Genomic DNA, 134,706 nt, shown 5'->3' on the forward strand with positions numbered 1-134,706 from the left:
AGTTAAGGTTGCTAATCAGCTGATCTTAAAATAGAGAGATAATCTAGATGGGCCCAATATAATCACAAGGTCCTTAAAAATGGAGGAGGGAAGCAGAAGAGAGGGTCAGAAAGAGAGTTGTGACAACAGAAGCAAAACTAGAGTGCTGTGATGCACAAAGAGCTCAGCCACTGTGCTGACTTTGAAGGTGGAGGAACAAGCCAAAGAATGCTGGCAGCCTCTAGACTGGAAAAGACAACGAAAAGGATTCTCCAACTAGGGCCTCCAGAGGAACACAGACCTGCTGACACCTTGATTCGGCCCAGTGAGGTGTGTGTGTCAGCCTTGCATCCAAAGAGCTATAAGATAATATATCTCTGTTAAGCCACGGAGGGGAGATTGTAGTGATTTGTTATGTCAGCAAATAGAACTCTACTACAGGTAGCAAGAGCAACTTTTTTTAGTCTCACTAGAGGTCTCACTCTCCCAGGCTAAAATGCAGTGATCATAGCTCACTACACATCCCTGAGCTCAGTCTATCCTCCTGCCTCGGCCTCCTGAGTTTCTGGGATTACAGGCCAAGAGCAATTTTAAAACCACACACACACTTCTGTGCAGTGTAGGCCTATGGAAAAGAATAGGGCCTTTGGAGTTAGACAGATGAAGCTGATCTTGGGCAAGTTTTATCTTTAAAATGGGAATCAAAACACTTATGTCATAGACCATGAACATTTTTTTTCTTATTCTGTCAATAGAATTTTTTTTTCTTTGCAGTTTTTGGCTGGGACTGGAGTTTGAACCCACCACCTCCGATATACGGGGCCAGCACCCTACTCCTTTGAGCTACAGGCGATGCCCTGTCAATAGAATTTTTATTGTTTCTGCATTTTTATTTTTTTATTAAATCATACATTGATGCATTTATGGGGTTCAGTGTACTGATTTGATATACAATGTGAAATGTTTACATTGAACTAAGTAACACATCCATCACAATTATACTCATTTTTTTTTTTTTTTTTTTTTGTAGAGACAGAGTCTCACTTTATGGCCCTCGGTAGAGTGCCATGGCCTCACACAGCTCACAGCAACCTCCAACTCCTGGGCTTAAGCGATTCTCTTGCCTCCGCCTCCCGAGTAGCTGGGACTACAGGCGCCCGCCACAATGCCCAGCTATTTTTTGGTTGTAGTTCAGCCGGAGCTGGGTTTGAACCCGCCACCCTCAGTATATGGGGCCAGCGCCTTACTGACTGAGCCACAGGCACCGCCCTACTCATTTCTTAATAGTTTTGAAATGTACCATTGCATCATGCACATTAGGTGAGGTCCCCCCAAGTACCCTCCCTCCTCCCACATCCCCTCTCCCTTCCCCTCTCTCTACTCTTCCCTTCAACTTTCTGAACCTTAGTTAGGTTTTGCCATTCATATGTGTGTAGATGGTTATATATTGATTTCATAGTAGTATTGAGTACATTGGATACTCTTTTTCCCCATTCTTGAGATACTTTACTAAGAAGAATATATTCCAGCTCCATCCAGGTAAACATAAAAGATGTGACGTCGGGTGGCGCCTGTGGCTCAGTCGGTAAGGCACCGGCCCCATATACTGAGGGTGGCGGGTTCAAACCCGTCCTCCGGCCAAACTGCAACCAAAAAATAGCCGGGTGTTGTGGTGGGCGCCTGTAGTCCCAGCTACTCGGGAGGCTGAGACAAGAGAATCGCTTAAGCCCAGGAGTTGGAGGTTGCTGTGAGCTGTGTGAGGCCACGGCACTCTACCGAGGGCCATAAAGTGAGACTCTGTCTCTACAAAAAAAAAAAAAAAAAAGATGTGACGTCTCCATATTTTTATGGCTGCATAGTATTCCATGGTGTACATATACCACAATTTGCTAATCCACTCATGGGTCGATGGGCACTTGGGCTGTTCCCATCTAGACCATGAAGTTTAAGTGAGGCCCTGCACTTTAGAGCACCTACCAAGTATTAGTGCACTCAGTATACGGTAGCCATTGTGTCTGTTTTTATGGCCTTTACTGGCACTTTCCTACAACTCTGTGAAGTATCATCTTCCCATTTTACAAAAGGGAAAACCAAAGCTCAAGGATATCACATGATTTGCATAAAATTACAAGTGACACCAAGGCAACTCAGGCCTATGACTCCAAAGCCTTGGTTCTTTTCCCACAGCTAAGGCAGATGTCAAAATAATTTTAAAGGGATTGTTTTCCCTTTACTTTTGGAGAAACAATTTAGAATGTTAATTTTTGTTTTTTTTTTTTAGAGCCTCATTCTGTCACCCTTGGTAGAGTGCCAGGGCATCATCATAGCTCATAGCAACCTCAAACTCTTGGGCTCAGAGATTTCCCCTGCCTCAGCCTCTAGAGTAGCTGGAACTATAGGTGCCCACCACAACGCTCAGCTAATTGTTCTATTTTTAGTAGAGATAATCTGCCTCTTGCTCAGGCTGATATATATATATATATATTATTTTATTTATTTATTTTGAGACAGAGTCTCTCCTTGTTGCTCTTGGTAGAGTGCTGTGGCATCACAGCTCACAGCAACCTCAAATTCGTAGGCTCAAGTGATTCTCCTGACTCAGCTTCCTAAGTAGCTGACACTACAGGTGCCTGCCACAATGCCCTGCTATTTTTAGAGATGAGGTCTCACTCTGGCTCAGGCAGGTCTCCTACCTGTGAGTTCAGGCAATCTACCAACCTTGGCCTCCCAGAGTGCTAGGATTATAGGCATGAGCCACCGTGCCTGACCTCAGCCTGGTCTTGAACTCCTGAGTACAAGGGATCTTCCTGCCTCAGCCTCCCAGAGAGCTGGGATTGCAGGCATGAACGATCCTTGCCTGCCTCATTGTGGTTTTGATTCGTATTTTCCTAAATGTGCTGATTAGAGATTTGCATTTTTTTGGCAAAATGTCTGGCAGATCCTTTCCCCACTTTCAAATTGGTTTGTCTTCTTCATTAGTGAGTTAGAAGAGTTCTTTATGGCCTCAGCAGGAGGCTTGCTTGAGTCCAGAAGTTTGAGGTTACAGTGAGCTATGGTGATGCTACTACCCTTGTTTCAAAATACCCACCTCGGCAAAACCCCATAATAATACCACTTTTTATCTCCCAGGATGGCCATACACAAAAAGACCCACTATAACAAGTATTGAGGATGTGGAGAAAAAGGAACCCTCAGACTGCTAGTGGGAATGCAAAACGGTGCAGCCACTTTGGAAAAGTCTAACACAAAAAGTTAAGCAGAGAATTACCATATGACCCAGCAATTCCACTCCTGGGTAACTATACAACAGAAATTCAAACATACACCCCTCAAAATGTAGACAAGTGGAAACCACTCACTAGGGTGAGATTCCACAGGGAAAGATGATGTTTGGTAGACTCAATGAATAAAGTGTAGAAAGAATGTGAATGCAGTAAAAAATACAGCTTGTGAGGAGGCCCAGAAAAATGAGGCAGACCAGAACTACTAAGAGAACACAACAGTCAAAGTGCTCAGAGACCCTCAGTTCAACGGCATATGTGAATGTAAAAATAATATTAAGGCTGGCTGGTGCCTGTGGCTCAGTGAGTAGGGCGCTGGCCCCATATACCGATGGGTTCAAACCCAACCCTGGCCAAAAACTGCAAAAAAAAAAAAAAAAAAAAAAGTTAAGGCCGTTCATAGGGAAGAAATACTCAAGCAAGATACACCTAGCTTGCTTCATGGAGTAGAAGCAAGAGATGAATTCTCAGCTCAGCATGCAGCAGCAAAGAAGATGAGCCTTGATCAATATTAGTGCAGCACTCCTCAAAGCTAACCCACCACAAACCAAACACCTTGATTCACGTCTGTTTGGAGTAGAAAACTTATGCTTGTTCAGTCTTTCCACAAATATTTAACTCTATGGGGGAATTTTTTGTGCTTTAGTGCCCCCAAATTACCATACATTGCATATATATTTATTTCCCCCAATTCACATCTTTGTTGATAAAAATACCAAATTTTGATAAAGATCCTTCATATTGGCTGGGCGCCTATGGCTCAAGCGGCTAAGGCGCCAGCCACATATCCTTGAGGTGGCCGGTTCAAATCCAGCCCTGGCCCACCAAACAACAATGACGGCTGCAACCAAAAAATAGTCGTGCATTGTGGCTGGCGCCTGTAGTCCCAGATACTTGGGAGGTGGAGGCAGGAGACTCGCTTCAGCCCAGGAGTTGGAGGTTACTGTGAGCTGTGATGCCACAGCACTGTACCCAGGGCAACAGCTTGAGGCTCTGTCTCAAAAAAAAAAAAGATCATTCATATTCACCTTGGTTATTATTCTGCAAATACATCTACAAAGTGATTGAGATAAAGTTGTTAGCTTTCGATGTTTCATGTCCTCAAACATTTAAATCTCCAACAGGAATATTACATTATCAAAAACATTTTCAGCCTTCGAATGTACCCATTTGCATTAGGCAGTGGTATCTTAAATCCTTTTCTCCCTTATAATTCTAAAGTGTGCTTAAAAACTCAATTTAGTACTTAGCCTACACATTTTTTGGAAGTAGGTCAAAACTACCCTCCTGTCGCATGCAAGGAAACAGAGGTTCAATGAGCATGAGGGACCTGCCCCAGGCCACACATAAAATCCACAACTCAGACCCACTGGGAAATTCCATTTTTCACTTTATACTGGACACTTTTTTTGCTGTGGAAATATTCCTTCCAAGTTTGATTTCCTTGTCAGGACAGGCTTGAGAACCACATTTCTGTTGGAGGATTTTTGGACTCCTTTCTGTGGAAATAGTCTTGTGTCCATGTTTTTGGCGGGTGATATGTGAAGTGCTCTTGGAGCTTTGCCTTGAATGCAGGAGGAGTGCTGGAGTTTCTGTTTGCATGCTGATTTGGTGGTGAGCACGTTGTGGGTTATGAACTTGGGTGCTTTTTTTTTTTTTGTAGAGACAGAGTTTCACTTTATTGCCCTCAGTAGAGTGCCGTGGCATCACACAGCTCACAGCAACCTCCAACTCCTGGGCTTAGGCGATTCTCCTGCCTCAGCCTCCCTAGCAGCTGGGACTACAGGCGCCCGCCACAACGCCCAGCTATTTTTTTTTGTTGTTGCAGTTTGGCCGGGGCTGGGTTTGAACCCGCCACCCTCAGTATATGGGGCCGGCGCCCTGCTCACTGAGCCACAGGCGCTGCCCTGTGAAACATGGCTGGTGCAGATCTGTCAAATTGTTACAGTAGCTTGTAGAATGGAAAGTTAAAGGAAATTTTCTGTGTGCTGTGGTTTTAGTCGGGTGAATGAAGGGTAACGGATGGAATGCTGCAAATTAAGGGAAGAGGAAAAAAAAGAAATTCAAACATGTCCACACAAAGACGTATTCATAAAGTCATACAGCATTGCTTATAATATCCAAAAAGTGGAAGCAATCCAATGTCCATCAACTGATGAATGGATAAAACATGGTATATCCATATAATGGAATATTATGCAGCAACATAAAAGAGGTGAATATGATCCCTGCTACAACCTGGGTGAATCTCAGAAGTGATGCTGAGGGAAAGAACCCTGACACAGAAGGTTGCCTTATTATAGATTCTGCTTATATGTAAAGTCCAGAACAGATAAATCTGTGTGCACAGAAAGTACTTCAGTGGCTGCCCTGGGCTGGAGTGGCTGGGCCTACAGGCGCCCGCCCGGCTAACCAAAAGCTTTCTTAACATAAAAAGTAAAGATGCCTTTCTGAGGACGGTGGGAATTAACACACAAAGGAAGCCACAAAGGAAACCGGCGGTGGCTGCCACCTTGTGTTTCCAAGGATTTAGAACGTGCTGCGTGAGCCCCTGAGGCACATTTACTTTGTTAAACTAGACAGTTTTAGTCTTAGCAACTCTGTTTGAACTTAAGTTTTTTTCAAAAAGTTCTTAAACTACTTCGGAGGGAGAAATAACAGAAGTCTCTTTTAATGGGAAGTGCCCGCAGTTCTGCCCCAAATGCTCCCCATCTGCACAGGTTCTGACTCGGCTGTCATCCCCACTCGGCGCGTACAATCTACCGGCCCTTCCACCCTCACAACGCGGCATGCAATTTCCAAGAGTGCCTGCCACGCCCCCACGCCCCAGCCAGCGCTTGCCCTGCAGTCTGGGGGCTGGACCCCGGGCCCCGCGCGGCCACCTGCCGCCTGCCGTCTGCGCAGCCTTGGCGACTCCTTCCTCTGCACTCTGCGGGGCGGCTCATCCGCCCCAAACCTCTGCCGGCCGCGGCTTGGGGTTGGTCCGGGTAGCGGAACGAGCGCAGGAATAAGTGACCGCTGTCGTCCCCTTCACTCCCAAAGTAAAGTTTGCAGGAGGGGGAGAGCAAGATGCTCCCGGCCTGTGCTAGCCGAGGGCTCCCTTCAGGGTCTACCCGTGCACAGGGCGCGCTCCTGGGCGCGTCTGGAGGTAGCCTAGTCGATACCGACCCACGCAGACGCGACTGCTCGCGCGGCAGCTCGGTGCTCGCCGGGGCGTGCCCTGCACGTGCAGCTGCGGCCACCTTCTCCGAAGCAGGCCCCGGACCCGCCTCTCCAGAGGCGCTGGGCCCAACGCCCCTGCTCTGGGCTGTAGGTGGCGGAGCGGGGAGGCGCCAGCCTCGGAGGGGAGGAGAACAGGGAGGGACCGGCTGCCCTCCAGCCGTCCACCTTCTGTCGCGGCGCGGGGGACACTCCTGCCGCCTTCGCTCCGTCCCCTGTGGACCCTGAGAGCGTGGGCAGGGCCGAAAGGGCTTCCGAGGGCTTGGCCTCTCCCACCCAGGAGGAAAAGGCGGGGGAAGCCCCCGGCGCCCGCTGCCCGGAGAGAGCCGTGGAGTCCTCGGGCTGCGCCGGCGCTGAAGACGATCCGGGCGGGGCTCCGGTACGCTGTGCCTGTCGCCGTCCGTGTCCGGAGCGGAGGCCAGCGGCAGCCCTCTCGGCGCCCGGGACCGTACGGGCCCCACCCTGCCGGGCGTGGGCGGCGACCCACCTCGGGAGAGCGGAGCAACCGTCGCGGGGCCTCGCCGCGGCCTCCAGCGCCCGGGGCACAGGGAATGCAGTGGCCCGCGGTCCCTAGTGCCTCTCCGTGTCTGGGCTGGGACTCCTCGATCGTCTGCTCCGCGGCCACGACGCTCCTGAGCCGAGCCGGCCGGGCCCCTCTCATGGCGGCCAGGTGGTTCAAGGAACTCCCCCTGACCCTGAAGACCGCGTCCGAGCGGGCCAGGCCCGGGGGCGGGGGCGGCGGCAAACCCCGCAAGAACTCGGAGGCCGGCGGCGCGGGGCCCACCCCGGGGAAGGGCCGCAAGAACTCCGCGGCGGAGCTGGGGAGCGGCAGGGCCGGCGCAGGCCCCCCCAAAGACAGCCGGCTGTCCCGGGACAGCCTTCAGGGCCTGATTCAGGCCGCTGCGGGCAAGGGTCGCAAGAACTCCCGGGCCACCGAGGAGGAGCCCCACCGGGGCGCGGCCAAGAGCTCGGGCTGCAGCACCTACATCAACAGGCTCATCAAGGTGGACACTCAGGAGAAGAACGGGAAAAGCAGCTACCCCAGCAGCAGCAGCAGCGGCAGCACCAGCTCCTCTTCCTCCGCGTCCTCCTCCCCTTCCTCCCTGGGCCCCGAGCTGGACAAGGGCAAGATTGTGAAGCAGCAAGACACGGTAAGAACACGACCTCCCTTGGACCCCTCAGTGGAGGGTGACACAGTGGACCAGCTACCCCCAGGATGTGTTTCCTCGCGTCCTTCCCCTCCACCATTCCGTGATTCTTAAGTGGCCATTTAAATTCATTTGACTTTTTTTGTCTTAAAAAAAAAAAAATCCTTATTCTAGAGAGATGGAGAGCTTTGCGGAAATGTACTATCCATTTAATCTTGTTAGCAGTTTAGAAGAGCACTTGAATGAGATATTCCTGCCTTGTTAAACTTGACCACTTTATAGATGTTATTTTTTTCCTACAAAGAGTTTGACACCATAGATGTGGTTTGTTTTAATTTTGATAACAAGAAGTCCAAAGCTAGACTTGTGTCTTGACTTTTATCCTTTTGGGGCATAAAGAATAGTAACCTCTAATCCGTGTAAAGTATGGATTTCAAAGCTTCAGGAAATGGTGGGCCCACCCCCTTCTCCACTGATGTGGAAGTTCCATCTTTCCCTTTGCAGTTCCGCCCAGGAAAGGGCTTCTCAGCTCAATGACACTCCCGGATTACTGCTCTTTGATTTATTCCACGGACATTCGTTGTGTAGCAGCCATATGGGATAAGGGGCACGGGCAGTGAGGGCTGTGGGGGATACAGAACAGACAAGGAAATGCTCCTAAGGAAATTGCAGATGAGGAGAGAAGAAGGTGTTTCCTGCTGTGCGCACACTGGAGGCTTTCTGGGTGCTGTCCAACGTGGGAAAAGTAAGGCTTGTGAACGCATGGACGGACTCTCGGTTTTTACAGTCCTGAGTTGATTTGCTTTGGTTTGGTTGTCTTTATTTTCTTTCTTGTGTGAAACAGAGAGAGAACTCAAGCTGAGACTGTAGACTCCAGTCCCGGAGTCACTTCCTCACATGGGAACTTTGATTTTCTCTTGCCGGGTGCTTCAAGCCTCCCTGACTGCACACACCATGTATGGCTGCATTGGGCATGACTGTTCCTTCCTCTTTTCACACATGTTTACAGTGAGCCTGCCCGTGCCAGGCACAGAGCAGAGAGTTCACACGTTACTCAGTGGTCTGCCTGGCTGAAGGTCGTATGCACTGTGAAGCCAAGGGCTGCATATCGTGTCTGAGTTCCTCGCTGTACCTTACAACTGTAATACATGTGCTGGGTAGTCAAAAAAACCCAGGTTGAGCGAGTGAATGGTATTCACGGTCCTCTGCAGAGGTTGGTTACTTTTGTGGTTGTCACTTCTGGGTATCTGAGGTTTCTTGGGCCATTTTCTCCCAGGCAGGGCGCTCTCAGCCAGGCTGTCTCTTCTCTTCACTGCTCCCTCGTTTATCCAGTGGTATTTCTCCATGAACTCTTAGGAGGATGTAACCGTGCTATGGAGCTTCCTCTCTGAAAAGGGCTCCTTAACCTCTGTCACTTAGCTGCTGCAGAACAGAAATATCACGCACACACCATCTCTCCAGGAACCTTCTTATTTTGGAAAAATGTTTTCTGACACAAGTACTGATCCAAACTCTATCTGATCTATGGCCTGTGACCGTCAGTTTGCCTATGGATTGTTGCGCCTAGAATTCCTTCAGTACTGTTTAGGATGGCCCTCTTTCTCCTTGATAAAGCCTGTCTCTTAGCGCTGTTATAAATCCCCCGAGGACAGGAAGCATGCTTTGCTTACTTGCATGACTCCCTTTGCCAGTGGGTGACTGACTGGCTGGCTGTGACTGTGCTTCTCAGCTGATTGCAGTTTTAAAAACCCATACCACGGGGTGTGTGTAGAGTGGTTCATCCGCTTGTGCTGTAAAGCCATGGACACCCTCCACTCCCCACCACCCATTTCTGTTACCCTCTAACCCAGCAAACGCTTTATTGCCCGTGAAGAGAATGGGAGATAGAAAGAGCCTTGTGGATAAGTAAAGGAGTTTAGATGAATTATTGTAAATCTACTCCACAAAGAAAAGTCTCAGATGTTTATGCAGCTGGGATATATCATCAAGTGTAAAAGCTGTCAGGAACTTGTTAGAGATTTTGACCTCTCTAGATCTGTAGGAGATTTCAGTAGCCACTTTTATACCATCACCATTTGGGTACATGGTAATCCTTTGCAACTGCCCTTGTTCTATTACAGGTCATCATTTTAGAAGACTACGCTGACCCTTATGATGCCAAACGGACAAAGGGTCAAAGAGATGCAGAAAGAGTAGGAGAGAACGATGGTTACATGGAACCCTATGATGCGCAGCAAATGATAACAGGTTTGTGAGCAGATTCTGCTTAATGGGGACTGAAATCTCACTCAGTTGGACCTTTATAAAATAGTGCCTGGTCTGTATTTGGGGGGAAGGGATAAAGCAATTTAGTCAGATCTGTTGACCGAAGAAGGAGAAATCAAACCCCAAACTAATGCCAAACTACCCAATTAACTTCTCCATAGTTTAGTATCCTTCAGAGTTTTAGAATTTTCAGAGATCTTTAAGGTTTGTCTGGTTCTCTGAAAGATGACATCTGTGAGTATGTAGATGTGCCCAGAGCATGAACTTCAGTTTTAAGATTATTTATATACATTTTTTGGCCACTTTTAGAAGCTTTGGCATCCGTAATGGGAATCATAAATCTTTACCAAGAGACAAATACATACTTAAAAAATCTTAAGTTGGGCGGCGCCTGTGGCTCAGTGAGTAGGGTGCCAGCCTCCTATACTGAAGGTGTTGGGTTCAAACCTGACCCCAGGCAAACTGCAACAAAAAAAAATAGTCGGGCATTGTGGCAGGTGCCTGTAGTCCTAGCTACTTGGAGGCTGAGGCAAGAGAATCGCCTAAGCCCAGGAGTTGGAGGTGGTTGTGAGCTGTGACACCACAGCACTCTACCGAGGGTGACAAAGTGAGGCTCTGTCTCAAAAAAAAAATCTTAAGTTGTTAAGAGATGCAAATGTGATGTGATTCTCTGTATTGTAGAAGATTTTCTCAACAAGTTCTAAAACATTGAAGCAAAAAATTTAATCACTAAGGAATAATTAACATCACTGCCACAAACCAAGCCATTCAAGGCAAACCACCTAAAACCAAACTCAACTAATCTTGTAACTTTTCAAGTCAGAACAATTCTAATTTGCAAACTAAGCAAACATTCTGTCATTTTTGTGGTCAAACTTTTCCCATTTATTCAGTTCTTTTAAGTTGATGTAAATGGTACTTAATAATATAGTTTGTAATAATATAAACTAGTTATTTAAATATATTTGTGATTTTTAAAGTAAATTATTTGTTCATCTTATTTTCCTTAAACATTCTTCCATCCATAATGAAAAATGTAGTTTCTGAGTGCTGACTCAAGGGAGCCTTGTTTGAATGTCACGGCTTTCATGCCTGGGAAAAGAGTAATTGGTCCCACGTTAAAGACTCTGTCTTTACTGTTTAAAACAGATGGAAAGGCTGTCAAGCCGAGGTTCCGTAAGTGTAATCTCAGAAGAGTTGAGCAGAGGGTAGTGGCAGCACCCTGGAAGGGCGAAGGCAGGCTTCAGAATGAAAAGGAGCTGCAACAGGAAAGCTCAGCTCTATTTCCTGTTTCTCTGCTCACAGAGATAAGGAGCCCCATTTGGGGAGGGTGTACCCTGGCCAGGCTATGACCCGGACAGTCATTGGATTATGATCCATAATGAAATATGTGAATGAAAGGAAGTGAAAATGAACTTAGAATTTTGAAAAAGTATCAGGGGCTTAAAAAGAATAGGGAAATGGATTTACTTTTACATAAAATTGAGGAAAAGGATTGTCTTTAAAAAAAAATTAATGCTTAATTTTGATTCTCTCTTTTTCATCCTTTAGGTTTATTTTTCTTTCTCTTTGGCAGGAATAGGTAGTTTATACCATTCCAGCTATTTATTTGGGGAGCCACACTGATAATAGGGAGAGTGCTATACTTTTTAAAAGTGAATATAGCAGGCGGCGCCTATGGCTCAGTGAGTAGGGCACTGGCCCCATATATTGAGGGTGGCGGGTTCGAATCCATCTCCGGCCAAACTGCAAAAAAAAATAGCCAGGTGTTGTGGCGGGCGCCTGTAGTCCCAGCTACTCAGGAGGCTGAGGCAAGAGAAACACCTAAGCCCAGGAGCTAGAGGTTGCTGTGAGCTATGACACCACGGCACTCTACCAAGGGCGACAAAGTGAGACTCTGTCTCTAAAAAAAAAAAAAGTAAATATAGCTTTTGTTCCCTGGTAATTTCCTTAAAAGTAAATATAACTTTTTTTCCTCATAATTCCTTCAAAAGCTCTGTAAGAGACTGCACTGCTGTCCCCCCTTGCAATAGGACAAAACAAACATGGTGAAAGGAATTTGGACTTGCCTGTGCTCACAAGACTTTTTAATAGACTGAGCAAGAATTAGGACCCGGATCTCCCACTCCAGATTGAGTGATCTGCCCCGACACCACATGCCTATTGGGACACACTTGAATGATGTATGCAAAAGCCCTGTAAACTTCTGTAGGAATATAAAATTAATGTATTCAGCTGGTAAATAAATTTGAATTTTTTTTTTGTAGAGACAGAGTCTCACTTTATTGCCCTTGGTAGAGGGGTGTGCCATTGTGCCATCACAGCTCACAGCAACCTCCAGCTCCTGGGCTTAGGCGATTCTCTTGCCTCAGCCTCCCCAGTATCTGGGACCACAGGCACCCACCACAACACCTGGCTATTTTTTGTTGCAGTTTGGCCGGGGCCGGGTTTGAACCTGCCACCCTCGGTATATGGGGTCGGCGCCCTACTCATTGAGCCACAGGTGCCGCTCTAAATTTGAATTTATTAAAATCTAAATCACTAACTTTCTAAATTGGGGATCTAAGTACACTTTGCTCTTAACTTTTAAAAAATTATGTTAGTGGATTTTAAAGTTTCTTCATTTAAAATGTATATGATAGGCCAGGAACAGTGGCTTATGCCTGTAATCCTCAGCTCTTTGGGAGGCCAAGGCAGGAAGATCATTTGAGGCCAGGAGTTCAAGACTAGTCTGGGCAACATTGTGAGACTCTAGCTCTATAAAAAATAAAAAAATTAGTTGGGTATGCTGGTGGTGTGCATGTGTAGTTCTAGCTACTGGGGAAGCTGAGATAGGAGGATTGCTGAGCCCAGGACTTGAAGGCTGCAGTCAGCTATGATAAAGCCATTGCACTTCAGCCTAGGCAATAGAGCAAAACGTTGTCTCTATAAAATAAATATAACAAAATAATAAAATCATAGAGAATATTCCTTGTGTTCCACTCATAGGTTATACAGCTGGACAGAATAACAGGAAGTGAGTTTATGGGAAGCTAGAAATAAAAGATTTGCTGCTTGGGTTTTTGTGTTTTGATTTTTTGAATCTTTTACTTTTTTATTCAGTTTGCTTGTGTGTTTGGTTGTCAAGCCCAAGTTCAGAAATTTCCCATATTTCTTGAGAAACAATGGGGATTTTAAAAAATTTATTTCAGTAGGAGATAGAGAGGGTGCTGTGAACATGATTTAACTATGGATCAAATAAATCTGTATTATCATTCTACTGTGAAATGGGAACAACATGCCTGATTTAAACAATATCTGGGGCATACAGAATACTGTCCATTTATATTTTTTAAGACAGAGTCTCACTCTGTTGCCCAGGCTAGAGTGCCCTGGCATCATAGTTCACAGCAACCTTAAAGTCCTAGGATCAAGTGATCCTCCTGCCTCAGCCTCCCAAGTAGCTGGGACTATAGTGGCCTGCCACAATGCATAGTTTTTCTATTTTTAGTAGAGACAGGGTCTTGCTCTTGCTCAGGCTGGTCTCAAACTCCTGAGCTCAAACGATCCTCCTGCATTGGCCTCCTAGAGTGCTAAGATTACAGGCATAAGCCACTGTGCCCAGCCAAACTGTCCATATTTTAATATGCTACAAATATTTCTTAGATGTTTGCTTACTATGTACCAGGCCCGTGCTGGGCTCTAGGCATACAGAAAGCAGGGTCCATGTGATTCCTTGGACCACAACATAAGGAGGAAACAAACCTAACACCAATAAAGAAGAGAAGTTATTAAAAGTTTGATAAATGCCATAAAATAGAAAAAGAGAAGCAGCATCTTCATCAGGAACAGAGGAGATAGGGAGGTAAGAGCAATTCATGACTTTCTTGTGGCCAAATAACTGTGGGACACAGGCTCCCTGGATGCCCAAAACTTTGCTCTTAACTTCTAAAAGTTAGAATTTATGAATTTAGGAATATATTGTCACTTAGATTTGTCTAAAGGAGATTGTTCATAAAAAGATATAACTATGAAAACAAGGCAATATTAGCATAAACTTTTGGTTTTCTGCTAAATCATCAGGGAACATTTATTTATTTATTTATTTATTTGCAGGAACATTTTAGCTAAATAATTAGCTGAAGTACTCTGCATAATTTAGCATTATGATAACAAATAACAGGTTAGCATTATAAGTTTTAGCCACCAAATTAAAACTTTTAGCATGCTGTGGGCATTAGAAATTCCCCAAGATGGCTCTAAGTTGGCCTTAGAGCTCTTCCCACAGTCGACATCATGCAACTTGTATGCTGAAGTCTTACTAGGTGCCAGAATTGCCAGATTTCCTCACTAAATCCAACCACCTCCTAAAAGTGGGGTTCTCTTACCCAGTTGAGGAAACCTAGGTTGGGAAAGATTAAATACTTTGTCCAGATTACAGAACTAAAAAGTGGAGATACCAGGTCACTCCTCACTCTTTGGGTTTAGTTATCAAGCCGTGGTTGAAAATTGTTTTTAAAAATTTTACTTTGCCTCCAGGTGTTTTGTTGGTTTGTTTAAATAGTCATCTTTTAGATCTCTGTTAAAAAAAAAAAGAAACTATTATGAGAGAAAAAAATGAGACTGTTTTCTATTTATTTAACTTGTCTCTACTTGTTCAATTTCAGGGTTTCTGAATTATACCTGCTTTTTGTTCAGGTGTTTAAATTTATTCAATAAGAAAATATAGCAGTGGGCGGCGCCTGTGGCTCAGTGAGTAGGGCGCCGGCCCCATATGCCGAGGGTGGCGGGTTCAAACCCAGCCCCGGCCAAACTGCAACCAAAAAATAGCCGGGCGTTGTGGCGGGCGCCTGTAGTCCCAGCTGCTCGGGAGGCTGAGGCAGGAGAGTCGCGTAAGCCCAAGAGTTGGAGGTTGCTGTGAGCTGTGTGACGCCACGGCACTCTACCCGAGGGCGGTACAGTGAGACTCCGTCTCTACAAAAAAAATAAAATAAAATAAAGTTCCCTGTGTTCTCTTTATAAAAAAAAAAAAAAAAAAAAGAAAATATAGCAGTAATTTTAAATCAAAACTTTGTGTACTGATAGAAGAGTAAAAAAGCTGTCTAACCGCCCTGCTTCTTTTTTTTATCATTATTTTGTTTTTTAATCATTATTTTAATTAGTTTAAAACTACATTTGAACATGTGTTTATTTTATTTTATTTTTTTATTTTTTGAGATGGAGTCTCACTAAATCACCCTCTGTAGAATGCTGTCGCATCAAAGCTCACAGCAACTCCAACTCTTGGACTTAAGCAAATCTCTTGCCTCAGCCTCCCAAGTAACTGGGACTACAGGCACCTGCCACAATGCCTGGCTTTTTTTTTTTTTTTTTTTTTGGTTGCAGTTGTCATTGTTTAGTTGGCCCCAGCCAGGTTCAAACCCGCCAGCCTTGGTGTGTGTGGCTGGCGCCATAACCACTGTACTATGGGTGCCAAGCATGAATATCTGTTTATTAATTTTTATCCAAAGAACCTGATAGATGGATTTCTGGTACATGCTATCTTGGTAATCATTGTACTTGATTATTTACATAGTAGAGCTTAAAATTATCTTTAGTGGTATTATGGGGTGGAAACTTTTGGGGGGGTACATATGATAATTTCATACATTCATGTAATTTGTAAAGATCAAATCAGTATACCTGGAATACCTATCACCTTAAATATCCATCTTTTCTTTAAATTAGAATGATTCAGATTCTTCTGGCTATTTTGAAATGTACAGTAGATTATTGTAAACTATAGTTACCTTACTGATCTAACACCAGGTCTTATTTCTTCTACCAAACCACGTACGTAGTTTGTACCCATTAACCAACTGCTCTTCATCCTCCCTCCCCCCTACCCTCTCGGGCCTCTTATAACCACCAGTCTAGCTTCTATCTTCATGAGACCCATTGTTTTTAGCTTCCACATCTGAGTGAGTGAGAACATGAGATATTTATCTTTCTGTGCTTGTAATAGCCCTGTTTCTGATCCTTGAGGAAAATAAATAGAGCTTTCTGACGCTGTAAGTTTAATGTTTTGAATACATGAAATGAATCAGAAGAGAAGACACATTAGAAATTATAATTAACATTTTACCTAAAATCTTTGAGCAGAAAGCTTGTGCTTGAGTCAGTAACAAATGGCTCCCACTAGCTCCTGTGTGACTGGCCTCAGTATATTCCCCTGTGAAAATGGGATAACATGCCTGTCACTGCCTTGCAGAGTGCCAGTGGGACACTGGGCATAATACACGTAGGCCGTGCACACCCAGTAAACACAGCCATTATTCAGACACTCCAGAGAGAATTTCCTTTCCAAAGAGAATTCCAGACAATATAGAGCAATAGTAATTGCTAGCTACGATTAATTTGCTAAAAAGAAGTCTAGGTCTTCTGCTGTGTTTTCAAATGTGAACGGCACAATATGGGTAGTGAGTTGGGGATTGAGAAGGGAAAATTTTCAGCCCCTGTTACGTTTCACACACAGCAGCTGCACACTTTAGTTGATGCAGGTCAGTCCTCGGTCTCAGCCCTGGCTGCAAATGAGTGTTTATCTGCTGCCCGACCACTGCCTTCTGCTGTCTGCCATGGTACGTGGCCTCTATCGGCAGCCAGGGTGTAGCTTCCTCTGGCCATTTCCTCCTTCTCAGGCTCGTTTCCTCTGGAGCCCGCTCTGCACGTCAGGGGCTATTCTCCCTGCAGGAGGGGTCGGCTTGCAGTCCCATGGCTGCTTCTGTTTCTGTGGCACCTCGGGTTGGGGCGGCCATATGTTAGAATGGACTGACAGCTTTCTCCCCTTCCAGGGGGGAGCTGTCAAACCCCTCCCTCCCATTAAACATTATTTCAAGAGATGATGATACTTTGCAGGTTTTGCCCAATCCCAGGACCATGGAAGGAGGGAACATCCTTAGTTGTGTGCTTTCTGGTGTCTTCACATGTGCACAGACTGTCTACAATAGAAGGAACACAAGAACTGTGTCTCAAAAGTAAAAGCCCAAACACACGTGTAAGAAGAACTCAAGATTCTAATCATTGTACCTCACTTTAATATACATTTATGGACATTTCCTTGTGAGCAGGACTCCTGTCTTAAGGTTAGCATTAACTCTCCTTTTAGTCCAGCTGGGGCAGAAGACTTCAGAAGGGTTTCCCCAGCCTGTGTGGATGGGATGATCTAAACTGGGGGCAAACTTCAAGTCCTTTTATAAAAATTCCAGCCTTATCTTAATTGAACCAAGAACAGAATATGTTTCTGTTTCTTGTTTTCCATAGCTCCATCTAGAATAGGCAATGAAGGAAAAGGCTGCAGGGCTGAGAGTCAAGAGCCTTGGACAGAGACAGGGCTCTGACCTCAGACAGCCTCAGGCAACTGGCCCAGCCTGGCGGGGCAGGAGGGGCCATTCTTCTCGCTTTTATGTTCTGATGGGAGGTTTCAGACACAGGTGATGTCTTTTCCTGGAGAGGGTGAGCAATGAGAGGTCACTTCTAGTGAGCAGGAGGACATGGAATGGGGACTGTGTGTTCCTAGGATATACATAAGTGGCTTTCAGGCTAGGCTACTATTGGAGTCACCTGGGGAAGTTTTCCAGTCTGACTTTCAAACTGTTCTGAGCAATTAAATCAGAACCTCTGCTGTGGGACCCCAGTGGCAGCAGGTATTAATGTTCCCCCGGCCATGTCAACCAGCCATCGCTGCACAGTCACAGAACACTGCTGACAGGGCCCCTCCCAGCTGAACTATAACCTCACCCTACATGTAAGTTTTGCTTTTCTAATTTAGTACCCTGATTTTAATAACTTTTTCCTGATTAGTTGTACTCTGCTTGTTATAGAAATGTTATTGAGTCAATGGTTCTTTTCCACAGAGTGTCACCATGCCCGTTGTAAGTTACAGGTAGAAAGTCTTCACATTCTTTGTGGCCATGGCACTACATCTCCAGACCCTCTTCTTGCTCACGTGACCCCTTCCTCAGCCTTCTTTGCTGGCACCTCTCCTTCTGACACCTACTCCTTCTTGACCGAAGGCGTCCCAGACTCTGCCTCTGAGGCTCTTTCCTTTGCACTCTGCCCTCCTTTTCTCTCCTATTGCTTTGTTCTTGTGATTTTCACAGCCATCTCTTGTGAACAGCTCCTTGACTGCGCGCTACCTGCTGGAGGAGTTCTAGAGCTTCTTCAGCCTCTCCCCTCCCATCTGTCCATCCAGTTGTTATTTAGCACAACTGTGTGTCCTGTAGTGATAAACAAGACTGGTGGTCCCTGCCGTGGCAGTCTCCACTGACTTAGAAATTACAGACACATCAACAAATAAATCCACACACTGGGAGAAGTGTAAAGTGAGAGTGGCTTGGCACAACTGTGCCTCCTGGTCAGCTCTGTGGGGCACCAGAGGAGAAAGTGGCAGGAAAGACTTCTCAGGTGGGAGGAGAGGCTGAGTTAGTTTCAAAGGATTGGAAGATCAGCAGGCACTGGTGGGCGTGAGCCAGTGTAGTGTGCAAGGAACTTCACAAGAGCCGTCTGGTTAGAGCAAAGAGTTGGACTGTGGGAAAAAGGGGTAGGTGGTGTTGAGAGAAGGGGGTAGAGAGGGAGACAGTGATTGGTCTAGAAAGCCTTCTTCCCATAATGAGCATTTTGTGCTTGATAAGGAGACAATTGAGAACTTATAAGGTGTTAAGTGATGAGATGTCTATGATTAGAAAGGCCCAACTTGGCCAGGGGCACAGTGGCTCACACCTGTAATCCCAGCATTCTGGGAGGCTGAGGCCGGTGGATAGCCTGAGCTCAGGAAGTTCAAGACCAGCCTGAGCAAGACTGAGACCCTGTCTCTACTAAAACCAGAAAAACTAGCCATGCTTTGTGGTGGGCCTGGAGTCCAGCCATTCAGGAGGCTGAGGCAGGAGGATCACTTGAATCAAAGGGTTTTGGGTTGCTGTGAGCTACGACGAGATGGCACTCTACCAAGGGCAACAAAGTGAAACTCTGTCTCAAAAAAAGAAAAAAAGAAAAAGAAAGGCCCACCTTGACTGTGACCAGGTGTAGGACAGACTGGAGGTTTCCTGACGGGCACTTAGAAGAGCCACAACATGAGGCTGCTGTTGGTCTCTGTCACCAGCTCTGGGTGTCCAGACTCTAGCTGTCTCTAACTCTGCCTGGCCCCTTGGCCTCAGGCCGGGCAGTCCCCAGATGCTGCTGTTTCCTTCTCAGGGTGGCTGGCTGGTGGTTGGCTAGTTTGGATGGGTTTTTTTCTGTCTGGTTTCATGCCTTAGTTCAGACCATCCCTTTCTACCTTACCTCATCCTGTACACTGTGGTTAGAGCTACTTCCAGTGAAATACAAATATAATCATTATTCCCTATTATAAAAAATCATAATCATGCAGAACAATCTGAACATTTGGTCCTTGCCTTTAAAACTGCTGCACTTTGGTGCGTGGCTGGTCTCCTCGTCCAGCTGCTTCTCTGCCCACCTCTCTCCTCTTGGCCTCTGTCCTTTCAGTTTATCTCTTAGCTCCCCCTTATGGGAACAAGCCCTTTGGAGTTCCCACTCTGTTTCTTTACTCATGCAGCTTCCTCCATGGAGATGACCTTCTCCATCAAAGTCACCATATCTTCCCTTTCCCCTCCACTCAGAGCGTGTCTGCATGTGCTGGAAAAGAGCGCGGCCTCTAGACTCCCACTTGCTGCTTTTGAGTTCAGGCTTTGCCCCTTACTGGTTTAGACTATTTCCTTAAAATCTTTGTGCTTCAGTTTTCTCTTCTATAATAAAGGGGGAAATAATAGTACCCATCTCATAAAGTAATGAAAATTACAGCACACACAGAATGGTATTTAACACACGGTAAGCTGCTGGTAAATGTCAGCTGGTAAGTGATTACTAATGTAACAACTCTCTGACTTTGATTTATCTTGCATTATTAGTCTGGTCCACATTGTTTGTGAATGTCTGTGTCTACCTTACTGTATTCAAACTGCCTAGAAGTCAGAGACTCTCTTCCCTCATTGAGTGTGGAACAATGCTTTGGGTACATGGTCTCTAATTTATGATGGTTTGACTTAGGATTTTTCAACTTTACAATGGAGCAAACGTGATGTGCATCCAGTACAACAATTCTGGGTTTTACTTTTTTTTTTGAGACAGAGCCTCAAGCTGTCACCCTGGGTAGAGTGTCGTGGCATCACAGCTCACAGCAACCTCCAATTCCTGGGCTCAAGCGATTCTCCTGCCTCTGCCTCCCAAGTAGCTGGGACTACAGGTCCCCGCCACAACGCCCGCCTGTTTTTTGGTTGCAGCCGTCATTGTTGTTTGGCGGCCCGGGCTGGATTCGAACCCGCCAGCTCAGGTGTATGTGGCTGGCGCCTTAGCCGCTTGAGCTACAGGCGCCGATCCTGGTTTTTACTTTTGTGTGTGCGTATGTGTGACAGCTGCTTTGTCATCCTGGGTAGAGTGCCATGGCCCCTGCCCAGCTCACATCAACCTCAAACTCCTGGGCTCAAGGGATCCTTCTGTTTCAGCCTCCCCAGTAGCTAGGACTACAGACACCTGCCACCTTGGCCAGCTACTTTTTCTATTTTTAGGAGAGATGAGGTCTCACTTGTGCTCAGGCTGGTTTCACACACCTGCGCTCAAGCTATCCACCTGTGTCAGCCTTCTGAAGTGCTAGGATTACAGGCACGAGCCACCAAGCCTGGCCTGTTTTTCACTTTCAATAGAGTGCTCAATTAATTACATGAGATATTCAACACTTTATTGTAAAATAGGCTTTGCGTTAGATGATTTTACCCACCTATAGACTATTGTAAGGGTTCTGAGCATGTTTAAAGTAGGCTGGGCTAAGCTATAATGTTTGTTCAGCAGGTTAGTTGTATTAAATGTGTTTTTGACATATGATTCAGTTTTATTAAAATACTTTGATCTGGGCTTCCTAACAAAATTTGAACACTTTGAAGGTGGAACTATGCTTAGAGCAGACACCAGGACATAAAACAGGTTACCCTGAGGCCGCCTCTCACACACTGCCGGTGGCTGACTTCAGGTGCAATCTCTCCTTTCAGGAGCGGGTCCCATTACCTGGTGCAGGGATAGGAGGGAAGAAGTTGTAGGCACCTTCCTTTTGCTTTTGTATCGCAGCTGGAAATGAACAGTCCATTACAGGACAATATTGGAGTTAGCTGCCACCTTCAACCTGACAGAGGTGAAGACATAATTGGGTTAATTACCAGGCTTTATGGCATCTTCTCTTTCAAGGAATTGTGTATGACGTGTGTTTCAGAAATTAGACGCCGCGGTTCCAAAGACCCCCTGGTGAAGGCCGTCCAGCTGCGGGACAGCCCCTGCGAGCCAGTGGAGAGCGGCCTAAAGTCCGAGGCGTTAGCCAAGAGACGGGGCTCCAAGGACCTCCCTGGGAGACCGCTGCCCCTGTATGACACCCCGTATGAGCCTGCAGATGGGGCACCCAGGGCAGAGGGGAGGGCGTGGCCCCCTGAGGGCCGGCTGCCCGAAGATGACGAGCGGCCAGCAGCAGAGTATGAGTGGCCGTGGGAGTGGAAGAAGGAGCAGCTGGCACGTGCACTGGCAGGTGAGGCTGCCAACCCGGCTTTCCAGCTGAGTCTTTCCTGATGTTCCTCACTGCGGTCTCTTTCCCCAAGGAATTTGAGCCCACAAATTGCATTTTTTAAAATCCTTTTGGATATCTTTATTTTCCTCCCTTTTCTCAGCTTGCACCTGTTTTGGAAATGCCTTAAATGAGTAATGAGCACTGTACATCTATTTTCCCACCTTTGACGCTATTAGATTGGCGGGCGCAGCTTTTTCTGTAGTAACTCTCACTTGGTGCTACTCCTAAAACCTGTTACCATCCCTGTTAAGACGGCAGTACTGAAAAAAAATGGACCACAGGTAGAGGTGATTGGAAAGCTGGAGGAAGTTGGATTTTTTGTTTTGCTTAGAAAAATCCTCCTAAAAAGAATCAATATTTTGTGAATTTTTCAGATAAGGAAAAGTTGATAAGCAGTTTATCAATAGATAATTCCCCCTCCTGCTTCTCCCAAGGCATAGTTTTTCTACTTATCCATCCACATAATTTCTTTTGCCTTTGATTTAAAATATTAGGGTATTGGGTGGCGCCTGTGGCTCAGTGGATAGGGCGCCGGCCCTATATACTGAGAGTGGTGGGTTCAAACCCAGACCTGGCCGAACTGCAACAACAACAACAAAAAATAACTGGGTATTGTGGCGGGCCCCTGTAGTCCCAGCTACTCGGGAGGCTGAGGCAAGAGAATCACCTAAATCCAGAAGTTGGAGGTTGCTGTGAGCTGTCCTACCAAGGGCAATGAAGTGAGACTCTGTCTCTAAAAAAAAATAAAAAATAAAATAAAATATTAGAGTATTTCTTCTCTCTAACGGTAAAGCCAGGAGTGCAAATTAAAAGGATAGCCCATGCAAGGGGTGATTAGAGAAGGTAATAGGTGTAATAGGAAGCATTTGTGTCGGTTTTATTTTGATTTTAGTCTTGTTTTCAACAAATCTCTTGTGGGTACCTGCTGATTTCTTGGTGCTCTGCTAGGCTGTGTCATTTTATCTCCTTATGTTCTGTCCAGCCTACGTGTCATAGCATCTTTAAAATATTATTTGGGGGCGGCACCTGTGGCTCAAAGAAGTAGGGCGCCGGCCCCATATGCCAGAGGTGGCAGGTACAAACCCAGCCCGAGCCAAAAATGGAAAAAAAAATAAACCCATTATTTGGTAGTTTTTTTCTGTTCCTGAGTTGATTTTGCTTTTTATTATTTCGTATCCATTTGACTTTTTAGAATGATGCACTCTCTCCCAAGGAATCATTACCTGTACTCTACGTACTCTGTATATTCTTATTTTAAAAACACAAAAATGAGTAATTTTTTTTTATTGAGATAGAGTCTCACTTTATTGCCCTTGGTAGAGTGCTAAGCCTGGGCTCAAGTGATTCTCTTGCCTCAGCCTCCCAGCTAGCTGGGACTACAGGGGCCCGTCACAACACTGGGCTATTTTTAGAGACGAGGTCTCTCTCCGGCTCAGGCTGGTCTTGAACCTGTGAGCTCAGGCAATCTACCCACCTCAGCCTCCCAAGTGCTAGGATTACAGGCGTGAGCCACCGTGCCTGGCCAAAAAATGAATAATTTTTTCAAAGTCCATGCTCAACTATATTAAAACGGTTTCCTCTCATATTCTAAAACTGTGATGAATACCTTCAGGAGAAGCAGCTGCGTGGGAGGCTAGCAGTGGGATTAGATGTCAAAGCCAGCAGGAGCTCAGCCAGCCAGTGTGTCGGGCAGTATGCTACCACTCACGTAGAGGAGAGAATGCTTCTCTCCTACACTAAGGCAGGCAAGGAGGTTTCTTCTTTGAATTTTATGTTGATCATCTCAATGGCCTCTGATGTTAAATGGAGTCTTCCTTCCAGTCCAGTTTGAAGGATCTGAGCGACCTTCTGTCAGGGAGGAGACAGTGAGGCAGCACCACCGGCAGAAGAGCTGGACCCAGAAGATCTTAAAGCCATCGCTCTCTGACCACAGTGATGGAGAGAAAGTGGACCCAGGCCTGCCCCTGGAGAAGCAGCCGTGAGTCTCCCCAACAGATCATTATAACCGGCAGTACCTGGAAGCTTATTGACAGCTCCATGGTGGGGGCACACTGGCCCACTTTACGTGATTACTTTTGTTTATGAATATTCATCTTGAGCTTATTAATGAAAACCCATCTCGGAAGCCTAGTGCATTCATGCTGAATGGAAAGCACACGGCATCTTGACAGTGTTTGGGTTTTAATTCTCACTCTCCTGTACAAAGTGAAAACCCTTTAGATGACACCAGCCTGTTAGCTCTTGGATGACTGATAGGCTTTGTGATCTAGGGTCCCACAGATCTGCACTTTGTCTTTTCTGAGTGGGAAGCAGGATCTAGTTCAGGATGTTGAACTCCTACCAAAGTTCATTTCAAATAATGCTCCGTGGAAGGATGCACAGTCTGGATTCGCATGCTGACATTCACGGCACCGTCTCTTCTCCCACCCCATCTTTTTCAGTTGGTATCATGGTGCCATTACCCGTGCTGAGGCTGAGAGTCGACTACAACCCTGCAAAGAAGCTGGTTATCTGGTTCGAAACAGTGAGTCAGGGAACAGTAGGTACTCCATTGCACTAAAGTGAGTATTTGAGCCTGGTGAATGTGGCTTTTTTTCCCAGGAGAAGGGACACTGTGAATGGGCAGATTGCAGGTCAAAATCTAATGTGCAGGTGGTTTACAGGGGTGTGTATTACAGAGCATAGGATGCATTTGCTTGCAACATGAGACTCTCTGATTAGACTGTAAAATTGGTGTTGGGTAAATGCCTCAATATTTACTGAGATAATGACAGGCTTATTTCGTTATCCTTGTATGTTAGTCAGTTTCTACCTTACATTACTAGATCTGTACTGAGCTGTCTTAGTAGAGAATTCCTGACAAAAAGAATAGTTCCAGTCATTCTTCTTTTATTCCCTAGTACTAGGGACTTTAATAAATTAGATCCCTTGATGGTCAAAATGCCAATGGCAATTTTGATACCAGTTTCTTCTGGTGAGGCAGGAAGTGCTGACTTGCCTGCTACTCCCCCTGTCGGACGTGCACAGAACATTTACCGTGGCCTGGCAAGCCTGGTGGAGTGTGTGTCATGGAAATTCTCATTGCTCTGTGAGTGCGCTGGCGCTGTATTGGAGGGTCATTGTCAAGAGCCTGAACAGCGTTTCCTTCCTGAGGAAGCTGAGCCCCTGCAGCTGGAACAATCAGACTGGAGGGGACCTTGGGGAGGGGGGGCACATGTTGGAGCAACAGGGCTCAGAAAACGGGACAGGCCACCAGATATACAACATCAGGAATAGCTCTGCTATGCTCCTGAAACTGGTGCTTATGGATTAAATCTTTGAGCCTTCAGTGCCAGCTGTCATTATGTGCAGCCAGGAGTGGTCTTTTCAGATGAAGGTGGCAGGAAACAGTTTGAGAATGATGATTCATGTGGTCTTTCTAGAAAAAAGGTAGAGGAAACCTATATGTACTCTTACCAGGCCCTGGTAAGAAGGTGGGTTCCCCCTTCATCTGAGCCTTGTGCTTGGGAATAAGCACTTGTTTGGCAATTTGAGGACCAGAAGGGACTTGGCACTGATTTTTTTTTTGCAGTTTTTGGCCAGGGCTGGGTTTGAACCCACCACCTCCGGCATATGGGGCTGGCACCCTACTCCTTTGAGCCATAGGCGCCGCCCCTAGAACTTGGCACTTTTTAAATTGTTTTCTTTGGGTCAGAACCTGATGGCTGATGTGTAATAAGGATAAACAATTCAAGTATGACATGCATTTAGGCTGTGAAGTTTCTGAGGGCACTAGGAAAGTGTCGAATGCATTTCTATTTATGTAGAACAGTTCTGGGAATGGACCACCCACCTGCTGTGAATCTTACTGGCATTGATTTCAGTGGGGATGGATCCTCTGCTCACTCATTCATGTCTCCTCCCTGATTCTTCTGTTGTTCCAGGACTAGTCAAGGATGTGTCCACATCATAGTGGCTCAGACCAAGGACAACAAATACACGCTGAATCAGACAAGCGCTGTGTTTGACAGCATCCCCGAAGTGGTACACTACTATTCTAACGAGAAGTTGCCTTTCAAAGGGGCAGAGCACATGACCTTACTCTACCCAGTGCATAACAAGCTTCACTGAAGCTCAGCCATCGAAAGTCCTGGGCCTCTGGCACCTATGAGGGCATCAGCACTCCCAACCCGCAAGCATCTCAGCAGACGGGGCCCAGCTGCTCGTTAGTAACTAGCAGGAAGTGGGAGTCTTCATTTCACAAGTCCCAGAGTCTTGAATTTGTTCCATGGCATTTGGTTTCCTTGTTAAGTAGTTCTACAATAGGAAGTCATAATTTACCTGTTTCCTCCACCTCTGGAGCAGGGCATTCTATTTAGGGGTTGACTCTCAGGAAAGGTAAGTCAAGAGTTCAGGGGCAATAAAGTGCTCTGGAAGTGTGCTAGTTGGTACCTGGAATACCTGGTCACGACACAAACCAACAAAAATATCACTTGACTTTTACAAATGACTGTGTGGACCAGAAATGTGTGTGATGACGGGCTCCTTACTTTTGGGAAATGGATGAACAGTGGAAAATAAGAATGATGGGCAACAAAGTTCTCCCTCGAGTGTTCTAATTTAGCTCTGGAGTTTGCGAAAATTTATAACTTTAGAGTCTGGCCTAGGAATTATTTTGCTGGTCAGCCTTTCTAAGAAAGTTCATGTTTTCTCAATCTCTGTGGATTTTTCATCATTTTCTAGCCAATCAGCGATACAAGCACAAATAGGAAGAATGATGCCCCAGATTTAAGAATCACTGATATAATTAAATATGGGCATAATTATTATAACTCTGAGTCACAAGATAAAATATAGAGCAAAAATTTCATTTCTAAATTTTTAAATTCTCAGATTTTCAAAGCTCAACAACTGTCATCTTATTGGATAATCGTATAGAACTTCCAATATCTTTTGTTTCATTCTTTGTGCATTTTAGTTGGTATGAAATCATTTTAAATTTTGTCTCTGGGATTTGCTTTGTATTTTTAGTAAATCCGAAAAAAAAACAAAAACAAAAACCGGTTGTATGAATGGAGTCTAAAGCCTGCAGACACTCTCTCATTCCGTTCTGAGCAGACTGGCTTATACTGTACAAAAGTGTTTTAAAGGACTTTGAGGTTCTCTCTAACTATGATTACTTAAAATATTAAATTAATATTAATAGTATTATCTTTGTGATTTATCACGAATCTGTATCACCAATTTACTTACTGTGAAAAAAAAACATAGGCATGGCATACTGTGAGAAGAATGCTATGGTGAGTGGCTCTGTAATTAAAACTGAACAGATGTTTCTGTATTCATGGAGTTTGTAATTTGGTTCTTAGAATTGGTCCAGATGCAAAAGCACTCTTATCAATGAAAAGTTAACTTTTGTGGCTTCTTTTACATACGTTAAGAAGTTAGCTTTTGTAGCTTCTTTTGAATAAAAAAAAAAAAAAATGCTGATTTAGTTGATTTTTAGGAAAGCATATTTTTCTAATTTTTAGTTATCATTTGAGTACTATAATTTAGAAGTTAGTAAATTTTTGCTTTTTTTTTTTTTTCAGTTAAGATAATCAGCCAGAGGGGTTCGTGATCTTTGATTTAAAAAATTTGAGAGGAGGAAAAAAAAATTGAGAGGAGCTTCTTCTCACTGGAGCTCATTAATTTCATTAATAGGGTGGCACCTGTGGCTCAGTGAGTAGGGTGCCGGCCCCATATACCAAGGGTGGCAGGTTCAAACCAGGCCCTGCCCAAACTGCAACAGAAAAATAGCCAGGCGTTATGGCAGGTGCCTCTAGTCCCAGCTACTCGGGAGGCTGAGGCAAGAGAATCGCCTAAACCTAGGAGCTGGAGGTTGCTGTGAGCCGCAGCGCTCTACTGAGGGTGACAAAGTAAGACTCTGTCTCTAAAAAAAAAATTTTTTTTAAATAATAATTTCATTAATAAAGAATGTTTGTTTTATAAATACTGATAAAAAATTTTAATGTCTTTTGGTTCATGTATTTTATCTTTAGTACAATATTTGTAAAAATTTTTCAGCACTCGTAGTTCCAATTCCATTCAACAAATATTTATTATCTTCTATATACAAATTATTCGTTGTGTTAAACTTATTTTTATTACAACATTCTAGAAATGAAACCTTATTTTTTACTTAGTCTACAAAGGAAATACAGCAGTTATTCTCATTTTAATAAATGCTAAAATCTTTACGAAGTTTTTCTTTGTGCACTAAATGATTTTGGGCTCATACCTGGCAACTCTGATGAGTGTATAATGAAACAATATTTTGGCAACAGGCCTGACACCATGTTTGCTGAGCTTCTTTCGTGTGCCCAGTGCTGTGCTGTCCCCTACACTACTTGGCCATGGCCACCATGCTATTTTCTTCACAGAATTAAAAGTGGAGGATATTTGGATTTATATAGAGTTCAGTTACTTTATAATTGTACCGGAGGTTATAAGAAGAAGCAATACAATAAATTAGGGGAAGGGGTTTAGCTACTGTTTTCTTCAGGTTGTGAAACAAGCTGATAAAAGGCAGACAGTTCACAGCTGGGGAGTGGCACAAAGTACCAGACGTTCTAAGAACAATTAGGCCTGGCAGGTGTCCCTAAAGGCTTCCCAGTTCAGCCTCCTGGGCCAGCTGAGCTGAAGCTCTATGACGTGTTCTCTGGGCTCTGAATGCTTGGACTTTTTGTCATTTTATCATGTCTGGATGAAAGTATTTTCCTGTAGTCTTCAGTCCTTCCAGTTAATTCTGTCTCTCAGTTATTTTCTAGCACTAAAAGAGAGAATAATCTCTTTTAGTGAATTTTGCCTTGAATTTAGCCTATCTATAGAGTTGTGCCGGTGTTCTTTCTCCTTTATAACTCCTCTGTCTTAAAAAAATACTCTGCTTTGGGCGGTGCCTGTGGCTCAAAGGAGTAAGGCGCTGACCTCATATGCCAGAGGTGGTGGGTTCAAACCCAGCCCCGGCCAAAAACTGCAAAAATAAATAAATAAATAAAAATACTGTTGCCTTTCGTCTCTTCTTGGACACACATTGTGCCTGGCTTCCGGCCATGGCTCTACTCTCCAGCCTGTTGGAATGGCCACCCAGTAGGCTGCTACCTTGATGAGAAATAAAGCTCTTCTTTAAAAAAAAAAAAAAAAAAATACTCTGCTTTATGGCGGTGCCCATAGATCAGTGGGTAGGGTGCCAGCCACATACACTGAGGCTGGGGGGGTTCGAACCCGGCCCAGGCCAGCTAAAACAACGACAACTACAACAACAATAACAACAACAAAATAGCCGGGCGTTGTGGCGGGCGCCTATAGTCCCAGCTACTTAGGAGGCTGAGGCAAGAGAATCACTTAAGCCCAAGAATTTGAGGTTGCTGTGAGCTGTGATGCCATGGCTCAGGGCAACAGCTTGAGGCTCTGTCTTAAAAAAAAAGAAAGAAAGAAATGAAGCTTGCAGGGGTCCTCAAACTTTTTAAACAGGGAGCTAGTTCACTGTCCCTCAGACCGTTGGAGGGCCGGACTATAATTAAAAAAAAAAAAAACTATGAACAAATTCCTATGCACACTGCACATATCTTATTTTGAAGTAAAAAAACAAAATGATTATTGTATACAGTTATGATTTAATAAAAAAATTAAAAAAAAAAAAATGGGAACAAACACAATCATACCGCCGCATGTGGCCCATGGGCCATAGTTTGAGGACCCTTGGAAAGGATTGGAACGTTGTAAGCTGAGATAAGAAAGTCTGCTAATCAGAGATGAGCCACCAGACCTATATACCCAGACTCAAGGATCTGTTAAGTACATTGAGGACCTGCAGGTGTGATTTAAGCTTTGTCTTGTACAGCCTTCAGACTGTTAATACGTTATAGAGGACATCTCTAAGAAGGGAAGGGCATGACGAGGCATGTTTGACCTTCCCTTCTTATACCAGCAACTCAGCTTTAGGATATTTCTGGGGTCCCTTTGGCCAAGAGGGTGTCCATTCAGTCAGCTGCAGGGCTTAAGATTTTATTTAGTTCACAGGGGGAGGTGGGCAGATAATCAAGAGAGACAGCCAGATTTTTTTTTTTTTTTGGCAGGGGCCGGGTCTGAACCCACCACCTGCTATATATGGGGCTGGCTCCCTACTCCTTTGAGCCACAGGCGCTGCCCGACAGCCAGATATTTTTGAGGCAGGTGGGAAAGTCCTAATTTGTTAATCGGATTATTTAACTGTGCTATTACTATGTTATTGGCTATTGATATCGGATATATCTAAATATTTAATTCAGGAGAACAACTATGAGACATTCTTCATTTGCTTTTTAAGTGAGGGCAGCCTTTCTAAGTCTACCAAAACGCCCACGTTAGGGAAGAGACCCGGTGATGTTTAGAGCTCATCCCTCCCCCCGCCCCCCGCATGCTTTTGACACTTAGCGGGATCTTAGCAATTCCTGTCTCACAGGTGTCTCTCATTCCCCAGCTGTCTCTCTCCTTTTGCCCAACCGGAGCGAGCTGCGCTCTCTTTGTGTCCCGCTGTCCTGGAGGGACCCAGGGGAAGGCGGTGCGTTGCCGCCATCTGGTGGACAGTTTGCGCACTGCACTCGGGAAGCCGCGCGGACGGGCGGAGTCTCTGGAGGTTCTGACACCTGCAGAAAGTGGCCACGCAGCAGTTGCCATCTTGACGCGTGCCCTGTCCTGCGGACGTTTAATTCAACTGACATCACAGACCCCCTCGGCTAGGGCTGGGTCATGTAATGTAGGATCTTAAATTGTATTTTAGCGAATACACTGGCAACAGATAATTGAGACAGGCCTCTGATTTTGTCAAGTTCTTAGCCATTCAGTTATTTTTGTCAGGGGCTTTAACACTTTAGTATTCAACTAATACGTAATTTTAACTTCTAAAAATATTTGAAGATTGTACGGAATACAAGTGCCTATCACAGTATCTTAGTAATTTATATCATATTAGAAATATCGTAACATTTCTGGTTGTATTGCTGTAGCCAATATAGGCTATACATCCTATGTTTACTCTGAAATGTAACATTCCAAGAAGAATGGAGTGGTATTGCTTAATTCACTTAGTTGTGTTTTTTTTTTTATTTTTGAGACAAGTCTTGCTTAGTCACCTGGGCTAGAGTGCAGTGAGGTCATCATAGCTCCAACGCTTGGGCTCAAGTGATCCTCCTGCCTCAGATTCCCAAGTAGCTGGGACTACAGGAGGCACCAAAACCCTGGGATAAATATTCTATTAGTTTTTAGAGATGGGGTCTTCGTGTTGCTCATGCTGGTCTTGAATTCCTTATTTGAAGTGTTTCTTCCCTCCTGCCTGGGCCTCCCAAAGTGCTAGGATCACAAGTGTGAGCCACCATGCCTGGCCAATCTTTTTTTTTTTTAATTTTAGAGACAGGGTCTCACTCTATTGCCTAAGGTGGATTGCAGCTCAAGTGATCCTCAACCTTAGCCTCCCAAGTAGCTGGGACTGCAGGCACAAGCCACCACACCTGGATAATTTGTTTTTTTCTACTGTAGAGACACCTCTTCCCCTTCTATTAAATTTTCCTTCCCAAATAAAATAGTAACACGGTGACTTCTAATCCTCTTTCTTTAGCCCATCTTCTTCCTGTGTAGATAATTATTGCACTTGTTCTCATCCCTTCCTAGGTATCAAAGTTGGGCTCTGTTTTTGTTTTTATCGTTGTTATTAATGCAAATGACATCGTCCTGTCTCTAGGATCTGATGCTTCAGCTCTGTTGTGAAGTTAGAAAATCTGTATATTTTGAAAAAAAAAAATTAAGAAAGAAAGAAAATCTGTATGTTTTGAAAATTCTGCCAGGTGATTTGGATTCACAGCCATGGCGGAGAACCACTCTTGGAAAGTACTATTTAGAAATACAAATAAAATCATTTATGATTCAAGAAGGGTATACTATTGGGTCCAGTGTCAGATTTTTAATTTCCATTGGATATTTATACAGATTGTCACCAGGTGGTACAAGTGCCTGTTGCTTTTCTCCATCTGTATTGAAGAGACAAGGAAGTTTGCATGGAGAAATGTCTACCCCCTCATCCCCCCACCCACCGGAGTAATCAGAGTAGTGATCTTCAGACTTCAGATTGAACACGTTTGTAAGAGCCTGGGGCGTGGGTACTGAATGTTGTCTTCTGACCCGGTGAAAAGCCAAGATGTACGTAATGAAAGCAGTCCCCTGCTACGCACCAGGTGTGCTGCTAAACAGATGCTTTTCATTGCACATTATCTCGCTTTAATCTGCTACAACTCAGTGAACCACATGGGAGGCTCATTTTTCAGAGAAGGACACTGGTGCTTGAAACAATCAAGTCCCATGTCCTGGGTCAGGCACACAGTAAATGGAGAGCTGGACTGCAGCCCAGGTATGGCTCTGGGGTGGCTCTAACCCAATTTACTTTCCCTGTGAGAGCAGGCCCCCGACTTGCAGGACTCCTCACATCTGAACTATGTGCTTCGTCAAACTAGAGGGACAGGAGCAGTAAACTAGCCCCTTGGTGTTAGTTAGCAAGTAAAAAATAAAGATTAAATTTTAAAAAGGGGCAGCACCTGTAGTTCAGTGGGTAGGGCACCGGCCCCATATACTGAAGGTGGCGGGTTTGCCCCGCCAAACTGCAACAAAAAATAGCCGGGCATTGTGGCAGGTGCCTGTAGTCCCAGCTCCTTGGGAGGCTGAGGCAAGAGAATCACCTAAACCCAGGAGTTGGAGGTTGCTGTGAGCTGTGACACCACAGCACTCTAACGAGGGCGATAAAGTGAGACTCTGCCTCTAAAAATAAATAAAAAATAAAAAGAAGAAGATTATTGGGCAGCGCCTGTGGCTCAGTGAGTAGGGCACCAGCCCCATATACTGAGGGTGGCGGGTTTGAACCCAGCCCCAGCCAAATTGCAACAAAAAATAGCTGGGCGTTGTGGTGGGTGCCTATAGTCCCAGCTCCTTGGGAGGTTGAGGCAAGATAATTGCCTAAGCCCAAGAGTTTGAGGTTGCTGTGAGCTGTGATGCCACAGAACTCTACTGAGTGAGACTGTGTCTGAAAATAAATTTTTTTTTTTTATCTGACACAGAGCCTCAAGTTATCACCCTGGGTAGAGTGCTGTCTACTGAGTGAGACTGTCTGAAAAAAAAAATTTTTTTTTTTTTCTGAGGCAGATCCTCAAGCCGTCACCCTGGGTAGAGTGCCATGGCATCACAGTTTACAGCAACCTCCAACTCCTGGGCTCAAGCAATTCTCCTGCCTCTGCCTCTCAAGTAGCTGGGACTACAGGCACCTGCCACAACGCCTGGCAATTTTTTGGTTGCAGCCGTCATTGTTGTTTGGCGGGCCTGGGCTGGATTCTAACCCGCCAGCTAAGGTGTATGTGGCTGGTACCTTAGCCGCTCGAGCCACAGGCACCGAGCCTGAAAAAAAAAAATGTTTTTTTTATAAGATTCACGATAGCTAAGATGTGGATCAAGTCTGTTGACACTGGAATAAACAGCATGGCGCGACTGCACAACATACTCAGTGGTGAAGAGGAAGGAAATTCCAACAGAAGCTGCAACCTTGGGAGCTTTGAGGATGCTAAGTGGTATAAGCCAGTCAGAAAAAGAGAAAAAGGCAAATACTGCATGATTCCATTTATGAGGTGCTCAGAATAGCCAAATACACAGAAACAGAAATTAGAGTGGTGGTTGCCAGGAGCTGAAGAGGGTGCAGAGTTTCTGTTGGAGACAATAAAACTTCTGGAAATCGACTATGCAACATTGTGGATCATGTTAATGCTACTTAGAAATGGTTAAGATAGTAAATATTGTGTTATTTCTTACACAGAGCAATCAAACAAACAAACAGAATGCCAGTCTCCTGTATCACAGTTGAAATTTGTCCAGCAGACTGGCCATTGCCGGTGTCCTGCATGGCCAGCGTGTTCTCTCCCAGCAGATGGGCTGTGTGAACTCAGGGCAGGAGAAATAGAAACTGGGGCTAAGACCTCCACCTCATTCTCCAAGACCTGTGCTGGGGCTGGTTGATCATGGGCCTAGGCAGCCCCCGCCCTGCTGGGAGAGGCCCCATCTGTAGAACTGGGTAGTCTGAAGCCCCCAAGACAGTGTAAGCTCTGCAAGCACATGTCAGACCAAGAGCAGGCTCCAAGGTCATTTCCAGACCCACGGGTAGCACCAGCAACACTTTCCCACACTGTGACTCGTATAGTAGGAATCAATGTATTATCTTGATTTAAAGTTAAAATGCTTCCTCTGTGACATTTTTTAATGATTCAGATTGCCTTCTGATTTATATACATAAACAGAATTATTAATTTGAATTAATTGAGGGAGCTATATTATTTGATGTGCATATAAAAGCCAATTAGTTTGTCAAGGTATCTACTAGTGTATTGCTGCTAAGAAACATGTTTTACTTAACAGATAGTTATAAAATAAATAAAATTTTTAAAAAATGATAAGAGAGGGGCGGCGTCTGTGGCTCAGTCGGTAGGGCGCCAGCCCTATATACCGAGGGTGGCGGGTTCAAACCCGGCCCCAGCCAAAATGCAACCAAAACATAGCCGGGCATTGTGGCGGGCGCCTGTAGTCCCAGCTGAGGCAAGAGAATCGCTTAAGCCCAGGAGTTGGAGGTTGCTGTGAGGTGTGTGAGGCCACGGCACTCTACCAAGGGCCATAGAGTGAGACTCTGTCTCTACAAAAAAAAAAAAAAATGATAAGAGAAATGAGGGTCCCAGCCCACGGCTTATATCTGTAATCACAGTACTTTAGGAAGTCAGGTTGGGAGGGTTGCTTGAGCCCAGGAGTTCAAGTCCAGCCTGGACAACATTTATCTCAGATAAGAAAAATTATCTGGGCATGGTGGTGCATGCCTGTAGTCCTAGCTATTTGGAAGACTGAGCTGAGGGGATCCCTTGAGCCCAGGAGTTCAAGGTCACAGTGAATTATGGCATTGCCCTCCAGCCTGGGTGACAGAGTGAGACATTGTCTCTAAAAAATAATTAAGTTTTCTTTAATTATAAAAACACACTACTCTTAAAATTTTAGTATTCATAAAGGAAAAAAAAGAGAGCAAATTTGGTCTTGTGTGACTTCCTGAATACTCTGAGAATCTAGCACATGTCCAAGACAGGCCTCCCGCCATGCCCGACCCTCCCCTCCCAGTACAGACAGATCCTCTGTCTCCCTGCAGGCCCTTTGCCTCGAGGAGCCATGTAATCACCCTCTGGAATCCTCCTCCTCTGCTTTCATAAGTTTTTCCTTTCCTTTCCTGACTCCCTAGACCAGACTGGTCACTTGCCCCCAAGACGGCATTTGCTTGTTAATTGTGTAGCTGGCTGGGCACACTGCTGACTCCTCCTCTTCACAGCCAGCACGTGGTCCAGTAAACATTCCTGGAATGAACCCCTCTGCCAGAGACCAGCACCACAAAGTTTGGTGACCACTGGTCCTTTCAGAGGGAGTGCCTATAATGAGGTTCTCACACCATAAATGAAGTACAATTTGAAGATTTTGGAGGGAATTGATTAAAGTTTATACTGATGAAGCAGTAAGAGAAGGCCAAATCATCCATGCACAGTCCAGAGGCGAGGAGAGATGGAGATGAAGAAGGGTTGGATTTGACCTCTGATCAAGGAACTTTGAGCTCAAGGAGCCTGCTGAGCCAGCTGTGCCACTGCCCTTTGTGACTCCCCTCCCCAGCCGCCAGGGGGCCATTCATGGGAGCCCTGCCTCTGAATGTGGCACAGCTTCCAGTCCCTGCTTACACCAGGCGCATCTCTTCCTGAGGGGTGGTTAGACCCCCACCCAGCACAGGGCAATGACACCTGGCCTAGGAAAAGGGTTGGTAAGAGGTCCACTGAAGTGGTCACCAGTGGCTGATAATAGAGGACAGGGCTGAGCCCTAAGGCAAGAGCAAAGAGCCCTAACCTTGGAGTCAGGCAAACCCAGGCTGGAATCTGGCTCAGCCTCTCAAGTCGTTTGGCACCTTGGACCACTGTCTTCATCACGATAAGCCTCAGTTGTCTTATCTATAAATAGGTGAAAATAAACATTATAGCATCATTAGGATAAGGACAACTGTTCTGTTTATAAAGTGTGTGGTAGTCAGTAAAGGGTAGCCATTATTATTAGCTAATTTTAATATGTCGTCTCCACCATATAATGATCAGTAGTGCTGGTGGTGCCTCTCAGATTTTTTTTTTTTTTTGACAGAGTCTCACTATGTCACCCTGTGTAGAGTGTTGTGGCATCACAGCTCACAGCAACCTCAAACTCTCGGGCTCAAGGGATTCTCTTGTCTCAGCCTCCAGGTAGAGCTGGGACTATAGGTGCCTGCCACAATGCCCAGCTATTTTTTGTTGCAGTTGTCATTGTTGGTTAGCTGGCCTGGGCCAGGTTCGATCCCGCCAACGTCAGTGTATGTGGCTGGCGCCGTAACCACTGTGCTACAGGCACCGAGCCTCTCATAGATTTTCCTTTCAATTACTAGCTGCTGTAGCCTGGGAGTACTTTCTGTTTCTTCCCTAGAGAAAACACATTGGTTTTGAAGCCAGACAGATGTGGGCAAGACACTTCACCCTGTTGAGCCCTCATTCCCCATTTGTAAAATAGGACAACGCAACCTACCTCACAGGGCTGTCGTGGGGATGGTGCCTGACACACACACATTCACTTTGGTCTCTGCTTCCTCTGTGGGACAGGACCTGGAATAGGCTGAGACAGCAGAACCTTCCTGTAGAGAGTCTTTATGTCATAGGACCTGGCTGTCTTAGAGTGGTACATTGTACAGTGTATATGACTCACGCTTCCTGTAATCACCCTTGCCCCCTCCCCCCAGCCTGGAGCTCCCTGAGGGAGGCTGCTGTCCCCACTGTCCCTGCTACTGGTGGGAACAGGCCTAGGGCTGGCATGCTTGTTCTGGGCCTGTTGCTCCCACCCTTGAAAGCGCTAAGCCTGGCCTGAGTTGACATAAGTCGACTTCCCTAAGCTGCTGCCTCCTCCACCCCAGGCACTGTCCTGGGAAAGCTGTTTCTGGAAGCAGCAGTTGCAGGGACTCAGGGATGGGGCAGGCAGTTTGAGAGGCAGCTCAGTCCTAGGAGGTCACAGATCAGGATTGGGGAACATGGCACTCCTGGAGCCCAGCAGGCCTGCTGTGGGCCACCTGCCTGCGAAGTGCTAAGCTGAGCCAGGTGCTGGCATGAAGGGCATTGGCTTTAAGGGTTTGTGAAGAGCTTATGGTTCCTGGAGGCAGGCCATTAAAGTTTCTGGGTTGATTTTGGAAAAACAAAAAAAAATAGCTGCTGTAGCATGTTGCTGTAGGATCTTAACTTCCAAGCCCATGGCACAGAGTTTCCAAGCCAACTGCACAGCAGAATCCCCTACGGAACTGACACTCAGAGCAGTAGACACCTACTATTTTGATCCCCAGGGCCTGGGGGTGGAGCCTGGCTCTCTTCCATCACACAGACTGGCTGAAGCACATGAGTCCTGCCAGCTAAGGCCCCCAGCCCAGCCCCATCGTGGGAGCTTGCAGTCTGTTTCCCTCTCAAGGACCATCACCACCTTCATCAGAACTGTCTGGGCAGCTTGTTTAGCTCTCTGGGGTCCACATCAGACCTACAGAACTAGAATCCCTGCAGGTGGTTCCTCCGCCTGCCCCTGAGCACTTGTGTTTCTCAGAGCCAGCTGCCAGTGGGGTGTGCAGGTCGCTGGGCCTCCACTCTCAGTTCTTTCCACCTGCTGTGGCTCACGGATTCCAGTGTGGCCCACATAAATCCACCATTTAAACACTCGTATTGAGCAGAACATAAACTTAACCAAAATGGAATACAATTGCCCTCCTGATAAATTTTATTCTTTTAAAAATTATAATGAAATACCAAATGCAGCTTCTCATTATGCAGTAAGTTATTTTCTTTGAGGACACTGGGCAGCTTTACTAAGCAATTTGAAGTTATTTTGTAAGAAAGAGCAGCCTTACTTGAATATTACATAACACCTGTAGTAATATGTGAGTGCACCACTGACATACTTAATTTGATTCACGTTTTGGGTTATTATGTACAACTCTTTTACTATGACATAGGACATGGCCGAAATAGTGTTTTGTTTTTTAAATAACATATATCCGAAGACAGACTCTTCATTAAAAACTAAGCACTGATCAGTACTTGAAGGATGGTACAGGGCTCACTGTCAGGGCTCACAACTCTGTGAGCAGCAGGCCCCACCCTCAGAGCCCCCACCCAGCTCTTGCACACAGTGGCCCTGCCTCTGAACAGTGGAAGGGCCTGTCAGCTGCGCACCTCTGCAAACACTGTTTCCTGCCTGACCTTACTTCTCACAAATCTGCAGAAAGGTTTGGTTTCCTTGTGCCTCTGTAAATAAAGAAAATGCTTTCTTATGAAGCTGTTCCAGTAACTGAGTGTTCTTTATCATCTGCTACAAAAATCCCCATCTGTGCTCCCAGATTCTTCAGAAAGAGGATCATAACCATGTCATCCTAACAGTGACGCTGCAGAGAAAGGGAAACAGCTCCTTCCATTCCTGGTTCCCAGGCCCACTCCCATGGCCCCTCTCCACGCCCCAGGCAGCCTGGTGCAACAGGGAACAGCCGGTTACAGCTGCAAGACCAGGACCAACCTCAAAAGAGGAAAATGTGGCTCCCCCAAAGGATACTGAGCCAAGCAGCAGGTGTCTCACACTTTGACTTTCAGTCTGAGTTACATAGTTTCTGGGCTTCCCCGCAGTTTCCTCCTCCCAGCCCTGAACTGTTTACAGGGACTCTTACCTACAAGGCATCCACGTGATGGCATTTCCTGTTTGGAAGATGTAGATGGCTGTGTCCAAGTTTTTCCATTTTAATAGGGGACAGATTCAGCCTATCTGACAATCAAGAGCTATGGGTGGCCTTGGTGACACTGTCAGCAGGCCCACCCCACCCTATAACATCTTCCTTTTCCTTCCCCACCTGTCATCTGGTATTGACAGTAAGCATGGCAAAAGCACACATAGTCCTTCCAGAAATCCAGGGACTCATTTTGGGAAATACTTTCATAAATAAAGCCTTTTGAGAAATTGCTACTTCTTTCTTGAACTTACCTAATTTTTTTTTCAGAGGTACTTTAAATCTGCATTAAGGGGAACCCCCCAAAATGGTCCAGTTTAATTACTCATCCTTCCTTGCTCCTTTCTCATTAGTCACACAAGTCGTGCTTTAAATGACACAGCTGCCTACAGTATAATTACATCTCAAGTGTGTTTTTAGAAATTATTTATTGCAAACATTTACAATTTCCACTTTAAATGCAAAATAGCTGGTTAAAAGAAAAAACATTGTAAAACATACCACATTGACACTTTGCCCTGTATACAGACATCAGCCTTTGGTATTGGCTTTCAGGTAATTAGGTAAAAAAAACAACCAAAAACTTAAAACTATCATTTCTCCTCAAGCAAACAGAACAGAGTTGAGGTATTCTATTTAACAGGCATGATTTCATTCCAGTAGAGGCTATCAATTAACAGACTTGCTACATGCTGTTCCAACCCTTTCCTTCTAAAGTACTTCTTAGAAAACAGTGTTCCTTAATAATCACTAAGGTTGCCATGGAGACCCCTGGTGCTGGCACCCGCCACACTGAGGACAGGAGGCTGAAAGGACCGTTATGGGACACTCAAGAGCATGTGGCCCAGTGGCCTGGTTGGCCTGCCCATCCCCCAGCAGCCTGCTGCCAATAGCTACATAGAACGGTGGGCATGGGGTTCAGGCCCCAGTGGACCATGGGTTACCCCCGTGTCTCCAAATTAAGACAATTTCTCATCAACTCCACCTGGAGCTGGGCGTTAGCATCCTCCCTAGCTGGATCAGCCTTAAGGCCCTGAGATGACACAGCTCAGCTGTGCAGAGCTTTCTTGAATATTCTCCAGAAAACCCACAAACCACACACACACCCAGCCTGCCCCACTGGGCCCTTTTCTCCACCAAGTGGGCTCCCCGCCTAGCTCCAAGGGCAGGCTCTGCACTGTTTCATCGTGACCAGTTTCCTTTCTCCCAGAGCAGCAGGGACCTGCCGGGGACTCGGGGTTGAGCTCAGAGTCTGGTGAACAAAGCACCAGGGCAATGTCTCCTCAGAGCAAAGAGGTCTCAGGTTTACCAAAGGCTTCACAAATACATCTTTGAAAATATTTCATTAATGCTTCAAGAATTAATGAGATCACTTTAATTTTTAGACCTTGAACCAGCCTATTTTTTTGCTTTTCCTACCTAAAAAGTTGTCATGCTTACTCTAAATTGTCTCTGTGCCGACATTTCACATCCGGCTGCGTGGCGGACAGTGGCAGGTGAGAGGTGAGCCGCAGCTCTACTGAGCGTGCAAGGCAGCAGGTGCGCTCCAGAGACACAGGTAAGACGGGCCTGTGGGTCAGACTCATGTCCAGTCACCACAGAGAAAGCTCAGGCCATAGATCTGTGTTGCACTGAGTGAGGCCTGCGGGACACAGACACCTCCTTCATTGGTACTAGCTTATGAAAAATGAAGGAAAAAACCCTTCTTCAATTAAAAAAAAGAACAAAAACAAGCAGTTCCGTTACAATAATAATGAAAGCAATAACAATTTGGAGATCAAAGCTGCCTCGCTCTGAGCGATAATGATATCTGGATTTCACATCTTCCACTAGCAGGGCTCTGCCAGCTTTGGTAGTACTGGATGTGGGTAAAACAGTAAAGAATTAAAGAACCGTGGGCACAGAATCACCCTTTCTTGTGCAGATTCTCATTTTTAATATTTCCCTTTAACAGCATTTTTGCTGTTTAAGTCCCAGAAACTTTATAGAGAAAAAAAACAACCACACCATAAACACCTGGCTTTTGTCAACTTCAGATGAGCTGCTTGAGGCAACAACAGGATCTAAAAGGTCCGAAGCCCCCAAAGAAAATCACTACTTGCTTAAGATATCAATAGCTTGAACCCAGCAAACAGCAAATAAAACAGTCATTTTCATCCTTTTGTACCTGTCTGCGGGTGGTGGTGGTTTTTCTAAAAGGGCAGACTACTAGAAAAGCTCTGTGGTCTAGTAAAATTGGAGTCCGTGACTACATGACTGAAATTAATCACAGTGCCACACAGGGATACCCCAGGACTGGAGAGCACCTGTCTGGGTAACCACTAATCACTATTTTTTTGAACCCTGGACAGAAAAGTCAGCTGAAGTGTTAGTCACAACGTCCGGACTACACATTTAGTTGGTGTTTCGTTTCCAGCTAAGCTGAATCAACCTCTAGGAAAACAAAAAGAGGAAGGCATTGAGGTTAGGAATTTTTAAATGAACCTCCACTTTGATAGCAGAGACCTCACGGGGTGGGGAATTTCTAGGACCCTGCCTGGTAATCGTGGGAGGCTGCTCCCCTGTGTTAAGGAGAGGGAGTGAGATGCACTTTCCTGCTTAACCACTGGGGTTATGAAGTCACAAGCTGCTTTCCCCGGAGTGGAGAGGAGGTAGGCTATCTTTCCACTTTTTAAAACAAAAACAAAACACAGAATGAAACCAGAATCTCTTCTCTTGTAGGGAAAAATATTTTTTCTCCTCCTCCTTTTTTCATTTCACTCAGTTTGGGGCTAGATGAAGTGACTATCCTCCCGTCCTCCCCCCACCCCCAAATTATTTATACACTGACACCCAGCGATTACTGGATTTTCCACACTCAGCAGAGGAAATAGTCAGCAATTTTTTTTTTTTTTTTTGTAGAGACAGAGTCTCACTTTATGGCCCTCGGTAGAGTGCCGTGGCATCACACAGCTCACAGCAACCTCCAACTCCTGGGCCTAAGCGATTCTCTTGCCTCAGCCTCCCAAGTAGCTGGGACTACAGGCACCTGCCACAACGCCCGGCTATTTTTTGGTTGCAGTTTGGCCGGGGCTGGGTTTGAAACCACCACCCTCGGTATATGGGGCCGGCGCCTTACCGACTGAGCCACAGGAGCCGCCCTAGTCAGCAATTTTTAAAAATCAAATTAAAAAACATTCTTGCTGGGTTTTTTCTCTTTTCACATGATCATTATCTTCCCTCAGTTGAAAAAATAAAGCTAGAATAAAACAGTTTGGGTCTCAACCCTAGCAGAAGCCTGCTCTATTGCCTGTTTTCCATTGGTGGAGCAGAGAACCTTTCAGAGGCTGTGGGCGCCCTCAGCTTCCCCACCACAGGAGACCACGGAGACCCCATCCTCCACTCCCCTCCTTCATCTCCGCTTCTCCCTCCAGAATTCCTGAGATCTAAAGCCAGTGCAGTGGCTTCTGTATTTGGCAAATGCCTAGGATTATCATTCACATTTAGCAAAATGCTAATGAGAGACTAATTATAATTCCACTTAAAACCATCTCGTCCTGAGATACTGTGTTATTCCCCCACCCACCCCCACCCGTTTTCAAGTGTGGGGAAGAAAGGCAGGAGAGCCTTCTTCCCTCAGCCTCTGTGGTTTAAGTAAAAGCCATCCTGAAGCCTAGAAAAGTGCACCTGCGAAGGGCACTGGGGTTCCAAGAGTTTGAGGTGGGAGAGAAACAGGCTTAGGGGCCAGGAGCCGGGTGTTGGGGGATCGTTGGCTGGACACACATCCCGCCTGCCTAAGGCTGCAGCATGAGGAGTGGCCGGCGAGGGTGGCGGCCAGCAGCTTCTCACACCGTGGCTTCCCCAGGTCGTGCCCCCTGGGCGTCCAGCAGAGTCTTGACATGGCCCGTGTTCACTCCAGCACCTTTAAGCAGGGCATTTGGGAAGGGAGCTTTGAAAATTCAACCACCTTTTCCTTCTGAACAGATGGAGCAAACTCATTTTTCCTCCAGAGTGGAAGGGTGCGAAGCTGTTCTGTAATAGCGAAGCCAGAGGCCCCACGCCCCTGAGGGCTGGCTTGGCAGTCAGGAGCGCCTTTCACTGAGCCGTGCTCCGTCACCCTGGCGGTCAGCAACCCTGGCACCCAGTCTGCCAGCTATCTGGGGAAGAAGTAGTCTTGATTGCTGATGTCATAAGGGCTCCGGGGCTCCCTGGCATCTGGTTGGCTATGGTTCAGGGTATTGTCAGACCCAAGGCTGCTGGGGGACACCGGCGGGGAGATGAGAGGAACAAGCACTGGGGTGGGTGTGGGCCTCTCGGGGACCAGCTGCCCCAAGGCATACGGTGGGTGCACGGTGGTCTTGCTGTCTTTCAGAGTCTGCAGCTGCCATGTCTTCTTGAACCTTCACACAAACACACAAAGACAAACCACACAGATGTTTGGTTCCCCGTGATGAACCCACAGTGAACAACACTAACAGCTGGCTGCCTGGTGCCTAACTATCCCATCAGCTGGTCTTATTATTATTATTTTTTTCTTTATTGCCAGGGATTTCACAATACTCTGAAGTGTTGGTGAGTTTCAAAAAACACCCCCAGAAAATAAGTACATATGGTCCAGTTCACAAGTGGGGAAACTAAGGCATGCATGGCCATGAGTGTCCCTTCATAGCACCAAAAACTCACTTGACTGTCCCTTAATTTGTCCTGTTGTAAAGAATGCCCACTAGGTTCACATCATCTATCCCAAATCCATTTACTTCAAAAAGAAGAAAAGGCAAGTGTTCTTTCAGTGGGGAAGGAGAATGGGCCTCTCAGCAAATTAAGGCTGGCAGGAGGCAGATAATGCAACTGCCATTTAATAGCAGAAACCGGGAGCAGGGCTCTTCAACCGCCCTCCTCTGCTGCTGTCCACCCACTCTCCCTCCACCTCCATGTCTGCTCCCACCCTGACAGGTCCTCTCAGCCTCAACCGTGGGCACTGCCAGGCACAGGCGGGCTCGTCTGACAGGAAAGCAGAGCTGCACAGGAAGGAGATAGGATCTCTCCGACCGCAGCTCACTCACAGAGCTCTACTCAGGGCCCAGGGCCAGAGCTTGGGAACCAAGAAGTCACCTGACAGTTCAGAGAAGATGAGAGGCCAATACAGGCCTTCAGAGGCTCCCATCCCCTTCCTGGAAGGCCCTTCCCTACAGGGCAGCCAGCCCCACCTCTCTCCTCTCCCCTCCTCCCCACTTGGTGGCTGATTTGGGGATTTTTCTTGTGTTCCTTTTCATATTGACAAGCTATTCCTGTCCTTCTTATGATAAATAATTAATAGTTGGCTCCAAATCTGCCATTGGATTTTAGCCTGGTATTAAAATGGAATAACATTCAGATGTATCTTTGGGTCATAAAAAAATGGGACAAACAAATCCATAGAATGTAATGGAGAGCTTCACCATCCAGACAGTAGATAAGAAGTGATCCCCACAAGGTGCTCCTCCCCTGTGAGAGGACTGAGACCAGGGTCACTGTACTCGGATTTCAGAATATTCAGACCCTCTGATCTGGGAATCCCGCTTGTGGGAATGTGCCCTAAAGAAATAGCATAGCTGGGTAGCGCCTGTGGCTCAGTGAGTAGGATGCCGGCCCCATATACCGAGGATGGCAGGTTCAAACCCAGGCCCGGCTGAACTGCAACCAAAAAATAGCTGGGCGTTATGGTGGGCACCTGTAGTCCCAGCTGCTCGGGAGGCTGAGGCAGGAGAATCGCGGAAGCCCAAGAGCTAGAGGTTGCTGTGAGTCCTGTGACATCATGGCACTCTACCGAAGGCGGTAAAGTGAGACTCTATCTCTACAAAAAAAAAAATGGCATAACTATGGGAAAATTTTGGCACAACGATGTCCAACACAGTGTTGCTGATAAAAGCAAAACAGTACCCAGATGCCACGCTGGCTTTGGTTTATCTATCTAGTAGAGGAGTCTGAAGCTAATGAGAGTGGGACTTAGGCTGGGCGTGGCGGCTCACGCCTGTAATCCTAACACTCTAGGAGGCCTGCTTGAGCTCACGAGTTCGAGACCAGCCTAAGCAAAAGCGAGACCCCGTCTCTACTAAAAATAGAAAAACTGAGGCAAGAGGATCTCTTGAGCCCAAGAGTTGGAGGTTGCTGAAAGATAGGATGCCACGGCACTCTACCCAGGGTGACAGCTTGAGACTTCTGTCTCAAAAAAAAAGAGTGAGATTTTCAAAGAATTTGTATGGGCAGCGCCTATGGCTCAAGGAGTAGGGCACTGGCCCCATGTGCCAGAGGTGGTGGGTTCAAACCCGGCCATGGCCAAAGACTGCAAAAAATAAATAAATAAATAAAATAAAAAATAAAGGTGTGAGATATTGCACCCAGCCCAATTTAAAAAAAAAAAAGAATTCGTAATAATGTGATTAATGCTTATGTTATGGTCCTAAATTTGAAAGGTAAAATTCAGACTTATAGATACAGAATAATCACAAACAAACAAGAAACAAGGCAGAGGAAATTCATTTAAAATGGTAGGTGTGCTACAGCTGCGCTCTGACTGCAGTGTGTCAATTCTGTGGACATCTGCAGAGCTGTGTACTTGTGACACATACATGCTGCCCTATATTTGTTAGACTGAGGTCACTTTTTCTTTTTGAGATAAGAGTCTCACTTTGTGATCCTCAGTAGAGTGCTGTGGCATCACAGCTCACAGCAACCTCAAACTCTTGGGCTTAAGCAATCCTCTTGCCTCAGTCTCCCGAAAAGCTGGGACCACAGGTTCCTGCCACAACACCCGGCTGTTTTTTTTTTTTTTGAGACTGGTTCTCGCTCTTGCTCAGGATGGTCTCGAACCTGTGAGCTCAAGGCAATCCACCTGTCTCAGTGTCCCACGTGCTGGGATTACAGGTGTGAGCCACCTCGCCCGGCCCCACATTTACATTTTTTAAATTAACAGTGGCCGTCTTTGGATAACATATTTTTTTTTTTTTTTTTTTTGAGACAGAGTCTCACTATGTTGCCCTCAGGAGAGTGCCGTGGCATCAAAGCTCACAGCGACCTCAAACTCTAGGGCTTAAGCAATTCTCTTGCCTCAGCCTCTCAGGTAGCTGGGGCCACAGGTGCCCACTACAATGCCCAGCTAGTTTTTGTTGCAGTTGTCATTGTTGTTCAGCTGGCCCGGGCCGGATTCGAACCTACCACCCTCGGTGTATGTGGCCAGCGCTATAACCAATGTGCTGCGAGCGCTGAGCCAATATATGTGGTTTTTTCTTCTTCTTTCTATTTGTCGCTATTTAGCAAATCACATATAATAATCATATATCTCATATATACATATATAAATAAAAATCCTTATTGACCTTATTTAACCAAAATGGAAGCAATCTCTGTCATCAGTTTTTTCAAAGCAACCAGACAGGTTACCAGAAGTTTCCTTTTGAAATGTTTCAAAGAGAGAATAAAACCCTTTCTGAAAACCACCAGCTAAAAAGGGCCTTTGAGCCCAGCCAGCCTGGGGTGGTCTGGTGAGTGTGAGCAGGGCTGGGGCAGGAGAGGACATGGGCAGGTAGGAAGAAGAAACAGCCAGGCTGTGGGCTTTGTTTGCACCTTAACCCCCACCTTTTATCTATTTTACATATGTGGGGTTCCAAAATTTTTGTTTAAAGACAAGGTCTGTACCTAAAAAGTTTTTTAAAATGCTCATAATAATTCTCACTCTTTAAAAAAAAAAATAGGTAGAAACCAAGGGTCTCTACTCTCAAAGCCACACAAAGTACCCACTGTAGGGTGGCACCTGTGGCTCAAAGGATTAGGGCGCTGGCCCCATATGTCAGAGGTAGCAGGTTCAAGCCCAGCCCCAGCCAAAAACTGCAAAAAAAAAAAAAAGTACCCACTGTACTGGCCACTTCCACGGGCCAGGACATCATGAAAGTCTTCCGCCCCCCATTGTGGAGGTAAAAGAATTTTTCTTTTTTTGGCCGGGGCTGGGTTTGAACCCATCATCTCCAGCATATGGGGCCAGCACTCTACTCCTTTGAGCCACAGGTGCCACCCTGAGGTAAAAGAATTTTTTACTTGGGGCGGCGCCTGTGGCTCAGTGAGTAGGGTGCCGGCCCCATATACCTAGGGTAGCGGGTTCAAACCCAGCCCCGGCCAAACTGCAACAAAAAAATATCTGGGCATTGTAGCGGTTGCCTGTAGTCCCAGCTGCTCAGGAGGCTGAGGCAAGAGAATCACGTAAGCCCAAGAGCTGGAGGTTGCTGTGAGCCGTGTGACACCACGGCACTCTACCGAGGGCAGTAAAGTGAGACTCTGTCTCTACAAAAAAAAACAAAAAAAAAAGAATTTTTTACTTTAAAATATTGGAGGCTCGGTGCCTGAAGCTCAAGCGGTTAAGGTGCCAGCCACATACACCAGAGCTGGTGGGTTTGAATCCAGCCAGGGCCACCAAATAACAATGACAACTACAACCAAAAAATGGCCAGGAGTTGTGGTGGGCATAGCTGTAGTCCCAGCTACTTGGGAGGCTGAGGCAAGAGAATTCCTTAAGCCCAGGAGTTGGAGGTTGCTGTGATGCCACAGCACTCTACCCAGGGCAACAGCTTGAGGCTCTGTCTCAAAAAAAAAAAAAAAATTTGGAACGAGACACTACATTGAATACAAAGTGATTTTTAAACCATAAGCGTACACATAAGAAGTCCTCAATGACAATTATGCATATTTTAGGTAAATATGTAGAAAAATAATTTCTCCACTAGAAGACTCCTATTTCCCAGTCCCTGATAGCATAAAATAAAGAGAGGGTGGTGCCCGTAGCTCAGTGGGTAGGGTGCCGACCACATATACCCAGGCTGGCAGGTTTGAACCCAGCCCAGGCCAGCTAAACAATGACAACTACAACAAAAAAATAGCCTGGCATTATTGCAGGTGCCTATAGTCCCAGCTACTTTGGAGGCTGAGGCAAGAGAATCGCTTAAGCCCAAGAGTTTGAGGTTGCTGTGAACTGTGACGCCATGGCACTCTACCCAGGGCAACATAGTGAGACTCTGTCTCAAAAAATAAATAAATAAGAGAGATAGCTGGTGGGGCCTGAGATTAGAGTGGGAAGATTTGGCCCCTGTAAGTCATAACACCCACTTCACAAAATGGTACAACCTTTTTCAACAGCAAATTTAAATTTTTAAAAATGATCATCGATACTTCAGGAAAAATATTTTTAAAATACTATATTTGGGACACAAAATAAATATAGAAAAAGTAAAAATATGGTACCATGGACTGGCAGGACGAATGTCTACCTGTCTCTCACATTCAGCCCACTGTAAATACGGCCACCCCAGTGGTCACCACAGTTTAGCCACTTTAGTACTCCCAGCTCCCCACAGTATCCCTACATTTATACTCTTTCTTTGGCAGAAGGATTTGGGGAGTAGAGGAGTTTTCATCACTTGAAACAACTGGCCTCTTTCCAAATAAATGTGCCTTATATAGAAAATGGAAACTCACCAAGCTAGGAAATAAATTACTAATACGTCCTCAGTACAGGGCACCTGCCCTGTGTGTGCCCAGAGGGACTCTGGTTGTTTAGCAACCAGCCAGTGTCTAAGCATCATCAGCAGATTAGCCATCTAAATCTGTCTGCCCCTAATGCTTCTCCATTAGTGGTTAATCACACAGCAAGATGGCACTGCTTGTTAAGAGCCAGTGGTGGACAGATGGGACCAAATAGAGAGAGGAGATTAGGATGAAATGGACAAAATGAGTGGCCAGTGCACTGACTCAGCCTGAAAGAGTATTTCCTAACCACTGCTGGAAGACAGCACTAGGACAGAGCATTTAAAGGTCAGACTTTCAGTTCTACATGGGTTAAGACATGGACTATTTCCAAGGAGGTCTTGCCAAGCACCTGGGGTTTAGCCCTGTATGTACATACCTCTGCTGTGGGGCTTCTCACATGGTCTTTTAATCATTCTAGTACGTGGCTCTTGGGAAGGAATAAAAGCCAAATTCATTTTGTAGCCCCAGGGCCTGTGGTGCTCTTCCCTGCAGTTATCACAGCACAGGGTCCCCTGGTCCTGCTCCTCCCCAACTTCCAGTGTTGGGTCTTCACAAGGCCCTGTCACCCACCCCATCCTCACCTCTCCCATGGCTCTAATGACTTCTACATGCCACTGACAACCTGATGTGTCTACCAAACATGTCCACTTGAGATTCTCATGGGCACCTCAAACTCAGAAGGCTCCAAAGTACAAGGTCGTTTTCCACCCAGACTTGTATTCTCTCTGCATTTCTGCTCTGTGAGTGACACCACCACCCGCCCAGGTGCCGAAGACAGAAACCTGGGGGTCACTGTGACTCCTCCTCATTTATCATCATCGAATGCTGCCACTCTACTTCTGAAAGATATCTCAATACACTCCTGGCTCTCCAGCCCACCGCCATGGTTCTGGAGCGGGCTCCTGCGGTCTCTTTGCCTACACACTGTCCATTTCCCCTCTCCCATCTGCTCTCCCAGCTGCATGGGGAATGAGCTCCTAAAACTGCAAACCCAACCAGCTTCTTCTTAGGACCCTCCAACGGGTACTCATTACACTCAAGAGAAGGCCTAAAACCCTTCCAAGCTATTTCAAAGCCTTTCATGACCTGGCTCCAATCTACCTCCCCACTGTCCCCTCCCCTGTACTGCTACACGTCCACACATGCACACACCCTCAAACATGTCACATACAAGCTTCTCTCCTAGAACCCTCTCTCTCCTCTTCATCAGACTAACTCCTCCTTCTCCTCAGCACAGGTCAGTCTGCCTTAGCACAGCGTCTCTCTCAGCTCTCACCATGCCTCTGTGTGTCTGGTTCCCCCTGGGCTATGTCTGTCCCATAACCCTTGTCTCTGATAGCACCCAAAACAAGGCTTGGTCTCACAGCAGGTACCCTTGGTGTTGTGCTGTGAGTGCTGGTGTGCAGAATGAATGAACACTCTGTAAAGTTCTGATGACTGATGGGCAGAGGAAAGAGGAGGACACCACGGGGTCATCCCCAGGACCCATCTCACCTCAGGACAATGCCGATGCAGAGGAGCGTCCCGAAGGCCAGGCTTCCTGCAGCTACCAGGAACATGGGCAGTGGTTCTGAAGAAGGCTGTTGCACTAGGTCAAAAAAAAAAAAAATAGTGCAGAAAGAATGAATAGGAGTAAAATAGGAAGAGAAAGGAGCAGGAGGGCTCGGCGCCCGTAGCTCAGTCAGTAGGGTGCCGGCCACACACACCAAGTCTGGTGGGTTCGAGCCCCACCCAGGCCTGCTAAACAACAATGACAACTGCAACCAAAAAACAGCCCTGCGTTGTGGCAGGCGCCTGTAGTCCCAGCTACTTGGGAGGCTGAGGCAAGAGAATTGCTTAAGCCCTAGAGTTTGAGGTTGCTGTGAGTTGTGATGCCACAGCACTCTACCAAGGGTGACATAGTAAGAATCTGTCTCAAAAAAAGTAAATAAATAAAAGGCTCGGTACCTGTGGCTCAACTGGCTAAGGCGCCGGCCACATACACCTGAGTTGGCGGGTTCGAATCCAGCCCGGACTGCCAAACAACAATGACGGCTGCAACCAAAAAATTGCCGGGCGTTGTGGCAGGTGCCTGTAGTCCCAGCTACTTAGAAGGCAGAGGCAGGAGAATCGCTTGAGTCCAAGAGTTGGAGGTTTGGAGGTTGCTGTGAACTGTGATACCACAGCACTCTACCCAGGGTGACAGCTTGAGGCTCTGTCTCAAAAAAAAAAGGAGCAGGAGGAGGAAGAGAAACCCACTTAGCTAGAGCCGTCAGAAGTCTCAGAGGAACCTTACCCACCCCTGGAAGAGGAAACAGCTGTGCTAACCAGCAGGCCACTTGACAGGCTTTACAGTTTTCTGGCTACAGTCAGCTTCCGAAGAGCCGCACCCAGCAGCATCTGTCAGACACCAGGGCTTCACCACTTGGCAAGAGACACACCTCAAGCTCAGAGTTCTGAGCTACTGTGGCCAGCCACAGGCTCCCACTCATTTTCAGAGCGGTTTCTCTGGTGGTATTCCACCTGCCCCCACAAGGCCCAGAGCGGGGATAAGAAACAGAAGGCTTTGGGGACCTGCTTGATGGTAGCTCCATTAAGGGCAATGCCAGAGAGACTCAGATGCTTTGAATCAAGTATTTGGAAGCAGTTTTCTCCATTGGGGTGTCATCTCTTGCCTTTCCCCTGCTTGGCTCAAGCCCCAGCCACATGAACTTCACCCAGTTCTCCTATTTGCCATGTTCTCTTTCTTCCTAGAATGCCCTTCCCACCTTGGCTGTACCCCTGTGCCGTCCAGTCCCCACATGGCCTTTGGGTCTCAGAATAGATGATGTCACTTCTTTTGAGCAATGACCCCACTCCACCTGATTGGCACCACTTGATTACTTCTTCAGTGCCACCTCTAGACTGACCCCCCTGAAAGTGGGGCCAGTGTACCCCTTCCACTGCCACACTCCCAGGTTCCAGGTTCTCACAGCACCTTCCCACACAGAGGAAGGCACAATCCCACCAGCAGCATGTCCTCCCAGAGAAGGCCCTTCCTGCAACTGCCTGAGGCTCTGGACTGGATCAAAGGCACATCTAAACAAAACCATCACTCCCTACTTCAGTTGGGGCTGCAATAGCCACAGTGGTATGAACAAGGATTCAGGTTCTTCTGCCCCAAAGGACATCCGCTGTGGATGAAGAGGTTCTGCCAGTCATCAGATGTCCTCAGGAGGTGGACTGGTCAATGAGCCCAGGAGCTCTGGATGCAAGGATAGGTCTCCCCAGCTATGCCCCTGTTTCTTGACAGCAGAAGCTATGTAATGAAAACAGTGTGTTTGGCTTGAGTGTTTATTGATACTTGATCATCTTTTACATTTGTTCCTCCTTAAGGCCACGCACAGTGGCTCACACCTATAATCCCAACACTCTGGAAGGCTAAGGCGGGCTGATTGCTTGAGCTCAGGAGTTTGAGACCAGCCTGAGCAAGCATGAGACCCTGCCTCTAAAACAATAGCCGAGGCTCAGTGCCTACAGCTCAAGCAGCTAAGGCGCCAGCCACATACACCTGAGATGTATGGGTTCGAATCTAGCCCGGGCCTACCAAACAACAATGACAGCTGCAACCAAAAAATAGCCGGGCGTTGTGGCGGGCGCCTGTAGTCCCAGCTACTTGGGAGGTGGAGACAGGAGAATCGCTTGAGCCCAGGAGTTGGAGGTTGCTGTGAGCTGTGATGCTACGGCACTCTACCCAGGGTGACAGCTTGAGGCTCTGTCTCAAAAAATAAATAAATAATAAAAAATTAATTTAAAAAATAGCCAGGCATTGTGGTGGGTTCCTGTAGTCCCAGCTACTGGGAATTCTGAGGCAAGAGGATCACTTGGGCGCAAGAGTTTGAGGTTGCTGTCAGCTGTGATGTCACTGCACTCTACTGAGGATGATAAAGTGAGACTTTGTCTCAAAAAAAAAAATTTGTTTCTCCTTCATTTAACAAATATTTAGAGTGCCTATCACGTGCTGGGCTTTGTTCTAAGCCTCAAGGATACAGATAAAGGTACAACAGAGAAGTCCTTTCCCTCCTGGATCTTACATTCTAATCAAGGGAGAGAGAAAAATAAATATGATTTTGTTGTTGTTGTTGTTTTTAATTTTTCAGGAAAGGGCTCCCTGAGAAGGGACGTGTGAGCAGAGGCCTGAGAGGTAAGAAGGAGCTGGCGAAGTGGAGGTCAGAGGAGGAGCGTCCAGGCCGAGCAAGCAGCAGGTGCAAAGGCCCAAGAGAGCCTGTGCAGGAGCACGAGGATAGCACGGCAGGGGAAGAGCGGAGGGGACGCTGGGGAGGCTAGGGCTAAGACAGGGGCCACCTAGTTCTGCTGGGGCTCCCTGGAGAGTCTGGAGCTTTTACTCTGGGGGAAGATGGCACTGAGCCAGAGAGAGCTTAGATTTGTGCTTTCAAGGTCACACTGGGTGCTGGTTGGAAAAGAATCCCTTGGGGGTTACGACAAGAAGCTGGTAGACCACCTGGCAACTGCAGAAGCCCTGCAGGGTAACAGGCAGCAGTGATGGACCAGGTATTGGCACTGGAGGTGGTGAGAAGGGGTCAGCCTCTGGACATATCTCAAGGTACAACTGACAGGGCCTGCTGAGAGGCCAGCCTCAGGGTGAGGAGGAAGCAGGCCTGATCCCCCAACCCCGAGCGGCCCAGTGAGTGTGGGACCAGAGATGGAGAAGAACAGATGTGGGTTGGAGAGGTGGAGAGGCATCGGCAGTCTTTTTTAGACATGTTAAGCGGAGGTCTCTAGCAGGTATCCCATATATCAACCAGGTAGTTGGACGTAGGAGTCTGGGTCCCAGTTGGTTGGGGTAAAGACAGAGAATCAGGAGTTATCGGCCCATAGATAAGGAGCTGGATAAGGTGGCCAGTGAGGTGGGTGGAGAGCTCCCCTCTCCCTTCCACAGCAGCCCCTGCCATCCAATAGGTACCATTCAAGGCCCATTTCAAATGGCACCTCCTCCAGGATTCCTCTTGCTTTTTCTGTGCTTCCTTTTGGGCCCCCCACACCCAGCTCCGTATCAGTCACTGGTTTCCTCTGCCAGGCCTGCCCACTGGACTGCAGCCTTGAGAGCAGGGCTGGCTTCTGCCCTCTGGAACCCTGCTGTGCAGAGCTCAGCCCCAGGTTTCAGCAGGCACTGCACAGGCGCACTGCACTTGCAGGGCTTTGTACTTAGGAGGGGGCAGACCTGCCCAGGGAAGGGGAAGGCCAAGGACTTCCTCACAAAGCCCAAGAACTGACAGATGGAGCTGCGGACGTGCTGGACCTCTGGAGTCTGGACTCTACGAGTCCCCGATATGTAGCAGGACTTGGGATTATTCTTGATTCAAATGTTGCTAAATTTTGGGGTCTTGCAGGTAGGGAATCAGAAGCTTTGAAATCAAAGGCTCCCCAAAGAAAGGTTCCTCAGCAGGTATTCCACATCAGACTTGGCTGATTTTGTTCGTAGCACGTTCACGTGCATTGTGGGCTGATCGTGAGATAGTTCACTGATTTGTCCCACTGTTCTTATGGTCTCTTCACTATATCTTAGCTAACCTCAACAAACTTCCTCCCACTTTAACATATAAAGGAATAAAAGAACATCTCTGTCATTGGTCCTCCGCCAATCTGTCCAAATAATAAAGGACTTTCTGCAGGGACCTTGAGTCCCTCAGCCCATAGGAATACAAAATATCCAGTCCTTACCTGGGCTTGTTGTATTTGGAGAATCTTCAGGGTACACATCCTCGTCCTCTGTGTTAGTAGTAGGTTCCTAAAAGAGACATTCCTCACCATAAGCTGGTTGCTGCAGATACCACCATCATGCAGAGTGGTTCTGGAGCAAGACCCCTCCCTGCTCCACTCAGGGCCTTCCTTTCTCTGCTCATGAGCCTCCCATTATCTGACCTCACTTTCCTGCTAATTTCTCACTATTATTTGTGTTATTTGTATCCGAGCCCTTTGGGAAGCTGAGATGGAAGGATCGCCTGAGGCCAGGAGTTTATGACCATCCTCAGCAAGACCCTTTCTCGACAAAAACTGGAAAAATTAGTCAGACACAGTGGCTCACGCCTGTAATCCTACCACTCTGGGAGGCTGAGACAGGTGGATTGCCTCAGCTCAAGGGTTCAAAACCAGCCTGAACAACAGCAAGACCCCATCTCTAAAAATAGCAGGTTGGGAGGCTGAGGTTAGAGAATCACTTCAGCCCAAGAGTTTGAAGCTGCTGTGAGCTATGATGCCATAGTACTCCACTGAGGGCCAACAAAGTGAAACTCTGTATCAAAAGAAAAAAACTAGAAAAGGGCAATGCCTGTGGCTCAATGGGTAGGGCACTGGCCCCATATACTGACGGTGGTGGGTTTGAACCTGGCCCTGGCCAAACTGCAACAAAAAAAATAGCTGGGCGTTCTGGCAGGTGCCTGTAGTCCCAGCTACTCAGGAGACTGAGGCAAGAGGATCGCCTAAGCCCAAGAGCTGGAGGTTGCTCTGAGCAGCGATGCCACAGCACTCTACCGAGGGCAACAAAGTGAGACTCTTGTCTCTAAAACAAAATAAAACAAACAAACAAAACTAGAAAAATTAGACAGGCAAAGTGGCACAGCTGTAACTCCAGCTACTTGGGAGGCTGAGGCAAGAGGATCACTTGAGCCCAGGAATTTGAGGGTGCTATGAGCTGGGCTGACACCACGGCACTCTAGCCTGGGTGACAGAGTGAGACCCTGTCTCAAAAACAGGAAAAAAGGGCGGCGCCTGTGGCTCAGTGAGCAGGGCGCGGGCCCCATATACCGAGGGTGGCGGGTTCAAACACAGCCCTGGCCAAACTGCAACAAAAAAATAGCTGGGTGTTGTGGTGGGCGCCTGTAGTCCCAGCTACTCAGGAGGCTGAGGCAGGAGAATCACTTAAGCCCAGGAGTTGGAGGTTGCTGTGAGCTGTGTGAGGCCACAGCACTCTACCGAGGGCGATAAAGTGAAACTCTGTCTCTATCAAAAAAAAAAAAAAAAAAAAGAAGAAATAGCAAATGCAAAACTAACAGTTCAGGGGGTCAGTTCCCCTGGAAGCTATGTTGGGAGCTCTCCAGCCCCACAGGCCTGGGGTGTCCCTGCAGGTGTCTGGACAGTCCTATGTCAAGCACAGATAACGTCCTGGAGCCCCAGGCTCCTTCCTGTACTGCCCAGATTCGCAAATGGCAATGTCTCTCAGCTTAGCATTTAAGGGTTTACGGACCACAGGAGGAGATACAGTTGGATGGGAAATTGGATTACTCAAAGAATTTGTTAAGCAGTTTCAGAGGTAATCCTCTTTCCAATAAATTATGACACCAGGAGTCCACAGGGGAGGGATTTAAATGGACTGATCCGCATCTCAAGCTAAGCCGTTAGTGGTGTCCAAAAGCTCAGAGTTGAGACAGCAGCCTCTGGATGCGGGGCAGTTCTGCATACAAGGTCCGTACTACTCCACACTTTGTAGTACTGGGTCAAGAGAACTGCTGTTGTCCCCTTTCACAGCGGCTTGAAAAAGACAAGCGACTCACCCAGAGCCACACTTCAAGTAAGCAGCAGAGCTGAGATTTAAACCAAAATCTGTATGGTACTAGCTCTCTCACTCCTAACCACTAGGACCTGCAGCCTTTTCTGAGAGCGTGAGCTCACCTGCGTGGGGATGGACACCTCCGCTGCAGGAGTACTCATGGGTTCTGCGGATGGAAGAAAGGTTGTTATTTTTTTTTTTTTTTGAAGGAAGGTTGTTATTAGTGACTCACGGCCCCTGCTTCAGAAACAGAAAAAATTCATCCCAATGTTATTTAAAAGAACATAATACTGGAAATAACCAAATATCCAACATACATAAATTAGGACAGAGCCACGTAATGCAAAAGCCTTTAAAAATACAAGTAGTTTGGACCATTGAAGATATGATATAACATTGTATGAAAAGTGCAAGATAAGATGGCTTAGTGCCCATAGCTCAGTGAGTAGGGCGCCAGCCACATACACCGAAGCTGGCTGGTTCCAGCTTGGTCCAGGTCAGCTAAACAAAAATGACAACTGCAACAACAACAACAACAAAAGATAGCTGGGCCTTGTGGTGAGCACCTCTAATCCCAGCTACTTGGGAGGCTGAGGCAAGAGAATTGGTTAAGCCTAAGAGTTTGAGGTTTGAGCTGTGAGCTGTGACACTACAGCACTCTACTGAGGGCAACATAGCAAGACTGTCTCAAAAACCAAAAAAAAGTGCACAATAAGAAAAAATTTATATGGTTTGATCCAAAGTTTCTATATATTTTTTTTTTAGAGACAGAGTCTCATTTTATCGCCCTCAGTAGAGTGCTGTGGTATCACAGCTCACAGCAACCTCCAACTCCTGGGCTTAAGTGATTCTCTTGCCTTAGCCTCCTGAGTAGCTGGGACTACAGGTGTCCACCAGAACACTTGGCTATTTTTTTTGTTACAGTTTGGCCTGGGGACAGGTTCAAACGCGCCACTCTCAGTATATGGGGCCATCGCCCTACCCACTGAGCCACAGGCGCCGCCCTGATCCACAGTTTCTAAGGAAACATATTTACATCATTATTTATTGCACAAGACATTTATATCATAATACTATACATCTACACACAGGAGGAAATAAATGGAAGGACAGATGTCATCAGATATGAGCACTATTAATGTATTTATTTCCTTCTGTGCACCTTCTTGCAATAAAAATATATAACAAGCAACATGTTTTCATCTGCCTGGATGGGTATAGTGCACCTTGCAGGAGAAGGGCTGTGTTCCTCCCTCCATGGGAATAGCATGTTTGCACAAACTCCTGAGGAGAAGGGTTTCTGGCAAAGAGAGACCAAGTGAGAGCCTGGGCCCGAGGGGCAATGGATGGAATGCTCTGGATTTCAAAATATTTTCTTGTCATTTCCTCATTTTTCCATTAAGAAATATAAAACAGGGCAGCGCCTGTGGCTCAGTGGTAGGGCGCCAGCCCCATATACAGAGGGTGGCGGGTTCGAACCCAGCCCCGGCCAAACTGCAACAAAAAAATAGCTGGACGTTGTGGTGGGTGCCTGTAATCCCAGCTACTCAGGAGGCTGAGGCAAGAGAATCGCCTAAGCCCAAGAGTTGGAGGTTGCTGTGAGCTGCCTGACACCATGGCACTCTACTGAGGGCCATAAAGTGAAACTGTCTCTAAACTCCAAAAAAAAAAAAAAAAAAAGACTATAAAATACCACAGAAATGATTTATACTAAGAAGATGAGCCTCTCTGAGCCAGGAGCAGGTGGGGAAAGAGGATGGTCTTGATTTTTCTTCTAGGGAGACACTTCCCAGTGGAAGCACACCACCCCAGGAAGGGAGCACAGCACCTCGGCCACAAGGGGGGAGGGCGTAAGAACATGTCTGCCCTCCTCATTATACAGAGAGGAAACAGAGGCCCAGAGAGGGAAAGCAACTTGTCCAAGGTCACACTGAGAGAGTGACCATAAATAAGCCATAAGAATTCATGGGAGGGGCTTGGCGCCCTTAGCACAGTGGTTACGGCACCAGCCACATACATAGAGGGTGGCAGGTTCGAACCCGGCCCAGGCCAGCTAAACAACTGCAACCAAAAAATAGCTGGGCATTGTAGTGGTGCCTGTAGTCCCAGCTACTTGGGAGGCAGAGGCAAGAGAATCGCTTAAGCCCAAGAGTTTGAGGTTGCTGTGACCTGTGATGCCACAGCACTCTACCGAGAGCGACATAATGAGATTCTGTCTCAAAAAAAAAAAAAAGAATTTATGGGAAGAAACCAGGTTCTCATTTCTTTGTGCTTCTCCCAGCTCAGCCTAGCAAAGAACAGTTAGAGTCACAGCAGGGAGTGACCAGAGAGTGTGGGGCACTAGTATGGAAGCTACAACCAGGAGATTGGAAACAATACGAGTGACCATGGATGTCATGTAGCCCAGAGTTGCCCAAACCCAGCCACACTTAGCACCAGCTAGAGCCTTTTAGATCCCACCCCAGACCTATAGCCTCAGAATCTTGGAGATGGGGCCTAGTCATCAGGGTTTTTAAAACCAAACTCAGAGAGATGCTTCAGGAAGGAAGGTTTCCACCCTCAGTCCTGAGCACTGACACCCATGTGCTCCAGAGATGGTGGCTCAGATTTTTAGGGTAAAAGTGAGAATAAACCACAAGGCCTGACAAGCACAGGAGAGGGGAGGAAAGCTAGTGGGAGGGCGGCGCCTGTGGCTCAAAGGAGTAGGGCGCCAGCCCCATACACCGGAGATGATGGGTTCAAACCCAGCCCCGGCCAAAAACTGCAAAAATAAAAAAAAAGCTAGTGGGACCCGGTTCATCCTTCTCCACATCTTTCTTCATAGCCTTTTAACCACCAGCAGAGAGTTAATCACTGCTCCTCCATTCGTGCACAGATAAGTAACCCTCCCTGAGGAGCCAGAAGTCTTCTAAGGAAAAATGAATCATTGGTCTGAGGCTGAAGGAGGAGAACAAGGAAACGTTGTGTGTGTCCCGGGGGTGGGGCTGCCATGAACCTTCACCCGGGGGTTATGCTCTTTCATAAAATAATGGTGGTGGCAAGTAGCAATAGCTATTTTTTACTTGTTTAATTTTATGTCATTACTTAGCAAAATTAAAAGTTGGTCATCTTACTTGGTCCCCGAGAATTCTTTTGAAATTTTACAAGCCAGTGAAATTCTGATGTCTGGGAACAACCATGCTGCACAGGGAGGACAGGCAGAGGGGAGGGTGCAGGAGGAGGGTGGGCCAGGAACGCAGAGCAGAGTACTTCAGACCAGGGCACAGGACAAAGGGGCATCCTCCCAGGCGCTGGGTAAGAGGTGCATGTGGGAGGCTAAGTGGGCCTGTGGGAGGTGGCGGGACAGCCCTGGAAGGCCCTCTGCACCAACTCAGGAGCTCAAGCTTCCCCTGCCTGTTTGTGATTTAGAAAGATGCCTGAGACAGTGGCATGAAGGATACAGGGGTGTGCGCACACAGGCAGGAGACCGTCCTGAGTGCTGACTGCAAGAGTCCGCTGAGGTGAGCTGAGCTGAGCTGAGAGGGGAACTGTCTGGCATGATGACCAGGTTCCCTGCTCAGCAGCAGGGAGGTTGGGAGGAGTGGTCGGTGTGTCTGGCTTGGGTCCTGCTGAGAATGTGAAGAGGGAGGGAGGATGTAGGCACAGGCTGGGCCGAGGGAAGACAGGAATCCAGAGCTCAGGAGACAGGCTCAGCTGGAGACACAGGTGAAAACAGTCACATTGGCATTTATCACACACTTGCATGTGCCAGGCCTGTGCCAACCACTCCCCATCTCACTGTCCAGTGAGGCAGGGCTAGGCTAGGGGTTCAAGCAGGCGTTATTAGTCCCACTTGATAGACAAGCAAACTGAACTCCGTGAGGCACTTCCCCAGGTCAGGCTAGTAAGGGGCAGGCCAGCAACTCGAGCCAAGACTGACTCCAGAGCCAGAGCCTCTGCCAGGTGGGAGCCACTGGGTAAGTGAAACAGCACAGAAAGGGAGCACAGCAGAGTCACAAGGAGGCACGGACACAGACCTCTCCAGAAATGTGTGAGCAAGGCTCTATAATCCCAGAAGGTCCACTTCAGGGTGCTGAGGAGAGGGACAAAATGAACTTCCCCAGAATGGATGGACAAAGGGCTTGAGAAGATGATACTGAGCTACAGGGACCTAGGCCAGGGGACTTCCCTCTTTCCCACCAGAGGGTCCTTGGCCTTGGCTTCAAGCCATTCCCTCAGGTGCAAATCAAACTTGTAGCACCTCCTCCCTGGTATGAGCACATTCTGGAGGAATACTAGAAGGAGTTAAAGGGATTGTTTACAAAGAGCAAAAAATAAACCCCTTATGCCTAGTGGGCTTTTCCCAGGCGCTCTGGCCCATGCTCTGTTTGTAAAGAGGTTCTTGGGGACCCCCAGATTCAATGCCCCCATGATCAGGGAGAGGATAAATTCAGGAGAATTTCCACTCAAAAGAAAGCTGCTGACCAGCCACCCTGTCCACAGGTAACCTCTGTTTCTTAAGGGCTCCGCCTCTTGCTTACCCTGTACTATTTTGATGGGCCACTGCCATGGTTGCTGATAGCAGTGATCTGGCCTTGCTGGCCAAAGCAGGAGCCCCAAGATGGTGCGACTCTAGGCTTTGGCTTCCAACAGGAGTCTGGGGCCACAGTCTGGGTACAGGCCAGCCCCAACCCCAAGGGGTAGCACCTGTTGAGGTCCAAGCTCCTAAGCCCTCCCACAGTCCTCCCATGCACACACCTGTCCCCAGTCACACAGCGTGGCCCCTGCACTTGCTGTCCCTCAGCCCACAAGCCCCATTTACTACCTGTAACTCTTCTACATGTCCTTCAAGGCATGCCTCAGTTGTCACCTCCTCCATGAAGCTATTCCTGCTACGAGTACCTCTAAACTGGCCAGGCAGAACTGTTACAGCAGGGCACTCCTCTTCCTAGCCCTCAGCACATACCGAAACCACCAGAAAGCTTTCCCAAACTGGCTCCTTCCTTTCCCCTCCAGAGTCTGAAGCAGTGGGCCCAGGATGGGGATTCCCATAGCCCCACTCTCCTCATCCCCAAACCAGCACTGCCCTGAAATTGCTAATCCACTTACATTTGCAGTACGCTTTACCATTTCACTGGGCTCACAAGAACTCTCCAAAGCAGACAAGATAGATCATATCATCTCTACTTTACAGATGATAAGGCCAAGGCTCTGAGGGGGGAAAGAACTTCACCAGTGTCGCACCTGATTCCCAGGTCCAACGTGCTTCCCACAACCTCTGTGTCTCAACAGGTCGCCACCCCACATCTAGGCTGGGAGGTAGGGTGTCCTGTCTGTTGGGACTTTGAGAGCTGAAGGTGCTTGGGGTTGGGAAGCCCACTGACACGGTGTCTAGTGCACTGACATGTCCCAAACAGCCAGGTTCTCACCTAAGATTCTAACCTCCTCCTTATTTTCCAGAATGGCTCCCCAGCTTCCAACCCAAATCCCTCTTGCATCAAAATCACCCCAAGTTCCCTTTGCTCAGCCTTAGCAGAGAGGGGGGCAACAGGTCTCTTTCTTGGTAATATTCATCACCAGGGGAGTTTTGAAGATTTCCCCTGCCCCAAACTACACAAGGACAGGATGGAAAGCTCAAAGTCTTCAGCTGCTTATGTGAGAAGAGAAGCCAAGTGTCCTGTCTGAGTTTACACGACTAATCCAGCAGGTCAAAGAAACTCAGTGACCTGAGGTTAGGAAAGGAGACCATACCCAGTGCCAGAAAGACAGCCCCACTGCTCCATCTTCCCCTAGAGGGAGGATGTCAGCAATTTAAAGAGGGACATCCATAACTGAGACCAGACTCAGGGAAGGTGACCAGACAGGTGAGAAACACACAAACCTTCCTAGGCAACAGCCTGGGAGGAGGAGCTCAAGCAGGTGCAGGCCCCCTGGCAGCACCAGGAGAATTCAGGGAGTTGGGGGAGGCTGTAACTCAGTGGTTAGGGTGCTGGCCACATGCTCCGGGGCTGGTGGGTTTGAACCCAGCCTGGGCCTGCTAAACAAAACAAACAACAACAACAACAACAAATAGCCAGGCATTGTGGCAGGCTCCTATAGTCTCAGCTACTAGGAAGGCTGAGGCAAGAGAATCACTTAAGCCTTAGAGTTTGAGGTTACTGTGAGCTATGACATCAGAGCACTCTACCAAGGGTGACAAAGCAAGACTCTGTCTCAATTGAAAAAAAAAAAAGAGTAAGACCCTGTCTCTACTAAAAATAGAAAAACTAGCTGGGTGTTTTGGTGGGCACCTGTAGTCCCAGTTACTCCAGAGGCAGAGGCAAAAGGATTGCTTGAGCCCAAGAGACTGAGGTTTCTGTGAGCTATGATGCTACAGCACTCAAGCCAGGGCAGCAGATGAGATTCTGTCTCAAATAAATAAATGAACAAATGAATGAATAAATAAAAGGGAAGAAATTCTGACCTGCTACAATATGAATAAACCTTGAAGAAGATATTATGCTAAGTGAAATAAGCCAGTCTTGGGCGGCACCTGTGGCTCAAGGAGTAGGGCACTGGTCCCACATGCCGGAGGTGGCGGGTTCAAACCTAGCCCCAGCCAAAAAAAAAAAAAAGAAATAAGCCAGTCTCCAAAAGACAAATACTGTCTGGTTCTACTTACCTGAGGAAACTAGAGCAGACAAAATCAGACACAAAAAAGAGAATGGTGGGCACTGGAGTTGGGGGAGAGATGTGTGAATGGGGAGTTATTGTTTAACAGATACAGAGTTCAGTTTTGCAAGATGAGAAAGTTCTGAAGAAGGAAAGTGGTGATGGTAGCACAACAATGTGTACGTACTTAACGCCCCATAACTTTAGCCTTAAAAATAGTTTAAGTGGGGTGGCGCCTGTGACTCAAGAAGTAGGGCGCCAGCCCCATATACCAGAGGTGGCAGGTTCAAACCCAGCTCCAGCCAAAAACTGCAAAAAAAAAAACAAAAAAACAATGGCTCAGTGCCTGTGGCTCAAGCGGCTAAGGCACCAGCCACATACACCTGAGCTGACGGGTACGAATCCAGCCCAGGCCCACCAAACGACAGCTGCAACCAAAAAAAAAAAAAAAAATAGCCGGGCGTTGTGGTGGGCACCTTGTAGTCCCAGCTACTTGGGAGACGGAGGCAGGAGAATCACTTGAGCCCAGGAGTTGGAGGTTGCTGTGAGCTGTGATGCCATAGCACTCTACCAGGGCGGCAGCTTGAGGCTCTGTCTCAAAAAAAAAAAAAAAAAAAAAGAAAAGAAATAGTTTAAGTGGGCTCAGCGCCCATAGCACAGTGGTTACAGCACCAGCCACATACACGGAGGCTGGCCAGTTTGAACCCAGCCCAGGCCAGCTAAATGACAATGACAACTGCAACAAAAAATACTCAGGCATTGTGGTGGGTGCCTGTAGTCCTACTTGGGAGGCTGGGACAAGAGAATCGCTTAAGCCCAAGAGTTTGAGGTTGCTGTGAGCTGTAATGCCACAGCACTCTACTGAAGGTGACATAATGAGACTCTGTCTCAAAAAAAAAAAAAATAGGGTGGCGCCTATGGCTCAGTGAGTCAGGTACTAGCCCCATATACCAAGGGTGGCGGGTTCAAAACCGGCCCCCCCCAAACTGCAACAAAAAAACAGCCAGGCACTGTGGCAGGCGCCTGTAATCCCAGCTACTCGGGAGGCTGAGGCAAGAGAATCGCCTAAGCCCTGAAGTTGGAGGCTGCTGTGAGCTGAGACGCCATGGCACTCTACCAAGGGTGACAAAGTGAGATTCTGTCTCTAAAAAAAAATAAATAAATAAATAAAAATAGTTTAAGTCAGTGGTTCTCAACCTGTGGGTCACGACCGCTTTGTAACAATGAAAATACATCCTGCATATCAGACATTACATTACGATTCATAACAGTAGCAAAATTACAGTTATGAAGTAGCAAAGAAAATAATTTTATGGTTGGGGATCACCACAACATGAGGAACTGTATTAAAGGGTTGAGGGATTAGGAAGGTTGAGAACTACTAGTTTAAGTGATAAATGCTATGTACATTTTACTACAATTAAAGTTTTTCTTAAAGTAAGAGCTTTCTAACAAAATGGGTTTTCTTAAAGTTGCTTACGACACCCAACTAAGTGGTCGAGATAAAAGGTAAAGGCAGTGCCGGCCCTACCTGGACCACATCCTCTGCACAGCGTGGGAGCTGATTTCCTTCCCTCTGCAAAGGCACCCGAGGCCACACTGACGCTCAGCACACAGATAACGGGTGTGTTTGGGCTCAAAGTGCACACAAATCAAAGAAACCAGGTAGGTCAAAACCTACTTATTTAAATGGTCTCCCCAAGCAAGAAAGAGTAGTTTGGACCCCTTTCTTGTTCAGGTCTTAGCAGGAAACACGCTTTTGAGAACAGGGTTCAGTAGGAAGTTGCTTCCTCTCTTGATGAACAGGAAAAGGCCCTACAGAGGAGCCTGTACATGACAGTGTCCAACTGGGATAACACCAACACCCAAGCCCACTCCTCTGGCTCCCTCCAGGACAGGAGAGACCAGGGATGAGGAACCCAGAGTACAAAGCCAGGCAGGAGGGCCATCAGACCACATCATCTCATCTGGGAGAATATGCAGCCTCTTCTCCCTGGCGCCAGGGAAGGGAGAAAGTGGCAGGTGTGGGATAAAACTGATGTCACTTCTACCTTTTCCTTTTAACCATGAGTATCTTATTCTCTTTTTTAATTGCCAGGTATTTAAGAAGCATTAATTTGGTTAAATGATGCCACACACAGGCTAGAGAGATTTGGCCCTGAAATGAGCCTGGAAACCAATCTACAATATGATTATTCCAGCTCTTTGGGAGCTCAGGTCGCTTGAGTCCATGAGTTCAAGGCTGCTGTGAGCTATGATGAAGCCTCTGCACTCCAGCCTGGGTGACAGAGTGAGACCCTGTCTCCTAATAATAATAATTATTGGCTGGGCGCAGTAGCTCACGCCTGTACTAGCACTCTGGGAGGCCAAGCTGAGTGGATCACCTGAGTTCACAGGTTTGAGATCAGCCTGAGCCAGAAAGAGACCCCATCTCTAAAAATAGCTGGGCTTTGTAGTGGGCGCCTATAGTCCCAGCTACTTGGGAGGCTGAGGCAAGAAAATCACTTAAGCCCAAGAGTTTGAGGTTGCTATGAGCTGTGATGTCACAGCACTCTACTGAGAGCGACAAAATGAGATGCTATCTCAAAAAAAAAATTGCTGGACATGGTGGCTCACGCCTGTAATCCTAGCACTCTGATGGGCCAAGGCAGGTGGATTTCTTTCTTTTTTTTTTTTTTTTTGTGGTTTTTGGCTGGGGCTAGGTTTGAACCCGCCACCTCTGGCATATGGGACCGGCGCCCTACTCCTTGAGCCACAGGCGCTGCCCAAGTCAGGTGGATTTCCTGAGCTCACCAGTTTGAGACCAGCCTGAGCAAAAGCAAGACCGGGTCTCTACTAAAAAAAAAAAAAAAATAGAAGGCTTAACACCCATAGCACGGTGTCGAACCCAGCACAGGCCAGTTAAACAACAAAGACAACTGCAACAAAAAATAGCTAAGCATGGTGGCGGGCACCTATAGTCCCAGCTACTAGGGAGGCTGAGGCAAGAGAACCACTTGAGCCCAGGAGTTTGAGGTTGCTATGAGCTATGACGCCATGGCACTCTACCAAAGGTGACAAAGTGAGACTCTGTCCTAATAAAAAGTAATAATAATAATAATAAATAAATAAATAAAATCAAAATAAAAACCTAAAGTGACCAATGTGGTGGCTCCTGCCTGTAATCCCAGCACTCTGGGAGGTCGAGACAGGAAGATCCCTTGATTTCAGGAGTTCTAAATCAACCTGAGCAAGAGTGAGACACTGTCTCACCATCTCTAAAAATAGCTGGGTATTGTGGTAGGCACCTGTAGTCCCAGTTACGTGGCAGGCTAAGGTAGGAGGATTGCTTGAGCCCAGGAGTCTGAAGTTGCTATAAGCTAGGCTGACATCATCCATGGCACTCTACCCAGGGTGACAGAGTAAGACTCTGTCTTAAAAAAAGAACAAAAATGGGGCGGCGCCTGTGGCTCAGTTGGTAGGGTGCCGGCCCCATATATCGAGGGTGACGGGTTCAAACCCGGCCAAACTGCAACCAAAAAATAGCCGGGCATTGTGGCAGGCGCCTGTAGTCCCAGCTACTCGGGAGGCTGAAGCAAGAGAATCGCTTAAGCCCAGGAGTTGGAGGTTGCTGTGAGCTGTGTAAGGCCACAGCACTCTAGGGCCATAAAGTGAGATGCTGTCTCTACAAAAAAAAAAAAAAATGGCTCGGCACCTGTGGCTCAAGTGGCTAAGGCACCAGCCACATACACCTGAGCTGGCAGGTTCGAATCCAGCCTGGGCCTGCCAGACAACAATGACAGCTGCAACCAAAAAATAGCCGGACGTTGTGGTGGGCGCCTGTAGTTCCAGCTACTTGGGAGGGGGAGGCAGGAGAATCGCTTGAGCCCAGGAGTTGGAGGTTGCTGTGAGCTGTGATACCACAGCACTCTACCCAGGGTGACAGCTTGGGGCTCTGCCTCAAAAAAAAAAAAAAAAAAAGAACAAAAAAGCATTAGGAACTATTGTAGATTAAATATGCCTATAGTTCTTTGCAGCTCCTCTCATTCAGTCATGAAATAATTCCCCACGTTGCTTGCTCTGAGTTTGGCCTCCCAGAAAATGAGAAGCCATGGGGAAAACCAAGGTTCCTAGTCACCATCCAACACCACCATCAGACATGTGAGTGAAGCCACCTTGGACTAGCCAGGCCTGATTAGTGACCCAGCCAAGACCAGCAAAAGAGCTACTTAGCTGACTTATTTTCAGAATCTCAAGTAGATAAATGATTGCCATTTTAAGTCACTAATTTTGAGATGATTTGTCACATATCAAAAGATAATGGATAACCAACCATGCTGAAACATCCCGTCCTCCCTCCGCACCCTCCACAGTACCTTTCCAAGGGGTGCCTCTGGCCTCTGTGCTCCACGGGCTCCATTGTCCTTGCCCAAATTCCTCCTGGGCCCGAAGCTGCACCACATGCCTCATGCCTGCCCAGGCGTCATGAATAACACAGTAATGCTGGAGACCCTTGACCTGAGGGTGGGAGGCACAGTGGCTCTGGGTAGGGGGCCTGGGTAGCACTGGTTAGGCTGCCCCCCCTGGAGAGGTGGCATCCTTTGCCACCCTGGCTGTGAACTCTAAGGGGTAACACCACCCTGGAGGCTTAGGACCAACACAGGCCAAAGCTGTAAGTCGCTGCACCCAAAATCCTGCAAGCCCAAATACCTTCCCTGGGCGAACTCCCCTTCTCACACATAGGCCTGCGAAGAAGAACTTGGACTGGCATCTCTCTTCTCATTTTATAAATGAGGCAACCAAGAAAGGTTAAAAGACTTATCCAAGACCGTATAGGACCCAGAGTCCTTCTTTCTTTCTAGTATCCTTGTCTTACCCTCTTTTCTGCCCAGAAGGAAAAGACAAACTTACCATCCATTTTGTGAATGTCTTTGACTGTTCTGCTCGGTATCGGACCTCAAACCGAAGCCTGTAGAATGATGAGTTCCAAGAGTAGGGGTCTTTCCAGGTGACATTGAGCCAGCGAGGTTTTCTGGCCACAGCAGTGACAATGATGTTGATAGGTGGGTCAGGCTGCACTGTGGGAAAGGGGGGTGGCCCTGTGCCGCAGGTGCAGTGCAGAGGTGCCCCCGAGGCTCTGCAGATCCCAGCCTCAGATGCTCCCAGCACACATCTTCCCAGGGCCCTCATCCATCCCTGTCCCACATTCCTTAATGCCCAAAGGCATCAGCTCTCCAACCCCCTCCACCGTCCCTTCCCTGGCCTTCCAAGAAGTCGATAAGGAGAATTAAATCAAGAGAAGGAAACAGCAGGAGGGTGGGAAGAGCTTACGTACGGATTCTAAAGCCCTCAAATGTCAGGGTCCTGCTGGTCTTGCTCCCCACACTGTTGGCGACACACAGGGTCACTACATGGAAAGAGGAGTCCCCCTCTCGCACTGGCAACTGGCAGGAGAACTTCTGGGACTCTTGAGAGTAGTGGCACGGCTTCACGAATTCTTTCCCCGGACTGATCTGACTGTTGGACACAAAGCGGGGGCAGGCTTGCCTGTCAGTCCCCACACTCACTCAGAGGGAGAAGGTCAGGCTCCCAAGTCTAGCCCCAGGGTTTGAGTCCAGCCTCTACCACATCTTATTAGCTTCTGTAATTCTGAGTAAATTAGTCAACCTCTGAGTGTTTTCTCATTTGAAAATAAGAATTAGCCGATTGTTGTGGCTACTGGGGAGGCTGAGGTAAGAGAATCGCCTAAGCCCAGGAATTGGAGGTTGCTGTGAGCTGTGACGCCACAGCACTCTACAATAAAGCGAGACTCTGTCTCAAAAAAAGAAAAGAAAAGAAAAAAAATAAGAATATTAGGCTCGGCGCCCGTAGCACAGTGGTTATGGCGCCAGACACATACACCTATGCTGGCAGGTTTGAACCCAACCTGGGCTAACTAAATAATAATGACAACCTCAACAAAAAATAGCCAGGCATTGTGGTAGATGCCTGTAATCCCAACTACTCAGGAGGCTGAGGCAAGAGAATCGCTTAAGCCCAAGAGTTTGAGGTTGCCATGAGCTGTGATGCCACGGCACTCTACCAAGGGCAACATAATAAGACCCTGTCTAGAAAAAAAAAAAATAGCCAGGTGTTATAGCAGGCACCTGTGGTCCTAGCTACTTGAGAGGCTGAGGCAAGAGAATTGCTTAAGCCCGAAGAGTTTGAGGTTGCTGTGAGCTGTGACACCATGGCAATCTACCACGGGTGACATAGTGAGACTGTGTCTCAAAAAAAAATAAAAAGAAAAGAATAATAATAATAGTGCCTACCTCAGTGGGGTTCTATTAGGATTAATTAAAAAATATATGTAAGGGCTGCGCCTGTGGCTCAGTCGGTAAGGCACTGGCCCCATATACTGAGGGTGGCGGGTTCAAACCCGGTCCCAGCTGAACCGCAACCAAAAAATAGCTGGGCGTTGTAGCAGGCGCCTGTAGTCCCAGCTGCTCGGGAGGCTGAGGCAAGAGAATCGCTTAAGCCCAGGAGTTGGAGGTTGCTGTGAGCTGTGTGATGCCATGGCACTCTACCAAGGGCCATAAAGTGAGACTCTGTCTCTACAAAAAAAAATATATATATATATGTAAAATTTAAAGACAAGGAAACGAGCTGGATTTACATATATGTAAGACACCCAGAGAAGCACAAAGGGGAGAGGGCTGCTGGTCACCAGGGCTCCCTAGTCTAGTCAGCAGGGCGGTCACTCTGGCTTCTTGCCAGGACCTGTGTTCTTGTGTTGTGGGGGATGCAGGAGCGAATCAGGAAGGGCCCACCTGGCCTCAAGGCACTAACAGCTGACCAGACACGGAACAGAAATGCTGTTCCAGAAAAAGAGTGCTAGAGGGTTATGGCAGGAGAGTCCAGAAAAACCTTCTGGATGACAAGACATTCAAGGGGAGCCAGACACCATGCACCTGGGCAGGACCTGCGGCCTCACCCTTTTATATGTGTGGGCATGTGAGGCCACGTCAGCTCTTGCCCTGCTGCCGAGTGACTGGATCGGAGCAGAGTCCAGCCATGAGACAAACTCTGTCTCTGGGAAGGCTGCCCCACCCTCCCTAGTCCAAGTCAGAGCCTCCCTTCCCTCTGCCAACATCACCCAGCCTTTCACCCCCCAGCACTGAGAAGGTGGGGACCCACTGTGGCGTTTGTGGACAGCGTTTAGGAGCTGGCCTGGTCTCTCCACAGCCTCTGCATAGCACTCGGCCCAAGGCTGGGCCTCAGGGTGTGTGAGGTCCCAGGCTCTTTCACTTCAAAAGTTCCCAGTGGGCTGTCTGTTGCTTCAAAGCAGAGGGAAGTGCCCAAGGCTGCCGACAGTAGAGATCACCTGTTCTCTGTCATTCCCAGTGTCAGCAAATGAAAGTATTCTAGGCAAAGTGCCAGAAATGAGTAGGCTTCCCTGGGGCTAGTCTGCCCCGCCTAACCCTGTCTGTCCATAAAGGCCTAGGTCTCAAGCCAGGTCTATCTAGTGCTGGGTTGTGAGGTTGTGAGGCTTTTCTGGTCTTCCTACTTGGAGTGTGAGACAATATCCCCAAAGGCAGCTGTGCCAACCACAGGTGGGCAATCCATACATTTCAGCCTACAAGACAGAATGAGCTGGGCCAGGAGAGAGACACAGCAGAAGCCAGACCACTCTGTTAAGGTTGCTGCTCTGATTTTTCCTGCCTTATCCTCAGTTTCCCTTTTTGTTTCAGTTACCAGCAGTCAGCCACATTCTGAAAATATTAAATGGAAATTCCAAGTATTTCATTCTTAAAAAAGTCCTAAGTTTTGACTCAGCACCCATAGCTCAGTGAGTAGGGCACCAGCCACATACACTGAAGCTGGAGGGTTTGAGCCTGAGCTACAGGATTATCCCCTGGTCCAGCATTCCTAGGCCGCACGTGCTGCCTGCCCATCAGTCATTAAGACTGTCTGCTCCTAACACCAGGGTAGGTGGTCCTCCTGAGGCATGATCAGAGGGTCAGCAGTAGCCTAAAGCGATGTCACCATGCCAGTGTCGTCAGTGTCACCTCACCTCACCACCTAGACATTCTGTCATCTCACATCATCACAAGAAGGATGAGTACACTACAGTAAGATACTTTGAAAGAGAGTGAAAGACCACATTCACCCAGATTTTATTATCATTTATTATTATAATTGTTCTATTTTATTATTAGTTATTGTTGTTAACGTCTTCCTGTACCTAATTTATAAGTTAAACTTTATCATGGATATGTATGGGGAAAAAACAGACCACATCTGGGCTTGGTGCTATTTAAGATTTCAGGCATCCACTGGGGGTCTTGGAATAGGGGGGACTACCAGCAGCCTCCAGGGTTACAAATGAGATAGGTTCTCTAGGTTTGTCATTAAGCTGAATTTGTATGTAGGTTGGAAGAGGTACATTTACCTCTTAACATAGTCGCCCCCCTTAGTGTGTGTCACACTTTATGGGGGCAAGACATGATTGCAAGAGGGACTTTACCTAACAATTGTAATCAGTGTAACTGGCTTATTGTACCCTCAATGAATCCCCAACAATAAAAACAAAAAAATAAACAAATAAAAAAAAAAAAAAAAAGAAATCCAAAAAAAAAAAAAACATAGTCGCCCCCATTTGTGAGTGAGAGTCATGCATCAGTTGGACGTTTGTAATGTGGGAATGCCTGTACAGTCCTCTCATGACTAATAGCTTGACCTCAGTTATAAACATCTGGACTAAGGAGCCTTGGCTCAGGGTGGGGAGAGATCAAACCACAGAGGTGCGTTCGTTTTCAGCATCTTCCTCAACCTGTCCATCATGCTGAAGCCACCCCAGACCCCTCACTTTATGGCTGGTGCAGGAGCCTGTCAGGGGCCCCCAGGCAGGTGACTCCTTCCTTACCCCAGCCCCCACCTTCATAACAGAGACAGCCTGATACGCTCTGGGTCGGGCACTGACTGGGCAGTTGGTGCTTCCCACTCCCACACACATCCACATCTTTTTCATAGCAACAAAGCCCAAAACCTCTGGACTTTGAACGAAATCAGACAAGCTGGGATTGGATTCCCAGCAGAGCCACTTACTGGCTAGATGACCTAAACCAAGTCATCTCATCTCTCTGAACCTCAGTTTCTCCATCTGTTAGGTGAGGGAAATAATGCCCACTTCCCACAGCTGTTGTGATAGTGAAGTCACAGGACATAGCATGGGTGGAGGACCGACTTGAGTCTCAGTTCCCTCTCTCATTCCTTCCTGGTATCCCAAAGGAGGAACTTTCTAATGATAACATCTCAGAATAGGTGGCTGGCCAACAATTTGCCCCTTGGCTCCTCGGGGAGCCCCGCCCCCACCCTGGGGCCCTAAAGAGGGAGTTGACCGCAGACCCCCAACACTTACAACTTCTTCACCAGCAGCACAGCCCTTGTCGTTGGGGAGGGAGGGTTCTGAGGACTCCACTCACAGTAAACGCTTCGGAGGGGGCTCTTCCGGAAGCAGAAGAGCTGGGGTTCCTCAGGAGGGGCTAGAAGGAAAGCACAGCAGGGGTAAGGATGCAGCAGAGGCCTTGGGGCACAGCCCCTCTGAGAGAAGGACTGGGCCCAGCCCCTAGCCCAGTCCTGGGCCAGTCTAGATACAGGAAGCCGTAGCCAAACTCAGCTACACACGGGTATAACTGTCACTGGGAAGTTAAAGGTCAGGGGTACCTTTGTATCCACTGAGAAGCAGATCCTAGACAAGGGTGGAGAAGCACCCCAGAGCCATAATCTGAAGAGGAGAAAGGATGATCAAAGAAATAGGGCTTTGGGGTGGCGCCTGGGGCTCAGTGAGTAAGGCACCGGCCCCAGATACCAAGGGTGGCAGGTTCAAACTCGGCCCCAGGCAAACTGCAACAAAAAAATAGCCGGGCATTGTGGTGGGCACCTGTAGTCCCAGCTACTTAGGAGGCTGAGGCAAGAGAATTGCCAAAGCCCAAGAGCTAGAGGTTGCTGTGAGCTATGACTCCACAGCCCTCTAAAAGTGAGACTCTGTCGCTAAATAAAAAAAGAAATAGGGCTTTGCAGTCACTCAGGCCTGGCTCTGTGGCCTCAGGCAAGTCCCAGACTCTCTTCAGTTCCTTGTCTATAACATTAATGATAATGATGATAACAATAGTGATAATAATACTGCTTTCTCTCATGGGGTGGATGGATGGCTTAACTTCAGGAGGTACAAGGAAGAAAGACCTTAGCACAGGGCGTGGCACATAGGGCATCAGCTTTATGAAGTTTTTTTTTTTTTTTTTTTTTAGAGACAGGGTCACACTCTATTGCCCTTGGTAGAGTGCTGTGACATCACAGCTCACAGCAACCTTCAGCTCCTGGGCTTAGGCGATTCTCTTGCCTCAGCCTCCCAAGTTGCTGGGACTACAGGTGACTGCCACAACGCCTGGCTATTGTTTGTTACAGTTTGGCCGGGGCCAGGTTTGAACCCACCACCCTTGGTATATGGGGCTGGTGCCCTACCCACTGAGCTACAGGCACCGCCCATCTTTATGTGTTTTTTTTAATCTAGTTGTGAGGGAGCTAAAACCTGCTAATTCTAAAAAATTAAGAGCTGATCTGAGAGCTCAGAATGTGCTCTGCAGAGTTGTCAGCACCAAGTGTGTGATACACCTAACAGTCATACATATTTATTCTTCGTAACACCTCTAAGGTAAAGTAATAAAGTTAACCTTATTTTGTCTGAGGGGCAGAGGAGTGAAGCAGCATGTGAAGAAGCAGGACCCAGACCCAGGCTGTCTAACCTAGACCCTGCTGTAGCCCAGTGCACAAAAGCCTAACCCACGAGGTGGACCCACTCTCTGCATCAGCCAGATGCCCCACCCAGCAGGAATCTCCACCAGCTCTTGCCAGATATCAGAGGGCCTTTCCCTGAAATTCTTGGACCATGAAAAAACCAGGAGTTTAAAGGGCCATGCAGGGATTCTACTGGAATGCACCAGTGGGAGCTGCCCTGGAGCGTCTGGAGAGCTCTGAGCACAACTCACCATCTACCAGCAGGTGCACAGATCCAGCGGGGCGGCCAGCTTGGTAGCACGAATAGTTCCCAGAATCACTGAGCTGCACTGACCTCAGAAGCAGCCTACTGCCCACACCAGCCCATCTCCTGGGCTGTGAGTCTGGGGCCGGGTTCCCCAGCACCCACTCCACTGTGGTGTTGTCTTCTGGTTCTGTCCCTGGGCAGGTCAGAGTAACACTGCTGCCCGGTAGGCTGGTCAACACATCACTCGCCACCTCTGGGGAAGGAGAAAACACTTGATAAATGCACAGCAATCTGAAAAAGGGACTTCATTCTGAAGGGGGTGGATGCCACCAGAGGCCTCAAGACTAAGCACAAGGGGCTCTGGCCACCATCACCATAATGGGGACTCAGGCAGCAGCCTCCCAGGGGCCTCGGCACCAGAGTGGAATATAATCTCTAATCCCATGTCTCTCTTCCCCACGAGACTCCAAGCACCACAGAACGGGTGGCCTGTCTTGCTCTCTGCTAAAGTCTAGTGCTCAGTAGGCTGCCTGGTGCAGGAGTTTTGGGGAGGAGGAGCTGAGCACTCAGTGGGTGTGTGAATAAATGCTCATAGGGGGCGGCACCTGTGGCTCAGTGAGTAGGGGGCCGGCCCCATATGCCGAGGGTGGTGGGTTCAAACCCAGCCCCGGCCAAACTGCAGCAACAAAAAAATAGCCGGGCATTGTGGCGGGCGCCTGTAGTCCCAGCTGCTCGGGAGGCTGAAGCAAGAGAATCACATAAAGGGCGGCGCCTGAGGCTCAGTGAGCAGGGCGCCGGCCCCATATACCGAGGGTGGCGGGTTCAAACCCAGCCCCGGCCAAACTGCAACAAAAAAATAGCTGGGCGTTGTGGCGGGCGCCTGTAGTCCCAGCTATTCGGGAGGCTGAGGCAGAAGAATCGCCTAAGCCCAGGAGTTGGAGGTTTCTGTGAGCTGTATGACACCATGGCACTCTACTGAGGGCAATAAAGTGAGACTCAGTCTCTACAAAAAAAAAAAAAAAAAAAAAAAGAGAATCACATAAGCCCAAGAGCTGGAGGTTGCCATGAGCCGTGTGACGCCACGGCACTCTACCGAGGGCAGTAAAGTGAGACTCTGTCTCTACAAAAAAAAAAAAATGCTCATAGGAATGAATTTCAGTCACCCAAGTAGGACTCCCAGGTATACAAGTATGCAGGGAATCTCAGACGCACAGGGTCTTCATGGCAGGAAGCCCATTTTCCAGATGGTAACTGAGACACAGAAGAAATTAGTAGACTTGCCCAAGATCACCAGCTCATCAGCTGCTCAGGGTGGGTGTGAACCAAGTCTTTGGGTTCTCAGTTCCACACTCCCTCCAGGACCCTACACCTATCCAATCCATTCAACCACTTAGGACAATGTTTTTATTCTAGAGACCAAATTGGAAGATAAAGAAGAAAAACAAAGGCATTCCCCACTGAAAAAAATTGTGTTGAAGTTAAAGAAACAAATGAAACAAATTTTTGACTACAAGTTACAGATTTATAAAATCTAAGATAAAAATTAGCCTAACCACCTTGAACTCATTTATTAACCTATTAAATTGGTTCAACCAGTTGAGGGAACAGCAGCCAGGGAACACAACCAGTTTTCATGTTAAGCACACTTGATCCTTCAAACCAAATGTATAACCATTTATTAGCAGGCAGCAGCTAAATCTGGTCAAAGATTTTGGAAAGGCCCCGTAGCTGTCTGACTGCCTGACCGCACTTCCTCGCAGGTGCTTCTAGGACTGAGGACTAGCATAAATGCCTCTCCACAGCCTCTTTCTTGCTTAGGAGGAGGTATTTTTATTTCATGCTTGGCAGACTGTCCTTCCCACCCCATCCAAGGTGGCTGTCAGAGAGAAGGGGTAAGGATCAGTAACTCCCGGGCAGGTAACACTCCCGAAGCCAGAGGAAGCTGGCAGTCCAGACCCCATATACTGGCCACAGACCAGAGACCAGGGACATAGGTACCAAAGGGGCAGAGACAGCTTCTTCTTGTCAGTGGCCCTGCCTGGCTACACAGATGCTGCTCACACTTCTTTCTCACGTTACCACTTGGAGCCAGAGTTCTCCAATCTGAGACCCCCTGCCTCAAGGCTGGTAGGAAAGAGGCAGCTGCCAGGCCAGGTGCAGTCATCTGGGCCTTTCTCTCTTCACCAGCCCTGAGTTTGGGTAGGAAAGCTGGTTGATGACTTTGAGCAGGCTGCTTAAACCCCCTCTGGCCTCACTTCCCACCATGGTCGAGGAGGAAGGCCATCCCTCTGTCCTATGTTTGACCAGCCCTGGAGGAACACAGCAGCCAGGCACCAGTGAGGAAGACACAGCCAGACGTCAGAGAAACCCTGCCCTAGAGCAACAAAAAACAAACTCACTAATGCAGGGCTGGGACAGGGCCAAGCCACTAGAAGCTGAAGCCTGCAGAGGGCAAAGGCGGAGGACTCTGTGCCCAAAAGTGTCATGAGAAGCCCTAACGATAGCACAACTCTCACAAGTAACCTTCAACAATGTAATTCCAACATTTCAAACATTGTTTTGCAACCTGTTACATAATATGTGTATTGAACACATGCAAATTAATATATGTAATATACACAAAAGCCTAAAATACACAGGAACACCCACCAAGCTAAAAAATAACAGGATCATTTTCTCTGAAGCTCATGCTGGGTATCCTAGTCCTTTCACCTCCCCACCTATATAGTGTTACATTTTAGGTTTATCCCTCCCTTACTTTTAAAAAATAGGCTCACTGGGTGGCACCTGTGGCTCAAAGGAGTAGGGCAACTAAACAGCAGTGGTAACTGCAACAAAAATAGCCGGGCACTGTGGCGGGCACCTGTAGTCCCAGGTACTTAGGAGGCTAAGGCAAGAGAATCGCCCTAGCCCAAGAGCTGGATGTTGCTGTGAGCTGTGATACCACAGCCCTCTACTGAGGGCGACAAAGTGAGACTCTGTCTCAAGAAAAAAAAGAAAAACTCTTGGGCTCAAGTGATCCTCCTGCCTCAGCCTCCCAAGTAGCTGGGACCACAGGTGCCCACCACTATACCCAGCTGGTTTTTCTATTTTTAGTAGAGATTGGGATCTTGCTCTTGCTCAGCTGATCTCCAACTCCTGAGCTCAAGCAATTTACCTGCCTCGGTGCTCCCAGATGTGTGAGCTACTGAACCTGACCCCTACATTTTTCTTAATTTTTCTTAACTTAATTTTCTCAACTTTACACATAGGAACAGTTCATTCACTTTCACTGCTATGAAATATTCCACTGTTCAACCCTCCCATTCTCCCACTGAAGGAGGTTTGGGGTCATTTTCAGTGATTTGCTGTATCAAAGATTGTGGTTATCAACCCTCTCCCCTTTTTGTTTCTATTTCTTTGTTTTTTGTTTTTTGTTTTTCTTTTTTGAGACAGAGCCTCAAGCTGTCACCTTGGGTAGAGTGCCATGGCATCATAGCTCACAGCAACCTCCAACTCCTGGGCTTAAGCGATTCTCTTGCCTCAGCCTCCCAAGTAGCAGGGACTACAGGCGCCTGCCACAATGCCTGGCTATCTTTTGGTTGCAGCTGTCATTGTTGTTTGGCAGGCCCCAGGCTGGATTCAAACTGGCCAGCTCAGGTGTATGTGGCTGGCGCCTTAGCCGCTTGAGCCACAGGCGCTGAGCCTTCTATTTCTTTCTTTCTTTTTTTTCCTCTCCCCCTTTTTTTGAGACAGGGTCTCTCTATGTTGCCTTGGCTGGTCTCATACTCTTGGGCTCAAGGGCTCCTCTCTCCTTATCCTCCTTAATAGCTGAGATTATAGGCGTGAGCCACTGTGCCCAGCCTCAACTTTCTTGTCTGTGACTCTTGGTGCACATGCCCAAGAACTTCCCTAAGAGTAAAACTGCTAGTCTCGGCATGAGTGTGATATGTATCCTTGTCTTTCACAACTGAACACACCATCCAGCGAGCACCTGCTGGAGGCAGCAGCTTGCCATATCCAATCCATGCCATTGGTTTCCATTTGTACCTGAATGAGTTTGGTTAGAAGATGCACTGACACTTCTAATCACTGTACTTTCACTTTTGGGCTGGGCATGGTGGCTCACGCCTGTAATCCTAATACTCTGGGAGGCAGAGGCAGGTGGATTACTTGAGCTCATGAGTTTGAGACCAGCCTGAGCAAAAGTGATACCTTGTCTCTACTAAAACTAGAAAAATTAAGGCAAGAAGATGAGGTTGCTGTGAGCTATGATGCCACAGCATTCTACCCAGGGTGATAGCTTGAGACTATGTCTCAAAAAAAAAGAAAGAAAAAGAAAAAATACCCTGGCATCCTGGCAGCTTTTTGTAGTCCCAACTACTCGGGAGGCTGAGGCAGGATGATTGCTTGAGCCCAGGAGTTTGAGGTTTGTAAGGTATGATACTATGGCACTCTAGCCAGGGTGACAGAGAGAGACTCTATTAAAAAAAAAACTTTCACTTTTCCATTTTGTACTTGATAAAGCAGCCATAAGAATAAAACTAACATGGACATCAAGTTCATGTACAAATTATAACTTGTAGGAACAAAGATGGGGACCCTGCCAAAAGAGAACTGTCTGTTAGCACCATGCCTGCGACATCCCTCCACCAACTAATGAGCAGAACTCAGCATTCACAAGGCAGGTTAGCAGCACCAATACTCAATGGACACACGTGCAGGATGCATAAAGTCCAATGTAAGGGTTAAGACTACGGAGGCTCATCTGCTCACTGGCACTCACTTTCAAGGGCACAGTCCCCAAGTACACACAAGTCCTGACCATGACTGTGAGCTCCTGCTATCCACTCATCAAAGAACTCAGTAAGTGCTGAATACATGTTTGTTTAATGTGTTCACCTAAGAGGTGCCCGCAGAGACAGGGCCTCCATACTGAAAACTCCCAGAAGTACCATTCACAGGTGACACAGGGGTCTAAACAGTGCCCCTCATATGTGCAATGGGCAGACCCCACACTAGGCTCAGAGGAGCCACCTTTTTACAACCAGGAGATGCCAAGGAAAGAAACTCAGAGCCTGGAGCCAGAGACAGCTCTCTCTCCCGCTTCTGCCTTTGCCAGTTCCAGGAAACATGTCTGTCTGGTCATTTCCCTTAGCCCAGCCAAATGGGAATCTCATGCCACGTTTGGCAGCCTTAACAACAGCAGGGGCTGTTCTGCCCCAGCACTTGCTAACAATGGCCAGAGTACTTGGGCAACTCAGAGAAACACCAAATAAAAAGACTTTTTTTCTCTTCTACAAAAGCAGAGCTGCAGAGAACAACATAATAGCCACTTCCTCTGCCAAGAATTTGAGTAATGGTTTTCTGAACCTTTAAAACTGAGTCACTATTTTTTAATAGGGAATGATTAATTATAAACCACCCATTGGCAAGTACTGCCTGTCACAGCTCTGCTTCAAAATGTATTTCTTCTAGAACCTGTAAACAGCACTTGTTAATTATGCTTTTAAAAATACTGTTTGCAGCCAGGTGGAGAGACTCACACCTCTGATCCCAGCGATCTGGGAGGCCAAGGTGAGAGGATTGCTTGAGCCCAGGAGTTTGAGTTTGGGCAACAAAGCTAGATCCTATCTTTTTCTTTTCTTTGAGACAGAGTTTTACCTGGTCACCCTTGGTAGGAGCAGTGATGTCCCTAAATTCCCAAGTAGCTGGGACTACCGGTGCCTGCAACAAGGCCTGGCTATTTTTAGAGATGAGGTCTCACTCTGGCTCAGGCCATCCACCCACCTCAGCCTCCCAAGTGCTGGGATTACAAGCATGAGCCACCACGCCCAGCCTGCTAGATCCCATCCTTTTTTTTTGTTTTTGTAGAGACAGAGTCTCACTTTGTTGCTCTCGGTACAGTGCCGTGGCATCACAGCTCACAGCAACCTCCAGCTCTTGGGCTTAGGGGATTCTCTCGCTTCAGCCTCCCGAGTAGCTGGGACTACAGGCACCTGCCACAACGCCCAGCTATTTTTTGTTGCAGTTTAGCCTGGGGCAGATTCGAATCTGCCACCCTCGGTATGTGGAGCCAGCGCCCTACTCACTGAGCCACAGGCACCACCCGTGCTAGATCCCATCTTTACAAAAAAAAAAATTTTTTTTTCTTTTTGAGATAGAGTCTCACTTTGTCACTCTTGGTAAAGTGCTGTGCCATCACAGCTCACAGCAACCTCAGACTCTTGGGTTCTAGCGATTCTCTTGCCTCAGCCTCCCAAGTAGCTGGGACTACAGGCACCCACCACAACAGCTGGCTATTTTTTGGTTGTAGTTGTCATTGTTGTTTGGCAGACCCGGGCTGGGTTCAAACCTGCCAGCTCTGGTGTATGTGGCTGGCATCCTCGCCACTGAACTACAGGCACTGAGCCTACAAAAAAATTTTTTTAATTAGCTAGGCATAGTAGTGCAAGCCTGTAGTCCCAGCTACTCCAAAAGCTGATGCAGGAAGATTGTTTGAGCCCAGAAGTTTGAGATTACTGTGAGCAAGGGCCTGCCTCAACAATAAACAAAAACATAAAAAATAAGTGAAAGCACTGTATGAAGAATGATCACAGTAAATACTTACAGAAGTCAGACCATAAGAAAACATACTTGGAGGGTGGCGCCTATGGCTCAGTGAGTAGAGCGTTGGCCCCATATACCGGAGGTTCAAAGCCAGCCCCAGCAAAAAACTGCAAAAAAAAAAGAAGAAAATAGGCTCGATGCCTGTGGCTCAAGTGGCTAAGGCGCCAGCCACTTACACCTGAGCTGGCGGGTTCGAATCCAGCCTGGGCCCGCCAAATGACAATGATGGCTGCAACCAAAAAATAGCCAGGTGTTGTGGCGGGCGCCTGTAGTCCCAGCTGCTTGGGAGGTGGAGGCAGGAGAATGGTTTGAGCCCAGGAGTTTGAGGTTGCTGTGAAATGTGATGGATGCCACGGCACTCTACCCAGGGTGACAGCTTGAGGCTCTATCTCAAAAAAAAAAAAAATAAATAAATATATATATATATATATATATATATATATATATACATACTTGGAGGGTAGTGCCTGTGGCTCAGTGAGTAAAGCGCCAGCCCCATATACCGAAGGTGGCGGGTTCGGACCGAGCCCCGGCCAAACTGCAACAAAAAATAGCTGGGCATTGTGGCGGGCGCCTGTAGTCCCAGCTACTCGGGAGGCTGAGGCAGGAGAATCACCTAAGCCCAAGAGCTGGAGGTTGCTGTGAGCTGTGACACCATGGTACTCTGTCTCTAAAAAAAAAAAGAAAGAAAGAAAGAAAGAAAGAAAACATACTTGCTAACGTCAGAGTGGACAGCACTGGCCCTCCCCATCCCCATACTCACTCACCCTTCTGCCTCCAGACCCAAATCCTGAGTCAGCAGCAGGAAGCCAGGCAGCTGTGGGGAAACTCAGAGCATTTCATTGAAGAAGTGAGGTTCATAGAGCTGGCCTCCCCATGCCTCTACTCCTCTGCAAATGATGGCACTAGATTCCTTTTTCCTTTCTTTTCTCTTTTTTGAAACAGAGACTCACTTTGTCACCCTCGGTAGAGTGCTGCAACCTCAAACTCTTGCCTCAGGCTCGGCAACTGTAGCACAGTGGTTACAGCCACCAGCCACATACACTGAGGCTGGCCAGCTAAACAACAATGACAACTGCAACAAAAAAATAGCCGGGCGTTGTGGTAGGCACCTGTAGTCCCAGCCACTTGGGAGGCTGAAGCAAGAAAATCGCTTAAGCTCAAGAGTTGGAGGTTGCTGTGAACTGTGATGTCACAGCACTCTACCAAGGGTGATGTAGTGAGACTTTGTCTAGAAAAAACAAAAACAAAAACAAAAACCTCTTGCCTCAGCCTCCCAAGTAGCTGGAACTGTAGGTGCCCATCATAATGCCAGGCTATTTGTAGAGACAGGGCCTTGCTTTAGCTTGGGCTGGTCTTGAACTCCTGAGCTCAGGCAATCTACCTGCCTCGGCCTCCCAGAGTACTAGGATTACAGGCATGAGCCACTGCTTTCAGCGCACTAAAAGTGATTTCTTTCTCTTCCCCTCATTTTTCTGTCATTTTTGAATCATCTATAAGTTGCTTTATTTATATTTATTTATTCTTTTTTGTTTTTTTTGTAGAGACAGAGTCTCACTTTATGGCCCTTGGTAGAGTGCCGTGGCCTCACACAGCTCACAGCAACCTCCAACTCCTGGGTTTAAGCGATTCTCTTGCCTCAGCCTCCCGAGTAGCTGGGACTACAGGCGCCCGCCACAACACCCGGCTATCTTTTGGTTGCAGTTCAGTAGGGGCCGGGTTTGAACCCGCCACCCTCGGTATATGGGGCCGGCGCCCTACCGACTGAGCCACAGGCACCACCCTATATTTATTTATTCTTATAAAATATATTTATTCTTATAATGAATAAATATGTGTGTATGTATATATATATATATATATTTTTTTTTTAAATAAGCTACATAGCCTGGGTCTGTCTGAATTCTTAACTTCTAGGAAACAGGGAGTAAGTCAGGTAGAGCAATGGGTACTGGGGGATGAGAGTGGGTTTTTCAGGACAAATGACTTCTGAGGGAGGCTCGGGGCCCAGTGTTCCCACCCTTGCTGCTCCATGTTCTGCCACTGTCACTGCAGTCTGTAAGCCTGATCCCCTGGGGAATACAAAACACTAGTTGCGGACCCAACCTTGATTCCTCCCATGTGTCCCTATTCCTTTGTTTCCTAGGAAGCCGCCAGGGCCCCTACGTAGGCCCCACTGAGAGAGAAGAACCAACAGAAGGAGATGCAGCTGGGGAAGCTGGTAAGTGGGGGCTCCTGAGAGCCGCCAGCCATTCTCTCACTCCCGCCGAGCCTGGCAGGCCCTGCACAGTGGCCCCTGGCTGGTGCTGCATACCCTAACATTTAGCAAAGAGCATACAAGTAAGCATATACCCTTGAGCAATTGCTCAACTATTTGGAGCCAGTATTGTAAGCCTGTGTCTGTCCCCTTTTTAAGAAGTCAAAAATTTTCGTGCACCTGTGATGTGCAAGGCCAGAAGTTCCTAAACCAGGGGAAAGAACTGGCAGTTATCAGACATTTACTATGCACTGGCCTTCCTTTCCACCTTCCCATATTGTAACTTGTTTAGCCCACGAACCACGCAGAAAACTTAAAACTATCTATAATACAGGCAATCCTGAGATAAGTATCCCCAACACACTGAGGGAGCCAAGAAGAGGAATAAATAAATCATTCTACACAGGAAAGAGAAATTTGATTTGGGCCTTGAGAAATGAGTAGGAGTTTGATAAGAAGAGCTGCAGAAGAATAGCGTTCCATAAAGAGGGAACAGTATATGATAAGGCATCAGGAAATAAGAATCCAAGCCAGGTGCTGCAGCTCAAGCCTATAATCCCAGCATTCTGGGAGGCAGAGGCAGGTGGATCCCTTGAGCTCAGGAGTTGGAGACCAGCCTGAGCAAGAACAAGATCCTGTCTCAAAAAATAGAAAAACTAGCCAGTTATTGTGGCAGGCGCCTGTAATCTCAGCTACTCCAGAGGCTGAGGCAAGAGGATCACCTGAGCCCAGAAGTTTGAGGTTGTTGTGATCTATGACTCCGCAGCCCTCTACCCAGGGTAAAAGTGAGACTCTAGTCTCAAGAAAAAAAGAAAAAAGGCCCGGCAGGGTGGCTCACGGCTGTAATCTTAGCACTCTGGGAGGCCGAGGTTGGTGGATTGCCTGAGTTCACAGGTTCAAGATCAGCCTGAGTCAGAGGGAGACCTCATCTCTAAAAATAGGTGGGCATCGTGCACATGTAGTCCCAGCTACTCAGAAGCTGAGGCAAGAGAATTGCTTGAGCCCAAGAGTTTGAGGTTGCTATGAGCTGTGTCGTCATGGCACTCTACCAAGGGCAACAAAGTAAGACTCTGTCTCAGAAACAAACCAAAAAAAAAAAAAAAAAAAAACGAGAGAAAGGAAGGAAGGGAGGCAGGGAGGGAGGAAGGAAAGAGGGAAGGAGTGAGGGAGGGAAGGAAGGAAGGAAGGGAGTGAGTGAGTGAGTACTAGAGAAGGCCAGTATCTAGAGTGTCTGAAACACCTATAGGAGAACATGAAGGGCCCCACAAGGTATCAGACCTGACCCTGCAGGCAGAAGAAGCCATGGAAGGTGTGTGCAGGTTCAGTGCCTTCCCCACCTCTGATTCCAGCCCCCAGGACTGGAGCCAACACTGCCTCTGGCTTGTTTCTCTTCCAACCACCTGTGAGTGAAGATGCTCCCCAGCTCCCAATGCACCTGTGAGGCAGGAGTGGGGCACTCGGGGGCTATGAGCCCCTCCGCTCCTGCCCAGGCAGCATCAGGTGCAGGGAGGGTACACCCTTCATCCCAGGCTCCTAAAAAGAGATTAGATTCTGCAGAGAGGGTGGGAAGCACCTCACCAGGGACTAAGATCAGAAAAGGATGGCTCAGTGCCTGTAGCACAGTGGTTACAGTGCCAGCCACATACACCGGGGTTGGCTGATTCAAACCTGGCGCTGGCCTGCTAACCAACAATGACAACTGCAACCAAAAAATAGCCAGGCATTGTGGCAGGTACCTGTAGTCCCGGCTACTTGGGAGGCTAGGGCAAGAGAACTGCTTAAGCCCAAGAGTTGGATGTGGCTGTCATCTGTGACACCACAGCACTCTACCCAGGGCAACATGCTGAGAAAGAAAGAAAAGGAGGCAGCATCCCCTCTGAAAATAAGCCTCCCAAAGCTTCTCCTCCAGTCAGATGCACATGGTGCCTTACAGCCTTTACTCACTGACCATCAGTTGGGTGGAGGTGGGCAACATAAGTGTGTGTGACACGTCTGTGTGACTCTGCTCTCACTGCAAAGTGCACCTCTGGGTGGGCAGCCCAGGCATGGAGGGAGCAGCACCACTGTCAGGAGACCCGGGCTCCATTCCTGGTCTTGCCCATGACTCACAGGCTACCATGTCTCGGACCCTGGCAGGGCCCCCTTGCTGTCTCTGTGAAATGGGTTGAGACTGTGATCTGGAGGTCCCTGCTAGCCCCACTCTGCAGTCTATCCTCCCATCGCGCCAAGTCATTAGCTCTCAGAGGGCAGGAAGCACGTTTGTTTGTCTCAGACCATATCCAGCTTGAAAACATACAGCTGTGGCCCCATTATTTTAGTAGTTGGTGATTTGGGGAAAGGGATGATGGCCAGTCACCCCAGTGCCCTCAGATAACACTTCTCTCTGGAGAGCTTAGAGGAAGGAGATTCCCACAGCCTCCCTCAACTCCCACTCTTCAAAGAGAAGAGTGGACAGGTCCTGGCATTCACAGCCACAGCCAACCACTGCCTTCCCTGCAGCCCTATCATTCCACCCCCAGGGGTCCTGGCCCCACCACAACCCAGACACCCATTGAGCTGTGGGTTTGCAACACAGCCCTGGAAAGTAAGGTCTCTTCCCATTCAGGACGTGAGCTTGGATGTCAGAGACCTAAACAGCTTTGTTGTTTTTCTACTTTTTTCCCTCTTCAAGTAAACTTGTATATGTCAATAAACAGAGAAAAACACGCACACAGAGACACAAATTTCTCAACTCTCTTGTAGCTTGTTGTGGCTCTTGCCAGCAAAAACAAGTTAAGCTTCCTGGCCTCGGTTATGTAAGCAGTGAACCAGCTGCCAGGCCTGCCAAGGAGGACACAGGCTTAGCTCGTGCCTGCTAATCCCAGCCCAATGCCTACCTCTGAGCAGGGACAGCTGGTGGCACAGGATGGCCTCCAGCTTCACCCAGCCACTCAGTCACAGAGGCACAGAGTTTCAGATGGGGTCAAGGGGGACCAAAGGTCCTTTCTCAGCAGTAAAGGCCTTGATCTGAAAGGAGGGAGTGTTGAGAGGTCTCCAGGAGAAGAATGTGGGAGCTGCAGGTCCAAGTGGTAGGCAGAATTTGGACCCACAGGTGCCAGGACAAGGCCCCTGTGTTCTCAGGCACCTATCTCGCATTCTCCACCCACAGACTGAAACTGTCTTCCAGCTGTGGATGCAACAGTAATCACAGCAATCATCAACGGTTAGGACACTCACCCTGTGCCATGAGCACTCAGCCCCTCACAACAGCCCTGTTAGAGAGGGAGTCCTGTCTCCTTTCACTGTTGAGGCAACAGAGGTCAGAGAAGTTAAGGAACTTGCCCAGATTCACACTGCAAGGAAGTGAGGGAGTCTGCTGGGATCCAAGGCCCCTCTCTCCCTGGCCCAGGTGCCTTTCGGAGCTGTGTCCTCTGCTCTTCTTCTCTGGGTCACCCCCACCCCTTCCCAGAGGCCTGGGAAAGTGAACTCTAAGGTTTGAGGGGTAAAGATTAGTTGGCCTCCTCCTCGTAGCTGCTGAGCCTAGAAGGACCTGAGTGTCTCTTAAGTCAGCAGTCGCACCCTTGACCTCTGTCCCTCTCCTCATAGCAGCAGCATCTGTGTGTTATAGCTTAACAGTGTCTCCCCACTGACCCTGAATCCCACAGTGTCCCCAGATCACCATGCTGCCTGGGCCCACTCTCTTCTCCCTAACTTCCCGAGGGTGCCCTGAGTACCCCAAGCTTGCGGACTCAGCTCCCAGCACCCTCTCCTCGGGTCATGAGCTCTGGCTGGCAACCCATGGCCCTCCTCTCCCGCTAATGTATTTGTACTTCTTGTACCTGCTTGTATTTGTCTTGTATTTGGCAGGGTCATGTTTACCTTGGCTCAGCCTTCCTCCCCATCCACACCACAGTCTATACACCACTGGGAGGCTCCTTTGGACCCATAAAAAGGTAATGCTGGATGCTGACTCAGAGACCAGCACTTGTGACCAGCTCCTACCGAAGAAAACACTTATCCCTCCCCCAGTACCTCAGAGACAATTACCTGCCCGGCCCAGGGAGGTCTAGCCTGGGTCACCTCTCAGAGATTATAAACTAATTAGAGGAAAAGATAACTAAGGTGGGCAAATAATCCCACCCCCCACCTCCACCTGATACCAGGAACAGACCCAGACGTCAGAGATTAACGGCAGGATTGAGCAGGTCTGACATGAAAGGCACTGACCCCACAGAGGGACACACACAGAACTTTGGCCCAGACAGCGTAGTGAGGAGGAGCTCCAACCAGGGGCAGGGCCAAGATAAGGAGATAAATCACTGATTCAGGGCTGTAGGGCCTGAATCAGGCCAACATGTTCCTTCTTGTGGACCAGGAGAACTAAGACCCAGAAGCCGGGCAGGCAGCACATGGTGCACCAGGGCTAGAGCCCAGATCTCTGGGACCCTTGGTCCCCATGGACTGTGCAGCCCTCTGCCTGTCGCCCCATCTCTGCAGGTGGCCTAGGAGGCTAACGGGGAGCCTGACCTGAAGTCAGAGCTTTTTATGTGCTTCTGCAAGGTGGGGAAGCCAGTGAGAAGAAGGAATCTGATATCTTCCCCACTATCCCATCCCAAACCACATCTACCACCACCACCCTGCCCCTCAGTTCTCCTCCCTGCCTGTTTAGACAAGAGGAAGCGGGGTGGCGCCTGTGGCTCAGTGAGTAGGGCGCCGGCCCCATATGCCGAGGGTGGTGGGTTCAAACCCAGCCCCAGCCAAACTGCAACCAAAAAAAAAATAGCCAGGTGTTGTGGCGAGCGCCTGTAGTCCCAGCTGCTCAGGAGGCTGAGGCAAGAGAATCGCGTAAGCCCAAGAGTTAGAGGTTGCTGTGAGCAGTGTGACGCCACGGCACTCTACCCGAGGGCGGTACAGTGAGACTCTGTCTCTACAAAAAAAAAAAAAAAGACAAGAGGAAGCGAAGCGGCAAGATTTTAAACATCTAGGTGGGGTGTGGCAGAGAGATTAAGAGGGGCTGAGAGAGACTTGTGAGATGGGGCAGTTCCCTTCTTACCCTGTGTGGTGGCTCCCTGTGCCCTCAGTTTGTGAAAACTCATCAAGTGTCAGACCTCTATAGCCTGTACTTCCTGTGGGTATGGTCACTGCCAAAGCACTTTCCACGCAAGCCCCAAAGTCCCTACTCCTGCATCCCTGCCACTGCTGAGCTCAAGCCATCCCACTCCCCACCCCCACGTGCCTAGAGCTTGTGTGCACACATGCACACTCACGCACACACTGTTACAGCCCTCTCTGCCTCCCATCTCAAAAAAACAAAACAAAACAAAACCTTGAGTCTGCACTATTGAACTGTATGCTTTAAAATGGTTAAGATGGCAAATTTTACCACTTTTTGGAAAAATAGCTTGCTTAGTCCAAGTGCTCACTACATACCAGCTTGACCTTCCCAAATGTCTGACAGAAGAGGAGGTTGAGCTTATATAGATAATTAGGGGTAAGCCTGGATTCAATCCAGTTAATTGGGCCTCAGAATTTGTGCTTTTAACTATTCACTATGCCAAGAAGCAGTATAAGCCCCCAAGTATACAGGAATTGGGTAGTTTTTTTTTTTTTGGCCAGGGCTGGGTTTGAACCCGCCACCTCTGGCATATGGGACCGGCGCCCTACTCCTTGAGCCACAGGCGCCGCCCAAGAATTGGGTAGGTTTTTTTTTTTTTTTCCTTTTTTTTTTTGGTAGAGACAGAGTCTCACTTTATGGACCTCGGTAGAGTGCCGTGGCCTCACCCAGCTCACAGCAACCTCCAACTCCTGAGCTTCAGCGATTCTCTTGCCTCAGCCTCCCGAGTAGCTGGGACTACAGGCGCTTGCCACAACGCCCAGCCATTTTTTGGTTGCAGTCCAGCCGGGGCCGGGTTTGAACCCGCCACCCTTGGTATATGGGGCCGGCGCCTTACCAACTGAGCCACAGGCGCCGCCCAGAATTGGGTAGGTTTTAATGGTAACGTTTTTATAGCAACCTCAAAGTCTTGGGCTCAAGCAATCCTCCTGCCTCAGCCTCCCGAGCAGCTGCGACTATAGGTACCAGCCACCATGCCTGGCTAATTTTTCCCTTTTTAATAGATATGGGGGTCTCACTGGTACTCCTAAGTTCAAGGGATCCTCCTGCCTGGACCTCCCAGAGTGTTAGGATTACAGGCATGGGCTGCTGTGCCCAGCTTAAAGGTAACCTTTTAAATGAGTGGAGAAAAGATGGATTGTTCAATAAACTGTAAAAGGATGTCAAGGTACGACTGGGAAAAAAAAGGTGGGGTCAGGCCTCGTGTGGTGGCTAACGCCTGTAAGCCTAGCACTCTGGGAGGCTGAGGGATAGCTTCAGCTCACGAGTTCAAAACCAGCCTGAGCAAAAGTGAGACCCCCCTCTCTACTAAAAATATACTAAAAATAGAAAAACTGGGGCGGCGCCTGTGGCTCAGTCTGTAGGGCGCCGGCCCCATATGCCGAGGGTGGTGGGTTCAAACCCGGCCCCGGCCAAACTGCAACCAAAAAATAGCTGGGCGTTGTGGCGGGCACCTGTAGTCCCAGCTACTCGGGAGGCTGAGGCAAGAGAATTGCTTAAGCCCAGGAGTTGGAGGTTGCTGTGAGCTGTGTGATGCCATGGGACTCTACCCAGGGCCATAAACTAAGACTCTGTCTCTACAAAAAAATAAAAAATAAAAATAGAAAAACTGAGGCAAGAGGATCACTTGAGCCCAAGAGTCGGAGGTTGCTGTGAGCTATGATGCCACCGCACTCTACCCAGGGAAACAGCTTGAGACTTAGTTTCAAAAAAAAGTTGGGTCAGACCTCCAGGATAAATTTAAAACGGATCAAATATTTAAATGTGTATAATTCTTAAAAGTACCAGAAAAAATGGAGAATCTTTTCAAGTAATATTGGCATGGGGAAGATCTTATTAAATATGACATAAAGCCTAGAATCTATAAAAAAAAAAAAGACTAATATATTCAACTACAGTAAAACAAAACAAAATCTGCACAGCAAAAACCATCCTCCCACTACTAAAAACAAAAGTCAAAAGATAAATAATAAACTGGAAAAATATATAACTCATATCACAGGGTACTTGACTCCTTAATATATTAAGAGCTCCTATAAACGATCAGATCAATGGCCTAATAAAAAGTGAGCAGGGTGGCTCCTATGGCTCAGTGGGTAGGGCGCTGGCCCCATATACTAAGGGTGGCGGGTTCGAACCCGACCCTGGCCAAACTGCAACAAAAAAGTAGCCGGGCATTGTGGCCAGCACATGTAGTCCCAGCTACTCAGGAGGCTGAGGCAAGAGAATTGCCTAAGCCCAGGAGTTGGAGGTTGCTGTAAGCTGTGTGATGCCACAGCACTCTACCGAGGGCAATAAAGTGAGACTCTGTCTCTACAAAAAAAAAAAAAAAAAAGAGTGAGCACTGAGGGCGGCGCCTGTCCCTCAGCGACCCCATATACCAAAGGTGGTGGGTTCAAACCCGGCCCCAGCCAAACTGCAACAAAAAAATAGCCAGGCATTGTGGCAGACGCCTGTAGTCCCGGCTACTTAGAAAGCTGAGGCAAGGGCGGCGCCTGTGGCTCAAAGGAGTAGGGCACCGGCCCCATATACCGGAGGTGGCGGGTTCAGCCCAGCCCCTGCCAAAAACTGCAAAAAAAAAGAAAGCTGAGGCAAGAGAATCGCCTAAGCCCAGGAGCTGGAGGTTGCTGTGAGCTGTGACGCCAGAGCACTCTACCGAGGGCGACAAAGTGAAACTCTGTCTCTAAAGGAAATAAAAAAGAGTGAGCAATGAACATGAGCAGACAGGTCATAAGAAATAGATTATGCAAGCTACTCGGGAGGCTGAGGCAAGAGAATCGCTTAAGCCCAGGAGTTGGAGGTTGCTGTGAGCTGTGTGACGCAACGGCACTCTGCCGAGGGCCATAAAGTGAGACCCTGTCTCTACAAAAAAAGAAAAAAAAAGAAATAGATTATGCAAATGGAAAAATCTACACTATCTCACTCAGATAAGATAAATACAGATTGGCTCGGCGCCTGTGGCTCAAGCAACTAAGGCGCCAGCCACATACACCTGAGCTGGCGGGTTCAAATCCAGCCCAGGCCCGCCAAACAACAATGATGGCTGCAACCAAAAAATAGCCAGGCTTTGTGATGGGCGCCTGTAGTCCCAGCTACTTGGGAGGGGGAGGCAGGAGAATCGCTTGAGCCCAGGAGTCGGAGGTTGCTGTGAGCTGTTATGCCACAGTACTCTACCCAGGGCGACAGCTTGAGGCTCTGTCTTAAAAAAAAAAAAAAAAAAAAAAGGTAAGTACAGATTAATTCCACTCAGATACCAGACATCAGATTAATAATACACTATGGTTGGGCGGCGCCTGTGGCTCAAGGAGTAGGGCGCCGGTCCTATATGCCGGAGGTGGCGGGTTCAAACCCAGCCCCGGCCAAAAACCACAAAAAAAAAAAAAAATAATAATACACTATGGCAAGGGTGTGGGGACACAACCAATCCCATATTATTCCTGGAAGTACAGGTGCAACTTCCATTCTCTTGAAAAATGATAAATCACATGACCTTTACCCATCAGTTCCCCTACAAGGAATTTATTCTACAGGTGTATTTGAGGAATATGCAAAGTTCTTCCCCTCAGCACTGTCTGTAATAGTAAGATGGGAATCAACTAAATATCCACCAAAAAGGGATCAGGGGCCTGGCTGTGGCTCATGCCTACAATCCTAGCACCTTGGGAGGTACGGGTGGGAGGATTGCTTGAGGCCAGGAGTATGAGACCAGTGTGAGCAAGAGTGAGACCCTATCTCTACAAAAAATAGAAAAACCATCCTAGTCTATAAGGGGAAAAAGAAAAGAAGAAAAACAGAGAACAAAAATTAGCCAGGCACGGGGGTGGGCACCTATAGTCCCATCTACTTGGGAGGCTGAAGCAAAAAGATCACTTCAGCCCAGGAGTGTGAGGTTGCTGTGAGCTAGGCTGATACCACAGCACTTAATACAGGGCAACAGAGCCAGACCCTGTCTCAAAAACAAACAAAAAGGACCAGGTAAATAAACTCGGTATATTCATATAATTAAATGCTAAAAAGAAAATAAAAGAAGTTCTCTGACGGAAATGAGTGAACTCTTTCCTAGTCCACTAGGTACAGTGGTCATGAGCTCAAGCTCAGGATTTGACATAATCAAGTTCCAGAGCCCTCGCTAAGTCACTCACTAATGTGACCTCAGGCTAGTTACTCTGCCTCTCTAGGCCTCACTTTTCCCATCCATAAATGGAAATAATAATCATAGCCATTGCAAATACTGTTGTGAGGATTACATTCAACGATTAATGTAAACACCATAGTACTATTCTCAGAACATACATAATCTCTCAAAAAATAAGAGCAATAGGCTTGGGGCCTACAGCACAGTGGTTATGGCACCACCCACATGCACCCAGGCTGGCGGGTTCAAACCCAGCCCAGGCCAGCTAAACAACAATGACAACTGCAACAAAAAAATAGCCGGGCATTGTGACAGGCACCTATAGTCCCAGCTGTAGTCCTGGGGCGGAGGCAAGAGAATCACTTAAGCCCAAGAGTTTGAGGTTGCTGTGAGTTCTGATACCATGGCACTCTACTGAGGACGACATAGTGAGACTGTGTCTCAAAAAAAAAAAAAAAAAGAGGGTGGCGCCTGTGGCTCAGTCAGTAAGGCACCGGCCCCATATACCGAGGGTGGTGGGTTCAAACCTGCCCCAGCCAAACTGCAGCCAAACTGCAGCCAAAAAATAGCTGGGTGTTGTGGCGGGTGCCTGTAGTCCCAGCTACTCGGGAGGCTGAGGCAAGAGAATCGCTTAAGCCCAGGAGTTGGAGGTTGCTGTGAGCTGTGTGAGGGCACGGCCCTCTACCGAGGGCCATAAAGTGAGACTCTGTCTCTACAAAAAAAAAAAAAAAAGCGTGATTGTATTATTAGTCCCACTGCACTAGTGCCTCTTTCTCCTTTTCTATAAGAAAATCCTGGGCGGCTCCTGTGGCTCCGCGAGTAGGGCACCGGCCCCATATACTGAGGATGGCAGGTTTAAACCCGGCCCTGGCCAAACTGCAAAAAAAAAAAAAAACTAGCCGGGCATTGTGGCGGGCACCTGTAGTCCCAGCTACTTGGGAGGCTGAGGCAAGAGAATTGCCTAAGCCCAGGAGTTGGAGGTTGCTGTGAGCTGATGCCACGGCACTGTACGGAGGGTGACAACGTGAAACTCTATCTCAAAAAAAAAAAAAAATCCTCATGCAATAGCCTCCCCATCAAAATAGGCTCTTAGGATCAATAATATTCATCAAGCATTCACTCTTTTTTTTTTTAGATTTAAAATGATCTCTTCGCTTTTAATTTCTTAAAAAGCATGTTCACAGCACGCTCTAAGAATGCCACACAGCATGGCATTCACTTTTGTTTGTGAAAAAAAGTATTGTATACTTGCAGGCTTGAAGTGGTGGTCCAAAGGTCCCTTGCCTGGTTAAGTGGGTAGCAAGGAGATAGGCCTGGATTGCCTGCTCCCAAAGCTGCTTTCTCTCTGCTACACCAGCAGCTGCCTCTCTCAGAGACAGAGAAAGCCCATGTGTAGTGATGTATGATTACAAGACATTCCCCTGACAGAGAGTGGAATAAATGGCTATCAGGGTGGGGAAGGACTGTGCCACAGTGCCATGGCTGAAATTATATACCAGGCCCTTTGGTATCTTCAGTACAAAGAATGGGGCAGCGGGAACTTCCTGGGGCAGGAGAGGGCTATAACTGTCACACCAGTAGGTATGGTGCTGGCAAATCTCTATTGTGGACACGGGAAAGACAGAGGATGATGACCTTGCTATACCTGTGCCTTAAGAAGGGTTGGGCTTATTGGCAGAACGTATGATATAGTGGAAAGTGCAGGGTTTGGAGCCCCGTGTCACTTCCTTCCTGTGTGATCTTGATCAACTTAATTAACCTCTCTGAGCCTCAGTTTCCTCTTGCCTACTCAAAAACATCACTTCAGTGATTCTCACCTCTCTCTGTCAATTTTTGGATTTGTACTAATCACTTTCATCAGCATGTCATGCTGATATTCCACTCATCTTGTATTTATTTATTGAGACAGAGTCTCACTTGGTCACCTTCAGTACAGTGCCATGGCGTTATAGATCACAGCAACTTCAAACTCTTGGGCTCAAGCAATTCTCTTATCACAGTCTCCCAAGTGGCTGGGACTACAGGTGCCTGCCACAATGCCCGGCTATTTTTTTTTTTTTGTAGAGACAGAGTCTCACTTTATGGCCCTCGGTAGAGTGACATGGCATCACACAGCTCACAGCAACCTCCAACTCCTGGGCTTAAGCGATTCTCTTGCCTCAGCCTCCCAAGTAGCTGGGAGTACAGGTGCCCGCCACAACACCCAGCTATTTTTTGGTTGCAGTTCAGCCGGGGCCGGGTTTGAACCCGCCACCCTCGGTATATGGGGCCGGTGCCTTACCGACTGAGCCACAGGCGCCGCCCCATGCCCAGCTATTTTTTAGAGACAGGAGCTCCCACTTGCTCAGGCTGGTCTTGAACCTGTGAGCTCAGGCAATCCACCTGCCTTGGCCTCCCAAAGTGCTAGGATTACAGGCATGAGCCACCTGTAATCGTCTGTTGCTGAGGCAAGAGAATTGCTTGAACCCAAGAGTTTGAGGTTGCTATGAAGTATGACACCACATCACTCTACCGAGGGCAACAAGCATGGTGGCTCATGCCTATAATCTCAGCACTTCAAGAGTCCAATGCAGGAGGATCACTTAAGCCCAAGTGTTCAAGACCAGTTTAGCAACATACCAAGACCCACTGTCTTCAAAAAAATTAAAAATTAGAGGGTTGGTGGCACATACCCATAGTCCGAGCCTCTTGGGAAGCTGAGGTGGGAGAATAGCTTAAGACAGGAATTCAAGGTTACAGTGAGCTATGCTCACACCCCTGCACTCCAGCCTGGGTAACAGAGGGAGACCTTGCACAAAAAAAAAAAAAAAGAAAAAGAAACAGTTCCCTTTTGTTGACCCCATTTCTCCAGCCAACAAACAACTCCCTTTCATTATTCCTATTTTTTTTTTTTTCTGTAGAGACAGAGTCTCACTTTATGGCCCTCGGTAGAGTGCCGTGGCCTCACACAGCTCACAGCAACCTCCAACTCCTGGGCTTAAGCGATTCTCTTGCCTCAGCCTCCCGAGTAGCTGGGACTACAGGCGCCCGCCACAACGCCCGGCTATTTTTTGGTTGCAGTTCAGCCGGGGCTGGGTTTGAACCCACCACCCTCGGTATATGGGGCCGGCACCTTACCGACTGAGCCACAGGCACCGCCCTATTCCTTTTTTTTTTTTTTAACCCCACTTATTATCTTTACTCCTCTTCATAGCTAAACTCCTCAAAGTGTGGCCTATACCTACTATCTATGATTTTCTTCCCCCTGTTCTCTCTTGAATCCACCCCTATCAGCCTTTAACTCCTGCTATTTCACCAAAACTCTCACATCAAGGCCACCACCAATGGCCTGCCTGTTGCTAAACCCTCTGGCCAAGTGTCAGTCATCCTTTTCTTAACCTCCCGGCAGCACTTGACACTGGCTGCTCTTTCTCTTGAACACACCGCCCTCATGGAGCTTTCAGGACTCTGACTCTCCCGACCTTTCTCCTTCCCCAGTTCCTCCTCCTCCAGTTTCAGAAGGTTGGTGTGCTCCTTCCTGAGAAAGGAAGAGCCCCTGGGCCTCTTCTCCATCCACATTCTCAAGGTAACTCAGCCACTCTCAAGGCTTGAAATAATATCTACCTGCAGACAGCTCCCAAGTTCATGTGTCAGGCTCATTCCTCATCCCCAAAATCCTGATTCCTGCATCCAGCCCTTACTCAGCTTCTTCCTTACTCTCTTAGCGTCTAACAGACACCTCAGTTTACATGGGTGTCAAACTGCCCTCCAATGCTATTCTGCAGCCCACCATCCAGGCAGTGTGGCCAACACTCCTCTGACCTAAGGTGTCATGAAGAATAAATGAGAACACAGGTGTTAACGGCCTGAACAGTGCAGCTGGCACTCAGTGAATGGTGACAGTTGTCAACCATCACAGAGGGAAGTCCAAAGGGTGCTTCGGGGAAAGGAAGTTGGGAAGCGGAGTCGGAACCAATTCAGAACAGGTGTAGGGAGACAGCCTGGATGCAGGTCCTCAGGAGAACATTGCTGAGGGCAGAGCTGACAAGGGACAGGAGCTAGTGGGGAGGCTGCTGAGGGTGAGCTAAACTCAGGGTGAACCCAGTCAGTGGCATCAAAGCCTCTGACTCTGCTGGAGACTCTTGACCTCTTCAGATCTCGAGGCAAGAGGAAAAGACAAAGAATACAGACTAATTCCAGGAAAGAAACTCCACAGGACCGGCCGGGCGCAGTGGCTCACGCCTGTATTCCTAGCACTCTGGAAGGCCAAGGTGGGTGGACTGCTTGAGCTCAGGAGTTTGAGACCAGCCTGAGCAAAAGCAAGGCCCTATCTCTACTAAAAACAGAAAAACTGGGTGGCGCCCATAGCACAGGTTACGGCGCCAGCCACATGCACCAAGGGTGGCAGGTTCAAACCCAGCCCGGGCCAGCTAAACATCAATGACAACTGCAACCAAAAAATAGCCAGGCATTATGGTGGGCGCCTGTGGTCCCAGCTACTTGGGAGGCTGAGGTAAGAGAACCGCTTAAGCCCAAAGAGGTTGAGATTGACATAGTGAGGCTTTGTCTCAAAATACAGAAAGAAAGAAAGGAAAAGGAAAAGGAAGGAAGGAAGGAAAAAAGAAAGAAAGAAAGACCAAGGCAAGAGGATCTCTTAAGCCCAAGAGTTGGAGGTTGCTGTGAGCTATGATGCCACAGCACTCTACCCAGGAGGACAGCTTGAGACTCTGTCTCAAAAACAAACAAAAAGGGCGGTGCATGGCGGCACCTGTGGCTCAGTCGGTAGGGCGCTGGCCCCATATACTGAGGGCGGGTTCAAACCCGGCCCCGGCCAAACTACAACCAAAAAATAGCCAGGTGTTGCGGCAGGCACCTGTAGTCCCAGCTACTCGGGAAGCTGAGGCAAGAGAATCGCTTAAGCCCAGGAGTTGGAGGTTGCTGTGAGCTGTGTGAGGCCACGGCACTCTACCAAGGGCCATAAAGTGAGACTCTGTCTCCACAAAAAAAAAAAAAAAAAAAGGGCGGCGCTTGTGGCTCAGTGGATAGGGTGCCGGCCCCATATATCAAGGGTGGTGGGTTCAAACCCACCCCAGCCAAACCGCAACAATAACAACAACAACAAAAAAAAAATAGCTAGGCGTTGTGGCAGGTGCCTGTAGTCCGAGCTACTTGGGAGGCTGAGGCAAGAGAATTGCCTAAGCCCGGAGTTGTTGTGAGCTGAGACACCATAGCACTCTACCAAGGGCGACAAAGTGAGACTCTATCTCTACAAAAAATAAACAAAATAAAACTCCACAGGACCTAAGGGATAGAAGCCTTTCTGTACCAACTCCCCCTTAGCACTCAGCATTCAGGGGTCTCTGGTGCGGCAGAGAAACGTTTTAGTTACTTCTCTGTTCAGCTGAAGTAAGAAGGGCTGCAAGGCTGAGGACTTGTGGCCCCAGAGGTACCTCTGAGCTTCTCCAGGGCAGGGACACCCATGTGTCCCCATGGAGCCCTCTACTTCAGAGCAGAATGGACCCTCAGATGGGACAGCCTGCCAAAGAGGACGTAGGGATTTTCCTGTCCAAGACGGGAGTACAGGGAATCCTCAAATATTCTAATATTTCCTTCAGGACTTCACTCAAATATTACCTTCTCCACGAGGCCTTCCCAGCCCCCACCCCAGCAAACACACGGTGCCCATCTCCCTCCCCTGCTTTATTTTTTCTTCTTGGCACTAGTCACTCGCATGCCCTATGTTTAATTTATAGCCTTTAATTGTCTCCGCCATTAGAAGGAAGCTCAAATAAGGAAGCCAGCGATTTATCTGTTTTGTTCACCATTGTATCTCAGAATAGTGCCTAGAACAGAATTGGCTCAAAGTGTCTTTCTGGAATGAATGAACAATTGGCCACAATTATTTAAGTACTTGCTCTATGCTAAGAACTTGTCTAAACACTCTGTTCACTTGATCTTTATAACCACTCTCCAAAGTAGCATAATTTCTTATATTTTCTGGGTTTGGGTCTCAGAGAAATCAAACCACATGCCCAAGGCCACATGGCTTTTCTATGGCAGGGTGAGGTACAGATCCCCTGGCTCTGAAGCCCAAGCCACCTCCTGTACAAAATAAGCTGTGTTCGGAGGGAGGAGTAGGGGGACAGTGGAAAACCTCTGGAGAAAATGGGAGCAGCACAGCCCAGCACAGCCAGGTAGAGGATGGAGATGCTTTGCGACCGCCAATGCAGTAGTCTCTGGCCACATGCGACTGCCAAGCCCTTGAAATGTGATTAGAGGGCGGCGCCTGTGGCTCAGTCGGTAAGGCGCGGGCCCCATATACCGAGGGTGACGGGTTCAAACCCGGCCCCGGCCAAACTGCAACCAAAAAATAGTCGGGCGTTGTGGCGGGTGCCTGTGATCCCAGCTACTCGGAAGCCTGAGGCGGGAGAATCGCTTAAGCCCAGGAGTTGGAGGTTGCTGTGAGCTGTGTGAGGCCACGGCACTCTACCGAGGGCCATAAAGTGAGACTCTGTCTCTACAAAAAAAAAAAAGAAAGAAATGTGATTAGAGCAATTAAGGAACTAAATTTTGGCTTGGCGCCTGTGGCTCAAGCGGCTAAGGCGTCAGCCACATACACCTGAGCTGGTGGGTTCAAATCCAGCCCGGGCCACCAAACAACAATGACGGCTGCAACCAAAAAATAGCCAGGCGTTGTGACAGCTGCCTGTAGTCTCAGCTACTTGGGAGGCGGAGGCAGGAGAATCGCTTTAGCCCGGGAGTTGGAGGTTGCTGTGAGCTGTGATGCCACAGCACTCTACCCAGGGTGACAGCTTGAGGCTCTGTCTCAAAAAAAAAAAAAAAACAGGGGCGGTGCCTGTGGCTCAAAGGGGTAGGACGCCGGCCCCATATGCCAGAGGTGGCGGGTTCAAACCCAGCCCCAGACAAAAACTGCAAAAAAAAAAAAACACTAAACTAAATTTTAGGCCAAGCATGGTGGCTTATGCCTATTATCCTAGCACTCTGGGAGGCCACGGTGGGTGGATTGCCCTGAGTTCACAGGTTTGAGACCAGTCTGAGCCACAGCGAGATCTCATCTCTAAAAATAGCCGGGTGTTGTGGCAGGCGCCTGTAGTTCAAGCTACTAGGGAGGATGAGGCAAGAGAATCACTTCAGCCCAACAGTTGGAGGTTGCTGTGAGCTATGACACTACAGTATTCTATAGAGGGCGACAAAGTGAGACTGTCTCAAAAAAAGAAAAAAGAAAGAAATTAAATAACTAAATTTTTAATTTGATTTAATTTTAACAATTTAAATTTATTTATTTATTTATTTATTTTTTTTTTTTTTGTAGAGACAGAGTCTCACTTTATGGCCCTCGGTAGAGTGCCTCGGCCTCACACAGCTCACAGCAACCTCCAACTCCTGGGCTTAAGCGATTCTCCTGCCTCAGCCTCCCGAGTAGCTAAATTTATTATTTATTAATTTTTTGAGACAGAGTCTCACTCTGTTGCCCTGGGTAGAGTGCTATGGCATCATAGTTCATAACAACCTCAAACTCCTAGGCTCAAGCGATCCTCCTGCCTCAACCTCCCGAGCAGCTGGGACTATAGGCACCCACCATAGTGTCCAGCTAGTTTTTCTATTTTTAGTAGAGACAGGGTCACACTCTGGCTCAGGCTGGTCTTGAATTTCTAAGCTCAAGCAATCTACCCGCCTCAACCTCCCAGAATGCTGAGATTACAGGAGTGAGCCATTGCTCCTGGGCCCTAATTAAATTTAAATGGTCACACATAGGTGGTGCCTGTGGCTCAGTGAGTAGGGCTCTGCTCTATATACCAAGGGTGGTGGGTACGAATCCGGTCCCGGCCAAACTGCAACAAAAAAAATAGCCGGGCGTTGTGGCGGGTGCCTGTAGTCCCAGCTACTTGGGAGGATGAAACAAGACAATTGCCTAAGCCCAAGAGCTGGAGGTTGCTGTGAGCTGTAACGCCACAGCACTCTACCGAGGGCGACAAAATAAGACTCTGTCTCTAAAAATAGTCACACATGGCTAGTGGCTACCATATCACAGTGCACAGCTTCAGTGACAGGAGATGTTCGCTCTGTGTGGGATCGGCCACAGACTCAATCCTAAAAGAAGCCTGAAAAAGGAGACTTGCTCTGTGTCCTACAGGCCTGGTGGGTCAGTGTGGGGCAAAGTAGGGAAGGGTGGATACTCACATCCGTGAGCAGTGAGGGCACTTTATGTGATCCTTGCAAATACCACGTGAAGGGGGTATTTATTCACCCATTTTGCTGAGAGTCCCAGATAAGACAATGCAGTCAGGGTCAGCAAGCCCTGGCATCTCGGTCCTCAAGAAAGGAGCTCCCTGCCTTGAAGCACATCTCCTGCCCCTGGCAGTTTATCCATGGGTAACCGGTAACAAGTTGGCCAGGTCAGAGTCTGGGTTTTCTCAGGATTTACACGCGACTATTTTCAGGCTCCTTTTAGGATTGAGTCTGTGGCTGATCCCACACAGACCTCATAGGCTTTACACAGACAGATTCAACAAATGTTTGTTGGAATGAATAAACGAGGCGCAGAGCCAAAGCAAGGCAGGATCTCGGGTGAGGAAGGGCCCCGTGGGGGAAGGACTTCAATCGGGTCCTCACTCACACGGATCAATTAGAGGGCTTCCAAACATAGCAGGATCTAAGAACCACAAGGGGCAGTTTGTCAAAAAGGACATTTCCCCAGGACCACTGCTCTGTATTTGGGTGGGGACCAAGAACCAGTATTTTTAACAAGCTCTCTCACCCCCAAAACAAATGCCAAATCTGATGCTAGACTCAGAATTATCCTCTGGAGAAACACTGATTTAGGGTGAGGCTAGGAATGCATATAGGTATTAGAGGTGAAAAGAGGTTGCCCTACAGGGTAATTCGTATGTTGAGACAGGACTTTGAGATATTTAAAGGCATTTATACTTGTTTTGCGTATTTTCTAGCATTGCAGAAGTAAGAGGGAACTTGAGTCACCCAACTTCAGGGCTTCCACGCCCAGCACCTGGAGCTGGGAGAAGCCTGAGTCCCAGACAGTCCAGGGCTCCAGACAGCAAGCACACTGAGGAGTCCCGGCCGATCCTGGACACTTGGACAACCACTGATTCCGAGGAAAACCTGCAGCCTGGCTACCTGAACTCCACAACCTCAGAGCCCATGGATTTCCCCACTCGGCCAGCTCCAGCCTCTGCTACCCTCTCTGCTCCTCACTTCTCTAAAATGAAACGTCTCAGTCATTTGCTCCAAGCTTCCTGTACAAGTTCTTAATTTTTACCCTCCAGTTTATGCCTTGAGTGGGTGTGGGAGAGGAGCTGGGTATTTCTACTTCTCTGCGTTTTCCTTCTGAGCTAGGAGAGCTTTCACTTCCTCCCCAGACTCTCACTTCTGCCTTTTGAAGGCTATCCAGGCCACCTTGCCCATCCTTTCTGAGCACCAGAGAAACAGAGAGCTGACCGCAACCAGATGTCTTTGAAGTGCCTTGCAGCCACTCAGGAGCAAAAGGAGATGGCAGTAACAGCAATAACCTCCCTGGGGCAGCAGCCCTAAGGTGCAGTCTGAGCAGCAACAAAGGCAGGCAAGGGAGCTCCCACCAAGGCCTTAAATTACTTGGTCCCCTTCTGTCACCGCCATAGGCAGGCCAGGGCCTCCACTTCCCCTCCCTCAGCCCCTCTGCCCTAGCATTCAGCCAGATGAGGCCCCCAACGACTCCCTCTCTGCCTACTGGTGTAATTCTATATTTGGGAGTCTTAGGTATCCCATCACTGGAGCACACAGCTATGGGAGGGGGAGCCCTCCACCAAAAGGACCTATGACTTCCTGTCCCAACCTCTCTGAACCTCAGTCTCCTCTTCCAAACAAAGTTACATGTAGACACAGTGGAGGATGAGGAAAACATGTGTAAAGACAGGAGGCCTCAGTGGCTGTTACTGGCGGGAGTTACAAATGTATATTCAAAAACGAAATCTCTTTTTCTTTTCCAGTGGAAAAGACTACAACCACCCAGAAAGCGAAGAGACCCTGGGCACGCCAGCCCAGTCTCTAGTTGTAGATTTACCTCCCCAGAGAGAGAGATCAAATGGGGGTTCACCCAGGGCAGGAGCACAGCATCAACCAGGGCTTTGGCCTCTCCAGCCATCTATTCAGTAGCCTGCTGGCTGGTGTTCTGCTGTGTCCTCAAAAAAGTACTCAGACCCTAAAATAACCCTCTAGAGAAGCAGTTGCCCAGCTGCTCCAGAGAGCAGGCATGCAGCCAGAGCCGGTAGAAAGGCCTGACTGCCAGGCCCAGACTACAGTGGCAGGAGCAACAAGCGCCCCACGGCTCTCCCTCCCCCTTCCTCCTCTCCGCTGGAAGGGGAGTCCAGCGCCTGCCAGCCCCAGGAAGTCCCACTCCCTTGCCAGGCTCCCCACTTAGTTAAATTCTCAGGACGGAGCACTCTGCTTGTCCAGCTCTCGTGTCTACTGAAGTGAGCCAGTGCAGAAGGGGAGCCGTGACTCAGCGCCCATGATGTCAGTCCCTCCTCAGTCAGGGCACTGTCAGCACGCACACCCACAAGGGTCTGGGGAGAAAGCAGGTGGCCCCCAAAGCAGAGGGAGAAACCGCCCCAGGCAGGAACACCGCCCTGCTAAGGCCTGCCACCACCCCCCCCCTTAGAGGAATGCAGGGCGCAGTGGGGTAAAGCCTCCTGGGGGCACAGGAAAGGAGACACACCAAGTCCTGTACACAGACGGCAGGGAGCTCCCGGCCAAGTGTGCAGGACGCATTAGAGGACGGAAGAGCGACTGACCACATCCCCACAGCTGGTTCAGCCCTGGGCCAGCCCCTTGTGCCCTCAGGGACCCAAGCTAGCCTCAGTCCTACCTTCTTCCCTCCCTCCAGGCTACCCGCCGTCTGCGGCGATGACAGCGGTTTCCCCACCCCCACCCCCCAACAGGCACCAGCTGCCCCAGCCCTTAGGTGCGCTCGAAGCCCTTACCAAGCTCAGGGCAGTCCTGGACCAGCGCCACCCCCGGGGCGGCCAGCAGGACGGCCAGCAGTGCGCAGTGGACGGCCAGCATGCTTCCTCCTCTGCCAATGTCCCACCGTCCCCAAAAGGCAGACGGGCGGGCGGGCGGGAACCAAGCAGCAGGGGCGGGGCGGCGGGCGGGCTCAAGCCCCAGGGGCAGCCCCCATCGCCACAGACCCCGCGCTTCGCACACACGGAGTGTCCCTCGGCTCCGCGCGCGGCTGTCGGCTCGGCTCGCACTGGGCCCGCTCGGCGTCAGCGCGCCTCCCCGCTCGCACATGACTCAGAGAAGCAGCCGGTCCTGGCAACGCAGGAAAACATTTGAGGAACTTGCGCTGGAGCGTCTTTTGGCTGTCCCAGGGCGCGGTTACGAAAGCCGAGGCGGATGGCGCAATAGCCCCGCTGGCCGGCGGAGTGCAGGGGGAGGCTTCCTGCAGCGTCGCCGCACCTGAGCGCAAGGCAGGGCCCGCGGGCGATACCCGGGCGCCCTTCCCCGCCCCCAGTGCTGTAGACGAGGGAAGGGGATGTTAGCCACCACTGGCTCAGTTTTGATTTTTGGTTTCGTGAACAGGATTATGCTGTGAAAGACACACCTGGAAAGCCTTCGAGGAGGCGATGTGCCTCCTACCGTTAGGGTAACTGGAATTACCTAGGGAGCCCTAAAAACAACCGCCGTCGGAGTCAGACAGCCAGAGGTTCTGATTAATCAGCCTGAGGCGTCGAAGCCTCACTACCCCCACGTTCTGTCTGCTCAGCGGCTCCTCGAAGGATGCAGTAGAGGGAAGGAAATGGTTTGGACTTCATAGTCCTGGGTTCTCATCCACATCTGCCACCTATTATGTTGTGACTTTTCTTTTCTTTCTTTCTTTCTTTTTTTTTTTTTGACAGAGTCTCACTCTGTTTCCCTGGGTAGAGTGCCATTGCATCATAGCTCACAGCAATCTCAACACTCAAGCGATTGATCCTCCTGCCTCAGCCTCCTTAGTAGCTGGGTCTCAAACTCCTGAGCTGAAGGAATCCTCCCTCCTCGGCCTCCCAGAATGCTGGGATTACAGGCATGAGGCACTGCACCTGGCCTGTGTGTTGTGTCTTCTGTTCAGAATCTCTACATCTGTTTCCTCATCTGTCAGAAGTGAGAAAGCCTACAGCAGACAGAGTTATTACCACAACTCTGAGAGACAGCATCCAAGCACCTGACAAACTCTGAGCCACAGATGTTCAATAGAGGTAGAGTAGACAGAACCTGCCTGTCTGCCCTTCTTCCTTGAAGAGTAAGAAACCAGCACTCACGGCTGGGCACTTGTGGCTCAAGCAGCTAAGGCACCAGCCACATACACCTGAGCTGGTGGGTTTGAATCCAGCCCAGGATTCAACAATGACGGCTGCAACCAAAAAAAAAAAAAAAAGCCAGGCATTGTGGCGGGTGCCTGTAGTCCTAGCTACTTGGGAGGTGGAGGCAGGAGAATCGCTTGAGCCAAGGAGTTGAAGGTTGCTGTGAGCTGTGATGCCACAGCACTCTACCCAGGGCGACAGCTTGAGGCTCTGTCTCAAAAAAAAAAAAAAAAAATCGGGAGGCTGAGGCAAGAGAATCGCGTAAGCCCAAGAGTTAGAGGTTGCTGTGAGCCGTGTGACGCCACGGCACTCTACCCAAGGGCAGTACAGTGAGACTCTGTCTCTACAAAAAAAAAAAAAAATCAGCACTCGGGTTCCAGAGCAGTCACAAGGACCTCTTAGCGGGCCCATCAATGTTCCTCATAGAGCCTGAAGCTGATAAGATGGCCTTAGTGATGAATCTGGAGGGAAATAAAAATGCTGAAATAAGGTTCAGGCTGAGAAGATTCTCGAACAGTAACTTTTCCTTAGAATGTGTTTTTCCGGACAGCGCCTGTGGTTCAGTGGGTAGGGCGCAGCCCCATATACCGAGGGTGGCGGGTAACCCCAGGAGTTGGAGATTGCTCTGAGCTGTGACGCCATGGCACTCTACCGAGGGTGACAAAGTGAGACTGTCTCAAAAAAAAAAAAAAAGAATTTTTTTTCCACTTTGGGTTTTCAGGCTGATCCCAATGCAGACCAAGGTTCCTGCTGGAATGGGCATGGCCTGACAGAGGCCCCAGTGGATAGAACCAGGAATGGAGGGACAGAGCTTCTAAAATGCAGTCCTCAGATGCCATGCATCTGAAACTTTCTGTAGGAACAACCATCAGTAATGGCAGACAGGCCCAGATCCACACTCATCTGCCTATGTTGGAAGTTGGTTGGATGGGCTTGCTGCAGTCATGCCACAGACAGGGCATCTTGGAGAGTAGACCTTTTGGCCATCAGCCCTCTCTCCTGCTATTTAAAATGGGGTTGCTGCAGGGCTGGAGGCTGGTTCCCACTGCGGTTGCCTCTTTCCTCTCTGTGGCACATTCAGACCTGAAAATAACCAGAGAGGCACTACAAGCTGCCAGTCTGTAACCCGGAAGGCTGCTGAAAGCCCTTAACTCAGATAGGAGCTTAAAAGAAGACTGTTGAAATCAAGAAAAGGCAGTTAGGGAAACACACACACCCCGGGATTCTGCACAAAAGCAGACCTCTCCTTCCCTAATCCACTGGTGGGGGCCCATGCTGTGGATTCATACAGATCAGGTTCCCACCTCGGCTCTGCCAGTTGCTAGCTATGTGACTTGGACATATTTCTTAACCTCTCTGAGCTTCTATTTCCTGATTTGTAAGGTGAGGCCAACAGTATACAAATTATTAGTGCTGTGGTTCACATTAAAACACCTGGTCCATCTTTACCTTCCCAGCCTCACTTTCTGCATCTCCTTGCTTTGCATCTAATTATGTTTCTACAATATTGCTTATGGTATCTCACCTCCACACTTTTGTTCAAACTATCTCCTTGGCCAGGAATTGCCTTCCTACTTACCCTGAAAATTTAGCTCAGTTGTCTTCTCTAACAAGCTATCTAGTCTCCTTCCTATTTCCCTGGAATCCCATAATCCATACAATCACATTAGGTGTCCAGGCTCTCCACTCCTTCAAAATCCCATTCTGACTTTGACTATCACCTCATCTTCCCTTCCACACCATAAAACTTATCTCTGTGTTCTCACTGCTGAGCAGGGCCTGGTCCATGGGGGCTTTTGGGAGATGTAACCTCACCCCAGATGGGTGCTGAGCAACCTCCCTGACCTCCTTCAAGCCCTGGCTGAACTCTACACCAAGTAGAAGCTCAAAATTCAGAGTACCATTAGTACCAACAGTCTAGGCTTTGTTACGAGAAACACTGATAAAGGAGGGAAGGGGAATGGTTATGCAACTCAGCCTGACCTGCCTCCTCAGAGAGCAAAAGGGACGCCAAGGGCTTCATTTGTTTGAACCAGGCACCTCTTTCAGCTGCTGCTTACAACACACTTTCACATACACAGTCTGCTTTGCAGTTCTTCACCCTGAGGGCTGGGAGCTATTGCCCCCAATTTTTAGATGAGTAGGCTGAGGCTCAGAGAAATGAGGCGACTGGTTCAAGAATGCACAGCTACCTGGCAGCTCTAGGTGAGGTCTGGCTCCTGGCCCAGGATTCACATGGAGGGAGGTCTCAGTGGGCCCAGGACCAAAGGCCCTGCAGGACTTCTGCCCGCCGTGTTGCCACAGGCACTCAAGGTGCACAGCCTATAAGGGGACCACAGGGGGGCAGAACCTGGTGTCTACAGCTTATTTTTCCCTGCTTCTGCCCAGTTCCCCACAGTCCCCTAGAGGGAGCATACCCCCAGGCTCTACGCTCACCTTTGACCTGAAAAGATTAAAGACCTGGTTCTAAGGAAACCCCATTAGAATAACTCTGTAAGAGAGTTTTGAGTCCAAAAGGCACTTAGTCACCATTTGCTCCTTCTATCTCACTTCACGGATAAGGAAACTGAGGTCTTAGGAGGTGAACTTTTTGCTTAAGAAGGCAGTTGCTGATAGGGCTGGTCACCATCCCAGACATCCTGACTCAAAATAGTCTTTGATTCGCACCCTGTCCCCATCCTCTGGGCCTGGGCTGATGTGTTGGGGCTGTTCCCAACTGCCAGAGTTTAAGCCATACCCTTTGTTCTCCATCACCCCATGAGTCTGTCTTTAGGGCCAGTGATGATCTAGAAAGCACAGTGAGGTTGTGCTGGACTGACCTACAGACTCTCCCCTAGCCTCTAGCTCTGTGTTTTTCAACCTTTTTTATCTCACAGCACACTTGAACCTATAGTTAAACTCCCACAACACACTTAAATTATGATGATTTAAAAAAAAGAATATACCAACTGTGCTTTAAACTTCTTTCAAAAATATATATATATTTTGAGACAGAATCTCACTTGTCACACTTGGTAGAGTGCTGTAGCGTCACAGCTCACAGCAACCTCAAACTCTTGGGCTCAAGTGATTCTCTTGCCTCAGCCTCCGAAGTGACTGGGATTACAGGCATCTGCCACCATGCCCGGCTATTTTTTTTAGAGATGACGTCTCGCTCTGGCTCAGCTGATCTTGAACCTGTGAGCTCAGGCAATTCACCTGCTTTGGCCTTCCAGAGTGCTAGCATCACAGGTGTGAGCCACCATGCCCAACTCAAAAATAATTTAATTAATGACCTTTAAAAATTGTGGCATACCTAGGCCGGGCGTGGTGGCTCACGCCTGTAGTCCCAGAACTGTGGGAGGCCAAGGCTGGTGGATTGCCTGAGCTCAGAGGTTCGAGACCAGTATGAGCAGCAGTGAGCCAGAGTAAGACCCCGTCTCTACTAACATCAAAAACAGCCAGACGTTGTGGTGGGCATCTGTAATCCCAGCTACTGGGGAGGCAACGGGACAGAGCATCGCCAGAGGAAGCATTGAAAAAAAAGAAGAAAGAGGGCAGCGCCTGTGGCTCAGTCGGTAGGGCACCGGCCCCATATACCGAGGGTGGCGGGTTCAAACCCGGCCCCCGCCAAACTGCAACCAAAAAATAGCCGGGCATTGTGGCGGGCGCCTGTAGTCCCAGCTACTTGGGAGGCTGAGGCAAGAGAATCGCTTAAGCCCAGGAGTTGGAGGTTACTGTGAGCTGTGTGAGGCCACGGCACTCTACCGAGGGCCATAAAGTGAAACTCTGTCTCTACAAAAAAAAAAAAAAGAAAAAAAGAAGAAAGAAAATGAACCAAAAAAAAAAAAAGTACTTCAAACGAAGAAGAATGATGAACAAGCAAGCTGAAATTAAAAATAAAAATAAAAATTTAACACCTGTAGTCCCAGCTACTCGGGAGGCTGAGGCAGGAGAATCGCTTAAGCCCAGGAGTTGGAGGTTGCTGTGAGCTGTGTGAGGCCACGGCACTCTACAGTGGGCCATAAAGTGAGACTGTCTCTACAAAAAAAAAAAAAAAAAATTTAAAAAAATTGTGGCACACCTAAGCTCCTCTCACAGCATACCAGTGTGCCTTGTCAAATCAGTTGAAAATCACTGCCCTGGGCGGTGCCTGTGGCTCAATGAGTAGGGCACCGGCCCTATATACCAAGGGTGGCGGGTTCAAACCTGGCCCCAGACAAACTGCAACAAAAAATAGCCAGGTGTTGTGGCAGGCGCCTGTGATCCCAGCTACTCGGGAGGCTGAGGCTGAGGCTAAGCCCAAGAGCTGGAGGTTGCTGTGAGCTATGACGCCACAGCATTTTACCAAGGGTGACAAAGTAAGACTCTGTCTCAAAAAAAGAAAAAAGAAAGCCACTGCCCTAACTCCTGGCTAATCAATACTCACAGAAAGGTGCCCCCTTTTCTCTGAAACTTACCCTCACCCTTTCTCATCAGCTGGGAGGTGGTGTGTGAGCAGACACAGGTACAATATCTGGGGGCCCCTCTCATCAGCAGAACTCAGTGTCCCTGGCCAGTATCATCGCCAGAGTAGGGCCTCAGCCAGGGCCCAGCACTTGCAGTCTGACTGGGGAGAGCCCCCTCTCTTGGGGGGACACAGCACTTTCTGTTCTAGTTTCCCATTGCATCACCAGTTGAATTTATACCCAGAGAAGGGATTTTTAGCACCATTCAAGGAAAGGGATTATAAAAGTTTCTCCCCTTGTAATGTTTATAGAACCTTATGATTTTATAACTGCTAAAAAATCTCACGATTAAAATTAAACATAGAATTTCTGTATGATCCAGATACTATTACATCGTATGTACAGCAGTTCCACTTCTGGGTATATTCACAAAAAATTGAAAGCAGGCAGTCAAATCGATTTTTTTTTTTTTTTTGAGACAGAGAGTCACTCTGTTGCCCAGGCTAGAGTGCCATGGCCTCAGCCTAGCGCCCAACAAACTCAAACTCTTGGGCTCAAGTGATCCTCCTGCCTCAGCCTCCCAAGAGTGCCTGGCCACAACCTGCACAGCTAGTTTTTCTATTTTTTAGTAGAGACAGGGTCTCATTCTTGCTTCAGGTGGTCTTGATCCTCCTGCCTCGGCCTCCCAGAGTGCTAGGATTACAGATGTGAGCCACTTCGCCTGGCCTCAGATAGAAATCTGTACCAGAAATCTGTAGAAATGGTATTTATAGTACCATTATTCATGATAGTCAAAAGGTGGAAACAGCCCAAATATCCACCAAAAAATGAAGAGATAAAATGGAGTATGTACATACAATGGAATAGTATTCAGCTGTAAAGAGGAAGTTCTGACACATGCCACAACCTGGATGAACCTTAAAGACATTATGTTAAGTGAAATAAGCCAGACGCTAAAGGACTAACATTGTATTATTCCACTCATATGAGCTACCTAGAATAGTCAAATCCATAGATACAGTAGAATGGTAGTTGCCAGGGATTAGGGGAAGGAGAGAACAGGAAGTGCCTGTTTAATTCGTACAGAGTTGCATTTTGCAAGATGGAGGGTGGTGAATTCACAATGGGGTGAATTGCTTCCTGCTACTGAACTATACACTTAAAAGTGGCTAAAATAGGGGTGGCGCCTATAGCTCAGTGAGTAGGGCGCTGGCCCCATATGCCGAGGGTGGCGGGTTCAAACCCAGCCCCGGCCAAACTGCAACAAAAACATAGCCAGGCGTTATGGCGGGTGCCTGTGGTTCCAGCTGCTCGGGAGGCTGAGGCAAGAGAATCGCGTAAGCCCAAGAGTTAGAGGTTGCTGTGAGCCGTGTGACGCCACGGCACTCTACCCGAGGGCAGTACAGTAAGACTCTGTCTCTACAAAAAAAAAAATGGCTAAAATAGTTAATTTCATATTATATATATTTTACCACTTTTTTTTTGAGACAGAGCCTCAAGCTGTCACCCTGGGTAGAGTGCCATGGCATCACAGCTCACAGCAACCTCCAACTCCTGGGCTCAAGCGATTCTCCTGCCTCTGCCTCCCAAGTAGCTGGGACTACAGGCGCCTGCCACAACGCCAAGCTATTTTTTGGTTGCAGCCATCATTGTTGTTTGGCAGGCCTGGGCTGGATTCGAACCCACCAGCTAAGGTGTATGTTGCTGGCGCCTTAGCCGCTTGAGCACCACAGTTCTTAATAAAGCACTGCAATTATTATTATTATTGTTTTTATTGTTGGGGATTCATTGAGGGTACAATAAGCCAGGTTACACTGATTGCAATTGTTAGGTAAAGACCCTCTTGCAGCACTGCAATTATAAGATTAAAGAAACTAGAAGCTTGAAAATCCAGATACACAAAATAGATGCATTATTGGTTGTGTGGGGAAGAAGAGATAATTCATATTATTAAAATTTTCTTTGTGGGCAGCGCCTGTGGCTCAGTGAGCAGGGCGCTGGCCCCATATACCGAAGGTGGCGGGTTCAAACCCAGCCCCTGCCAAACTGCAACCAAAAAAAAAAAAACCTAAAAAAAAAAAAATTTTCTTTGTGGGGTGGCACCTGTGGCTCAGTCGGTAAGGCGCCGGCCCCATATACCCAGGGTGGCGGGTTCAAACCCGGCCCCGGCCAAACTGCAACAAAAAAATAGCCGGGCGTTGTGGCGGGCGCCTGTAGTCCCAGCTACTTGGGAGGCTGAGCAAGAGAATCGCTTAAGCCCAGGAGTTGGAGGTTGCTGTGAGCTGTGTGAGGCCACAGCACTCTACTGAGGGCCATAAAGTGAAACTCTGTCTCTACAAAAAAAAAAAAAAAAAAATTTTCTTTGGGGCGGCGCCTGTGGCTCAGTCCGTAAGGCGCCGGCCCCATATACTGGAGGTGGTGGGTTCAAACCCAGCTCTGCCCAAAAAAAAAACCGTAAAATTTTAGGGTGACGCCTGTGGCTCAAGGAGTAGGGCACCGGTCCCATATGCCAGAGGTGGCGGGTTCAAACCCAGCCCTGGCCAAAAACCACAAAAAAAAAAAAAATTTTTTTTTCTTTGGAGCTCAGTGCCTGTAGCTCAGTGGCTAGGGCCAGCCACATACACCAAGGATGGTGGGTTCAAACCAGGCCTGGGCATGCTAAACAACAACTACAATAACGAAATAGCCGGGCTCTGTGGCGTGCACCTATAGTCCCAGCTACTTGGAAGGCTGAGGCAAGAGAATCGCTTAAGTCCAAGAATTTGAGGTTGCTGTGAGCTGTGACGCAACAGCACTCTACTGAGGGCTACACAGTGAGACTCTGTCTCAAATAAACAAATAAATAAATAATCTTTTGTTTTTTTTGTTTTTGTTTTTGTTTTTTGCAGTTTCTGGCCAGAGCTGGGTTTGAACCCTCCACCTCCGGCACATGGGGCCGGCGCCCTACTCCTTTGAACCACGGGCGCTGCCCTAAATAAATAATCTTTAACTTTGGCTTGAGATTCCTTTTTTCCCCCACCTTTTATTTATTTATTTGTTTATTTTTGATACAGAACCTCAAGCTGTTGCCCTGGGTAGAGTGCCGTGGCATCACAGCTCATAGCAACCTCCAACTCCTGGGTTTAAGTGATTCTCTTGCCTCAGCCTCCCATAGGCTGCGACTACAGGTGCCTGCCACAATGCCTGGCTATTTTTTTTTTTTAAAAGATAGAGTCAGTCTTACTTTGTCACCCTCGGTACAGTGCCACTGCATCACAGCTCATAGCAACCTCCAGCTCTTGGGCTTAGGCAATTCTCTTGCCTCAGCCTCCCCAGTAGCTGGGACTACAGGCGCCCACCACAACACCCGGCTATTTTTTGTTGTTGTTGCTGTTTGGCCACGGCCAGGTTTGAACCCGCCACCCTTGGTATATGGGGCCGGCACCCTACTCACTGAGCCATGGGAGCCTCCTCGGCTATTTCTTTTTTTTATTTTTGGTTGCAGCCGTCATTGTTGTTTGGTGGGCCCGGGCTGGATTCGAACCCGCCAGCTCTGGTGTATGTGGCTGGCGCCTTAGCCGCTTGAGCTACAAGCGCCAAGCCTTTTTTTTTTAATTTCATGTTAACGTGAGGGTACAAACAACTGGTTTACAATATTTGAATATGTTACACAGATTCCTTCTTGTAGTTGTGTCCTGTACCAAAAGATGTGCCAACTACTGTCATATTTCAAAAAGACAGCTCCTTTGGGATGACTCCATGAGGGAATTATTGTTGGGGATTCATTGAGGGTACAAAGAACTAGGTTACATTGATTGCATTTGTTAGGTCAAGTCCCTCTTATAATTGTGTCCTGCACAGTGTTGGGGGTCTTTATTTAGAAGTCTGGTGATGTTTCTGTAACCACAAATATGTGGTAGGAACTTGACTCTTTGTATCAATTAGCCTATGGGAAAATTGGTGTCATTATACTTTATTTCACTTACAGTCACTTTTCCAATTGACTGTGGACAAGGCTAAGTGAGGACTCCCTCTGCTAGCTGACACAGTGGTTCCAGACGGGTTTGCTTCTGCTGTAAGCAGTGTCTCTTGTCAGAGCTGGGGCCTCTGCGTTTGCTGCCTCTGCCTGACACCTTACCTCTCCTGGAAGATATTCCAAATTGGATTTCACAACTATTCCTGAGGTATTTGTTCTTCCACTTCCCAGCAGAGGCCGCGTTACACTCCGGATTTTTGCAGAATGAGAGTTGAACAATCATTACCCTTCCCGTTTCTTATCATATTCCATTTGCATCCCTTATCCTGCTCTTTGACAGTCCTTTGTATTCGTCTGGCTTTCCCATGTAGACACCTCAGCAGATTCCTGAATCCAAATCCAGCTCTGCCACTGGCCACCTAGGTACCTCGGACAACTCCTGCAATTTTTTTCTTTTTTTTGAGACAGAGTCTCAAGCAGTCACCCTGGGTGGAGTGCTGTGGCATCACTGCTCACAGTAACCTCAAACTCTTAGGCTTAAGAGATTCTCTCGCCTCAGCCTCCCGAGTAGCTGGGACTACAGGCGCCCACCACAATGCCCGGCTATTTTTTTGTTGCAGTTCGGCCGGGGCTGGGTTTGAACCCACCACCCTCGGTATATGGGGCCAGCTCCCTACCCACTTAGCCACAGGTGCCACCCCACTTCCCGCAATTTTTTTTTTTTTTTGTAGAGACAGAGTCTCACTTTATGGCCCTTGGTAGAGTGCCGTGGCATCACACAACTCACAGCAACCTCCAGCTCCTGGGCTTAAGCGATTCTCTTGCCTCAGCCTCCCAAGTAGCTGGGACTACAGGTGCCCGCCATAGCACCCGGCTATTTTTTTGTTGCAGTTTGGCCGGGGCTGGGTTTGAACCCGCCACCCTCGGCATATGGGGCCGGTGCCCTACTCACTGAGCCACAGGCGCTGCCCCTACTTCCCGCAATTTTAACTAAAGAGTTTCTGCCACACAGGGCTGTTGTGAAGATTAACTTAGACAACTGTGCAAAGTATTTAGCAGGATCCTGGCACCAAGTAAATGCTCAATCATTGTGAGCCTGGTGATGATAATAATCTGCACCTCTGGTAACCGCACCCATCCCAAGGGGAAAGGAAGGCGGGTGTTACTTATAATCTATATCTTTCTGTTAGCTGAAATTTCCTCCAAGGGAAGACCCTTATTTATATTAAGCATTTTCATGAGTCTCTTTTCTAACTTATTATACAATTTTCTGGCCCATAAAATGGTTATGTTGAATACAATTTTATTAAGTTTGAAGCAATACAGCATAAAAATTAAAAGGTTTTGGCTCAGCGCCTGTAGCTCAGTGAGTAGGACACCACATACACAGAGGCTGGCGGGTTTGAGCCTGGCCCGGGCCTGCTAAACAACAGTGACAGCTGCAACAAAAAAAACAGGCCAACGTCTGATGTCTATAGCCCCAGCTACTTGGGAGGCTGAGGCGAGAGAATTGCCTAAACCTAAGAGTTTGAGGTTGCCGTGAGATGTGACGCCATAGCACTCTACCCAGGATAACATAGTGAGACTCTGTCTCAGAAAAAAAAAAAAAAGGGGGGGGGTGCCTGTGGCTCAGTGAGTAGGGCGCTGGCCCCATATACCCCAGCCAAACTGCAACAAAAAAATAGCTGGGTATTGTAGTGGTTGCCTGTAGTCCCAGCTACTAGGAAGGCTAAGGCAAGAAAATTGCCTAAGCCCAAGAGCTGGAGGTTGCTGTGAGCTGTTATGCCACAGCACTCTACCAAGGGCGACAAAATGAGACTCTGCCTCTAAAAAATAAAATAAAAAAGATAAATGAGGCTGGGTGCTGGTAGCACAGTGGTTACAGTGTTGGCTGGTGGTTTGAATACAGCCTGGGCCAGCTAAACAACAATGACAACTGCAACAGAAAAATAGCCAGGCGTTGTGGTGTGCGCCTATAGTCCCAGCTACTTGGGAGGCTGGGGCAAGAGAATTGCTTAAGCCCAAGAGTTGGAGGTTGCTGTGAGCTGTGACACCATAGCACTCTACCAAGGGTGACATAATGAGACTCTGTCTCAAAAAAAAATAAAGAAGGGCAGTGCCTGTGGCTCAGCGGGTAGGGTGCCGGTCCCATATGCCGGAGGTGGCGGGTTCAAACCCAGCCCCGGCCAAATTAAAAAAAAAAAAAAAAAAAAAAAAATAAAGAAAAAAGAAAAAGATAAATAAAAATATATGCCCACACAAAAATTTGGACATGAATGTTTATAGCAGCATTATTCATAATGGCCAAAAGGTAGAAATAGCCCAAATGCACATCAACATGAGTGAATAAACAAAGTGTAGTGTGGCATGCAATGGAATATTATTCAGCCACAAAAAGGAATGAAGCAGTAATACATGCTATAAAAAGGATGAACCTTAAAAAAATTATGCTAGGCTGCGGGAGGTGGCTCACGCCTGTAATCCTAGCACTCCAGAAGGCCAAGGCAGGTGGATTGCTTGAGCTCATAAGTTCGAGACTAGCCTGAGCTAGAGCAATACCATGTCTCTAACAAGCATGGGTGGCAGCTGTGGTTCAGTGGGTAGGGCACTGGCCCCATATACCGAGGGTGGCAATTTCAAACCCGGCACCGGCCAAACTGCAACAAAAAAATAGTAGGCACCTGTAGTCCCAGCTACTGGAGAGGCGAAGGCAAGAGGATCGCCTAGGCCCAGGAGTTGGGAGGTTGCTGTGAGCTGTGACATCACCACACTCTACCAAGGGTGATAATGTGAGACTCTGTCTCTAAAAACATAAAAAATAAAAAAATAGCCAAGCATTGTGGCAGGCTACTGTAATCCCAGCTATTCGGGAGGCTGAAGCAAGAGAATCACTTGAGCTTAAGAGTCTGAGGTTACTGTGAGCTATGACACCATGGCACTCTACTGGGGGCAACAAAATGAGACTCTGTCTCAAAAAAAAAAAGTTGTGCTGGGTGGCACCTGTGGCTCAAAGGGGTAGGGTGCCTGCCCCATATGCTGGAGGTGGTGGGTTCAAACCCAGCCCCAGCCAAAAACTGCAAAAAACAAACAAAAAAAAAAAGTATGCTAAATGAAAGAGCCAGACATCAAAGTTCACATATTATATGATCTCATTCACATGAAAGTCCACAATAGGAAATCTACAGAGTGGCTTGGCGCCTGTGGCTCAAGCGGCTAAGGCGCTAGCCACATACACCTGAGCTGGCAGGTTCAAATCTAGCCTGGGCCTGCCAAACAATAATGACAGCTGCGACCAAAAAATAGCCGGGCGTTGTGGCAGGCGCCTGTAGTCCTGGCTACTTGGGAGGCAGAGGCAGGAGAATGGCTTAAGCCCAGGAGTTGGAGGTTGCTGTGAGCTGTGATGCCACAGCACTCTACCCAGGATGACAGCTTGAGGCTCTGTCTCAGAAAAAAGGAAATCTACAGAGACAGAAAGTAGATTAGTGGTCACTTAGAGCTAGGCAGGTAAGGATGCAGCAATAGGTGAGCAATAGCTAAAGATTATGGGACTTCTTTCAACAATGATGAAAATGTTCTGGGCAGCGCCTGTGGCTCAGTGGTTAGGGTGCTGGCCCCACATAACAAGGGTGGTAGGTTCAAACCCGGCCCCAGCCAGCTAAAACCGGAGACAACTGCAACAAAAAATAGCTGGGTGCTGTGGCGGGCACCTGTGGTCCCAGCTACTGGGGAGGCTGAGGCAAGAGAATCACCTAAGCCCAGAGCTGGTGGTTGCTGTGAGCTGTGATGCCATTGCACTCTACTGCGGGCAACAAAGTGAGACTGTCTCTAAAGAAAAATAAAATAAAATAATAAATAAATGAAACAAAATAAAAATTTGAAAGCTTTTGAATCATATAAACTTGGGCTCAAGTTTTTGTTTTAGTTATTAATCTTTCCCAGTCTTGGTTTCCTTATCAGTAAAGCAAAGCCAACAGTGGAACTGAAATCACAGGCATGGCCTGACGCCTATAGCTTAAGCGGCTGGGGCGCCAGCCACATACACCAGAGCTGGCGGGTTCGAATCCAGCCCGGGCCACCAAACAGTGACAACTACAACCAAAACATAGCCGGGCGTTGGGCAAGCACCTGTAGTCCCAGCTACTTGGGAGGCTGAAGCAAGAGAATCTCTTCAGCCCAAGAGTTGGAGGTTGCTGTGAGCTGTGATGCCACCACACTCTATCCAGGGCGACAGCTTGAGGCTCTGTCTCAAAAAATAAATAAATAAAAACAAAATCGCAGTCTGGATGTGAGGACTGAATGGCTAATGGACACAGTGCTGGGCACATAGTATAAATTCAGCATATTGCTGGGAAAGATCATTGCGTTGTTTTTTTTTGTTGTTGTTGTTGTTACAGTTTGGCCAGGCTGGGTTTGAACCCACCACCCTCAGCAGATGGGGCCGGCGCCCTACTCACTGAGCCACAGGTGCCGCCCATTGCATTTTTTTTTTTGAGACAGAGTCTCAAGCTGTTGCCCTGGGTAGAGTGCTGTAGCATCACAGCTCACAGCAACCTCAAACTCCTAGGCGTAAGTAACTCTCTTGCCTCAGCTTCCCAGATAGCTGGGACCACAGGCACCCATTTTATTTTGTTGCAGTTGTCGTTTTGTTGTTTTAATTGGCCCAGGCTGGATTCGAACCCGCCAGCCTCAGTGTATGTGGCCAGCGCCCTACCCACTGAGCTATGGGCACCGCCAGATCATTGCATTTTAACAAGTACTTTTTTTTTTTTTTTAATGCCATCAGCCATTTAATGAGTGATCCTGTGTACCCAGCACCTGGGTTGTGGAGCCACAACCACCAGGGCTCTGTCCTCATGGAGTTGTTTCCTGTGACTCTGCCTAAACACACCCTGAACCCAGGCCCAGAATGGCCTGAGGTCACTCTAGAGAAACTAGACCCACTTGGAGAGACTGGCTGCTCATAAAATAGCAAACAAAATAATTACTTCCAAAGGGGAAAGCATAGCAAAAACAAAACAAACAAAAAACCCCAAAACTTGGCCATGAGGACAACCTTCACAAAGAGGAATAAATTCCAAGTGGCACCTATCCTGAAAGAATTTTTTAAAAGTTCTGAGCTAAATTTCAGCCTTTCTGCAACAAAAAAATAGCCAGGCGTTGTGGAGGGCGCCTGTAGTCCCAGCTGCTCAGGAGACTGAGGCAAGAGAATCGCGGAAGCCCAAGAGCTGGAGGTTGCTGTGAGCTGTGTGACGTCATGGCACTCTACCGAGGGCGGTAAAGTGAGACTCTGTCTCTACAAAATAAATAAATAAATACATAAATTTCAGCCTTTCATTGTCATGGGCCCTGGGGTCTCCTGCTGGGCCTACAGTGCTTTGGGGTTCTGTGTGGCAGAGGAGTGGGCGCACTGTAGTGCCCACTCGCGTTAGCTGTCCCACACTGTGCTTGGCAGGCTCTTGCTTCCTCCAGAGGAGTCACTGCACCCAGACTGTGACAAGTGGCCAATAGCGTTTCCTCCTCCCATTGGCTCTGGCCAGTGAAATCTACTGGGGTAGGTGCAAGCAAGGACATGCTTCTTCTGGGGCCTTTGAACATGGTTGTCACACTATGGCTCACCCATAAGCAAGGTACTGGCTTGCCTGACCCCAACTCTACTGGAACCTGGCCTCCCAGCCCTGGCTGTGGTGTGGGCAGCTCCTCCCTTGGGCCCGGTCAGCTGAGGTGGGGTTTGTCCCCCTTCCTTGCACAGCTCCAGGACCCTCCTCCCTGCATAGTGGCAGAGGAGCCAGCCTGAGCCTGGTGCAGCCTGGCTCCACCAGGCCTGTGTGATGGCTTTGAGTACTCCTGTACCTTGACTAGCAGGCTGACTAGTAAGAGCTGCAGCTGAATAAAGGGGATGTCATCAGGCAGCTTGGGACAGGGGGCCAAGATGAGATGAGGGGGCTGAGGGCGGCTCATGGCAGATCTAGCTGGACACTCTCCTCCCTGGTAGTCCAGGGCCAAAGGGCAGGAAAGACTCAGCACTGGCACCAGGTCACCACCAGCAAGCTGGGCGGTGGTGCACAGCCATCGCCCCTGTGGGACCTTGAGGTGGTAGTTGAAAACAGAGTCACAAGTCAGGTTAGCAGCACCAGCTCCCTGGAATTTAGGGACAGCGCATGGTTCCCCGTCATACACCTGCAGGATGCAGGTTATCATGAGCTGTCTGGGGTTCTCCTTGAAGCTCAGTGTATGTGGAGAAAATGCAAAATATGCAGAATGTGCAGAACTAGCCCACCGGCCACCTAGGTTGGTGCCAGCCCTCACAGCCACGGCCTCTGCTGCTCCAAGGCAGGGGACAGCAAAGAGTCCAGAGGGATGCAGCCAGAGTGATGGCTGGGCCATACAGCACCTGGAGGAGTCACCATGATGGGGTGTGAAGGAGGCCCCCGAGTTTGAAGATACACCCTCTCCGTAGCACGCACAGATTGGAGGACGCCCCACTTTATAGAGCTTGCCACTGGCAAGGCCCATCCCCTGCGCCGGGCCAAGCTCCATCTGCAGCATCTTGGACATGCACCTGCATCAGGCAATTCTGAAGACAGCACACAAGGACGCTTTGTGAAGAGAAAAAGACAAGTACTTTTAGATGGCAGCCATGTGCCAAAGTTTGAGTTTGGCGGTATGACAAATGCAAATAATAAGACACAGAATGCACCCCTCTGAGCTAAGTCTAATATCCCCAGGGAAGGGTCCCACCCTCCTGCCTTCTTTAGAGCCTTAGGCCATCAGTTACCTCCTTCTTCTGTGTGGTCAACCTCTCTCCAAGCCCTCCTCCTCAGCATTCAACACACCCTCATCTCTAGAAACAAACAACTAGGTACTTCCCTATCTCTTCTCTGCTTATAGCCTAACTCCTTACTCTAGTAATTGAAAGAGTGGAATTTACTTGCTATCCCTTCTTTCTCCTTCCCCATTCCTTTTTTTTAGAGACAGTCTCACTTTGTCGCCCTCGGCAGAGTGCCGTAGCATCACAGCTCACAGAAACCTCCAGCTCTTGGGCTTAGATGATTCTCTTGCCTCAACTTCCAGAGTAGCTGGGACTACAGGCGCCCTCCACAAGGCCCGGCTATTTTTTGTTGCAGTTTGGCCGGGGCCGGGTTTGAACCCGCCACCCTACTCACTGAGCCACAGGCACCACCTGTCCTTCCCCATTTTCTTCTCAACCCACTCACCTGCATTCTCCTCCCTCCCCAGACTACCCTTCCTAAACACTCTACACCTCTTTTTGACGGCCTTCTTTGAAAACACTGTCTTAGGCACAAGACAACAGCAGTGACCAAGACCAAGCTGGCATTTCAATGAGACAATTAGTACCCACAAACGAACAAACAAAGGAAAAAGATGATCCCCAATGAGACAATTAGTACCCACAAACGAATGAACAAAGGAAAAAGATGATCCCAAATGATTTAATTGCTGTTAACTCCCTGCTGGGTGCAGTAGCTCATGCCTGTGATCCCAGCACTTTTGAAGGCTGAGGTGAGAAGATAGTAAGTATATTAAGAGTTCAGGGGCGGTGCCTGTGGCTCAGTCGGTAAGGCGCCTGCCCCATATACCGAGGGTGGCAGGTTCAAGCCCAGCCCCGGCCAAACTGCAACCAAAAGATAGCCGGGCGTTGTGGCGGGCGCCTGTAGTCCCAGCTGCTCGGGAGGCTGAGGCAAGAGAATCGCTTAAGCCCAGGAGTTGGAGATTGCTGTGAGCTGTGCGAGGCCATGGCACTCTACTGAGGGCCATAAAGTGAGACTCTGTCTCTACCAAAAAAAAAAGAGTTCAGGCAGTGCCCATAACTCAGTGGGTAGGGTGCCAGCCACATACACCAAGGCTGGCGGGTTCAAACCCAGCCCAGGCCAGCTAAAATAACAATGACAACTGCAACAACAACAACAATAAAATAGCCAGGCACTGTGGACGCCTATAGTCCCAGCTACTTGGGAGGCTGAGGCAAGAGAATCGCTTACGCCCAAGAATTGGAGGTTGCTGTGACCTGTGATGCCATAGCACTCTACCCAGGGCAAAAGCTTGAGACTCTGTCTCAAAAAAAAAAAAGAGTACATTAGGTAGCCTGGCCCAGTGGCTCACACCTGTAATCCTAGCACTTGGGAGGCTGAGGCAGGTGGATTGCCTGAGCTCACAGGTTGGAGACCGGCCTGTGACTGGGCACCTGTATCTCCAGCTACTTGGGAGGCTGAGGCAAGAGAATCACTTGAGCCTAAGAGTTTGAGAGCGAGACCTGGTCTCTAAAAATAGCCAGGCATTATAGCTGGTGCCTGTAATCCCAGGTACTCAGGAGGCTGAGGCAAGAGAATTGCTTGAGTCCAAGAGTTGGAAGTTGCTGTGAGCTGTGATGCCACGGCATTCTACCAAGGGTGACAAAGTGAGACTCTGTCTCAGAAAAAAAAAAAAACAGGGCAGCGCCTGTGGTTCAAGGAGTAGGGCGCCGGTCCCATATGCCAGAGGTGGCGGGTTCAAAACCAGCCCTGGCCAAAAACAAACAAACAAACAAACAAACAAAAAGGAACAGTATATTAGGGCTGGGCATGGTGGCTCACGCCTGTAATCCTAGCACTCTGGGAGGCATAAGTGTGGGATGCTTGAGCTCACAGGTTGGAGACCAGCCTGTGACCGGGCATTGTAGTGGGCACCTGTATCTCCAGCTACTTGGAATGCTGAGACAAGAGAATCACTTGAGCCCAAGAGTTTGAGGTTTTGAGGTTGCTGTGAACTATGATAGCACAGTACTCTACTGAGGGTGACAAAAAAAAGAAAAGAAAAAGTATATTAATTATACTCTACCCAGGGTGACAAGAGTCTCTCCTCTGTTGCCCAGGTTAGAATGCAGTAGCTTCAGGAGTTGGAGGTTGCTGTGAGCTGTGTGATGCCACGGCACTCTACGGAGGGCCATAAAGTGAGACTGTCTCTACAAACAAACAAACAAAAAAGAATGCAGTGGCTTTAGCCTAGCTCACAGAAACCTCAAACACCTAGACTCAAGTGATCCTCCTGCCTCAGCTTCCTGAGTACCTGTGACTACATGTGCCCACCACAACACCTGGCTAGTTTTTCTTTTTTTTTTTTTTTTTTAGTAGAGTCAGGGTCTCTGGCTGGTCTTCAACTCCTGAGCTCATGCAATCCTCCCACTTTGGCCTCCCAGAGTTCTGGGATTACAGGCAGGAGCCGTGCCCACCGCCCTGCCACCCCACTAAAAATTAAAACAGTAAGCAAGTGAAGCAATCGCCCTTCCTAATACAAGTTGTTCTCATCCAATCAGTTAAAGGCATGACTAACAAAAAGAATGACACACCCACCCCACCCCACCCTGGGGTGAAAGAACGCTTCTTGCCTGACCCCCTTCCAAGTAGAATTCTGACTTTTCCTACCTTTGGACTCAAACTGATCAGCAGCTCTTTCATCCTTCAGACCAGGATGAAAGACCTTCACTGCACCATCAGTTCTCCTGGTCCTCGGGCCTTTATGCATGTGCTGAAACTGCACCATCAGTCCTCCAGCCTTCTGACTTACTCTGCAAATCTTGGGACTTATCAGCTTCCATATTTGCATGAACCAATTCCTTATAATTGACATATACATGTATATGTTCTGTGAGTCTGGAGAAACTTGATTAATACAGGCAGGTAAGAAAAAAATGGTTATCATTAAAGATTTAAGAGTTTGGGCTGGGTGCGATGGCTCATACCTATAATCCTAGCACTCTGGGAAGCCATGGTGGGTGGGTTGCTCAAGCTTAGGAATTTAAGACCAGACTGACCAAGAGAAAGACCCCCCATCTCTACTAAAAACAGAAAAACTAGCCAGGTGTTGTGGCGGGCACCTGTAGTCCCAGCTGCTCCAGAGGCTGAGGCAACAGGATCACTTAAGCCCCAAGAGTTTGAGGTTGCTATAACCTGTGACTCCACAGCACTCTACCCAGGGCCACAGAGCGAGACTCTGTCTCAAAATAAATAGGCAAACACTAACCCTCAAAAAAAAAATTTTTTTTGAGAGTTTGGGAGTTACTGTTCAAAACAGATAAATAAACAAAGAGAGAAAGAAACAAACACTAACCCTTAAAAAAAAAGATTTGAGAATTTGTGGGCAGCAGGTTCACAGCAATTGACCTGGAGCTGGGCCTTACAGGCACCATTCCTATTGGCAGTGATGGAAGGGTTGAAGGGATGATAACAAAGATAGAGAAAGCTCCAAGTAGAAGCAACAGTATAAGTAACAACATAAAGACAGGAAAATTTTGGCCTTGTTCAAAAAATAAAGCATCTCATCAGCATAGCATATTACAGTCTATTGTTTCCACACACCCTATTGAATCAGCACAGAGAAGCCAATAGAAAACTAGGGCCTGGGCGGCACCTGTGGCTCAAGGAGTAGGGTGCTGGTCCCATATGCCAGAGGTGGCGGGTTCAAACCCAGCCCCGGCCAAAATAAATAAATAAATAAATAAACTTTAAAAAAAAAAAAAAAGAAAACTAGGGCCAAGGCAAATAATAAATTTGCTGAGGGACCCACATAGCTAGACCTCAGTTGCTGTCCCACACCCACAAACTCATGGCGTTTATAATTAGGTGCAATCTACACAGGGCACATCACAGTCTGGCCCCAGGGTGCTTTTTTTTATTTTTTATTTTTCTTTCTTTCTTTCTTTCTTTTTTTGAGACAGAATCTCACTTTCTCGCCCATGGTAGAGTACCCTGGCATCATAGTTCACAGCAACCTCAACTCTTGGGCTCAAGTGATCCTCTTGCCTTAGCCTCCCAAGTATCTGGGACTACAGATGCCTACTATAATGCCTGGCTTTTTTTTTTTTTTGCAGTTTTTGGCTGGGGCTGGGTTTTTTGCAGTTTTTGGCTGGGGCTGGGTTTTTGCAGTTTTGGCTCCGGCATATGGGGCTGGTGTGTTGAGCCACAGGCGCTGCCCAATGCCTGGCTATTTTTAGAAATGGGGTCTCACTTTTGCTCAAGCTGGTCTTGAACTTGTGAGCTCAGACAATCCACCCGCCTCTGCCTCCCAGAATGCTAGGATTACAAGCATACAAAAAATGTGGTGGTATGTACCTGCAGTTCCTTCTACTTGGGAGGCTGAGGTGGGAGAATCACTTTAGCCCAGAAGTTTGAGGTATGAATTAAAATAAAATCTTAAGGCTCCCCCTATCAGCGACTGACTGACTGGACACCCTCTTGGCCAAGGTGATCCCTAAAACTGAGTTGCTAGCCATGAGATAGGAGATGAGACCTGCCCCATCATGCCCCCTCCCTTCCTAGAGATGTCCTTTGTGACTCACTATCAGGCCTTAGGCTATGCATGACACACCTGCTGGGTCCTCATATGCATAACAAACCACTCGAGCCCATCCAGTACTTGTTTCTAATTAACAGACCCTTTATCTTAAGCATTCCTTTTCACTGACTCCTGGTCTTTCAGACAAAGCCTAACTTTCAGCCAATTGTCGGCTAAAGAATCTAAATTCACCTTTTGGGGCCAAACCAATGTATGTTTTCTATGTATTGATTTATGGACCAAAAATGTAATTCCTGTCTTCCTAAAATGTATAAAACCAAACTGTAACCTGGTTTCTTGGTTGTGGCTCTGGGGTCAGGTCCTCAAATTGGGCTCAGAATAAGCCTCCTTAAATTATTTTACAGAGGGTTGGGCCCGGTGGCTCACGCCTGTAATCCTAGCACTCTGAGAGGCCAAGGCAGGTAGATTGCTTGAGCTCAGGAATCCAAGACTCCATATCTACTAAAAATAGAAAAATTAGCTGGACGTGTGGCAGGCACTTATAGTCCCAGCTACTCAGGAAGGTGAGGCAAGAAGAGCTCTTAAGCTCAATAGTTTGAGGTTGTTGTGAGCTAGGATGCCACAGCACTCTACAAAGGGTGACAAAGTGAGACTGTCTCAAAAAAAAAGAAAGAAAGAAAAACTAGCCAGTCTGTAGTCCCAGCAACTCTAAAGGCTGAGGCAGGAGGATTGCTTAAACCTAGGAGCTTAGCATTGCAGCTATAATGATGCCAGTGCACTCTACCCCAGTAAAACAGTGAGACCCTTTCTCAAAAAAATAGAGCGATCCTCTTGCCTCAGTTTTTCATTTTTAGTAGAGATCATGTCTCCCTCTTGCTCAGGCTGGTCTTGAACTCCTGAGCTCAAGCAATTCACCCGCCTCAGCCTCCCAGAGTGCTAGGATTACAGGCGTGAGCCACCTCACCCAGCATAGTTTTTTTATTTTTTGTAGAGATGGGGTCTCACTCTTGCTCAGGCTGGTCTCAAACTTCTAGCCTCAAGTGATCCTCCTGCCTGGGCCTCCCAGAGTAGTAGGATTACAGGTGTGAGCCACCATGCCCAGCATATTTTTGAATATTACATGAGAGAAAAATGAGGGAAAGAAATAGTTAAAATATTTTAACAAGGCTGGATGCAGTGGTGGCTCACACCTGTAATCCTACAAACTCTGTGAGGCGGAGGCTGATAGATTGCCTGAGGTCACAAGTTTGAGACCAGCCTGAGCCAAGGCGAGACCTCATCTCTAAAAATAGCTGGGTGTTATGGAGAGCGCTGTAGTCCCAGCTACTTGGGAGGCTGAGGCAAGAGAATCACTTCAGCCCAAGAATTTGAAGTTGCTGTGAGCTGTGACACTACAGCTCAAAACAGACTGTCTCAAAAAAAAAAAAAAAAAAAATTCAAGATTTCTCAGAACTAAAGAACATGAGTTTCTGGATGGGAAGAACCACTGGGTACTCAAAACAAGGGATGAAACTAAACCCACACCAAAAGAACACTGAAGACAAAGAAACAGTTCACAAACTTTCAGAGAGAGAGAGAGAAATAATCACTACAAAGGACCAATGTGCCAGTTATCGATTTATTGCTTCTCAGCTCCAGTTTCACCCTCCTTAGTGATAATAAATGCAACCCTGTTTAAGGATTTCTCCTCTATAGTCGTTGCAGGAAGATGAGGCCCAATGGAGAGAAAGAGCACCCAAACACCATGTTTATAAAAAGGGCTTTATTTCAGCCAGCGGAGCAAATGGCATAGAAGAATTCAAAACGGCCACACTCCCTGACAGGCTCCGCTTCTCCTTTTACCCCCCCTCAGGTCCAGCCCTTTCTCATTGGTCAGTTTGAATCAAGTGGAGGAAGATGTTCCAGACCCCACAGAACTACAAGATTTCACAGAAGCGGAAATTTCCAAGTCCCAGGAAGTTAAGTCTCTATAAATTCCTAACAGCTGAGTCACCCTGGGCAGGGGGAACCCTCCAGGTACAGCCTTGAGGTCTCCTTGGAAGACTTCTGTTCTAGAACTCACCCTTCCCGGGTATCCTCTCCCATTGTGAGCACCATGGTAAGCTTTGTGAAGAAAGCACTGCAGGGACATTGCAGGAGGAAGGGGCTTTTCCTGCTGGTTCCAGCAACTGCACCAGAGGTCACAGGGGTGGATGAAGGACTATCTTGGAATGCTTTGCCCAGACATGCAGCCAGCTGCCCTCCCAATGCTTCAACCCTTCTAGCAAGGATATTTCACTCTCTAGCCCTGCCAACACCAGTGCCCCACCCTCTCTGCATACCTGGCTACCAGCTGGGGCTCACCTGTGCCCTAAAGAAGTGCTGCCTGCTTGCCCAGCAACAGCAGACCAGCTGTGGCCCAGCCAACCAGCAAACTTCTCTGGCAGCTACTGGGCTTCAGCTATACCTTCTCCAGGGAGATCTGAACTTCTGCGTAGGAGAAGGGCCTCCCTTCCCAATGTATTCTTCCTTGAGTATTTTCCTCAGCCGTTGGATGCCACGCAGAGTCCTTTTACAACTTATAGCTGTTCTTTTAGGCTAGGGCGTCAGCCACATGCACCAGAGCTGGTGGGTTCGAATCCAGCCCGGGCCTGCCAAACAACAATGACAACTGCAACCAAAAATATAGCCAGGCATTGGCAGCACCTGTGGCTCAAAGGAGTACGGCGCAGGCCCCATATGCTGGAGGTGGTGGGTTCAAACCCAGCCCCAGCCAAAAAAAAAAATAGCAGGGCATTATGGCGGACGCCTGTGGTCCCAGCTACTTGGGAGGCTGAGGCAAGAGAATTGCTTAAGCCCAAGAATTTTAGGTTGCTGTGAGCCGTGACACCATGGTACTCTGCCGAGGGTGACATAGTGAGACTATCTCAAGAAAACAAAACAAAACAAAAAAAACAACTTATAGCTGTTCTTTTAGTATAGTTCAATACTTCTGTATAGTGAACTTCCCTGTTTAAATCACCAAAAGGGGTTTGGTGGTATACCCAGAAACAAAATCGGGAGAGGTTCAGGCCAAGTTTAATGAAAGCGGACAGAGACCAGCCTAGGCAAAAAACGGTGTCTGTGCTGAGGGTGTTTGGAGGCTTGTTTTTGTACTGGGTGTAGGGGGAGGAAGATTCCACAGCTTGCTGGAAGGTTCTGGTGGTCTAGGGTCTTTCTCTCAGAACTTTTGGGGTGGGGCCACCTAGGCCTTTTGTTCTAGAGGAGGAATTCCCCATTCTTGTTAAAGGGAGTTATGGGGACAATGGTCTATCTTCTGAAACTTCCTCTCATAGTTGTCCCAGTGGGAGGAGTTGGCTGTTGGTAGGGCTGTGTAGATTTGGGATACATTGGGAGAGGGTTTAGGGAGTAGTAGAAATTGGGTTGTAACTGCTGCCGACATATTTTCATCCAGTCTTGAATAAATGAAGACAGAAACTGGATGGCATAAAGGGCAATGGCTAATAAGAGGTAATTGCAGGAAAGGTGCCCAAGAAGGGTGAGATCTGCATCTCCATGGGCTGTCAAATCAGGATCCTTCATTTTGAGATTACAGATGGGTAGCTTGTTTCTAGAGTCAGGTGATGCCTTCTTGGTCCAAGCCAGACTTGGTGTAGAGATAGGAGGTCTTCTGTAACAAAGTATAATAGCTTCCCTCCCTTGCTATGATGCCTAGCCACAGGATGAGAGGGATTAGTTGGATGCAGAGCTTTTTTTTGAGACAGAGCATCACTGTGTCACCCTCAGTAGAGTTCTGTGGCATCACAGCTCACAGCAACCTCAGGCTCTTGGGCTAAGGCGATTCTCTTGCCTCAGCCTCCCAAATAGCTGGAACTACAGGCACCCACCATAATGCCGAGCTGTTTTTGTTGCAGTTTGGCCTTGGCCGAGTTCAAACATGCCACCCTCGGTATATGGGCCCAGTGCCCTACTCACTGAGCCACAGGCTGTGCCCCTGCCCTGCTATTTTTTGTTGCAGTTGTCATGATTGTTTAGCTGGCCCAGGCCAGGTTTGAACCCACCAGCTTCAGTGTATGTGGCTGACGCCGTAACCACTGTGCCAAAGGCACCGAGCCCCAAGCTTAGTTTTAAGTATTGTGTGAAGGGGGCTGGAACCTGCTCATGCCTGGGAGAAGGGATATATCAAGGGAAAGTAGGGGCCAGCACGGTGGCTGATGCCTATAATCCTAGCACTCTGGGAGGCCAAGGCGGGTGGAGTGCTTGAGCTCATGAGTTGAGAGCAGCCTGAGCAAAAGCGTAACCCTGTCTCCATGAAAAATAGAAAAACTGAGGCAAAAGGATAGCTTGAGCCCAAGAGTTGGAGGTTGCTGAGAGCTATGAGCACTCTACCCAGGGCAACAGCTTGAGACTCTGTCTTAAAAAAGAAGGAAAGTAGGACTGAGGGCGGCGCCTGTGGCTCAGTCGGTAAGGCGCCGGCCCCATATACCGAGGGTGGCGGGTTCAAACCCGGCCTCGGCTGAACTGCAACCAAAAAATAGCTGGGTGCTGTGGCGGGCGCCTGTAGTCCCAGCTACTTGGGAGGCTGAGGCAAGAGAATCGCCTAAACCCAGGAGTTGGAGGTTGCTGTGAGCTGTGTGAGGCCACGGCACTCTACCGAGGGCCATAAAGTGAGACTCTGTCTCTACAAAAAAAAAAAAAAAAAAGAAAGTAGGACTGAGTGCAGGTGCTGGTCTAATTTGTTGGAAGGCATAAATAGATAGAGGTTCCACATAGAAAATAGAGGCTAGTGGAAAATTTAAAGGAAAGGAGCAGTTCTTGAATATTTTCTTTTTTTTTTTTTTGGACACATTACAATTTGCTTTAATACTTCTTTGGGGGGAAAAAAACCACACTTGTAGTGAATGAACAAGAAATATTTTTATGCTATTATCTGTATCTACCATGCCATGAATTCATAGGGGAAGAGGTTCCAGCAGCTCAGGGAGGCACCTTGCCATTTAATGTGACAAAGTGTTGATTGACTTTTGAATTCGTGGGAAATAGGTCCCAGCACCTTGTATCACTGTTACATGGGGACTGTTGGTTATCTTGTGTGCCCCTGCTGTACACATTATGCCATGAGCTCATGGGGAATAAATAGGTTCTTGCTCCTAAAAACATGGGTCCACTGGTACTCCTGTGTGCTATGTTACATGCTTATCATGCCATGAATTCATAGGGAATGGGTTCCAGGAGCTCAGGCTCCTTTCCATTGGTTCTCACAAAGTGGGCTTCTCTGGGTGGAGCAGGCTGGCGCTTCAGTTGAACCCAGGTACCTTTCTCTTTGGCTTCCTTCTTTTTCTGATCATTTTCCTTCACACGTTTCAGGAAGCTATCTCTGCTCTTAGAGTGCTTAATATGCTCAATACGAACATTAATCCTCTTCGCAAGGATCTTGCCCTTAACTTGTTTGTTTACAACAATGCCAATTACATGCTGGGTAGCGTTTGTGTGGCATGCCTTTTTGAACAGTACCCATTCCCTTGCTGTCTACAATATCACCTTTCTTGTAGATTCGCATATACGTGGCCAAAGGAACAATTCCATGTTTTCTAAAAGGCCTAGAGAACATGTATTGGGTGCCTCTCCTCTTTCCCTTTGTGTTTGTCATTTTGGTGAATTACTGGAAGATGGCGTCTCCGGCCGAAAGGCTTCTTTTTTTTTTTTTGTAGTTTTTGGCCGGGGCTGGGTTTGAACCTGCCACCTCCGGCATATGGGGCCGGCACCCTACTCTTTGAGCCACAGGCGCCACCCCCAGTTCTTGAATATTTTCTACAGACATTTATTTTTTTTTTAATTTCAGTGTGCTTAGTCATTCTTCTTTGTTTGAAGTACTCCTTTTTTGTTGATTTTCTTCTTTCTCCTGTGGTGCTGGCTGTTTTTGATGTTGTTAGTAGAGACGGGGTCTTACTCTGGCTCACTGCTGCTGATACTGGCCTTGAACATCTGAGCTCAGACAATCCACCTGCCTCGGCCTCCCGCAACGCTGGGACTACAGGCGTGAGCCACCACACCCAGCCTCTACAGACACTTTTATTGTCCCAGATGGAAAACAATTCTTGCTAGAATTGCTCTGGTGAAAGGTTATATTGGGGTGGGGTGGGGATGGGGCGGAGGCTATAACAGAGAGGCTATAACAGTGTTTCAGGGAAGAAGTGAAACTTGGTTTGGGCAGGGCAGCGCATGTGGCTCAAAGAGTAGGGCATCGGTCCCATATGCTGGAGGTGGTGGGTTCAAACCCAGCCCCGGCCAAAAAAAAAAAAAGTTTAAAAAAAAAGAAACTTGGGGGCCGTGCCTGTGGCTCAGTCGGTAGGGCGCCGGCCCCATATACCGAGGGTGGCGGGTTCAAACCCAGCCCCGGCCAAACTGCAACCAAAAAATAGCCGGGCGTTGTGGCGGGCGCCTGTAGTCCCAGCTACTCTGGAGGCTGAGGCAAGAGAATCGCTTAAGCCCAGGAGTTGGAGGTTGCTGTGAGCTGTATGAGGCCATGGCACTCTACCGAGGGCCATAGAGTGAGACTCTGTCTCTACAAAAAAAAGAAAAAAAAAAAGAAAAGAAACTTGGTTTGGGTTAGGGAGTGAAGTTGTCAGCAGGTATGGGGATAAAGGGGCAAGAGGCTTGAGTTTTTCTAATGTTTTCAATTTTTTTTTCCAGAGTGACTTTCTTTTTAATTATTAAAAAAATAATAAATTGCCTGGGTGCCTGTAGTCCCAGCCAAAAAAAAGAAAAAAAATCATGGCATTAATGTACACAGCTATGACTTTTTTTTTCTTTTTGCAGTTTTCGGCCAGGGCCGGGTTTGAACCCACCACCTCCGGTATACGGGGCCGGTGCCATACTCCTTTGAGCTACAGGTGCCGCCCTAATTTTTTTTTTTTTTTAGAGACAGAGTCTCACTTTGTCACCCTCGGTAGAGTGCTATGACGTCACAGCTCACAGCAACCTCCAGCTCCTGGGCTTAGGCTATTCTCTTGCCTCAGCCTCCTGAGTAGCTGGAACTAGAGGCACCTGCCACAAAGCCTGGCTATTTTTTTTGTTATTGCAGTTTGGCTGGAGCTGGGTTTGAACCCGCCACCCTCGATATATGGGGCCAGCGTCCTACTCACTGAGCCAGAGGCACAGCTCTAGTGTTTTCAATTTAAGGGAGGAGTGAAAATTAGACAGAAGGCTTGTCTTGGCAGAAGGAGAGTTCTAGTTTTTGGTGTAGGCATTAATGAGAGTGAGAGGAAGAGAGAGAGAAAGAAGGGAGTGAGAGAAGGGAAGATGAGGGGAGAGAATGGACATTTCGAAGAAAATGTCAGTCTTGAGGGTTAGTGGGTAACTGAATTTAAGGGGAGGAAACAGAAAAGAGTGCTGGGCACAGTGGCTCATGCCTATAATCCTAGCACTCTCAGAGGCCAAGGCGGGTGGATTGCTTGAGCTCATGAGTTCAAGACCAACCTGAACAAAAGCGAGACCCATCTACTAAAACTAGAAAAACTGAAGCAAGAGGATCGCTCAAGCCCGAGGTGGAGGTTGCTGTGAGCTATGACGTCATAGCACTCTACCCAGGGGGACAGCTTGAGATTCTGCCTTAAGAAAAAAAAAAACAGAAAATAGTAAATATTACCAAATTCACAAGGTATTGTGAATGTGAATGTTGTGTCCATTTCCCTTTGGTAAGATTGAAGATAGACATTTTTAAGGTGTGTCGAACCTTTAGGCATAACTGTTCATTCTGGATGTTCAGAAATTACTTGAAGCTTGGGCGGCGCCTGTGGCTCAGTGGGTAAGGCGCCGGCCCCATATACCGAGGGTGGCGGGTTCAAACCCGGCCCCGGCCAAACTGCAACCAAAAAATAGCTGGGCGTTGTGGCGGGCACCTGTAGTCCCAGCTGCTCAGGAGGCTGAGGCAGGAGAGTCGCTTAAGCCCAGGAGTTGGAGGTTGCTGTGAGCTGTGTGAGGCCACGGCACTCTACCGAGGGCCATAAAGTGAGACTCTGTCTCTACAAAAAAAAAAAAAAAAAAAAAAAGAAATTACTTGAAGCTTAAAGGAACAGATTTTAAAAGACAGGAGTTGGGGAAATCTAAAGAGAATTTACATTTCTTTTTGGTCAGTTGGATTCCTGAATGGTTGGTGAAAATAGGAACCTAGACTGGGCTCGGTGGCTCACGCCTGTAATCCTAGCACTTAGGAGGCCGAGGCAGGTGGGTTGCCTGGGCACCTGTAGTCCCAGCTACTTGAGAGGCTGAGATAAGAGAATTGCTTGAGGCTCGGCGCCTGTGGCTCAAGCGGCTAAGGCACCAGCCACATACACCTGAGCTGGCGGGTTCAAATCCAGCCCGGGCCCGCCAAACAACAATGATGGCTGCAACCAAAAAAAAAAATAGCCAGGCGTTGTGGCAGATGCCTGTAGTCCCAGCTACTTGGGAGGTGGAGGCAGGAAAATCGCTTGAGCCCAGGAGTTGGAGGTTGCTGTGAGCTGTGATGCTCTACCCAGGGCGACAGCTTGAGGTTCCGTCTCAAAAAAAAAAAAAAGAGAATTGCTTGAGCCCAAGAGTTTGGTGAGCTATGACACCAGAGCACTCTACTGAGGGTGACAAAGTGAGACTCTGTCTCAAAAAAAAAAAAAAAGAGACAAGAAAACAGGGGCTCAGCGCCTGTGGCTCAAGCTGCTAAGGCGCCAGCCACCTACACCTGAGCTGGAGGGTGTACACCTGGGCCCGCCAAACAACAATGATGGTTGCAACCAAAAAATAGCCAGGCGATGTGGCAGGCATCTGTAGTCCCAGCTACTTGAGAGGGGGAGGCAAGAGAATCTCTTAAGCCCGGGAGTTTGAGGTTGCTGTGAGCTGTGATGCCACAGCACTCTACCCAGGGCGACAGCTTGAGGCTCTGTCTCAAAAAAAAAAAAGAAAGAAAGAAAACAGGAACGGGCTCAGTGCCTGTGGCTCAAGTGGCTAAGGCACCAGCCACATACACCTGAGCTGGTGGGTTCGAATCTAGCCCGGGCCCGCCAAACAACAATGACAGCTGCAACCAAAAAATAGCTGGGCATTGGGGCGGCACCTGTGGCACAGTGAGTAGGGCACCGGCCCCATATGCCGAGGGTGGCGGGTTCAAACCCAGCCCTGGCCAAACTGCAACAAAAAAATAGCCGGGCGTTGTGGCGGGTGCCTGTAGTCCCAGCTGCTCGGGAGGCTGAGGCAAGAGAATGGCGTAAACCCAAGAATTAGAGGTTGCTGTGAGCCGTGTGACGCCACAGCACTCTACCCGAGGGCGGTACCGTGAGACTCTGTCTCTACAAAAAAAAAAAAAAGAGAGAGAGAGAGAGAAAGAAGCCAGGCAGCACCCATAGCTCAGCCCACAGGGCGCTAGCCACATACAGCGAGGGTGGAAGGTTCAAACCCAGCCTGGGCCAGCTAAGCAACAATGACAACTGCAACAACAAAAAAAGCCAGTCATTGAGGCGGGCACCTGTAGTCCCAGCTACTTGGGGGGCTGAGGCAAGAGAATCTCTTAAGCCCAAGAGTTTGAGGTTGCTGTGAGCTATGACATCATAGTGCTCTCTACCCAGGGGGACAGCTTGAGACTCTGTCTCAAAAAAAAAGAGAGAAAGAAGGCAGAGAGACAGACTATGAGTTAATAGTTTTCTATTATTCACTATAAAGACTGGTTACCCTTTATTTCCCCCCTTTTTTTTTTGAAACAAAGTCTCATTTTGTTGCCCTCAGTAGAGTGCTGTGGTGTCACAGCTCATAGCAACCTCAAGCTCTTGAGCTCAAGCATTCTCTCACCTCAGCCTCCCGAGTAGCCAGGACTACAACCACCCACCACAATGCCTGGCAATTTTTTAGAGACAGGGTCTCACTCTTGTACCAGTCGGTCTCCAACTCCTGAGCTCAGGTAATGAATCCACCTCAGCTTCCCAGAGTGCTAGGATTACAGGCCTGAACCACTGGTCCAGCTTATTATGACTTTTTACTTCTGAAATATCTCAGAGGGGAAGTTGGCATGGGTATTCAGGAGAGAAGAGAATGTAGCTATGTGGACACAGTGACTGGGGAAACCTTATGACGGAAATTGATGGGGGAGGAAGTTGGCTGTGAGGGCAGGGAAAGTTGGTGGTGGCGGAAGTCGGTGGCGGGAGGGTGGAAGTTGGCAAAGGAAGGAGGGGCAGGGGGAGAAATTGACCAAAAGCTAGTGATGAGGGAGAACGAAGGGATTAGCAGGTGGGGAAAGGTGGAGGGCCTTGAGCTTCTGGGTGGGGTAGGAGGTGGAGTTTGAATCCATGGGGGAGGGAAGATAGGAAGAAGATTAGGAGAAGATAAAGGGATAAGAGTTCCAGCCAGGAGTATATGGTGGATCAAGAATGATTTGCATAGAGAGGGGCAAGAGGGATGGGAGAGAAAAGACCTGAATATAGGGGATTCCACTTATTTCTTTTTTTTTTATTTTTTGCAGTGTTTGGCCAGGGCTGTGCTTGAACCCGCCACCTCCGGCATACGGGGCCGGCACCCTACTCCTTTGAGCCACAGGCACCTCCCTATTTGTTTGTTTTTGAGACAGAGTCTCAAGCTATTGCCCGAGGTAGAGTGCCATGGTGTCATAGCTCACAGCAACCTCCAACTCTTGGGCTCAACTGGTCCTCTTGCCTCCGTTTTTCCATTTTTAGTAGAGATGGGGTTTTGCTTTTCCTCAGGCTGGTGTTGAACTTGTGAGCTCAAGCAATCCACTCACCTCGGCCTCCTAGAGTGCTAGGATTACAGGCATGAGCCACTCACTGCGCCAGGCCTTTTTTTTTTTGAAACAAAGTTTCGCTATGTCACCATCGGTAGAGTGCCGTAGCATCACAGCTCACAGCAACCTCAAACTCTTGGGCTGAAGCAAGTCTCTTGCCTCAGCTTCCCAAGTAGCTGGGACTACAGGCGCCTGCCACAATGCCCAGCTATTTTTGTTGTTGTTGCAGTTGTCATTGTTGTTTAGCAGGCCCAGACCAGGTTCAAACTTGCCACCCTCGGTGCATGTGGCCGGCGCAGTAACCACTCTGCTATGGGCGCTGAGCCCTATCTGCCATTTCTTTGGCGAGATTAAGTCTTTAAGATATTGAATTCAAAGGTCCCATTCTCAAGCCATATAGGCCTGGTATCCAATTTGTATTGAGGCCAAGCTGTGTTGCAATAAAATATGAGATGTTTTGGGTGAATCTCCCCTTTCAGGACTACATTTTTATATTATCAAAGGAGACACCTCCAAGGTATTTCTGTTGAGGGAATGAAAGGGCCCATTCCCATGCCTCAAAGGTCCTTCCCTGGATGGAAAACAGGGTGACCCTGTTCTCTAAAACCCAGGTTATCAAAGGGAAAGAGATTCTCTGAGACGCTGGGCATCCCTTGCTTCGCTCAGACACTCGTGGCCCCCTGGGGGCTAGAAACTTGAACCAGGCCCAGCGCTGGGATGAAACGAAAGCAAAAATCCTGGTTAAGTCAGAGTGAAGCAAAGGGAATGTGAGAACGTAGAGGCACAGAGTGGGCTGAGGGAAGGTCTGTGTGAAGGTGTTAGG

The 134,706-nt window shown here is 48.1% G+C and overlaps 2 protein-coding genes across 4 annotated transcripts; one reads left to right on the forward strand and one right to left on the reverse strand.

The window, feature by feature from the left end:
• The first annotated feature begins 7,006 nt into the window (after positions 1–7,006).
• SHE (Src homology 2 domain containing E) lies at positions 7,007–28,527 on the forward strand. 2 transcript variants are annotated; one of them, XR_008383257.1, is made up of 6 exons: positions 7,007–7,630; positions 9,748–9,874; positions 21,165–21,470; positions 23,331–23,487; positions 23,951–24,597; positions 25,433–25,564. XR_008383257.1 is itself a non-coding variant. In XM_053607810.1 (6 exons), the coding sequence occupies exons 1-6, from the start codon at positions 7,031–7,033 to the stop codon at positions 25,617–25,619; spliced, it is 1,497 nt and encodes a 498-aa protein (XP_053463785.1). In that variant the 5' UTR covers positions 7,007–7,030; the 3' UTR covers positions 25,620–28,527. The 2 variants fall into 2 exon arrangements, 1 of the variants encoding a protein (XP_053463785.1); XM_053607810.1 differs by having other exon boundaries at positions 23,951–24,070; positions 25,433–28,527.
• Positions 28,528–38,787: 10,260 nt separating this feature from the next.
• On the reverse strand, positions 38,788–102,499 carry IL6R (interleukin 6 receptor). Of its 2 annotated transcripts, none has more exons than XM_053604502.1 (10): positions 102,113–102,499; positions 73,069–73,317; positions 71,442–71,565; positions 67,377–67,558; positions 66,953–67,119; positions 66,418–66,559; positions 55,555–55,598; positions 53,608–53,674; positions 49,402–49,495; positions 38,788–42,755 (listed from the first exon to the last, which is right to left on the reverse strand). In XM_053604502.1, exons 1-10 carry the CDS (start codon positions 102,420–102,422, stop codon positions 42,509–42,511), a joined length of 1,626 nt encoding a protein of 541 aa, XP_053460477.1. In that variant the 5' UTR covers positions 102,423–102,499; the 3' UTR covers positions 38,788–42,508. The 2 variants fall into 2 exon arrangements, with proteins under 2 accessions (XP_053460477.1, XP_053460478.1); XM_053604503.1 differs by lacking the exon at positions 102,113–102,499 and adding an exon at positions 85,126–85,415.
• Between the last annotated feature and the right edge of the window lie 32,207 nt (positions 102,500–134,706).

Source organism: Nycticebus coucang, chromosome 10 (assembly GCF_027406575.1).
Source record: "Nycticebus coucang isolate mNycCou1 chromosome 10, mNycCou1.pri, whole genome shotgun sequence".
Taxonomy (NCBI): Eukaryota; Metazoa; Chordata; class Mammalia; order Primates; family Lorisidae; genus Nycticebus; species Nycticebus coucang.

Excerpts from the sequence above, each read along its gene's own strand:
- IL6R (XM_053604502.1), bottom strand. The coding sequence starts at position 102,422 with ATGTGCGAGCGGGGAGGCGCGCTGACGCCGAGCGGGCCCAGTGCGAGC. Across the intron at positions 71,566-73,068 it reads TGTGCACCTGCTGGTAGATG|CCCCTCCTGAGGAACCCCAG; the intron begins GTGAGTTGTGCT and ends CTTTCCTTCTAG. Across the intron at positions 42,756-49,401 it reads TGCATCGGCATTGTCCTGAG|GTTCAAGAAGACATGGCAGC; the intron begins GTGAGATGGGTC and ends GTTTGTGTGAAG.
- SHE (XM_053607810.1), top strand. The coding sequence starts at position 7,031 with ATGCAGTGGCCCGCGGTCCCTAGTGCCTCTCCGTGTCTGGGCTGGGAC. Across the intron at positions 21,471-23,330 it reads GCTGGCACGTGCACTGGCAG|TCCAGTTTGAAGGATCTGAG; the intron begins GTGAGGCTGCCA and ends TCTTCCTTCCAG. Across the intron at positions 23,488-23,950 it reads CTGCCCCTGGAGAAGCAGCC|TTGGTATCATGGTGCCATTA; the intron begins GTGAGTCTCCCC and ends CATCTTTTTCAG.